General features: G+C 42.1%; 5 protein-coding genes across 5 annotated transcripts; 3 read left to right on the top strand and 2 right to left on the bottom strand.

Moving 5' to 3' along the window:
• Positions 1-31,216: 31,216 nt before the first annotated feature.
• Positions 31,217-45,078, bottom strand: prodhb (proline dehydrogenase (oxidase) 1b). The gene is given in 13 exon segments (XM_069682400.1): positions 31,217-31,407; positions 33,408-33,496; positions 33,616-33,714; positions 35,895-36,015; positions 36,018-36,069; positions 36,564-36,710; positions 37,092-37,184; positions 38,150-38,231; positions 38,582-38,655; positions 38,830-38,946; positions 39,344-39,477; positions 42,987-43,200; positions 44,719-45,078. Coding segments are annotated over 13 exon segments (1,773 nt in total).
• A 1,481-nt stretch (positions 45,079-46,559) lies between these two features.
• Positions 46,560-67,783, top strand: scarf2 (scavenger receptor class F, member 2). The gene is made up of 11 exons (XM_069683548.1): positions 46,560-47,210; positions 49,452-49,510; positions 49,599-49,700; positions 51,360-51,879; positions 52,390-52,608; positions 52,833-52,961; positions 53,272-53,375; positions 55,896-56,010; positions 56,347-56,444; positions 62,174-62,329; positions 64,060-67,783. Exons 1-11 carry the CDS (start codon positions 47,101-47,103, stop codon positions 65,295-65,297), a joined length of 2,850 nt encoding a protein of 949 aa, XP_069539649.1. The 5' UTR covers positions 46,560-47,100; the 3' UTR covers positions 65,298-67,783.
• Positions 67,784-82,704: 14,921 nt separating this feature from the next.
• Positions 82,705-84,968, top strand: selenoe (selenoprotein e). The gene is made up of 4 exons (XM_069683775.1): positions 82,705-82,812; positions 83,594-83,670; positions 83,925-84,003; positions 84,825-84,968. Exons 1-4 carry the CDS (start codon positions 82,705-82,707, stop codon positions 84,966-84,968), a joined length of 408 nt encoding a protein of 135 aa, XP_069539876.1.
• A 1,599-nt stretch (positions 84,969-86,567) lies between these two features.
• On the top strand, positions 86,568-89,808 carry LOC138610939 (transmembrane protein 17A). Its single transcript, XM_069683824.1, has 4 exons — positions 86,568-86,694; positions 88,568-88,674; positions 89,141-89,254; positions 89,488-89,808. Exons 1-4 carry the CDS (start codon positions 86,568-86,570, stop codon positions 89,806-89,808), a joined length of 669 nt encoding a protein of 222 aa, XP_069539925.1.
• Positions 89,809-114,644: 24,836 nt separating this feature from the next.
• On the bottom strand, positions 114,645-143,972 carry LOC138610948 (calcium-binding protein 7). The gene is made up of 5 exons (XM_069683836.1): positions 143,157-143,972; positions 123,121-123,264; positions 122,860-122,972; positions 120,474-120,624; positions 114,645-118,010 (listed from the first exon to the last, which is right to left on the bottom strand). Exons 1-5 carry the CDS (start codon positions 143,263-143,265, stop codon positions 117,880-117,882), a joined length of 648 nt encoding a protein of 215 aa, XP_069539937.1. The 5' UTR covers positions 143,266-143,972; the 3' UTR covers positions 114,645-117,879.
• Positions 143,973-144,179: the final 207 nt, after the last annotated feature.

Genomic DNA, 144,179 nt, shown 5'->3' with positions numbered 1-144,179 from the left:
TGTTGTTGTGCGTGCGTGTGTGCAGGTCTACGTCTTCTCTGTGCACCGGAGCATGTAAGCATGTACCAGTCCTAGTCATGCTTCATTCACAGGAACATCCCCGCTGTGAGTTGTCCATATAGGTGAGAGGCCCGCTGAGGCAGGTGCAGATCACTGCAGGATGGATATACTGTATGGACTCTATGCACGCGATGCGCAGAGATGGACCCGGCGTGTTGCATGCAATTAAAATACTTCCACACAATGTAACACTCAACCCTCAGTCAGCATATTTAATGTGCAAGATGAACAGAGACACATGGACCCCAGTTTGGTATTTACATGTCACAGGTGGCTGTGCTCCTGTGATTGAGAGTTCATGACTCTGAAGGTCACTAAAGTATTGCAAATACTCCTGCAATGGGTTGCAGAAAAGTATATTAGCATTTAAAGGATCATTTTGAAATAGAAAAAGCAACATTATGTGCAGCTCTGTTGTGAAAAAATAAATTAAAAAAGTAAAATCTTACAATATTAAATATTAAAGTGACGATAGCCTTTGTACCAGGCCTGCTTTCTGTTTTATGCTCCAAAGATATAAATTATTCTTTATCTCGATTTCAAACAGAGAAATTGTTCTGTACTCACGAAGGTAAAAGATAAAGATTTTATTTTGTATTTGGCTTTTGGAATAATTGTATCTCCTTAGAATTAAGGTTTTTATATATTCCTTCAATTTGGGTGAACTGAAATGTATTATAGTTACTTCTTTGTGAACTAGTCCTCTGCTTTTAAAGCTCTATTAAAAACAGCCTTGAAACAACTATCATCTTTGATCCTGTTTTAACAGGCTACAAAACAGAAGAGGTCGGCATGATGTGCAGCTCTGCTGTCAAATCTTTAACAAAGAAAACAATAAAAACAAAGAACTATTACCCTTCCTCTTGATCTTAAAACAGTAATCTGACTTGGTACCAGTCAAAATATATTAATTTGGTAGATCTTAAATTTGTAAGATTCATTTTATTGTTTTGTTCCAGTTCTCTGCATAACGTAGTTTTTGAACTCGAGGCTGCATCTCTTTATGAAAGTTACACTTCTGGATATATTACTACAGTTTATTGCTGAGCATACTGATAATACAGTAAAATTCGGTGTATAAGATGCACTTTAAAAAGTGGGCTGCGCCCTTTATACCATTGTGACCAATACGCCACTATAAAATGCAGAAGTACTGTGTTACGGTATTTTACCCAGGCGATGGCGCTATTCGGTTGTTAAGTGGTGACGTCACAACTCAGCATTAAACCGTTTCCAGGTCCAAGCTGCTGCAACGTCTCCTATTTACAATATGCTGCAGTGATGTTGTCGTCGCTGTTATAAGCGAGGAAAAATAACTTAATTGTTGCCAACGCTTCGTCACCGACATGCACCGTCATTACGTTACCGTATTCTGCCAGCTACCGATAGATAACAGATGGTAGGCTGTGATTTTTGTGTGTTTTGAATGAAAATAAATTGAATTTGTATTGAAATAACTTGTATACCCGATTTTATTTATAAATAGCTATAGAAAACATTTTCCCCTCTGGGATACCCTCAAAAACAGACTGCATCTTATATTCCGGTGCGACCTATATTCTAGAGTTTACGGTAAGTGTTTAATAAGATTCAGTTAAACTTTGACTGTAACGCCTATATTTACACTAAAACATAATTTCTTCCCTGACCAGTTAGCAGTCATACAGCTGTCACACATGTAGGAAGAGAGATGATGTAACAGATGACGTGGCTCCCTTGAGGCGTGACGAATGCATTGCACACACAGTGCTGTATGAAGTGATTCTCCAGCCCTCATATATTTTGGAGTAAAGCTGGGTTTTCTCTCTGCAGCGTTGAAGGATGGTGTAAAAAGTTTGTATATGCACCTTCACAATAACTCTGGTCATTTTGATTTATGTTGTTTACCGTAAAGTGGATCCTATTGTGACAAGTTCTTACATCGGGGGGGAAAGTATCCAAACATCCACAGAAACTTCTCAAACCTCTTCGGCTGCAAAATCCACTTTAATGCCCGTCTCTGTCCTCGCTATCTTCCAAGCAATTAGAATTTTATATTTTGCTACTTGGCTGAACCTCAGCATGCCAAGGAGGGTAATAGTGTTTTCCAGCCATCATTTTGCAAAGATATGGCAACAGACACATGGCTAAGTATGCAGATAGACAGGTGAGAGGTAAATTATGATGTAGGGGAGGTTTGACTATATTTCCTCATCCCAATGTGCAGCTGTCATCCCCTTGCAGCGAGGAAACCCTCCCATTTCACACCTTCAAGCATCTTTAATTAGCAACAGCCGGGCCAAACGAGCATTTCCCACAATGCAGCAGTGCCGCAACCCCTCCTCCACCTCCATCCCGACCTGCTAGCGCTACCTCTGAGTCACAGGTACTGACAATCTCAATTTACCTTCCCCTCTCCTGGCGGGCGGCTGTTTTCAGTGCGTAGCCAAATTAAGGGCCTGGGAATTACTCCCGGCGCGGAATAATGATGAGACAGCCCCTATCAGGACATGGAAGTGTGTTTATAATGAGATCGTAAACATATGCTCGTGCCAGCAAAGCAACTACCCATCAGCTTAATTGGCTCGATGTGGAATCTGGGCTCTTGTTGGTCCTCTGCAGAAGGGGGGAGGGGATGCGCGGGGGAGGAGAGTGCAAAGGTGAGCTGTGACATATTAGTGCTGCAAAGCGGTGTTTACGACTGCACACACACAACATGTGAAAAGACATCAACGCAGAGATGCATAATCCACATGTGTAAGTATGTTTTCAAATCGGACACACAATGCATTAACAGGAGAAAGTGTTAAAACTAGCAGGTAGAGTAATTGGCACCTGCACAGACAATGCTGAGGGTAAACAGACCCATTGTGCATCGTACTTTGTGAATCAATGTAATTGCTAAGCCAAGTGGGGTGCAAAGTATAATGAATTGGCCCAACGATTGACAAAGTATGATTTATGCATGTTTCTTGGAGTAATCAGTCTCGCCGAGGCTGGATTTGGTCCAAAGGGGGGGAAAGAATGAGCAGAGGTTAAGTTGTTGTAACCTCTGTCTGCTTAGGAACTAGTGGGAACAATTTGGCAGCCTGGAAAAATACAAACCCCATTAATCATCACTCACGTGTGGAGACACATGTATACTGGGCCACGCAGTCATGCAAACGCAATCTGTCCATTCATCTACCTAGTGGCGTGCTTAAATATCCGTGAATGAGACCAAACGGCGAAGAGGAGCACACATTTGAATGACAGAACTGAGCCTGCAGCTATCCTAGCATCCGACGCGGACATGTGTTATGCGGGAGATATGTGCGATGAATATTCAAATCAAGGAAGGAAAAAAAACAATAACTCCTCTTCTGACACTTTTATCTGGCATGCTTCTGTCCATGTAATTAATGAGGATCATTGTGCCAAAAACGGAGGAAAAAAATGTTCTTCGTCCTGACAAATTAAAAATTCTAACTTATGCTCTCAACAGATGGACCCTTTGCATCTTCACTGCTCATCCCTGGCAAGCTGCTTATCCTCCTGGCGTGCTCGCTGCCCGCTCCTTTCCTTGTCCACCACTGCACCCATGCAGCCTGGGTAGTCACACATGTGCTGGTATACAGTACACTACAGAGCAAGGCAGATTATGAGCGTTAGCGTGTCATAGCTCCCCCGAGGACGCACTTAGAAGAGGCGAGCTCGGCCGCGCAGGACTGATGCGTATAGCTTCCAGCCGTCCATAAAGAACGTGGGCTCATTACAAGCCAAGACGCCACCACCTGCTAGTATTGACAGAGATGTGATGAGCCTGCGAGCGCGGTCTGAAGTGCTAACTGCCTGCAAATGTGCCATGACATTTTATTGCACATAAGTGTGGATTCGGTTAATTTGACGTTCTTTTAATAAGCCAGGGATGGAAATGTAATCAATCTGGGCAAATGTGTTTGTCAATTACGATTAGTGGCTAATTATTCATCAGAAGGTTGCACCCGGAGGCGTTTGTGTTTTTGGGTGTGTAGGATTTGCATTTTGTGAATACAAAGAAAAATGCATCAAAAAAAACGGAGCCTGTGAAATGAGTATATCATCGATTGTCTCCACCTTTCAATACGTGAACATTAAATCGCTAAACTGACTCCTGCAGGAGTTCAAAGGTTTCGGCATGTAAGCAATTAATTCAATAAAGCAGCAGTCTGCTGTGCTAGTATGACTATTTTCAAGCTATGTTTGCATCATTACTGTATATATGCGTATGAAAGCATGTCTTTTAAAGTCCTAATAGTATGCAAAGCAACATATGACCTCGGTTATAATAAGGAATGAATTTTCTTGCACCTTTAATGCACAATCTTGCTGCTTTTTTCCTTCCTGAATCCTGAACACCTGCAGTGGCTTCCTTATTTCCTTCCTTCCTTATTTCTTATTAAAATACAAACTTTAAACCATCACACGTAGTGAAATTCTGCCCTCTACATGTGACCTCCTTTCCCTTCCAGCTCTCTCATTGGTTTTCCCTTCGCAATCATCCCTCCTCGCATGTAAAGCAAATAAAAATAGCAACACGCTCTGAAAATGACATTTCATTGCGACTTTTTGAAGGCGATGCTGAACATATGAGGCGTTACGGCCACAAGAGACACTGTCAGCGGAGAGTTTACGACAGACAATAAAGAGGTGATTGAATGGCTGTGTAATGAATAGGTAAATGAGAGAGGTTGCCAGAGGGGGCACTTGATGAATGTGAGAGCTGAGCAGAAGAAATTACCACAGAAAGTTTTATCATTTGACGCTCCATCATCAAACGCAGATGCATTTATCTTTAATGTAAAACATCCACAGCCGGCTTCCTTAGTTTCCTTGTTGCCATACTGCTTCTAGCTTGTATCTAGTAATCACTTTGCTGTCAATGCCAACAACAGAACAGCTTTTCCAACTAGCTGAGAACTAATCAGAAGTGGTCACAACAGGCTGTTGATACACGCGAGCTAACAAGCTGAGGAAGCAGAAATTGATTAGATGCATCAATAGTGAAATGAACAGCTCTGAGTCAAAACGAGTGCCGTAATGAAGCGTGCACTCAGCGCAGTAGAGACAGAGCCAAGTCATATTTTTAGCAACACAACCAGCTGTTGATGCCCAAGAGCTTTGTAGCTCATAATACGTCTGCCAGAAAAGTGTGTCACATTACCTGATTGCTTGTTCTGAGTCTTTTACAAGTGCAGCAGGAGCTCTCGCACTCACACGCAGAGAAGGACCTCTACTGCGGATGGTCGGGGACCAAGCACATGATTTGAGTTTATCTTAGAAATGACTCAGGCTTACTTTCTTAATCATATCCTCAAAGCTCTGTGCATTAAGAGGCACTCTTTGTGTGTACCGCTCGCCAACACAGGGACCGCTAAGAGCATGTACAAGAAATGAACATCCACTCAAAATGTGGATCACGATAGAAGAAGAGTAGCGCATGTGAATAAAGCAAAAAAGGAGCACAGCATCAAATAGGCAGATGGCATCATATCAGATACTTTTTACTCTGATTTATATGTCAAATTTCAACCTTGTTATATATATAACAGAGCTGTCAATCATCCTTTTTACAGCATCAAATAAATAATTAAAAATAAACTTGTCAGAAAAATGAACACTTGGACGTAAATCAGCATGATAAGAACTAACTATAATGACAGAAAACATGTTTGAGAAAAATGTATTTGGCGTGTATTTTGATTTTATAGTTTGACTCATGTCCCATCTGTTAACATGGAGGAGGCGGGCTTTATGAGCTATACTGCAGCCAGTCAGCAGGGGGCGATAGAGAGGGTTTGGCTTCACTTTAAGTGAGCTGTCAGGTCGTCCATCTTTTTACACAGTCTATGGTCATGATATCATCGAGTACAGAATACTGTAAACTAGGGGTGTCAATCGATTGAAATATTTAATCCAATTAATCCCATGGTTGTCCGTAGTTAACTCGTGATTAATCGCAAATTAATCGCACATTTTTACCTGTTGTAAATGTACCTTAAAGAGATATTTTTTAAAGTTTTAATCCTCTTATCAACATGGGAATGGACAAATATGCTTCCTTTATGCAAATGTATGTTTATCATTACTGCATCATTCCAAAACAAAGTCAAATACTGTCCAGTATATTCTACAGAATAACCTCAGAGGTACTGCATGCTCAAAAATATGCTGAAAGCAGAACATGGCAATCACCGCATATATAATTAATTCCTTTGAGAAGCACATCACATGTAGACTGAATCAGTCTGGTTTACCCTCTAGATGCTTACTTCTTCCTTCCACACTTTGTACTCTCTTCTTCACCTTAAGTCACGTTTTAATTTATAAACTACTTTAATCTGATCACTTTGCTTTGCTTCAGTCCCCCAACACACCTGCACCTCTGCTCTCTGCATAGCTGCTGGCCCCGCCCCCTCTTTCTGTCTGTCTCTCGGTCTGCTGTGTCTTCATCAGCAGTCTGTTTAATGAAGTCACAAAAGTTAAATATTTTCTCTCGCAATTCAGTTCTCACAGCACGTGAGCCGCGTGTGCACAAGGGACGTTATTAATGACGTAAATGATCCATTACTGAATCATCTGCACCTTTTATAAGCTTTATAAACAGTGACAATCAATGCATTTACAATAGGGACATACGGAGATACACAGTAGGAATGTTTACATTGTGTTAAATAACTGCATGTGATTGTGTGTGGACAGAGAGCGTCCTGATGTCCTGTGACTCCTGTCACTGTGTCAGTGCTCTTCCTCAACAAGGAGAGCGTGCTAACGACCGTTCATTTGGAGTGTAGTCGTTTAATTGCACAGAAATCTGAAGCAGCGGCGGTGCGGCGGCAAAATGTATTTAGCGGAAACACTGCCGGTGGTAACTCAGTTCACGCTGACAGTAAATACAAATAACTATTGTCTTGTCCGGAGAGCCGTCTAGCAGGGCTTTGAGGCTGAATTTGCCATTTAAAAGTTTGTTTCTGCATGCTGTCCACAACATTCGGCTGCATCGCTTCCTGATTTCTCAAACTACGGGATGGGCTAAGGGTCATAATAATAGAACGCGCGTGCATTAATCGTGTTAAAATAATAAGTGGCGTTAAAGGGAATGTGCATTTTTGACAGCCCTACTACAGCCCTACATTATAGCCGCCAGCTGCTTGTTCAAACATGCAGCTTTTTTGCTAAACATGCTAAATGTTGGGGCAAGTAACAAGACCCATGAGAGTGGTGGGACTGAATCTTCAAATTAAATGGAAAGGTAAATGGGCTGTACTTACATAACGTGTTTCTAATCTTCCGACCACTCAAAGCTGCTTTTATACAACATGTCACATTCACCCATTCACACACACATTCACACACTGATGGCAATGACCTAAGTGCCACTTTCCAATCAGGATCTATGCATTCATACCGGATGGCTGTGCCTTCTGGAGCCATTTGGGGTTCACCATCCTGCCCAAGGACACTTCGACATGTGACTGTAGCAGTCAGGGATTGAACCCCCAATCGACTCTACCACTGAGCCACAGCCTCCCCAAAATTACAATTCGAAGCATGGAACCAAATTCAGTCGTTTTGGACAGTTTGCGCTTGTCATGTCACATTTTTGTAACTCTTTACACAGGACATGGAAATAAATACAAATCACATTGTAAATAGCACTTTTTCTGGAACGCTTGATCCAATTACATGTTCCCTCCATTAAAGACTCACATTTTAATTGATTTTTTTTGGCATGATTTGCAAAGATATCAGCATCTTTCTCCACATCAGAGGCCATGTTTCATATTACTCTGCTTCAGTTATCCAAGCATACTGGGAAGTTTCTTCTTCCACTCAGTTTGGAGTCTGCTCCTAAAAACACTTTATTTGAAGGGCATTTCAGGCGGCACGACCCCTCGACCCCTTAGAAGAAAGGTGACACCCTGCCCTTTGCAGCGGAGCACAAAACACAGGAGTAGGGCCAATAGGGGGAATTGGGTTTGGGTCTCATTTTGGGAATTATAAGACAATAATAAAGACATTTCATTTCATTTGTCAATCAGATACCTCGCTGGTTGGTCACTTGTGCAGGCTGGGAGGCGGGGCAATGTTTCTTATTCAGTCCCAAATTAACTAATCTCTCTTTTCATGCTTCTGTCACTGTGGCCTGGACCACAGGAGCCCTTCTGCATGGGTCTACTGATCTTTAATAGACGCAGAGAGAGCGGGCTCTTGGATGTATGTAAAGGAAGGAGCGAGGAGAGTTACTTGCTGAGGGTAACGGGGGAGGAGGAAAGATGTAGAGAAAAGAGAGATAAAAATTACAGAAGAAGAAAGGCAGGAAGGAGGATGATAAGTATAATGAGACTGGGATGATGAAAGGAAAGCGAGGAATGACCACAGGGTAAAGTTTTGATAGAGCAGGAGAATATCGCCGCAGTGGCCACACATAATCCGACACACACTGATGCATATCAGATGGTGGTAAAGTGCAATTTAGTGGGTTAATCAGTTTGGTTATTATGTTGTAATGTGGCTGTAATATAGATAGATTAGATCACATTTCACTGGGTCAATTAAAACGACGTAAGATTTGCCTGCCCTTTAGCAGAAGAAATGAACAATTTATCTGCAGGGTTCAGTAATTTGCTGACCACTACCAATGACTTAATTACATTATGAAAGTACAATTATAATCAACATTGATAGCTTTCACTTTGCAGCCTCTATTGTGGTTGGCGAGAGAAACTCCTCGTGACTAAGCTCCACTGCCTTTTTCTCAAGCCAGAAAACTCAACAAGACCCAGCAATTACCTCTTTATGACATGTTTTTGTTGCATTTTCCTCCTAATTAGGCGGCTGACTCATCGCTAGTTAAACACTTTCTTTCTAAGATGTTAAAATACGACTTTATTCATTGTCCGTTTTGTAATTCATGTAGTTTGTGCAGCGGAGGTAAAAACTACAGCGGCTGGAAAGTGACACCAGAATAATTATGCTCTTATTCACAGTCTAATTATAATCAATTAATAAAATGCTAAATTAAAGCAGCCATTTAATTTGCATTTAAATAATGCATTTAAGTAAATGAATACACTCTGTAATTAAATGTAGCAATTAGTGATTGAAATTCATTATTTTTCCTCAAATGATGAATTAATGTATGTTTTAAATGTAACTGTTGAAATTAATACAAAAATGCGCCATATTTAAAGGTACAGTGTCGTGTTTTCTGTTACCCAGGCATATTGTACTCAAACACTATTACATCGAGTGCTTTTCTATCCCCATAAAACCCAAATTGTTTAATTGGCTAGATAAAGATTAATTAATTATCAATAACAAGCTTTTTTTAACTAATTGATAAATGATTGAACACTGGAAAAGTTCATCCCAGTGGAACAATACTCCAGACTCAATTAAAAGAAAACAGTAAAAGCTCTGCTGATGTCGCTGCTATAAAGCTGGTCAATAAAGGTTGAATGTGACATTTTGCTAAATGCCACCTGGAATAATCTAACGAGAGAGGCCTGCCACACTTCCATGTTAGCTCAGGCCTGGTTAGCCATGAGCGTGTGCTGTGCAAAGACAGGATTCTTCATGCAACATTACTTCTGACTGTTGGAGCTGATTACAGCCAAATACCTACAAAGTGAAAATGCCACCAAAGTGTTGAGAAGAGGCCACAGTAGAATAGTTTAAAAACCTTGGATGTAATGATGAAAATTGGCCCCAGGCCTCCCTGTAGGCTGGAACATCAGATATTGCATCGACAGTATTTCTCCCCTCTCTGTTAGCTGTGGAGATGGAAGCAGGACAGAATGGTGTCAGGAGGGACGAGTCGGAGGCCTCTGTTAGATCAACACTGATTGACTGACTCATATGTGGCTGATTGTGTGGATGCTTAATTAATGGAGAAATTGAATAATTGATTTGTGGAGTAATTGGTTCATACATTTATTAATGATGTGCCTTTTTTTGACTACTGTGGAGTCAAAGACGCTAACAGAGGCTACTGGGGCAGCCCCGGCCAAAGGATGTGTTCAGTCAACTAGAAGTAATTAGTTTGAGCCAATGCTCGGTTAGTTATCTCATGTTTAGCTTTAGCCCTTTGTACACTGCCAGTTCAAAACAGCAAACAGCATCCGGTCATTTCAAAATAAAGCACCATGTACAGACAGGTACGGTTTCATCACAACAACACACTGAAATCTTGAGAAAAGAACACTTTATATTAAGTAGTGTACTCATCCATGGTAGAAGCACAAAAATCACTGAATGATCTCCAGATAAGCAGATAATCAACCTCGGAGGTGCAAAATGAACTGTTGATTGTGTGTTGCTCTGTTTAACATTGATGTTATTGCGTGATTTCGCATTTCTAGCGTAGTTCTCCCACAATCTTGTGATCTTGCGAATCCAACTCTCGCGAGTCTGACAGACCAGAACCGTGGCGTAGACGGAACGTGCCGGACACGGATCCTGTGGGATCCAGGTGTGACGCGGCATCGGAGGTAGTAACAGAGATGTAACAGAAGCGAAACGGCGTCTGTGTAAACAGCGGAGCCAGCAGGGCTGAACAGCGCAGAGAGTTCTTCTTTATGTGATGAGAGCACATAGAAAAGAGCAGACCAAGAATTCCCTTATGTATAAATGTATACCAATGACGGAGCCTACGAGTGGCCAGGACAGACCATCCTACCCAAGAGTATAATTCACAATGGTGAGTCAGAGCTTAACAGTTGGTAATGAACCTGAGCAGAGGTTTGCATAAAAGATCACCATCGTCCAACACAGATAAAAAAGGAGCAACCAACAAACCTAAAAAAAGAAAGGCCTTTAAATATAAATGTTACAAACACACACAGGAAGTGAGCCGCCTGCGCACGTCAGTCCTAATGGCAAATGCTGTAACGTCAATGAATATGATTATATGAATGTGTCGGATACACAAGCAATGGTCCTGAAAATCGTTCAAACACAATATAAAAATCGGAATTTTAATTTTGAGACTGCTGGTTTCCGAAGGCTGACTGAGTAAGCTTTAGCCTAGCTGCAAACTAGCTAGCTAAGTAGTGAAGAAATTGTGAGATGTCTTTGCATCATTAAAGTTATAATCTCAAAGTTGCGCTGGCTCCCTTTGTCACGGTTGTAACTCTTGATTTTCCCTTGCTGACGGTCTCTTTCCTTTTTAGACTGTTTGCCTTCATCTGAGCGTCGAGTTTGTTTCTTTTTCTTTGGATTTTCACTTATTGTTGAAGTTGTATCTGTAGTCATCGATCTTTTCTTTGTTTGTTCAGCCATAGTAGATTACTGTTTACTCGCAACACTTGCAGAGACTGGAAAAGCAGCCACTTAGCTCCGCCTACCCTCTCTGGCAGACCAACCACTGCTGGCTGATGGAAAACGCGTCACTAACTGGGCGCCGCTTGGGATTTTTTTCCGCGAAAGTCGCCACAGACACCCAGTCAGTAATACTGCAAATGCAAAGGCTTTCATCAGTGGGCCATAGGCTCCATCGCCATCGTGTTACCTCATTAGATAGTGACTTAACAGACATTTATTTACATGAGTATTACTTTAAAATCAGTTTTAGTTAGTGCAGCACACAACACATCTCCCCTTTCAAAAGCTCTACACTTCAACCCGAGCATATGGACAATCTCTGCTGACTACTGTAACTATAGAAACGCACGAAAAATATGCGCTTCATGTCGATGCCACATCCTCTTACTTTTCTGTTAACGTACAGAAAACAAAACAACCAAGAAAAACATACTATTTTCACTGACTAACATTCGGTGGATTAGAAGGGGGAAGCCCAGAAAAGTTGCAGTGGAAAAGCTTCAGTGACTCAGACATGGAGGAATAATTCTGAGGTAGCTCCGTATGTGTGATGTGCTGTGTGAGATGATGATAAAGTGAGCTTTATATGCTGTCAGCAGCATCACACCTCGACACTCAACACCTCCTTTTAGAAATAGCTACAATCTGACAATCTCTTTTTTTCTCATCCTACACCTAACCCCTCTCCTCCGCCGTGTGATGAGCAATGTGAGACGATGATGCATCCCTTTGAAACCTTGCAGAATAAAAAAAGTCTGCACTCTCACCAAGCTAAACTTTGCCACAATGCGTGGCCTGGCAGAGTGCCCACTGTGCTGTATACATACAAATGTTCACAGTTTAGCTGGAGGCTGGTAATGAGCTAGTAAGCATGCGGAATCCTCAATGGAGAGTGAGACGAAGATGAATCCCTCGTCTTCCACACGGCTGCTGGATAAACCTGGCCTTGCTGAGACTGAGAACACCCACTCACATCTGCACCATCTGCTTTGTGGCTCAGTGAGAATCCCTCCTCCTCCCCCCGCCCACCTTACCAGACCACTCACACACACAAACACACCCTCCTTCTCTCTCTCTCTCTCTCTCTTGCCTACGCTTGCACACCCACACACTCCTGACACTCACACACCACTGATAGTGTCAAACACTTAAATGCCAGACCACCTTCCACCTACCGGCTGCATCCCACATGCACAGAGGAAGTGAGCGGGATACAGATACGCCATTCCTAAACACACAAACATGCACACATCCCCGAGCAGACAGACACGTATGGCATCCCGCTGTCCGGGAGGAGACGGTTAATCCCTTCCTCTCTTTGCCTCCGACTGTTCTCGAGCTCAACAGCTTCTACTTCACTCAAGGCGAGGCAAAAGATGACCTTTTAATCCATGTAACTTTTTGTCAGGTTCCTCCTACATGCCACAGCTTAGTTATTCATTTAGACCTATTGTTAACATTCCACCAAGGCTGGATTTCACGGACGCTCCGGGCCATGTTTTGTATTTGCAAGGACTCTGCTTTTTAATTAGAGAGCTACATCATTCCAGGGTTAAGATCATGTTTTGGGTTGTTCAAATCTCACGAATTCAGAGGGGCTTCATCTCAAACAGGGAAATGAAGTGTTTATCCAATGTTTCCCCCTTTATACCACACATTAATCACTCTGGATGAAACATCTCCCGAGCCTCAGAACAAGGCAGGAAGCTGAACAAAGATAAAGTAGATTTTTCCAAACTCTCAAATGCAAATAGTTACTGTTGAAACATAAATGTTCAAACTTTTATTGAGTTTGCACCATTATGCGCCAACCAATGGACGTTATCAAAGTATTCAATACTAATATAACAGAATTATGTGGTGTACTATATAAGACTGCAAAAGGAAACAGAAGGAGAACAATTGTGTGAACTTAAAGCAAACTCTGACAAAATGACGAGCAGCCTTTCTAGGACAACCTGCACCCACACAATTATGAGCAAGGAAACCAACTCAAAAACTGTAACCTAGTTTTAAAAGTCTTCAGCGTATAGCTTGTTGGTACCTGTAAGTGTACCTTTGGAGGAGATCAGCAACAAAACCTCAACCTTATAGGTCTTTGCAACAGCTTATTGTGACCCATATTTATGTTAACAGTCAGGTCGTGACCTCTACCAGCTGTAGTAAGTCAGGTGACGTAGTATTGCTGTGCGTTCACACTGAACCCAAAGCGAATATTCGCTTCGCGTTACTCGTGCGAGTTTGACCGCTGGATAAAAATTCGAGTTTAAATAACAGGTAATTATTCGCCCTTCACTTCTGGAATGGTGGAGAGGAAGCGGGGCTTATCTCCATGGTTACCAGTGACGTAAGGAGAATCTCGATGTTGATAGGCTTTCACGTGACGCGAATTCGCCAAGGTAGATCAATTTTTTCAACTCATGCAAAGTCCTGTTGCGAAGTCCCGTTGCGAAGTCCCGTTGCAAGTCCTTGCATTGACTTTGAATGGAATCTCACAGCAGATTTGCGTCTATTCACGTTTGGTGTGAACGTTAGGGTTCACACCACGTTAGGTTTAGGGTTATAAAATATGTTCTGGGTGGCAGATGGTGGCTTTCAGCGGTGGACAGTAACGATGTAAATTTACTTGAGTATTATTTGGGGATGTCAACATCATATATCAAATATGTAATGAAACACATGTACATAAATAACACACATATTTTAAACCCAAACACAATCTTTTTCCTTAACGTCACAGAGAGATTTGGTGTCCAAACCAGATCAAACCAAACTGTATTTCATTACATACTACATGTCGCACATGTTTTTCTGTTACAAACATGTGGGTATGGGGCGCTGGTTGGTAGAGCGTGCGCCACACAAACAGTGGCTGCAGTCCTCGATGCACTGATCGCAGGTTCGACTCCCGGTCTGCTGATCATTTGGTGCATGTCATCCCCCACTCTTTCTTCCAAACATTTTCTGTCTCTCTTTAGCTGTCCTATATAATAAAGGCAAAAGCCAAATAAATCATCTTGAAAAAACAAAACGTGGGTATGAGGAAGTGTTGCCTGCTATCAGTAGAGTTGCTTATTTAGTAAACGCTCCTGTGGGTCATATTATAGGGTGGGAACAAATGGCCAATGTGGCCGTTTGGGTTGCTTTCAAATTTAGGTTATTGAGATTGTTTTGTCTTTTGCCGCAAAGATACGGGAAATGCATCACTTCCTGTGCTTTAGATTTAGCACTGCACTTTGTAGAACTGTGGACAGTTAAATCAATCCTGCAGGTCCACAGTTTTCTTCTTTTAAAGTCGATATTTTTCTACCTTGGCAAAACCTGGCCCACACATTCCACGTCTGACAAAATCCAACTCGACCGCTAACTGTTTCGACCGGAGATAGCTAGTAGCAGCTAATGTAGCCTCAAGCTGCTAGCCTCATACAGAGATGAGGAGTAGGCTACTGATGTCTGTGTAAATCCGCATCCCCACATGTGTTTCACTCTGAAACCCAACTTACCAAACTTCTCACAGTTCTCTGGAGCCACAAATGCTTTGTTTGGGGGTATCTGAATACATTTTCTGGCTAGTGCCTGGAAAACTTTTTCGTACATCAGTCTATGTTCCGGATTGTCCCAAGTTTTACTATGCAAAAGTTATCCCGATAACTCAGGCCCCCAGGTGTACAAAGAGGAGAAATAAAAGCTTGAATCCCTATTACAGTACATAAATCAACTGTCAAAAGAAAGAGGCAAAATAAATGTTCATTTATAATCAAGAAATGTATAGGTGTAATAGATTCTGGTACATGTGGCAGCTGGTAATGGCGGGCAGGGACTCATTTCCGCTAGGTGTTACAATTGATGAGATTAGTCTGGTGTGTGTGTGAGTGTGTGTGACAGAAGCAGGGAGAGACTGAATAAAAGCTGGAAGGATTAGAGAAAAGTGTAGTTTTATGTGAGGTTGAGTTAGGAGAGGAAAATTGAAAAACAAGTAGGTTAGAGGAAGTGTGTGTGAAAGAGAGGAGGCAGAGAGTCTTTCTCTATCTCACTCTAACACCACCTGAAGGTCGGCTGAGGTTGGGACCGCTGAGGCTGGAATGTGCGTCGGCTCCCTCCCAGCCAATATCTGCTGTCTCCATATCTGTGTTTTTTTCCTATCTGCTCTGTGTCCCACAATCCTCTGCAGTGATTAAACAACTGAAAGGGAGCATGATTTGGGATGATGGGATAGAAAACTGGATGAATTTATGCAAGCATGCGTGCCGGTGAATATTTTGGGGCCTTGTGTGGAAAAAAAAAAGACGGCGAGGCGGATCCTCCGACAGAGACAGATGCGACTCAGTGGTCGTGAAGGCGTCTGTTTACTTTAAGAAATAGTCTCGCACACCTCAGCTACACCTCATCGCTTCCTTCCCGATGGAGCTGCGCCGGTGTCAGGAGAATTTTCCAGCACTTTTTTTTGTCAAGCAGAACTACAAGAGGAGGAGAAAACAAGTGCTTAAACACACTCGCTCTAGGATTGTCTCCATATGTCATTGTCAAATGAACTGAGATAATAGCCATTGTTGCAGCCTCTTTGTGCCCTTTGGGTTCTTTCTATTCACATTTCAAATAAATACGCATTTAAATATCTAAGGAGGTCTTTTTGTTTCTGCGCTGAAAAGGAGAGCAGGATGCGCTCCAAGAAGGAATCCCCCCGGAGCGTGCGTTTCTATGCCGATGATGCTGAATGAGTGATTGAAGTTCATCCATCAGTTTGGTTGCATTACAGCACGAGGAGGTCTAAAAAGTTTCACTGGCTGCAGCCCAGTCTGTAAAAACAGTATGTTAAACAGCTCAAGTCCTCATTAAACTATGCTGAAAGCACATGAAAAGCATCAGTAGTAGTTCTCCGTCTTGCTTGTGTGGGCTGGTGAGACTTATTATTCTCCGGGCTCGCAGCGGGATAATCAGAACTTCCTCTGTCTGAGACGACATTATTCACAACCCACCACTTCTCCCTCAGTCAACATTAAAATTTAGGTGATTTGATGTCACTCATGAATAATAATGTGGTTGTATTTTTAAAGACTATATTTCAACTTGGCAATAAGGAGTCGATGACAGCTCTCCGCCTTTCAGGATTACTTTTTGACAAATAGTGAGAAAAGGGGGGAAAAAGGTTCACTTTGTTGTGTGACAAAAGCGTTGCTTCCCCGCTGTGTGGCATATATATCATGATTTCATAGTATTTCTTCCCTCTTCCATGCTTCTGATGGGTCTCAAACTGAATAGTAGGGGTGTTTTTTGTATGAAAGTGAGCGTGGTCCAAATAAAAACAGGAACCTGATCCCACAGTCGTATTAGTCACTGTAAAAATTGGACGATGATGTGAGCGCTGAAGCTTCATGAACTGGATTCGTGCTTTAATGCATTTGTGCTGCTGCAAAAGTGGAGTTTCACACACACACGCACACACACACAGTATCTTCCATCATCTGACATTCAAACCTGTGAATCACTGCTGCAATCTTTCCATCACCACCTTGCAGGAAGAGACGAAGCATCAATGCTACAGCTGAATTCACATTATAAGTATTAATATATACGTGCAGAATGTCGAGCGCGTGCAGCATTTACATCACAAAGCAATAAGATCTCCTCCGCAGCCTCCGTCGGGGAACAATGCATTCGATGCAGAAAGTGAGATCAAGGGGGTGAGCTGGCTGTAATGCTCACGCGGGACACAGAGGACTGAGAAACAATGGGCGAGAGGGAGGTCTGTGAGAGTGAAATTGTTTCCCAGAGACAGATTTGTAAACCGCTGGAGCAGCTTGTAAGCAGCTTTCACTCAGACGAAACAAAACCAACAGAGAGAGAGAGAGAGAGGCGTGTGTTTTCTCTGGATGAACTTACAACTAATATTTTGTGATATCTTGCATGTTTTCTGATCCGAGTGAAGCATCCCAGCCTCATTTCATGTACAGTGTGTTGCCCTTTCCTGCTGGCTGCAGCCCCCAGCGTGTCTCAGAGCATTGTGGGTATTAGCAGTGAGTTACTGGAGGGAGGCGGAGGAGCCATGCGGGGCAGGGGAGGCTGTAATGATGATCTCCACCATGAGTGATAATGAGCGCTAAGGTAATCCTCGCCTGGGACCAAGCACACAAAATAACAAACACACGCTGCGCTCGCACCGAACGCCACCAAGACACCTCGCAGACACACACCTTGCAGCCCCCCCCTCGCCTACACTTACCCTGCGTCTTATCAGTGCGAGTACAGAGCATGCAGGGAAATCAGAGTCGCACAATCTTGCCCTCAGGACCCCGACTTGTGCCCCTCCCAAAGGACGTTATGATGATACTCTTTCTCTCCTAACAGCTTTATTCTTTTATCAGGCGGGCAATCGGACAGATAGCGGTGCTCTGAAACCCTTCCTCCAGCTCGGTGATGGGGAGCGTGGACAGAGGACCTCGCTAATGCAACCCCCAAACCCCCGGGCTTGTTAGCTGGAGCCATTTCTGAAAGACAAGAAGGGGAGATGGAAGAAGAGTAGGAGAGAGAGGGATGTGTGTGTGTGTGTGTGTGTAGCAGAGAGAGAGAGTGTGTGTGTGTGTGTGTGTGTGTGTGTGTTTGAGAGAGACAAAGTAGTACTTCCGTAGATAAAAGGAAGGAAAAGCGAATCTCCCTCGCTCCCATGTGTCATAAGTCTGTCCCTTTGAATGGGAGTTAAATCCATCAAGTCAAAGTGGAAGAGCTCTCTCCCTCTCTTGCTTACTCTCTCTCTCCCTCTCTCTCTCTCTCTCTCTCTCTCACTTCCTCTTCCTCTTTGATCTGATTGTTTCTCTCTCGCTGGACCAAATCAATCTGCCACCCACGGATCATGTCATCACGGAAAGAAGACGGGGACACGTGTGTTTGAGCTGTCCTGCATGCCATGACACTAAATGGTTATTTGCGCATGCCAAATCTGTGTGTGTGTGTGTGTGTGTGTGTGTGCGTGTGATTGCGTAGCCTTCAGAAGCACGACAGCAGTCTTCCCGCTATGCTTATGAATAAAGATGATATTAATCCTTAAAACATGGAGGAGGGGATTACTGTGTTTACTACGGTGCATGTCGTCGGAAATGGAGTGCTCTCACCCAGCGATGGCGGCATGTTTGGACTTCCAAGAAGCTTTGTGAAAAAGCAGAGAGGAAGAAAGAGTCTCTGTGCCATATGTTCTATAGGTAATTTATGGAAAATAAAGAGACACGTCGGGTATTACGGCTCTATTTTTAGCAACTATTGCTGGTGCTTCCATGTGTTTAAATCTGCCCCAGCAACTTGCCAATATTTCCACAGTTTTCTCAAAATCCTCATCACGATAAGAGAGAAAATATGGGGGGGGGGAATTCAGGGAAGCCAAGCAACCAATCTCCCAAAATAGGTCAGTTTGAAAGCACGATGAATTTTCATACAGGCTTTTAAAAGAGCTTTTTAGGACTGAGGATTGTGGAGGAGAAGATGCAGCTGAGGATCTCTTTCTCACACACACACACACAGCTGGGTCGAGGTTCATGAAAGGGCCGGGAAGACTACTACTGCCCCCTGGTGTTTGCCGCAAGCATAGCACGTGTCCTGGGCTTGCATCCAGAGGCTCTCCTTTCTCTGAGCATTTGGCGAGGCAAACCGCGTGGGTTCCGCTTCCTCATATAGGCATCATGATCGCAGCTTCAATGAAGATGTGGGTGTCCACAACGCCGAACGGGAACGGATGAGATGTCCATTTTTCCCCCCTTCACACGCCCTCATTCTCTAGCTCTCACACTCGGAGCCTACACGAGCACAAGGGAGAGGGAGGAATCAATGAAGATGTGCCAGACTCGGCTCTCTTATCCGGAGAATCAGCGCTCTTATAGGCAGCCGCCTCACGTTCAGCCTCAGGGTTGTGTAAGAACAGGGGGAAGGGCTCTCTGACTCATCAGCCCCGAAATAAAACAAGCAATTATTCATATGCTGTTTGGAGAGGGATCAAATAATTTAATACTGCTGACACGGCTCTCAGCTCACCTCTAATTGCCTCCTTCTCGACTCTACTCAATGTATCTACTGTACCTGTATCCTCTATAGCGTCGTTCTTCATCCTGGAATCTGGTCATAATGGGAAACAACCTCTGACTAAAGAGCCAAAATAGTTCCATTCATTCAACACCTGCTTAATTTCATTATCCTTTTGTTTATCCATTTGGCTGCTCAATACGAAGCTTCAGCTTTTCCTTTTTGCATGAATTCAGTGCTACAACAAACTCCTATACGAATCTCATGACACACAACAGCTCTTCTAGGCCAGATTGTTTAACATTATAACACTTTAAGCTAATTTCAAGTCACATAATAGTCATTTTCACTACATCATTGAGATGAATTAAGGCCTTTAGTCAGCTAGTGAGCTAGCATTAGCGACTAAATGGTCATTTTGAGACATTTTGCTCACACATCTTGCTCCTGAATTGCTCTGTGTACAATGACAGAGTCAAGTGCTAGGGCTGTGACGGTAACCGCAATACCGCCATTATGTGACGCCAACCGTGGCGTGGACCAAGTGACCTTCACCACCGCTTGAAGGGATGCAGTAAACTCACTATCCATACGTCCAAGGGAAGCACCTCATCTTTCCCATACAGAACAAAACACTGTGAACGACAAAGTCGTTTTAAAAATCACAGTAATCAGTTAAAGAATCCGGCTGTCAGAGCGCCGCTGTATCAACCCTCTGCACAATCTACTCGCAACATGCTAGCAAAGCTGCTACAACAACAACTAGCCCGTCACCACAGATTTCATTCCAACAAATAAGGATACGAACTTCGTAGTGGTTAACAAAGGTGAGTTTCTGCTGCTCATGCTGTGTTCAGTCATGTCGATGATGTTTTACCGTCTGGGGGACGCGCTGTAGTGAAAAAAAAAGAACATAATCCTGCAGTGGGCTGAGGCGGTGGTTAACCGTCAAACGGCAAGGGAGCGTTAGTGTTTTACCGCAGTTAGAAAATATCAGTACTGCCACAGCCCTCCTTTCAAGTCACAGTCATCTTAACTAGCTATATCATTTAGTTTAATTAAGGCCTTTAGTCAGCTAGTGAGCCAAAATTAGCGACTAAATGTTCATTTTGAGGCATGACTTGGGAAGTTTAAACCTGACTTGATGAATGAGCCTTACTCTTGAATTGCTCTGTGTACAATGACGCAGCTAAAAACCAAAGTGCAGATATTTAAGTGACGAAATGCGAGCTGACTTGGGGTCATCTGGGCTGATGATTGGATTGTGATTATGATCACAGTTTGCTCTCATTATTAAATAATGTGGAGTGCAAAGTTTCAATCAAATGGAAAATATAACTGCTATTATTAGGAGTTTTATAGTCGTATGTACTTTCTGTGATAAGACCACAGAACTGGCACTTCTCCGCAGCTCTATGTAATATTTCAGCACTGTGTCACTTTTCTGCCACCATGTTCAGCAAAGCACAAATGAATTTCCATTTACTTCCATTTTATTGGGCACTAAGTCACAAAAGATTTCTCAAACGCTGGATAAATAAAACCATAATTATGTGCATGGGCAGGTATCAACAGAGGTGATGAATATTTGGTGAAATGGGTGAGCAAATCCTTTTAAAGACATTGAAAATAATAGGAACTTAGAACAAATCTGAAGCTTAAACAAATGCCAGTGAGGAGAGAAAGGGACTAAGGGAGCATAACCACACGTTAGACTTGTGCCAGCCCCGTAAGCCTCAGTTAAACAAGGTGTACTTTGGTTGAGCTCTGCTGCCTACCACAAAAGCACCTCCAGTTATATCTCCAACAAATCCAAACAGCGATCTGGTCGATGGCTGTTTGTCAGCTCACCGCAGAGCAGAAAGAAAACCGGCCCGGCTGCTCCGCTCTCTCTCTGCTTTCATCTCAGCATCACTGGTGGTCGGGTAAATGTTCCTCCTACTGTTCTGGCATGACAATTGGATCCCTAAACCAAGGAGCCTCACGCTGCGTTTGCCTGCTAGCATGCTGCTTTCTATAGGCACGCTCACACATATCCAATTACACAAATGCAAAGACACCGACAGGAAGCCACAGGCGTACACAGGCATAACCAAACCGGCAGACGCTCACACACATTCACAGAGGTGGTGGGGTTATATCTGGTAAACACATTTTTATATCTTATGTAACAAAGACCATTAATAGTTTAGTTTGTATGCGTGCTTTCAGACCTGCCATATCTACAGTTATAGTTCATTTATGACACTTTTTTCTGCCTTTGCGTCTTTTTATTTCTGATGTTGGTTATGGTTTATAAAGGCAAATAAAACGTGCAAGTCTGTGACAAGACACTCATTTTATTATTAGGTTGGAGTTGCAATGAGTCCATCCATCTTTCCTAAACCTATACTGTATAAGACACACTGCTGCCTACTTTGGCACACTATCGTAACATTTGGTGTATAAGACTCACTTTAATACATTTTCTTCATCTAAAAAGTGGGCTGCATCCTAAATAGCAGTGCGACCAATATACCAGAGAGGTATGTTATTGTGTTACGGTATTTTACCCAGACGATGCCGCTATAATCGAGCTAGAGTTGTCGGTTGTTTAAGGATAACTTGTTTAAGGATTTTTCAACCTAGACCCTATTTTCCCATGTGTTTGTGTGTTTGTGACTAGTGGAGACAACAATTATTGAAATCGATCCAGTATTCAGGGAGGGAGCACCGGCCGGCAGCCGCCAAATGAGATACAGTGTAACTAAACGGGGCACCGGGCATACGCTGATATACAGCCACTAAAAGCGCTTGTTTTTGCAACTGACAGGCGCAGATCGTTATAATTAGTGTCTTACAACACTGGCAGCCATGCTACTTTACCTTACGCTCTCTGTTGTTGTCTGTGACCAAGTCTCGCTCACGGAGAAGTCTCGCGCGAGACTGTAGTTGTTGCAGGAAAAAGGAGAGAGGAGTGAGAGAAGACGAAGAGGGAAAGAGGATCTTCAGCCATGACAATCTTTTAGATAGCACTGAGCAACGCTTTCTGTACGCCAACACAACAAACGGCACCTCTTCGTCTTCGTCGCAACTGCTAGCTACAGCACCGGTACCTAGCAGGAATGCAAACAGGACATGGCGAAAAGTGATAGTAGAAAACCTTGTTTCCCTCTGGGGTTCCCCGAAAACTGACTGCGACTTATATTCCAGATATTACGGTAATTCTTAATTGGACACTGGTATATTTTTCGTTGCAAAGAATTGGTTGGCTGTTACACATAAAATCTTTACACAACATTCGCCTTGTATTTGTTGTGTATAAATTAAGCAGTAATTCCTTCCAGTTAGGTATTGTTCCCAGTCTTTAAATGGGAATTCTTTTATCCAACAAACAACCAGCCACACTGTTACTTACATTTCTGAGCTAACTCTACTCGTGAGCCCAGATTGAATCGTTTTGATACCAGAGTGCTGAACATGTAAAAGACTATAATTATAATTAAAACTGGAATGTTGTTTTAGAAAGCCAATTTTAATGTCAAAGTCAAAGTAATGACAACGTTTTATCAGCTGCATCTCCAGTAAGATACTGGAGAGAGAAATGGGGGCTGCTGCATGATACATTCACAAATATATCTACTGTGTGATCTTTGCACTCCAAGATGAATGTGTTGCTTTTATCCCTGCTCTGTAGTGTATATACAATATATCTACAGACATGTAAAGGCAGAATTGAAATAATATATGTATGCATAAAGGCACAAATAAAAACTTAAGCCAGCGTGCGCGCACACACACACACACACACACACACACACCCCAACATGCTTTTGTTCCCCAGGCATCAGGTAGCCAATCCATCCTGTGATGGTGAATTGTTCTTTTTCTTATTAAAAGAACAGGTGGCCATGAGATAGCAGTCTCATTTTTCACCGCTGCTGCACTCCATGAGTCCAAACTAATGATCAAAACATTGAGCCGTCTCAAATCATCTCTCACCAAGACTGATATATACAAGGACTGGTGGGAGCACGAGTGTGTGAAGGCAGGTGTGTTTGTGTGAGGGTATACTGTCAGCGTATGACTGTTTGTGTATGCGTGTTCTGTATGCGTCTCTGGCAAGATAAAAGATAAAACACTCACAGTCTGTTGTCAGTGAAGAAAACAGTAAATGTATGATGATGAAATCTGTGACGAGGTTTCAAACATCATGCACTCAGAGGACTGAGTAATACCTTCAAAACGTTTTATTACACAGCTTTGTTAAATACTTGATTCTGATTGGTTAATTACAGCATTCTGAGGTCTGTTATTTCTTGATAATAGTCTGTTGCTAGGGATGTGGCTCTAATTACACAATCCGGAGGGAAAACTGTAATCATATCAATCTGCCAATAGAAATAGAAAAAAAAGACGAAAACAACGGAGAGAAAGCGGTAAAGGTTAACAGATGCAAGAACTGGAGGCGATGACAGAGAGATCCACAACACTGAAGATGGCACATGAAGTAAACATTAAATTAAACACAGTACAGGATACGGCGGTGTTTAAAGACTATGAGTGGAAAAGAAAATGTCAGCAGACAGTGATGAGACCTCAATCAGGTGCTGCGCTGATTCCTGCGGTCCCATTCACAGTGTCTTACTTCACCATCAGAGGAAATGTTGGCATTTAATCTGAGTAAAAACAGCTAGCTTAGCTCATTTCATTGTGAGAGATAACAGCTTGCTTAGCTCATTTTAATGTGAGTAAAAACAGCTAGCTTAGCTCATTTCATTGTGAGAGATAACAGCTAGCTTAGCTCATTTTAATGTGAGTAAAAACAGCTAGGTTAGCTCATTTCAATGTGCGTAATAACAGCTAGCTTAGATTATTTTAATGTGAGTAAAAACAGCTAGGTTAGCTCATTTCAATGTGAGAGATAACAGCTAGGTTAGCTCATTTTAAGAAGGCTACAGAATTAACAGCTGTCACTGTGAGTGTAACAGAGTAGTGTATTTTTTAACGAAAATATAATCATTTTTAAATCAATAAAATTAGAATTTCCAAATGAAATTTCCAAATCAATATTTTGTGTCAAAGAATTTATCTCAGAAAATGAAAAGCCATGTAATAAGCGGGATAAGCAGGTTGTTAATGCAAGAACAACGTGCTTACTATAGGCTACATTATCCCCAACATAAACTGTTACAAAAGTGACATGCTTAACATTGGTTAAAATGGTAGAAGATTCTCTATTTTACATTGTTTCATCCATTCTTTATCGTGTAATTTAAACTGCACTAGAGTCTTAGACCTGTAAAGTGGTCTTTAATGTGATAGCCTGAGACCGATTGCTTCTGTCTCCACACACGTTCCCAGAGAAATCAAGTTATTTTCCTTATTCAACTATATGTTGCCAAGGAAACACGACACCATCACTCTCACACTACTGTGATTATTCCCCCCATTTTTTAGGTAAAGCATGCGTGTGTGCACGCGGAGACCCTTTTCGGTCACGCAGGAAAACCTGTAGCTGTGTCGAGTGCAGCCACATTTAGTATTGACTGTGAATTCACATTTACATGCATTGTTATACATTTTGCTATGTCATCTGTTGTATTAATGCACATTCAAGTATTTTGATAAGTTTTAGAAGTATTTACTGAATCATTTTTCAGGGCAGTAATACTTCCACATCCACTTTTCTTTTTCTATGCATGTACACGTGATTACATTTCTTTGTGTGAGGGCAAAGGTGAGACGTCTAGGCCTAGGTATTCAAACATGGTTGTTTAGCCCGCGGCTGTGACGGATCGCTTGCTCTGCTCCTTCTCCACACTGGTGGCATTCTGTAAGCAGTTTCCTTTTCAACACCCACACATACACACAGAAACCTCCTGCCTTCTTTTTTCCCCCATCCAGTCGCGGTTCATCCGTGCCGCGCCATGCTTATCGCTTTCAAAGGGAAAACAGTGTGCATCTCAAAGAGCGAAGATGAAAGCGGTTTAATGATCTATAATACATGGGCGCCATTCATTGGCACAGAACAAAAGGTTTTAGGTGATGGGGGAAGAACGGCAGACTGTAAGAGCCAAGATACATTTTGTGTCACCATCTTTACTTGTGGCTCTGAGGGTGAGGTATGGGAGGACATTGTGTTTTTGATTCTTCCTAGACGGCTTTACTCGCCTCCAAATGAGATTACTAAAAGCACAAACCAGTCAGTGATGACAGACTGACTGACTGGAAGGGAAAAAAATAATTAATATCAGGGATGTGTGAGGCGTGTGATGTGCTATTTGCATTTTTTCAGCCGTCCCTGTCACAAAACCTGAGATAAGTGACAATGCTCTGCCTCACACATCCGCTCAGGAGATTTGGCAGATGATTTCAGTGATCTGTGTTTGATAGCGCAGTGATGACACCGACGGAGGCGCCGTGATGCGACGCTTTGGTGTGTGAAATAAAAGTGTTTTCCGTCATGCACACTTGACAGCATGCAGAACGGAAAACACAAACTTTCCATCTCTCCCCTCTTTCCCGCTCCCCCTCGGCTTTTGATCACTTGCGCTACGTTCTGCCACTCTACTTGGGCCGATGAGATTACTCATAGCCTGTCCCATCTGTTGTGTTTGCGACTCATTTGTTTACTCGCTGGTTCACATCAGAGCTTGCTGCGACCAGGGGGAATTCCTTCAGCGCAGGACTGGGTCCGGGCTCGGAGGTCATCCTAGCTCAGTGATTCATCACGTTTCTCACTAAGTAGCTGAGATGAACAACACAGAATCCTTTCATTTCTGATCATAAAGAAAGGCAAAGTAAGGGAAAACAACACATGTCAGAGCCAGGAAAATTACAGACAATATGCATATTTTGACAATGCAATTAACTGTGATCAACCAATCATTACCAGTGGATCTACTACTTTGATAACCAGGACTAATAAGTCTTAATATAGCAGACATGGTGTAACAAGTCAAATAGCTTGCCTGTGGTTGTCTACAATGGCTGCGAACATGAACATGGCTTGACAGTTGGGCTGTGAAGAAGCCAGCATTAGTTTTACATTATGCAGATGAGCAGAACAGACGCAGCTGGAGACATTCACAGTCAAATTAAATTCCGCTGAAACATAAAGTTGTTTTAATGTATGCCAGACTGGAAATTAGCTCTTGGTCCAGCTGTTTTCCACAGCCCCGTGATTTGTCCATCCATCCCTGCATCCGTTTTTTTATACCAACTTGTACTGGATCACAGAAAGCCAAGGCTATTTTTCATTTCATTATATGTGACAACTTTACAAGCCTTAGATATAACTAGCAAAGAGTTCATCCTTGGTCAGAGGTCGTATTCTACATTTGCAAAACTGTCAAAGCTTCCTTAGCCTCAGGTTACAGTTGCCAATTTAGATAACACCCCTTTTTTCACACACAAAAAGTGTGTGTCGAAGTAGTCGTCAATTTTTGCAGCCTTACTTTAAATTCAGTTTTAGCTACTGACAACTTTGCTTTTGTGTATCAAAATTATGTAGTTATTCTGTACTCGCCTGTTCTCATGTAATATATCATTTTAGGAAAAGTCGCACCAGCAGCCGGCTAGCTTAGCTTAGCGTAAAGACTTGAAGCTGCTACCTCGATGCTGTCTGTTGGTAAAAATATCACCAGCATCTTGGAAGTACAATATTCAACAGGTTACTTCATGTCCCACATGTATCTGTTCATTCATCCATTTATGTGTTTGTTTGTTTCTTTGTTTGGGGTAATGAGATGGACTTGGATTCCTTTGCCTTCTTCCAGAGGTCTCAACCAGAAAATCTGCAGGAATTGCAAGTGCCACATTTACTTCTAAGCTGTGTAGCATTACATCTAAGCTGTGTAGCATTACACATTAAGATTCAAATAAATGTTTAACCTTTTGTCAATAATATAGACATGCTGGTTAGAACAGGTTGATCCAGGCAATTCAATCGCTCCGTTCATTTTTCAGAAACCAGGAGCACCAAAGCATAATTAATTCAGAAAAAAAAAAACATCTCTCCTACCTTTGAAGCATCATAAAGTCCAAATGTGTGTCCACTCCTTGGTATTCCTTTATTCCATGAGGGTCCACAATCAAGAGAATACAAAATACCTTTTATAAAATGAATCCAGGTTAATTACATTCCATGTGAAGTCCATTGCTTGCTATTGATTTACTTCAAACAGCCAACAAAATCGACATTTTCTTGACAGATTGTTTTACTTCCGGCACTGTTTTGTTGGGTATGCTTGTTTTTGATACCATGCTGCCTCCAAAAGCAAGGTGTCCTCACCTTTCTGTGTTTAGTTATCACCACAGGACACCCCTTGCAGTAGAACAAGTGCTCCTTATCGGACGGCCAATTGGCGCGTGTCATTCATCTTTGCCGCCATGACAGAACGAGCTGTGATTGGCTGTCAGCAAGTCAATCACGCACGGTTGTAGTCGAACGTTGTTCAAGTTTGGTTACACGGGAGCCAAATTAACGTCACGCTGAGAAGCTGAACACAGGTAGCAAATTAAAGGTTTATTACATTATTTTATCTCTGTAAATAATTACAGAACTTTAAAGAAGAAAGTCAAGTACAGAAGTGGCCCAATCTGTCTTCTTGTGGTGAGGTTCAGGGACACTAGTGAGGAATACCCTGGCTCCTATGAGGTAAATGTTAGGCCTAGAGGTCTAGAACTTCCTTAAGGTGTTTTAGTCATGCTAAACAAATACATTTTCCTGAAAACGAAACCCTTCCCTTTGAGATGGAGCCTCATACATGTATTTTGACCTTGTAGATCTTCTGTCATAATAAGCCTTTCCTTAAGGGGAAGGGGGATAGGTCTGAACAAAGCAGGTAGTTGTGTTAAGGTTAAGCTAATTTGCTATTTGCAACTATATGTAGACTAGAGAAAATAGACTCAAGTATTTGCAATTATTCAAAGACCATATGTAAGGCAGGAATGTTCATTAATTAGCACTTACTTTCTGCTTTGTTCCTCAGCTGTTGGTAATTACCTGGGATATTCTGTGCACCTTATTGTAAAGTGCCAATTATTTTACTGAGGAAATGTCAGTGCCTTCAGAAAGTTAACAACCCTCCTTGTTAGACATTTGAGCCAACTTAGCCTCAGATGTTGTTATAAAATATTGACAACGTGTCTTGCAGCACATTTCACTGATACCAATATACTTTAGTTATACTGTGCTTGTCATTCTGACTGGCCATGTAGAAATGATGTTACGATTATGTTGCAATGTCAGGAAATACATTCCAGAGTTGGTTGTTGAAGGTCTCCTTTATTCATTTTTGTACTTTATTTAACCAAGACGTCGTTGACTAAAAAAGCAGCAGAAATTGCTATTCCTGTAGTGGTTAAGGTGAACTAGCAGCCACGTCAGAGGGCAGTTAGAGAGTGATACTGTTGCTATAGTCATATGTATGACTCAAGGACACAAATAGACTTATTACTCACCGGTTGTTTCAACTAAAGTGTAAGATTGCTGATGTAAACTTTAAGGTGTGGTTGCATGATGAACATACTGCTGATATGAAAACTCCCCTACAGGTTTTGCAAGATCTTCAATCTTCTACTGTTTATTGCAAAATGGTTTCTTTAACCGATCCAGCCCTCCTGAAGGAAAAGAAGTGTTGACATCATTACTGAGAGAATGATTTCAGTTGTTGAACTCAATGTGCATAGGCCAGTTTGTAGTTTTGTGAACGCTAAGCCAGTAATCTCTCATTCTTCTGCCAATAAGGAAAAAACTCCTTGACGGCTGAAGGCCACCCACTCCTTAAAGTCAGTTCATCTACTGGGACACAAATGCTGATTTGAGATTAAATGCCTACGACAAGCAAATCCATCCATTATGCTACAGGAAAAAAGTCCAATTTCTCAATCTGAAAACAATCTCAGTATGTTTTCAATATTTGATTCTGTCATAGCCTACGAAACTGAGCTTTGAAGAACACTGAAGCGCAGTGTGGTCCCACTGGAACAACAGAGCCAAGGGCAAAGCCAAACATACAATCAAAGACGTCAGACCATGTGGAACCGACTTCAGAGGAGCCTGAAGAGATCGGTTATGTATGCCATCCTTCACATCTTGTATAATACAAAGCCAACATTCATTACTTAAAGTAAATTGGCCCTGGCTGACTCTATTACATGCCTGTGTGCTTTAATGTAGGGAGAAGTCTTGATGAGTCCCAAAGACTATGCTGAGCTCATGCTGATTTGTCTTGACTCGGAGCTTGTGTGGAATTTCCACTCCATAATGTGTCCTCTAAATTATCTTTGCAACTGAAACTAACCAGGAAAACTGAAGCGCCGCATGAGTAGGGATTTGTTGGCAAATGTATACCCAAAGGCTTGTCTTACATCAAAAGTAGACTTAATTAAACCGATAGAATACAGCAGCAGTGACAGCTCTGTGGCGCTTTGCCTCAGTAAAACTTAACAGCCACTAAAGTTTCTTCTGAGTAATGATTAATGCCTCCAATTTCTGTGATCTGTATTGAGCGCAGCATCATGGGTAATTAAATGATGGTCTACAGAGCACTGACTGCTCTCATAAAATGACAAGGCCATAATTATCATGACGCCTGGTTACCCTCTGACTCAAATACTAATTGTGTATCAATAACCAAGCGGAAGATGTCAGAGAATTAAAACCCAAAACAACCCAGGCTGTACAAAATAACTCACAGCTGCAATATTGCAGTCAATAACAGCCAGTCCTCCTGTTAACAGAACTTTGAGTTAGACTTGTGTTGTACATACAGTGCATATTTATTCATTCAGCTATTTCACAGGTTTAAAGGCACAAGTCTAAAGGCATACAAGGGAGACAGGTAAAGCTAACAGATGGAATTACCTGCGTCAAATGTATTTACATTGTCAAAGATAAAAACAGCACTGTGTTAATCCATCAAATGCAGTAAGGCAAACACTGAAACTTACTTTTAAACCCTTGCATTGTATCTTGTATAGAAAAAAAAACCAACCTGCTGGGCTTAGAGGCGTCTGTATTTAAAAGGAGATTCACTCACTGAATACTGAACGCTGTACGTTCTCTTGTAACGCCTCAGTGACCAGGAATATAGCTTCCTCCAGTAAATACAATAACAAAAGCATTGCACCCTTCAAAGACGAGGGGATGGTGGTGTGAAGCCGTTTATACTTTCTCAATGATTCATAAACAGGCATCATTTTCAAAACCAGCAGTACAACTTCAAACACAGCAGCACTAATAAGTACTATATAAAGAATTTTCCTCTGGGGACGGTGAGGTTGCCCAGGAGTCCAAAAAAATATAATATAGGAGGGAAATATTGATGTTTCCTTTACTACCATTTAAATCAAGCCTGTTATTTTTATTATTGTTGTCCCTCTCCAAGATAAATAGGGTGATAAAAACAGACGCCCGCTCCGGTCTCGTTGACATTTTAGGGAGTCCTTTTGGAGCAGTAAAGATGCCTATTTGATGGATACCAGAGCTGTATAGACAACGGGAAGACAAAATGAGGGATGCTTATGGATGCAGTCGGATAAGGAAAAAAGAAATACACGGAACATGGGCAGTACACAGAGAAAAGGTTAGGGGTGAAGGTGGGGAACATCAGTGAGGGAACAGACGGGAGAAAAACAACAAGAAAAAGAGCGACAAGCAGAAAAAGTCCATCAGCAAGAAAACTCCAGGACAGGGTAGAACAGGGAGAGCTACATGCAGAGAGAGCTGTACTGAGGGAGAGACAGAACAGACAGCCACAGCAGCAGCCGTCAACCTGGTGAGATGAAAAAAGAAAAAAAAAACGTTGACACCCTCTCCTCTTTGTCTCTTCTTCTCTTGTTTTCAGTACACCGGCCTGTAGAGGAGCTCCCCAGAGGCAAGTCTGCGTTTCAGCTCCTGCCACAGCAGCTCCCTCTCCTTTCGGGCACCCTTCATGAAGCCTCGGTTCTCCTGGGCTCTCCGAGACAGGTAGGGCAGCACCTCATTCACCGGCCCATAGGGGACGTCCTTATAGACAGGGAAGCCAGCCTGGCCTGGGGTTGAGGTGGATAAGATAGAAAAAAGAACAAAGGGCTTTGTAGCAGGATGTGGATAGAGACGAAAAATGTCAGTACGTTTTTTAAATTATGTATTTCTCAGGAGCAGTGCATATCACAAACATTACGGTAAATATGTCAAAATTAACCAGAAGGCTAGTTTACATCTATAGTACCCTGCCAAGGCAATACAGATCAATAAAATCAATAATCAGGTTTAAACATGACCATGATGTAAAGCTTGTCAACTACAGTAAGCAGAGCACTGACATGGGCATCACTAAAGCTCAGCACATTAACAGCCTATTCTGTCCAAGACGGTCTTATAAATGGTCTATAAATGTAGTAAAGTTGAAGCACATACTTCAGAGTCCTGGGTGATATTGTCATAGTTTTAGCAGCATTGTTTGGACGTGTATACAGCTCATTCAGGATATGTGTCTCAGTCGGGGTTTTATAGCAGTTTTGACACACAGCTTCTTGTCTGTTTAGGCTCGGCTCTGAGCGTTGTAAACAAACTAAAAAATGTAAATGTACACTGGAACATTGTTGGAGTATTCATAATGTAAACAACGCATTAGTAGGAATGTTCTGTTATTCAAACAAAACTAGAACATGTTGTGCTCAAACATAGTCATTATATAGTTGCTTTTAGACGATGGAGCCGCACGGGGAATGCAACATTTTATAGACAAAATATTTCAAAATATTGTAAACTGCATCATTTTTCCAGAATGACAGCCTCTGAAATGGGCCGTTCAGAACAGCTGCAGGTTTCTACGTAGAATCTTGCTTTCGCTGAAATCGTCATTCACCGTTGTTCACCGTCGCCCCTCCGGGGCTGCACTGTCACTCCAAATACTGTCAGCCAATCGTGGCTAAGGTCTGACCTTTGAATGGCAAAACAGCTTGTTCATTTCAGAGGAAGGAAGAAAAATAATTAAATTCAAATATGTATACAATTTTAAAAACGAAACAAACTTTACCAATGTGATTCAAAAACACATTAGAATTGATTGCATAGCTAAAATGTGTCACCTTTAAAGTATTTTCTGTTTACAGTGTGTCTCTGCTTTGATCAAAATTGAAAGCTCATTTTGATTTTTGATTTGGAATTGAAATTGTGACGTGCAAATTTGAATATTTCTCGATGTATGTACAAATCTCATCATAGGATTGTCATTAAGAGATTGTCTCATATTTGACTCACTACAATTTCAGTAGAAACAATTTCAGGAGAACGTTACAACATTTTGGAAAACCCATCAGATGTTTTCTCGTTGAATGATAGATACAGTCCCTCTAATCAGGCATGTTTGCAGACATTGCATAGACACTCATTTTGCTGCATTAGTACTATATAGGAAGAGCTGGTGATGTCTGTTTTTCAGGCTCACATTGTGATAGCTTTTTGCGAGGGCCAGCTCTTCAAATTCATTGTTATAAATGTCCTTTTGTCTAATAATAAATATCTCTACTCGTATCTGCTTTACGTCATGAAACAGCTTCTTTTTTCTTTCAAGATTCAAACACACAGCTCCGACTGCTCTACCCCTCGAGAAAACATCAAAGAAACTCGTGTGCCTGTTTACATCAATACCGGTCAAGGCTGTTTCAACTTCAGCCTCACATTGACAGACAACTGCCTGCCGCCGCTGTGTCTGTCTCTGACTGACAAACAAAGTGTTGAGAGCCAGCAGCAGCGCTTTGTTGAGACAGCTTGTCAATACGGAGGTGTCGCAGTCCATACGTCACGTTACGGGCTGCAGACTGACTTCTACATCTGCACTTTATCCAGCGCAAGTGGTCTGTGGGGTAAATATGTGTAGCTGTAAGGTCTTAATAGACACAGCTAGGCTTTATAAAGTGGAGGGCAGTGAAAACAGATCCTGCTGTGGCTGAACTTAAACTGTCAAATCATCCTTATGTAGGGCAGCAACGAGCTGTGCCTCGTCATTGTTGGTTGTGTAAGAGAGTGTGTTTGTGTGTTTTCTCACCCAGTGGGAAGCTGATCTGATCACACATGCCCAGTAGTTGAGCGAAGTACACCTTGTTCTCTGTGGGTAAGAGACCCGGCACATTCATTCTGAACGAGAGAGGGAGAGAGAGGGCGAGAAAAACAAAAGTAACGTTGTTTTCACACAGATGCAAAATCAATGCTAAGTGTGTTTTCAACAGCTTGTTTGGAGAGGACTGAAACCGTACCTCCTCAAGGTGTGTTTCATCGTGTCCTCGTTATGTGAAGCCACCATTACGTTGGCCTTTCTGTTGAGGGCAATCTCATCCAGCACATAGTCCAGACACCTAACACAGGAGACATGGCAGGTATGAGTCTTTGCAGGGATTCAGATCTCCAAATGTCGTTCAGCTGCAAGATTAGTTCATTTGACCCGTTCACCGAGTCGTTCAGTGACATTCCCGGTTTACCCGTGACGACAAAGAAACAGCTCACTCACTCCGTCCTCACTCACATGAACGATATCACTGGTCTTCTCATAAAATCATCACGATATATCAGTTTCTAGCACCCCCATGTCCATTACAAAACCTTCTGACATTTTAATGTCTTAATAAATAAACGTGTTCATCTGTCAGTGGTTTAGACGTCTGTGAATTGGCTTTGAATGCACGCCTGAAACACTTCCACCCCACTCTCGTTGGTCGTTGGGTCATATCGTTCATCCGGACCAGTGAGAGTGAGTGAGAGAGAGACAATCGTTCAGGTGATACGTTCTGTAGTTCTACTAACCAATGACATGGTCATTTGATAAATACAGCCCTCCTCCAAAAGGCGTGCATCGATCAGTCTGGTTTTGTAAAAGGAAGAAGGAAGGCATTGGGAACCCGCGAGCAGAGCAGAGTCAGACTCAATTCTGTTGGACATTAACATCAAGCGAGAGAGAATTTAATGAATGGCAGGAACAAATGAATGCATGGAAAATAGATCATTCAATTCACTAAAAAGATGAGTTCCTTTGAACAAATCGTTCATGAAGGAAACATCTTTATTACACAGACACAAACGCGCACAAGAAGGGTTATGAATCTGTGCTTTTGTCTTTTAAATTGTTATGAAGCTTTCTCTGTGAAGTTGGAATTACAACGATTGTTATCTATTAAACTATTCCCTGGATAATATTAAAAGTAAACATGTTTATTGCATTCATATTGTGGCTCACAGTGCTTCATAACTCATCCAAACAAATCTTACCCATTAGCATGTAGGATTTATTGTGTGGTGCAGGGCGATCGCTACACAACTAAACAGTAAAAATGTCCCTGAACACTGAATCTATCAGAAATCTGCACCAATCCATTCAGGAGGTCTGCTTTCTGCGTTCCTGCCTGTGTCAGTATACTTTGAATCCCACCTCATGCTGTAACCCATCAGCCAAAATGTTGTCTGTCTTGTGTTGATGTTTACTTCAAAATCTAATCAAATACTTGAGGGTGGCCTTTGTGCAGAGCATATTGATCTCCACAGGGGGGTTTCTTTGAGCTTGTCTTAATCTGGGAATGTCAGAAAATTGTAACACAGCAATCTTGGTATTCTGTTACAGGGAAAAATAAACAGGGTGGAACCTCGGTGACACAACCTGTTGAACCCAGAGACTCCAATTGAAGAACCACTTCCCTAGAAATTACAGTAAATCCCTGTGATGTGCAATGCAGCGGACTTTTGCCCAGGATGTGCCCTGTGTAAATCTATAACCATATTGGAAAAACAGAGTAGCACCATAGACTTTATAAAAAGATGGACGACATGACAGCTCCCTTAAAGTGAAGCCAAACCCTCTCTAGCGCCCCCTGCTGACTGGCTGCAGTATAGGTCATAAAGCCCGCCTCCTCCATGTTAACAGATGGGACATGAGTCAAACTATAAAATCAAAATACACAGCAAATACATTTTTCTCAAACATGGTTTCTGTCATTATAGTTAGTTCTTATCATGCTGATTTATGTCCAAGTGTTTATTTTTCTGACAAGTTTATTTTTAATTAGTTATTTGATGCTGTAAAACGGATGATTGACAGCTCTGTTGACGAAAACGGCTCCTGCAGCCGATCTGTTCCCGAGTAGCAGAGTTGAGGAGGAACAGTGAGGAAACATCTGCTTCAGACCAACAGAAGAAGCTGTTAAATATACAGACGAGGAAGTGGCTACGGCGGCTCCACCCGCCGATCTCTACTGCGCAGCTCTGGCTCCAAATGACGTCACCAGCACGAGATGGCAGCGCCTATCACAGGGGCTATTTTGGCTTCAATTTAGTACAATGAGAGCAGATGGAGACGCGTCAGTCATCTATATAAACAGTCATTGAGTAGCACAGAAAAAGGAGTTTCTTGGGTGTTGCTATAGTAATAGGGGGCTGCTTCTGCGTGTGAATATGAGGAAATAAGAACTTGGCTTTTCTTGATTAGATCAAAGTATGTATGTGCAGATTTGGACAGTTAATAAACAAAGGAACAAACCATGGCTCTTACCTGTGGTACATTCTGTTGGTAGACTCATAGTCCAGGTTAATAGGGTCCTCATAGCCGAACTCTTTGGCCCTCTCCCGTTCCTGTTGCATGTAGGCTCCATGCACCAGCTTGGCAGCGAATCGTAACCCTCACGTCGTGACAATTCCACGTCCATAGAAACATTGTTAGAGGCCTCCTGCAGCGCAAACATTAAAATCAAGTCCTTCCAATTCATACTGAAAGGAAAAGAGTCACCACACTGCTTCACTATCACATTTCTGCTTTATCACTGCTGTAGATCGAAGTATTAACTAGACTCTTACTAGACTAAACTATTACACTTCCAAAAAAACCCCCAAAACATTTGAGCATTGTAACATAACATTGGTACTTCCCTATTACAACTCATTTATAAGGATTACGTTGACATTAATTTATGGCTGAGTGTTCATATAAATAATTCATGGATGACTCAACATGAACATTTTCTGAAGATGCCTTCTCTTGTATAAGCGTCAGCAGCCTCCCATTTAAAAAACAAACAAAAACGAAATTCAACTGTATCCCCTTCTCCATGCCTCTGTTCCATCCCCCACTCCGCAGCGACTCGGCATGATTAGTGTGCACACACATATTTCACACTTTTGGTCTCACATCTCTGGTCTTCTCTGGCCAATTGTGGATTCTGACCTTGAGGTAACACTGGTAGGTGTCGAAGATGACAGGCTTTTCTCTATTGTGCTTCCTCTGCATCTCTAATGTCGGTCTGCTGAGCGCCGGCTGGATGTAGCTGCGCTCTGCGTCCACCAACAAGCAAACTCCATTCTCCAGGGCATGCTGGAATAAACACATCTATGTTATATGGTGGTCATTTTTAATCATCAATAGTATAAAAACTGCATTAATGTGCTTACTGTATCTGTTTACACATGCATTGTGACTTTGAATAAGAATAACACCTTTGGATTTGTTATTGTGCGTATATTAACACTTGTAAGCAGCACTGCAGTGGCCTTGGTCCTGTTAAAATGGCATTGCTGTATTTTCACAGCTTTTACACATGAGATAGACTCACTATTGTACTGACAGAGAAGTGTGTGTGTGTGTGTGTGTGTACTTTAATAGCATGAAAAACAAGATAGATTAGATTAGATTAGATTAACAGCAAATGCAATTATTCATATTTCTGTACAGTGATCGGTCTGTATGAGCGTTTACCTTGACCAAGACGTCCATGGGCTGAAACATCCTCTTTATTTGTTTCTCCTCCTCTGTAGTGAATGTCTTCAGCAGAGGCTCCAGCTCACTTAGCTGGGCAAACAACTCAGAATAGTGCACCATGGGATTATGCTAATGAACCAAATGTCTGACAGAATGACACCTATTAGAGCCTCTTACTTTATCCAGCCTACAGCTGTCTTTAATCCAAGGTCAACAGATATATTGAGTGTAAACTGCCCAACAGCTTAGTTTCACAGTGTTTTCTTGACGGCAACATATCTATTAGTAAGAAGATTTATTTTAACTTCATTCATTTGAGCTACTGCCAGATTTACCTGAAACATCTGTCATGAGTGTCACAAACATAGACTGTATAAAAAGATGGATGAAATGACAGCTCCCTAAAAGTGAAGCCAAAACATTTCGAGCACCCCCTGCTGACAGGCTGCAGTATAGCTCATAAAGCCCGCCTCCTCCATGTTAACAGATGGGACATGAGTCAACTATAAAATCAAAATACACACCAAATAATTTTTCTCAAACATGGTTTCTGTCATTATAGTTAGTTATTATCATGCTGATTTCCGTCCAAGTGTTAATTTTTCTGACAAGTTTACTTTTAATTAAGGGGGGGATGTTTGGTAGTTTAGATGTGTGTTTTGGTTAGCGGAAGTGGGTATGGCAGCTCCACCCGCCGATCTGTACTGCAAATATCTGGTTCCAAATGACGTCACCATCGCAAGATGGCAGCGCCCATGATGGGGGCTAATTTGGCTTCAATTTTGTACAATGTATATATAGATGGACGACGCGTCTCCTTCTACTCTCAGCCATTGGTCACAAGCTTGTTCTCATAAAAAGCACATTAACTAATTCAAAGGTAAATCACAAAAAGATGAAAGCCAAATACAGCTGCAGTGCATTTCTATTAACAAGGTAAAATCAGGTGTTGCCCTTATCAAATTTCCCCCCCGTGTGTCTTGAGTTGAAGATATTCTTCAACTGCACTGATTTACTGTAAACATCTCTCTCTTTCAGTGTTTTATGTTACTGACCTCTACATTTGGGACGACCAGCAGGTCTGATGTATTTGCTCTGTCATCTATTAGGCTGTTCCAGTCGAGCATGTCAACGGGTCTGTCAAGGCAGATGATTGAAAGATTCAGTGTTATGGCAACAGGACTCTGGTGAGTGTAAAGTATTATCTGTATCAAGGACTATTTTTTCAATTTCAGTCACTCTGAAACCAAGCATGTCCTTGTGAATGGACTGAAAAATAGCTGGAGTAAAATAGTTGCAATAAGAAAGACGGTTTGACCTTATAACAGTATTCCTCTTTACTCCATCTGCGTTTTCACAGAATGTTATGAAGCAAAATGTGAATTCTGAATTTTATCAATAAATGTTTGCAAATCAGATTTTATTTTTATTTGTAAAACAATGACATTGACACAGGCAAGTTATTTCCTGTTTGTGTTGAAGCTTACCCTGTAGATTCCTCTTTCCTTCCACTAAACCAGCCATAGAAGTCACCTTTTGCACCCAGTTTGTTCAGGAATTCCTGGATGGATATAAAGATCAAAAGGTCAAGATACACAGTGTAGCAATATCCTTCTATTGTATATAAAATAAGAGTGTGAAGTTGACCTATAACACAGGATGTACCTTCCGGTAGAGGTAACACATACTGTTATAATTAAAGTTCACCAGCAGAACAGAAGACATAAAACTCCACCTGCAGTTGTTTCAGCTCCAGCCTCTGCTCTAACACCTCCATGCCATCCTTCCCCTGCTGTGATGCAAGGAATCTGAAAAATTGTTGCCATTTCACCAGCACCTCCGTGAACTGGAGCTTCAAAAACACATTAGAATAATAGAAAATTGATTGCAGAGCTAAAATACGTCCCCTTTAAAGCCTTTAGAAACCCAAATCTACATAAGCCTTCTAACTATGTGATATAGGGACTAAAAAGTATTAGTTTCAATTCAAATTCTTAATATTGTCTTTAAGTATCTGTAGACTCTCCTGATATTTGATTTCAATCGGTGTGTTTAAGCTCAGATATTTATGATATAATTATTAATCTTGCATTCTAATCATGGGAAAAGTCCCACAGCACATATTCAGTGGTGGTTGATGCTCACTGTGGTTTACACCCAGAGTTAGCATCATCCACAGAAGTATTGACAGGCTCTGGTTTTAAGTGCTAACTGCGGTTGTTTTTTTCAGCTGCAGATGTTCAGCTTACCAGATGCTCTGATGCATTTGATGAAGGTCTCCATATGCTGGTCACATAAAAGTAGGTGCCAGCTCCAGTCGCTCCCCTGCTACGCTCCCCGAACTGTTTGTGCGTTTTATAATTTTTCTCTCCATGGTGCTCGCCTGGGGGTGAAAACAAATTTGCACGCTCATTACTTCTAATTACATCACATGTTGTGTCCACAAATGAGAACAAAACAAGGCAGCTCACCTATGTTCTCTGTCTCTGCAGTGGATACACATGAGCTAAAATAGAAGAAATACAAAAGGATCAAGTAAGTTAATAAGTGATTTATTTGTGCAGCATTAAAAATGTAAATTTCATCAGAATTGGTGGAAATGTCTCGCATCATTGAGTTCATTTCAGGAACTCGCACTTTAATTATAAACCTTTTGGCCTTGTGGGAGCAGCATGCCAGAGACTGACTATATGTTTAGTGACCCTATACAATATATGGTGAACTGTCCTGCTGTCAGCCTGCTGACCCTCCCGAGAGGGCAGTTAAAGCGTCACATCACACTTGACCTGTTCCCCCCGTCATCAGAGGGAACTCAGGAGCTCATGTAACCAAACAGATGACAAAAACACAAAGCATGCTGGACATCAGGGACTGTCAAATGGATTCAAAGCAGGAAACAAAAGGATTCTTCTTCTTTTAAAGAGCAGCTCCAGTCATGTTTTAAGACATATAACATGCTCTGCTTAAAATAAATTGTGTCTGATATGTTTTTTCTGCAAAATCCATGTAATTACCTTGTATAAATCCTCCCGAGGCATCACCTCCTTCTGCCTCTGAAAGTTCTTGAATCTGCATAAGCCCCGCCCACTATGCACATTTCCAACCGCCCCCTCTGTCACAAAAACAAAACACGTCCGTCATCGTTTAGTGGCAACTTAGCGAGCTTGAAATGTAGTAATTAGCAGTAGTAACGTTAACGTTAGTAGTCAGTAGTGAGTTTGCAAAAATTACAATGATGTTACAGCTGGCTCGCGCATCACCGCAGGGGTTGCCATAGGTTACACATAATGATATGCATAGTGTCACCCCGTCCATTAACAGGATTGGCTCCTTAGGTTTGTGATGTCTCAAACCTGCCAATCTGAAAACGTGTTGTTCAGCCTGTCCTTGGTACACTGCAGTTTAAAAGCAGACAGACCCAGCCATGGAGATGACTGCTGATGTTGTCCCTGATATGTCTTGTAGCACATGAAGAACAAAACATGGAGGTTAAACAAGGTTAAACACTTGATTTTCACTGGAGGGGCTCTTTAACTTTAAAGGTGACTTGGCACTGTTATTATATAGCACTAGATTTAATTGGATATTTCAGACAGAATGATTAATCAAGTAAATGAGAAATAATAATAATAATCTTTAAAATAATTGTTCAATGCAGCCCTAAAAGATAGAGACTAATCTCAGAGTTTTATGGAGCATTTAATTGCTTTGGTAACTGTTTGTCAGTACATGATGTTTCAACTGTACCGTGGTTTATAATCAGATGCTTTCGGTGTTGCACTGCCAAAAACTCAAATTGTGCTAGAACCACTGATTATTGGTAATCTTTTAGCGTGAAAATAAATTCTAATAGAATGTGACAGCTGGCATAAATTATTGGTTATTGGCAGCTCTGTAACAAAATGTCAGAACTTGCATTCAAATCCAGCCTTTAATAAAAGAAAATCAGGCACGTATATATTTAATTTACTTTGACTCTGTGCATCTGAAGCCTGGCATTGTAATTATCATGCTCCCAACATCAAGCCAGAACTTGCCTGTTTTCCTTATATCTTCCGTGTGCTGCTAGGAACTGAGTAATGTTGTTGTTGCTATCTTGACAGATGACTGGAGTGCCTGTCAGACCCTGCTGCCTGAGATCAAGCTGGCTTAATGTGCCTTGTCCTCTTGCTTTACGGTTTGAGGTGTGTGTTCGCCAAACAACAGCTTTCGAGGGCTGAGGCTTGATACCTCTTTTGATGTTTCCTTGCAGACACCCCCACGACAATATATATCAAAGCTCTGCAGTGATATCTTGTTACTGGTGATATGGTAAAAGAAACACATTGAATTAAAGGGGTTAGAAAAGTCAGAGCAGAGGGCTTGCCTGGGAGCTTTATCACCTAACAGAATGTGATAACACGAGAAAACAATAATAGAGGACATTCTGTGAGGCGCAGGCTGACATTGCAGTCAGCTGTGACTACATCAACAGACTTTAACACTTAAATACTAAAATATGCTGCCTAACAGCCTTGTCTGTCCACAACATCTGACCTTTCTAAACCTCGAAATGTGAGATGAAAAAAGGTCAGCATTTTGGGGCAGACTGTTACACTCATGCTAAGTTAATCTGACATCTACATTCCACTTTTTCACTTCAGTAATACGGGCATCAAATTATATTCACTTTAGTGATTTTATTCACTGATTTCACTGTGAAGAAATTCCTTAATGAGCCAAAAACTCAAATTTTTATTTAGGACTGTGAAATGTCCTAATTAACTCATAATGCATGAATGCCCAGTTCCACATCTTAAGTAATATTGCTGCTGCCTCTGCCCAGAGAGAGACTGCTTGCATAAGGTCTGTACTGTTGTCCAGTTAAAATTACTGTGAGGAGTTCTTAGCTGGTTATGAAAGAGACTCAATTTAATGCTGAGGCCTCGATATGACTGAAGCTAACCAGACCGAGATCAATTAACACTGGAATATTTCTATTTAGTTATTTTATATACCTGTCACTGATGTTACCGGGTAAGATTCTGACAAAGTGATTTACAGCATGCAGATGGAAAGAGTCTCACAATGTTTCACAATGAGCAGTATGTTAGTCAGCTAAAGTGGTAATCTCGAAGATTTCAGTGTCGTTCTCTTTGGCGGCACCTATGGCGATAAACGGTCAACACGGGAGCACCGTCCCAGATATCCAGACAGTGCTGCATGTGTGTCGTCCATGGTTGGCTCCGGTTGTAACTCTTGATTTTCCTCGCTGACGGTCGCTTTCCTTTTCAGACTGTTTGCCTTCATCTGAGCGTCCAATTTGTTTCCTTTTCTTTGGATTATCACTTATTGTTGAAGTTGTATCTGTAGTCATCGATCTTTCTTTGTTTGTTCAGCCATAGTAGATTACTGTTTAAGTCACCACAGACACCCAGTCTGTGATACTGCAAATGCGAAGGCTTTCATCATTAAATGATTGAATTAATATTACTTCAAAAGGAAGCAGGACGAGACTTTTCATTAGAGAATCCTACACATGCATGCACAGGACTTGGTCCACAGGGACCACCAAAATCGTCACAAAATTAAAGTTCCTCAAAGTTGCATTAACATCAGTTCACAGATCAGACAGCCACTGGCTGGTTCAACCAATGTGACAGAATTCCTGAAGTGTGAGAAATTATTTCCAGCCAGCCAATCCAGAACGGGTCACCATGGCTGAGCAGTTCTATGCCCAATTGTGAGCTTAATATAAAAACTGATTTTATGTACATGAATGATTCCTTCCAACTTTTATATAAAATCATTTTCAACAAATTCTTAAAAAAACATCATCAGCTTTGAATCCAAACCATCTTTTTCTGTATGTAATATTCACTGTTATGTATGCTTATAATGCAGTTCTCATACTCTCATACATCTCTTTCGGTCTGGCCTCCATCTGGCTGAACTCCTTCTCCACAACGTAGTTCAGGTCAGAGCCAACGCCAAAGGCCTGATTCTTCTGGATCAGCGGTCGGATGGCCATGTGGTCCTCACCAGCTACAAAGTGGCCATAAAGTGTCATCTTCATCAACTTTGCAAAAGCTCTCTGGCTGAGGATCTTCTGTCCTAGATCGATTATCTGAGGAGAAAGTGAGAGGACATGTTTACTCAGAATTAATTACACATGGTGAAAAGATAAAATTGCCTGAAGTTAAACATTGATTAGCAAAGGAATTCAAATCATGTTCTTACCCCCGAGCTAGAACCTACATGCATATAGGAGTGAATGAGGACACTGCAGCCACTTCTGAGAACTTCTTTACATTTTGTCTAGCTACTTATTTTTCACAACCACAGCTGGGCCTTCAATTGATTTCATGAAGACATGGTGCGTGGAAAGTATAAACCTGCCATGCTGAAAGTCTATTTAAGCACGGAGTAGCAGCATGCCTCATAACGTGGGCTAAAAGACAGTCATGTGGCCTCTCCAGTTTTAAACTGTATGTGTAAACATAAACATTAGATAATCTCACATTGAGTTCAAGTAAGGTAACAGCTGCAGAGAAGTTCACTTTGCATGCTTGGAAAAACTGGTTGTAATTAAAGAGGAGGGTGTTGCTGATCAGTCACAGGAGCAGTGGTATGGGTTCAGTTAAGACATGTAGTTTGACTGAGGTTTTGTTTACTTTAAACACAACATAAGGCTTTCCAAGTTACAGCATACAGTTTATGACTGGGTTAAACATTAAATGTACCCACACAGGAAACATTTCGTGTACAATAAAAGCTGCACCCTATAACATGTTTGTTAGAAGTGCTCACTCGTAATTACCTTAGGAGCCAGTCATGGTGAGTCTTCAGATGAGCTAATTAAGCATATTTAGTAGCGTGTAACTCTTCTTAAACAACCAGGACAGGTATTCATGACCAATGCCACTCTCATCAGTCACCAATATGAGTGGATATTTTCTGTGTATTATTCTTCTTAAAGTTTCTGTGAGGAGTTTTTCGCTGGTTAGGAAACAGACTGAAACTAACTCTGATTACTCTATGTGAGCTACAAAAGCAAACCAGACCATCAGCAACAAGATGGATTATTTCTATATAGTTAATTTTTATGCCTGAAACAGCTGGTGGGGGGTAGGTGTCAGACGAAGCGATTAACTGCATGCTGCCTTTGTTTACATTTTCCAGGGCAAAAAATTTAAGGTGAGTGATACATATGATTGTTAAAGAAAGCAGGATGAGATTTCTTGTTAAAAACCACCACTAAAGCATGTACAGGACAAAATCAGAAAAGAGACCAGAGGTACGGCTTTGACCACAGGGGGCGCCAAAATCAACACAAACTGAAACAGCAGCTTTAATATAATCATTAGAAATCATTTAAATGATATACTGTATGTGCACATAGCAACCATAGGTCAGTAAATTGCAACATTTGATAGGATTATAAAATCAAGGAGTAGCTTACTAAGTAAAGAGTCAAAATAAACAACTCTTAATGCTTCACCAAATTATTTCACTAGATATTTCACTATATGTTTGATAAAAAGTCTGGTATTCTGTGCTTAAGTCTTTCATGAAATCACCTGAATGACTAATAAGCAGACCTAATTGTTAATGTCAGATGCGTGTTAAGAAAGCACTTCATTACCTCCTTATTCTTATCAACCAGTAGGTCAAAGGTGCAGAGTTTGAAAACCACCAAACTTCTGAGCAGTTCTAATGAGTTTTTGCTTTTGTAAGCCTCCCGTGTCTGGTTAAAGTCTACGAGGATCTCATTAGCAGCAGTGGTGGTGGTGGGAGTACCCTGGCTCACTCCTCTCCCCTGCTGTCTGGGGCACTCTGTCTGCACCGAGGCATGTTTCGCGCCGCTGACATCGCCCTACTGCTCCGTCTGGGTCTCCTGGGTGGAGGTGACGGTGGACCGGAGTCTTCGGCGGGACAGGAACCGCTTAAAAGCCATGTCCGTCCCCGCCCGTGTCAGGGCTGGCACGGTCCTGACAGAAAACATCAGCCCGCAGAGGAGGTGGTTGTCAGCGGAGAGGTGAGGTTGTACAGACCATCTGTCGGCGCTACCTGCGCGCGCTGCAGTGTAATCAGACAGGAGACAAACAGTCACGTTAGCCTCACTTGCTCTGAGAGCCTGTGACGCAGGTGTCAATTATTCCCAAACTTTTCGCCCCATACACCCTGCGCTCGTGCACACCCACTTTTACTGTTAAACTACCTAGATTGTTTTATAAGTTTGTCAATACCTTTTGAACATTGTAAATTGTAAATAAGACTTTGCAACCTTTATTTCGGCTTTTTCAACAACCAGTAAACCGTGAATTAAGGCTAAAGCAAGCTATCATATAAAAAAAAACAAGTAGGCTACGTTACAGGATGCTAATTTTGCGTAAGTATGAACGTGTGAAACTCTTTCTTTAGGTAACTCGGTAAATTATCCTGTACATAAGCCCACCGGTATTCTTATTACGTATTCACTAGTCATATTACATAATTATGGTTATGCCTGCCACTTTATAAATTCAAATAAACATTTATTTATTAAATTACACAACGGTATGGCAGGAAAAAACACATTACTAGGACATATCAAATCAAATAAGATTTTTAGCCACACAATTTGCCCACATAGACACAACAAATGTAGCCTATGTGTGAAAAAAAACAAACTTCATGCTTCAGTTAGGCTATATCTAAGCAATCCCTGGAACTTGAATGACATTACAAACATGTCAACATTTTGCCGAGGGTTAATAAATAAATTCATGTTGAACCTCAAGCCCTTCACAGACCCCTGAAGACCCACTGAGCCCACGCCTGAAATGAAATGCGTTCTTGTGAGAAAACAAAAGACCCCAGGCACATGCATTGTGCAGCCATTAGAAAAGAAAGGCACTGGACTGGATGTTAAATGCATCTGATGTAATGAATAAACATTAATTTTCTCTTGGCTCCAGCTTTCAGCGGTTAAGAGGCCTTGCACTTGCATTTATTTAGTGCAGGAGGTGCCATATGCCAAGATTACTTCGTCCGTGTTAACAGATGGGGGAGCCATTGTCTAACATGAAGTTATTACACTGCTGCCCCCTCAAGCCCCCACACACTGAGGCCCACACACTCTCCCCATCCATCAGTTATGATTTATCACAAATTAGTGTTCTTAATAGGTTACGATTAAAAAAAACATGCACTAATGTCCTTTTAAATTTTGGATGATAATAGGAAGATGGGTAAAAGATACAAACATTTATAATGATAAAATAGTGGTAATTTAAATTACACGAAATAGCTTTTTTTATTCTATCACCCACATTAACTTTTTGTTTGTTAAAATTAGTCCATAAAATATATATTTATTTTCAATCAAGGCCATTTAACAGAGCCTGTTGCGCGCAGGCCTATGTAAATTTGGTGGCGCACGCATGGCGCACAGAGCCAAAGATAGAGTAACAAATCAGGAATTTCCCTCCTGCCACTCCTGAGAGCGCAAGAGAGGACAAAAGTTGGGGATTAAGCGCTGCTCCTCAGAGAGGAAAGAGCGAAAGGCAGCTCTTTTGCCTTGATTTTAAACCATCAGTCTACTGGTTTCCAGACACGTTGAGGACATTACGTTGGAGAAAAAGTTGTTTTTATTTCATCATGAGTCTGGACCCATCAGCTTTGAATGATGTTTTCTTTTGTAAACGTTGATGGAATAAACTGCACTGCAGGAGAAAAGTGATTACCAAGAGTACTGTGGTTTGCAGTTTTTGGTTTTATGACTTTTTTCAGCTGCTCGGTGGGATTAGTGTCGCTGGTCACTTTTTTTTTCGCTGCTGAGTTTCTCGATGGCGTAGGTGGTGGTAAGAGTTTGTAAATCACCTTTTTGGCCAAGGATATCTTCATAAAAATATAAATACATCTGGATTATGAGCGTAAAACACGTCGGAGTTTTTAAAAGCCAGTGAAAAGCCACCATCGTCACTTTTGGAGAAGGGGAATGCGGAGTAAAAACGGCGTCTAGAAGGATGCTGCTGCTTGTATAATGGAAGTGAAGAACTCTTTTGCTGTTGTTGCGGTGGTTTGTCTCTTCTTTTGCTCCAGTTTCAGCCAAGAACTCAACCCCAAAGGCAGGAATGTATGCAAAGCGCCTGGGTAAGCATCAGAAGTGAAGGAAATATGATTAAACCCGCAGGTTATCAGTGTAAACAGCTTGTTTGGAAGTTTTCCCCATTATCACGCATGCCTCATGATGCGACTTTTTGTTAAAAAATACCCCAGTCAGAGTTGAAACTGCATTAAAAACAAGAGGTGTCATCTAATAACTCCATTATTATTATTTTTGCTTCAATGATAATTCGGCTTAAAATCAGAAAACACATTTAGAAGTTGATAATAGTGACATTTTTTGCAGTGTTGGCCTTACGCTGGAATAGCGGTTCAAACTAGAGCCAACAAGTCGCTTTAAACGAAATAAAATAAACCACTGAAACATTCCCTTAACTTTTCTTGTACTTTTATGCAAACAACTCTTATTTATACGTTTAATATTCCATATAGGCTATTATTATACGTGGATGTCTTTCTTTTCGACATATAACGTGTTCCTAGTCCGCTGTTCAGCAGCAGGAGGAGGAGGAGTCCATTGAAGAAAGCAGCTATACAGATGTGCGCATCTGGAGCTGAAGTGTTTCAACGGCTCTGTAGGGGGCGCTCTCATTGACCTTAATAGCATTCGTGGCACCGTTTGATAACACATTGTGGCTGATTGTGCAATTTCTAAAATTAAGTTTTGGGAAGTTGATAAGATGTCACATATTTTTGTTGACAGTTAATATTTCAGAGTAAAAGGGAAATGGTGTGAAAAGCAATATAATTATCTTCTAGGAATCCAAATATGCAGACAGACCCCTTCAAGAGGTTTTCAAACAGCTTCTCTGACCTCTAGGATTATAGCAAGCAGAGACTGTAGATGCCTCGTTACTCATGTAAATGAACAACATCCAAGTCCACAATTGCTAACTGCTGCATCCAAGCTTGTTGGACTGACGTCTGTGAATTTGGAAATTGTGTTTGGCAGGAAACAATAGATGTAGTCTCAAGCTCTTTCAGCACTCAGCTATAAAAGATGTGTGATAAGAAATTATGTACTCAAAACTTGTTGAAGTTTCCTGTGACATAACTTGACCCTTTTGGAGCCTGAAAAGTAAAAAATGAAAGTTCTTGGAACAAAACGGGAAAAAACCCTCTCCTACAAAGTCCCACACTGCGGTAGTCAAGAGCTGAAAAACTGAAGTTGTTCAGTGGTCTCATCTGTGGCAACAAATAGTCAGTTACCAGAAAGAGAAAATGATTTGAGAAGTTTTCAGTGCGATATGCAGCTCTGGCCTCCACTGCTGCTCTACAAGTTTGACATTTTGCCCTCCTTCCTGTATTCACCATTCATTGCAGTGAACTCACCACTCACTTGTTTTTCCCATTATACCCATTATGTTTTTATTATTTCAACTTGAGTGCAATGCTTTCAGCGCCAATGCCAAAAAATGTGTGTTTTGAATAAGTGAAAAACAGCTATTGAAGTCCTTGGCAAAGGTGGTCGTCACATTCTTTGTGCAATAATGAAAGGCAAACAGGAGTGCAGCTATGCTTATAAACACACAACAGTGAATGCAATCTTTCTTGCTGAGTGCTGACATGTATTGCCTGTGTAGGGTCAGCAAGAGTCAACTCCATACATGTCGACTGGAGTTCGTCAACATTTGAAGCAGAGCAGTTGCAAGAAGTTGAATCCAGTGTCGTATTAAGTGCATGAATAATTGAAAAAACATCTTTCTTTAGTTACAAGTGAGAGTATACAGCGGTTAGACCTGTGATCTCTTCCACGTGCCTATTCTGGCAGGATAAAAAACAGCGTTGATCCCGGCTCATTGACAGAAAGCAAACGTTATCTTCAAACACTTTAGGGGAAGCTGACGTGTTGCAGGGGCCCCACAGAGGTCACAGGCGTGGGAGGAAGAGGAGACGCATCCGTCCTTTCCTGACAGGCCGCAAACTTGGCTGCAAAATATTGTCTCTGAATATTCACTGTCCTACTTCTGTTTTTCCCTAAAGGCTGGGGATACTTAAAGCAGCTGAAAAACAAAGCAAATACGGGGGTTAGACGGGAATGACCCTTATTCCGATAATAACTCAACCATGTGCTAAACATATGTGTCATCTACGCTGCCCTGCATACGTTTGCAGAACTTAGTGTCAGCCACATCAGTGAGAAGTGTGAGATCAAAGCAGCATGAGCTGGGTGTGGATGCTGCTGCTTTGATATGTTTGTTTTATTGTATTTTCACAAGGTTCTCCATCATTCCCCTCTCATTCTGAATCCCATAACCTCTTTTCCAGACCATCAGGATCTGTGTGCTGCGGCGGATGGGGGCAGCTAGGGGATGAATGCCTGACACGTATGTACCACACACATTCATCAGCGCATGTCAAAAAGCTCAGTGTGAAATCCAGTTGAATAATGCAGCTTCTTCTTGTTCACCCAAGCTCTCTGTGAAGGCAATTTCACCTGTAAGGAGAAGGAGGTGTGTGTCAGGCCCAACGAATGTCGCTGTCGTCATGGATACTTTGGCGCTAACTGTGACACCAGTAAGTTATTTATTTTTTACACACTTTTGGCTCTAGCCTATGGTGTTTAAAGGTCAAATGAGCAGAAGATATTTCACTTTGAAAATGTCACTACAGAAACTGTATTTACTGCACTTCAGTTTTTTATCTATGCTAGCTGCATAGCTGTCGTCTGTTGGTTTCTCCACCACTGTGTTCCAAACTGAAATATCAGAGCTAAAATGAGATAGCTTGCCATGTAATTTTGCACCCATATCTATGGAAAACCAGACAATGAAAAATAATGACTAAGATCCTGTGACGTTTCTTCTAGCACCGCAAGCAAGCTGACATCTGTGTTTTTAAGTGAATGAACTGCTTTAGACTTTTGTACACACATCTATTCCTTTGCAAATAATCTGCAATTAAAATCTTCTCATCTAGCACCATTATGAGTTCATGTTTAGACCCATTACCTGCATTCCAATTAGCATTAGCTTTATGTTGTGTTTAGTGATATTTAGCATTTGGTGGCTAACATGCGTAACAAAGATGGTGACTATTGTAAACATTGTACATGAAAACATTGGCTTTTTAGCATTATGTTTATTCGTATGTTGATGCACTGACGATTAGCTTTAAGTACCATTGGGCTTAGGTACAACCGATTACATTATATCGAACCAGTTGAGATTATATGTTTACAAGTTGCAAGTTTTCTTCACATACAGCATCTAGTCATGTATTAAAGGCCCCCTCCAGTAAAAATCCAGCGTTTAACCTTGTAAACATCTCCATGTGGTGTTCTTCATGTGCTACAAGACATATCAGGGACAACATCAGCAGTCATCTCCATGGCTGGGCCTGTCTGCTTTTAAACTGCAGTGTACCAAGGACAGGCTGAACAACACGTTTTCAGATTGGCAGCTTTGAGACGTCACAAACCTAAGGAGCCAATCCCGTTAATGGACGGGGTGACGCTGTGCATATCATTATGTGCAACCACTTCCATGCGAGCCAGCTGTAACTGTCATCGTAATTTTTGCAATTTCACTACTGACTACTAATGTCATCGTTACTACTACTGATTACTACAATTCAAGCTCACTAAGTTTCAACAAGTTGCCACTAAACGATGGCAGAGACGTGTTTTGTTTTTGGCTGTTATTTTACGAAAGGAGAAACGTAGCACATAGTGGGCGGGGCCTCTGCAGATTCAGGAATTTTTAATGAGGGAGAAGGAGGAGATACCTCGGGAGAATTTATACAAGGTGATTAAACGAATTTTACAGAAGAAAACATATCAGACACAATTTCAAGCAGAGCATTTTATGTCTTAAAACATGGCTGGAGCTGCTCTGTAATTTATGGTCCTGTTAGAATAGAATACAGCAGGGCATGTTACCTCGACATGTTGCTATGATGGTGACCTGTGAACAAGGAGAGAGACATATACGTACCCACCTGGTTGTCTATGTAGAGTCAATTCTGGCTCCAAAAAACCAAGACTGGAATGGCCAAAATGCCAAAGTCGAGACTCCAAGACAATAGTCTATAAAGCAATGGGTGCCCTCAGGGTGGTTATGTCCACTTCTTTTACAGAGTCTAACCTTAGAAATGCATATTTACTCTTGTTTAAGGGTGTTTGACAAGTCAGAACATTTTCTCCCATGTCCTGACTACTGCACCGTCTTTTAACAGAGTGCCCTGCCCAGTTCTGGGGCCCTGACTGCAAGGGACAATGCAACTGCTACCCCAACGGCCAGTGCAACGACTTTACCGGCCAGTGTACCTGCAACCACAACCGTTGGGGACCTAACTGCGAGAACGCCTGTTTATGCCAAAAGGGCAAGTGTGACCAAGAGACGGGCAAATGCACATGCCACCCTGGCGTCTGGGGTCCCCAGTGCAACAACAACTGCTACTGCAGCATCAACTCTGTCTGCGATGCGATGACAGGAAGATGCATGTGCAATCCTGGTTGGACGGGGAGGAACTGTGCAATCCAGTGCAACTGTAACAACTCACCGTGCGACCAGTTCACAAGCCGCTGCCAGTGCAGGGAGAGGCTGTGGGGCCCACGCTGTGAACGGTACTGCCAGTGCGTCCACGGCAAGTGCAACCAGGGGGACGGCTCGTGTACCTGCACACCAGGGTACCGTGGGAAGTTCTGCAGGGAACCGTGTCCTGCCGGGTTCTATGGTCAGAACTGCAGAAACAGGTGGGGGAGAATACTTGGCAGCAAGCAAACGCACCATTTCAAACACACAGGAAACACACCGTTTTACAGATGTTTAAGGTTCAGTTCCCCTGTCTGATCTGTATTATGGTGCGGTTTTGTGGTTTCAATTGGAAATAAGATTTGATATGTGCTGCAGCTGATAACCCATAAAAAATCTGAACATGTTTCTTAATGGAGCAATAATAAAGTGAGATTTGGGAGTTGGTATTCACATTATCCCATAATCATCAGCCAACATGTAAAAGCAATTCAGGTTAAGTGCTTCACCTTCCCTGGACTGTGCTGTTCTCACAGGACACCGTTGCTATAAACTGAACAGAAACACAGTTTAATGTTCTTTATCTCCCTCTTTAAACAAGCATTAGAGAAGCAATTTGAAGCGTACAAATACAGATTGTTTGAGATCAAAACAGTTTAACCAAATTTAGATTTAGATAATGGAACAACCTTAATGCTTGTTCTGTTTCTGTTGTCCTTGGCTGACCACAGATGTGGGCACTGCAAGGGCCAGCAGCCCTGTAAGGTGACAGAGGGACGCTGCATCACCTGCGACAGAGGCTGGAACGGGACACGCTGCGACCAGCTCTGTTCTAAAGGCTTCTTTGGGGATAACTGCCAGGAAGTGTGTCCAACCTGCAAAGACGGACACCACTGCGACCCCATTCAGGGCAAGTGCTCTCACTGTAACCCCGGCTGGATTGGGGACAGGTAAAAAAATACACAGAGTTTTGTAACAAGCAGAAATAACTTACTTTGTTGTTCCGACTCTTATCCCTGCAGAGCTTTGTTATTTTTAAACTTAAAAACATAATGGCAGCGTCTTTAACTAGTAGCTACTGTAATACTATTTTCCACACTGTGATAATGTCTGTGACTCATTCTGCTCAGCTTGAAAATGACGGTAATCACTGCATTCCTTTTGTGTGCGATAGGTGCGAGGTGCGCTGCCCCAACGGCACATACGGCGAGAACTGCGAGAACAACTGTAGTCACTGCTTCAATGGCATCTGTCATGTTGTCACCGGAGAGTGCCTGTGTGACCCGGGGTTTTATGGCACGTAGTAAGTCATGAGACACCTCATACCCTAAAAACTCATGTTTATGCCCTCGGCAGCTTTACAGTGGAGAGGCTTTCATATTAACTTTGTCACGCACTTGGGAATTGAATGAGTGAGCTTGTGTTTTGAGGCATTTTTTTTACAGATACGGATAAAGAACACGCTTGGAATAGAAATGTGAAATTCCAACAAACTTATATCAGATGAAAAAAAGTGATCCCATTTATCCCTCTTCTCTATTTCTGTGTCCTATTTTATGCATCAGTCACTTGGAATGAATTTTAAACAGATGTTTTTGTCTCTTGTGTTTAAGCTGCAATATGACCTGTCAACCTGGCCAGTATGGAGTGAACTGCAACCAAACCTGCTCTTGCAATGACAAGAACTGTGATCCGGTGTCTGGTGCTTGCTTTCTGCGTAAGAAAACCCCCCTTTTTTTTTTTAAACAGCAACCACATGCTTTGTGTTTATGGTGTTTTTATAGGGTTTTGTGTGAACAGGAGAAGTCATAAACTAGTGTTTTTCTAAATACATTTTCAGAAGGGATAAAAACAGTAATTTCTTGACTGCAACACACATACGGACGGATTATAACCCTCTGAACTGTCTGTCCAAAGAACCAGATGCCACTAGTGCTGCCTGTGTATTCAATGTCTAATAGTTGGCTGTACACACTGAGTACCAACAAACACATCTATTCAGGTCAGTGTTTGTAGTGGGAGAGTTAGCGTAGCGGGGCCTTGATAGCGTTTCCAGACCCAGACCAGTGTCCTTTTTATGGCTGTGTTTGTTGGCTCTGTTCCTGTCCAGGCAGTGAGAGGAAGAGGGAGAGAGGGAGGGAGGGAGAGAGGGAGAGAGCAAGAGGAAGGAAGAAATAAAGAGGGGGAGGGTTGAAAATATTAGAGAATAAGAAAAACTTGGAAGGGAGACAGAGGGAGGGAGAAGTGAGAAGAAAATTGAAATCTTTTAAGGCAGGCAAAGGGAGTTTTGTTGCACAGGACACAAAGGCTGTGTGGACGTGATGGGTGGTAGCAGGTTAGTCGGTGATGTCATAAGACCTTGTCACTTTTACCTTACCCCCCACCCCCAGACCGTTTCCATTCTTTAACCAGCTGTGAGCAATGATAACATGCCACGCCCCGACTGCCCAGCAATCCATCTCAGGCCATGTCTACATTAGGGGTGTAACGATACGTCAATCTGGATCAATATATCGATTTAATGATCAGTGATACAACGTCATCGATGCAAAATGCAAATATCAATCCATATTGCAATCCGCCATCTTTGATGCACCTTTATTTAGAAATTCCCACTGTATGAGTATGGACAGAAACACGATAAAAAGAGTCCATCAGCGATCACTTATGTCTCCGTAGTAGGTGCAGTAAACAAGTCCGGGCATGTCTTCCTCACTGCCGTGTTTCAGGGCCATTCACAGAGTCGTGTTGTGTTCAGGTGCGCTCAGAAACGTGAGAGCTAGCGCTGCCCACTCCACAGTAAACGTCAACAGTACTAACAGATAATGGCAAACAGCCAAGAAAAGGACATTGAAGATATTTGTGTTGATGGACAGATCGTCTCATATCGATTGCAGGCCCCTGAATTGAATCAAATCGAAATCGTATCTTGGCAGACTTTGTGATATCGGCAAATATCGTATTGTTGTTCAAAGAATTGATATAATATTGTATCGTGATGAAACTTGCAATTTACACCCCTAGTCCACACGTACGCGGCTATTTTGCAAAACGTAGCTTTTTCTCTGCGTCTCGGCCTTTCGTCCATACACAAATGCCGTTTTAGGTCCCTGAAAACGGATCTTTTGTAAAACTCCGGTCAGGGTGAAGACTTCTGGAAACTCTGTTTCCATGGAGACGTGTAGACAGGGTAAACGGCGTTTCTGGCTCGTGGCGTCAGGCTGTGCGCCGTTATCACCTTTGTGAAGAGTCACAAATTAGGCGACATTGCTTGCAAACTGACGGACGTGACAAAAACAGTGATGCTTCTAACCTTGCTAACAGGACTTTTTACATGTTTACACATATGTAACTCGTCCACTGTATTCAGGAAGCATCGGGATGCACTACGCCATTGCAGCCTGCTCGGTAGTCTTCTGGCAATAGATTTTTTCAGACTTTTGATCCGGCGCGATTTTCTTTTTCTTCTTTACATGACTGGGTTATATCACTGCCTGTTGGTGTGGCATTCTCATGACGGGGATTTTTTTATAACCTGGCTTGTGTGGACGGGTGTTTTTGGAAACGAAGGAGGGAAAAACCTGTGTACGTGTAGACATGGCCTCACATGTGACAGAGTAAAGACCACCTCTGCTTACTGTACCTCTTAACTGATGGTTTGCCTCTCCTCTGGTGTCATCTGTCCTTGCAAGCGCCAAATGCCGTCCGCACTTATGCAATACAGCACTTATTATCTCTGGGGTGTATCCCACTTGAAGAGGGAGGGGTGCTAATAAATCATGGATGAGTTATGGTGAGGGGCGTGTAAGTAAAGAGTGGGTGAGGGGAGGAAGTTGCTTGCAGGAAATCAGCAGTGAAAGGGTAAGCAGCCCCACGTCTTGAGGGAGATAAGATTAATAGTGAATAATTTGGAGTGAATTTCAGCCTGTTGCAATTTAATTTCCTCCGAGATGCTTCATGTCAAGCAGCGATTAAAAATCAATTGTTAACGCAACGCCGTGCTCCGTCTTTATTATTGCAACTACAGTAACCATCACATTAATAACGATTATAAACAGTTAGCTTAACCCTTTTTCTCAAGTCATTTAAATGTGCTTCCACAGTAAATCATACTAACATGCAATATGACAGGGTCCTCAGTGTTAGTGATGACAGAGTCAGAGATTTGTTGAAACTGGCATTCAAAGTTTAGCTGTGAGTGTGGCACACCCAGAATTCCCTGCATCTCGTCTTTCAGAGCCCAACCAGCGGATGGGTGTGATTGCGGCTGGAACCCTGGTCTCCTTTTTGCTGATTGTCCTGCTCTCGCTGCTGTGCTGCTGCTGCCTGTGTCGACACAAGGACGACCACAAGTGAGTGACAGATTGGTGTCTTCACCTCCGTCGTGCATGACGGGCGCTCTGGGTTTTAAACGGAGGCTTGTGCTGGTTATGAAAATAGCAGAAAATGTTTTCTTTTGACACCCTCTCACAGGTTCCACGTTGTTAAATGAATAAATGCATGTAAATTGTATTTTAAGTATTTTTTTATGTATTGACATTACAGTGTGAGTAGCAATGTGAGCAGCCCCCGAGCCCTCAAAAGAGGCATGGGGCCAGGTTTAATATGCCTCTTTTGAATGATTCATTTAGATTTCCATGGCGTCATCCCTTTTCGATCCTAACCAAGACTACTCTCTCTACCAACAGCAAAAAAGCCAAGCGGATCCTGTGCGGACGATTCAGCCGAATCAGCACTAAACTTCCCCGTATTCCACTGAGGCGACAGAAACTGCCCAAAGTAGTCGGTAAGCCCTAAAACTCTTTCTCATATCCCTCCGCAGTGCTGCCAGGAGCTGCTGGAGTTTATGTTATCATCCTCTCTGGTGAGAAACAAGAAAAAAGTACTCAATCAACTTCTTAACTGATGAAAAAGAAACATACTCTGAAATGGAAAAACTCTTCTATGCATACTTAACTGAATCTCATGTCATATTTGTGAGAGTATTAAACTTGCCTTAGAAGGCAATGATGCAAAATATAACCAGTTCTTCCCCTCAAATGCATAAAAGCACAAGTAACAAGCCTGTTTGTAAACGTAAGCAGTGAGAAGTTCAGATATTTGAGTTAAAAGTGAAATGTTTGTAACCTCGAGCAGACGTCATGAATGTGACGGGATGTCAGAGAATTAAAAAAACAGCTGTTTCACTTGCTATCGCTGCTTTTATCTGTGTTCAGCAGAGACAGGAGAGCGTGAGTGACAGTCAGACTTTGAATCTGACTTCAGAGCTACCTCCGTCTGCCTCTCAGATGATGAATAGGGTTGAAAAGTGTATGGTGGCTGCCAGGCGAGTATGGGGTTTCATTTGAAAGGAATGCACTGGTTTTAGAGCCCCTTATTATTCTTGGCACCCTGAAATGCCATGTGTTCATATTATTACAACCCTAAACTGGGGCTTTTTCCCCCCATTTTCTTACTTACTTGTTTCCATCGTCTTCTTCCCCAAGAAATGTTTCTTGGGCTGAGGAGGAGGCCGTGTTATTAAAAGAAGGCCGGTGGTTGTCGGGGGCCCGGGTGGTGCTGAGTGACGGGCTATCAAAGGCCGCACTGTTTGGGTGGACGCTGCGGCTCTGCTGCTCCATGCGGAGGTCTCGTGGTCTGTGACAGATCTGTCTGTGACCCCGGTCTTTTTTAACTGCAGAGAGAGGAGATATGATGATCTTTAAAACCCAGCCGCACACAGTTTAACATGGCTGCTTTTGTTCAGGCTTCATAAACAGTTAACGGCTTAAAAACACACTTTATTTAACAAAAATGTTTTTCTATTGTTTGTATAAGCACATGATAAATGATAAATAATTACAATACGAGCAGATGCAGGATAAATGTATTGTATATATGAACTGCATATCAGAACAGCACTTCACAAACTAATTGTGCAAAAGATTGTATTCACTAAAAAGTAGGAGACTTACAGACTTAAGGAATGACATTTTTGCGAGCAGTACTAAAGCAATACATTTATTAATCAGTTAGTCCTCTGACAAACACTTAATGTTCAAACATATTTATAATCCATTAATGATTAAAAGTCATTTATCAGGACAGCATGCAGACGTTCTCTGGTTCCAGCGTGTCAAAGAGCTGATTTTATATTGTTGTAAATTCAATCTTTGTCTGCTGGGCTGACAAACTTACTGTTGGCTGTGGGCTGTGGGAACTTGTGGTTGAAATCATTGTCTCTTTTCTGACATTTATAGATTAAATGATGGATTGGTTGAGAAAAATATATCTTGAAATTGTTGCACAGCAGTTTGCACACTGTGATGTTCTTCTCTGAAGGGCCTGGACTGAAGTCATTGTACTGTGGAAGGAGTTAAAACATGATGACCTGATTTCTTTTCCATGTCTGAGCAGCATGTGCTGCCTCGCTTATCCAGCTGATTTTTTTAAAGCTAGAATCTGTCTTCATTATGACTCAGTCATAATAGGAAACTGGGACAGAGTTGCCTTTGTCCTCACAGTGTGGAACATTAATATGCTTGTTTGTGAGGAGCTTGACCACGTGCGACAGAGTGCCAGAGGCACGAAAAGCAGCGTCATCATAGTCAAATGTTTTTTCAAACACGCTTTTAATACACCAAGAAAAAAACTGAATTTTAGGCTCCTAACCATCTTTGTCAGACATCAAATAAAAAATACCATGTAGCAATCAACTCACCTCAGTACCAAGTCAAACCTTTACATCTCTATGTCTCTTGTCCTTCCCGGTTTGTTCTGTCCAAACTGTTGCCACTCTACTTTGTGTTGGGCAACCCACGGAAATGTGTTGTCTGCCAACATTTAGAAACTCTAACTCTGACTGGGGCTACACAGTCCTGCACACACACATTCCAGAGGGGGCCCAATGGGGCTGGAAACAGGAAGTGGTCAAATTTACCCCAGCCCGTGTCAGAACTGTGATTTATCCACACCAGGGTCAGTAGCAACAGATGTGGCAAGAAAATGAAAATGGAACAGGGGGGAAGTGGGGGAGGAAGACAACATTTACTTGTCTATTAGCATAGTTAGCCTCAGAGGATTAGCCACATGAACATGCTGTTACCTTTTCCCCTCTTGGTGAAAGTGAGGCTGTTTGCTTGTAGTTTGCATTCCATTCAAAGCATATTTACTCCACGCCCTGCGCACACACACGTCTGTCCGGCATTCCTCGCATCCTCTGTGTCCAAATGCTTCCCCATCAGTGAAGGCTTAGAGCAGCGCCACCTGCTTTTTTCACTGTCATTTATCCTGGGAAAGTTGGCTGGGAGCGCAGCAGCACTCAACTTAATATTTCCATTCATTCATTCAACACTTCAACACTCACTCATGCTTATACTAACGTTACAACAAGGGTAAAAAGCTGCTTTAAATTCTTAATACATGCAAATAAATATGATCAGTGATTGGATTATGGGCTCTGACTTGGCCATGCTGGATGTCCTTCAGTTTGCTGTATTTGTCTTAGACTCCGCATGTAATCCTGTAGCCCTAACACATGCTATTTCAGGCTGAAACATATTGTTTCTTCTTATTATTGGCACGTAATATCCCCATTCTATGCCCAGATTTCCACAGCTGGACCAGACATTCGAACTATCAACCTTCTGGTCCCCGCCAAGCTCAGGTCTGCTTCAGGTCTGCTAATGCATCCCCCCACTGAGCAACTGTGGTGGCGGAGCTGTGCAGCTGGGACGTGTCAATAATGCCCTGTTGTGCTTTGGCCTCCATGAAGGGAGGGACCGCAGCGGCATCCAGTCTGCAGAACAATCTGCCCCACTAGACCCTCAGTCTGGAGGGAGCAGCTTTCAAGGGCAGCAGTTGTTCATCACTGCATACAAGTAGTGACGCAAAATGCCCATGTGTTAGCGTGTTGACTAACTTAACTGAAGGCTTTGCATAGGCGAGCTGCTCTACATTCCTCAACCACCCAGAGGCCATGCAAATCTGCCTGCTAGTGCACAGTATGGGCCCTGCAGGAGGGCAGACGTGAGCACACAGCCTTGTTTATTCTTTTATTTATTCCTCTCATTGAATTTGGGTAAAATATGTATTAGCATCAACACCTCAGGATGGTAGGGTTAGGGTTCTGTTTACAGAATAAATTGTTGTTAATCTACTACATCCACACAAAGCTGATTTCTGTTTGACAGTTTACACAAAGTTGTTCAGAGTTTGACTTTAGAGTAGGGATGTGCATTTGGATTTTTTTTTTTGATCAGTTAACAGTCACTCTTAACGGTTAATAACCAGTCAACAGTCACTCTTAACGGTTAATAACCGGTTAACCAACAAGATCAAAATGTACTTTTTGGATTGGATAAAAGTCTTCTTTAGAAAGAACAGCCGGAGACCGACGACAAGTTCTCCATCATGCGCTCTCATTCTGATGTAAGCTCTCCCTAATACTCGCAGAAACACACACACACACACACAACTAAGAGGTAAGCTACCTGTAGCACCGACAGTCGTGCCCACAGATATTAACACACTGTCCAGTGTCCATTTTACGCACGCACGTGAGCATACAGCCGTATACAGCAGCAACAATAAGTAAATAAACATTCACAGCCGACTTTTCTTTGATGGCCAGCACACAGAACTTTTTTAAACAGAACAGAAGATCCTGTCCGATCCTGAAGGCGTGTCTGGCCTACAGCAGTCCTCATAATGTAGGAGACAGTTTGTTTGCTGGTTTTGGTGAAGACACAACAGATCAACATGCTGTGGTGTAAGGCTGGTCTGTTGATGTTACCGTGATGTCCCAGGAGCAGAGATATGCAACAAAGCTTTGATCATTTTTTTTACGGTTTAATTGCTTGCTTAAAATAACATTTTATTTAACCGTTTAACATTCTTAACGGTCGGTTAAAGGCTAACTGGTTAAAGTGCACATCCCTACTTTAGAGGCGTTTAAACAGCAACAATAGTCCAACATTGACTTCACATTTAGAGAGAGCACGTTGGTATTATTGTGGTCAGCAGGATATCCTAAAATATTCACATAAATGGGTGCCCTTGGATGGAGTTCCCCTCTCCGTACTCATTGAAACACTTGTTATTCTTAGTCTTTTTTTACCCCTAGTACACATCTGTAGTTAGTTATTGTGGACGCGTTGCACCTGTGTTGTGTTGACATTATCCAGCCTACAAGTAACAGAAAGGTACAAGACGAGCCTTTTTAAAGAACGGTGGTTTAGCATCAGTGTAGCCTGACAGCAGGACTTTAAAACACAGCTTCTATCTGAGGAGGTAACTTCAGTCAACATCTGTAATTTGGACAACAAATTAAAACTCAGCTGCCTCACAGAGAAACAAACCAGGGTCCTTGAAAACTACTTTGTACAAACATGTCAGTGCACAAAAGAGTTCTGTGGCACAAACACACACATTGACCTAAATCTGATACAACCGTGACTAAATCTGGATGTTGTTTGAGAGAATGATGAAAGCAGAAGAAAGGCAGCAGAAAGTCACATGGAGTGAGGCGGATGGACGGACACGGAAAGCGAGACAACAAACATCACATCAGTTTTTGATGGAGAATAAACCAGATGTGTTCAGTTCACACGTTATGGTGACTTGAACACACCATGTGCTGAAGTTATTTGAATGTTAGACAAATAAGGATTTTTCAGTTTTGAAGCATGTTAAAAATGCATGCATATCAAACACTGACAAGGGGACATGCAGTGAGAGCTGTGTGACATCTAGGTGACATAAGCTCCTCATATCCTGGAATTACGGATGAAATACAAAGTAAGTGCAGATTTTCATCTGATTGTGCTTCAGCAAGTCACCAAGTCTGCACAAAATGTCTGAAGATCATCAAAGTAGCTCATCTTTTCAGTCATTGTCAGACAACAACAACAGCAAGCTTCCTGGCACAGATTTAGGGGAGTTCTGCGATGGAGGGTTTATCTGAGGTCTAAACAAGCGGATGGACCCGTGTGTCATCGGGCATGTAAACAGGAGCATCTGATGTGGTCGGTCATGTCGAGTTAACGCCCAGCACAGTTTAGGCCAAAACTATGCTGTTCACGCCAGATGGGAAGATCAGCCGCAAGTATCCCTCAGAAACCACAGCTGTCCTGAGACTGAAGGGTCAGCAGAATGCTGCAGTGTCTGGAAGCGGACGTGGGGGTGGGGGTGAGGGAGAGAGAGAGGCCGACAGGAAAGGAAAACACTACTCGATCTACTTGCTGTATGTTGAGATGCCCAAAGAACCCTTTCTGTGACCAATTGGAGTTCACCTACTCCTCCATTATTATTAGATTCAAATCTAATCTATTGTACGTGCTGTCTATGATGTTGGAGCATTTGTTAATTTACATTCAAAACTAATAAAGCCCGTTTTTCCGCCGACTCATTTAAACCAACACTTGAACAAGTCGGCAGCAGTTGTGAGAGCGAGTGAGAACAGACTGTTGTTCTTGTAACATGGTACAATACCCTCTGGCTGACCTTTTGGCTTCTGCGTTTGTTTTCTGTTCTCAGTAGCCCACCACGACCCGGAGAACACCTTCAACTGCAGCTTCATCGAGCCCCCCTCAGTGGCCGAGCAGCCCTCCCCCTCCTCCTGGTCGTCCCAGGAGTCTTTCTCTTCCTTTGAGAGTGGAGACGAGGGGCCAGTTTACTGTGTGCCCCATGAAGGTGAGTCACCGTAAGGATAAATACACAGTTTAGTTATCTGGAATGACGCACGTAAATCCATAAATTGTCCGTGGCATGCAGGAGCCTTTACACATACACACGCATGCTGATAGACAGTTTTCTGAAGAAGGCAAGATCCCCAGCGTGACCATGCAATGACTCACCCACTTCTGTAAATCTCATTATGGAGATAGCTTCTTTATCATGTGCCATCTAGGTCCAGGTTTCGCTTGGAGGACAAGGCGAGTATAAACAGGAAATGGAACGGTCAAGTCAGCACATGGCACAAATCCAAACAGTGACTAACTCCTTGAAGTTTAGTGGAAAACACTGATTTCATCAGTTTCTATTCTGATACTCTGACGGCGCAAGTCAGGTTTTGTTTTGGGGGATTTTTGTGCGTCTTGTGTGATGGAATTTTAGTTTTGCTCTTCATAGTTTAATTAGTTCTCGTTCTACACATGAATGGATCAAAGGCTTTAAAACAATTGCTTTTAGCCTCAGGCGCAAAATAATTACTGTAAACATCAGGAGAGGGTTTTGAATTAGAGTTGCACTGATAGGATCTGTTGCACTGGAGCCACTCCAGTCTCAAGTATGTGTATACAGATTAGCAGTTGAAGTACTACAGATATCAGTCTTTAAATAATGAGTGTTCATACTTTTTCTAGTGGGAAAAAACAGTGTTCCCATACAGATGACAACAATGTAATGTTGCTATCTGTGAGTGACACAGTTGTAACATGTTGTTTAGAATTTTCTTATTTCTAGGTTTGTAGTCTTCTCTTCTCTGTAGTCTCTTGTAGTTTCTAGATTACTATGCTCAACACAACAACACGCATTGCAAATACAAAAACATTTTATTTTGACATTCAGCAGTCTGACACAGTGGCCATAAGTGGAAATTACAGGATAAAAGTAACTGCTTAAACTTATCATAATAGTAGCACAGGTAGAGCATCATCAAGTTGGAGGAAAACTGACTCATTAATGTCAGACAGAAGTAATGCCTACTGTAATAAAAGTCGGCTAACATTAAAGTTACAATCTCAAAGATCTACGTTCTCTTTGGCGGTACCTCTGGCGATAAACAGTAATTGCGGGAGCACACTTCCCAGATATCCAGACAGTGTTGCATGTGTGACGTCCACGGTTGGCTCCGGTTGTAACTCTTGATTTTCCTCGCTGACGGTCGCTTTCCTTTTTAGACTGTTTGCCTTCATCTGAGCGTCGAGTTTGTTTCTTTTTCTTTGGATTTTCACTTATTTTTGAAGTTGTATCTGTAGTCATCGATCTTTTCTTTGTTTGTTCAGCCATAGTAGATTACTGTTTACTCGCAACACTTGCAGAGACCGGAAAAGCAGCCACTTAGCTCCGCCTACCCTCTCTGGCAGACCAACCACTGCTGGGTGATAGAAACTTGATTTTGATTCGCGAAAGTCGCCACAGACACCCAGTCAATAATTATGCAAATGCAAAGGCTTTCATCAGAGGGCGATCAGCTCAATCACCATTGTGTTACCTCATTCGGCGACTGATAGAGACTTAACATTCATTTAAATGAAAATCTTTGAGATTAGCACTTTAACAATCATTAGCCACCATAAGCTAGTAGTCATATCAGACCAAGTTTTATATGGTCTGGTATAACTACTAGCTGAACTACATTTTCAATGTACTTGAATTTTAAATAGTTGACTTATACCTTTTGATTCTCCAATGATCCGCAGATTCTGTGAATGAGAGCAAAGAGAAGGGCAGCCCCAGCCCAGCAACAGAGAAGCCAGGAGCTGACCTGAATGAGGAGGATGCAGGAGAGTACACCTCCCTGAAAGATACAAGTGTCACCAAACAAGAAGGCATTGAGCAGCCACTGCTCAAGTCCTCTGACAGTGAAGGCTCAACCAGCGGCTCTGAGTCCACTCCTGCAGCCCTCTACGCCCGCATTGCTCGCCTCTCCAAGCAGTCTAAGGAGGACGATAGCAGCGGTAAGGATGGTGATGGCACTCCTACACCAGAGGCTAAGCGCAATGGAAAGCCACCACCCTCACCTGGCAAGCCCAAACCACGCCCACCAGACCCATCAACTAAGCCAAAGGTATCGTGGATCCATGGAAATACTACAGGGTCTCCCCAGATAGAACAGCAGGGGCAGGGGGGAATTAAGACACTTGCAGTGCCGAAGGAGAAGAAGAGGAGCTCCAGCGATGGTTCATCCAAGAGTGAGGAGCGGCAGAAGATGAAGGAGAAGAGCCGTGAGCAACAGAAGAAACAGGAGGGGAAGGAGGCAGAAGTCAATGGCTCCCCCAGCAAACACAAACCTCTGCGAGGTAAGAAGTCTGGGGATGAGCACAGCAGTCCCAGCCACATGGAGCATATCAATGGTGTTGTTCAGAATGCTCTCAAGAAAATCAGTAACTTCCACAGCTCCTCATCTGAGAAGAAGAGTACTGACAGTCCAAAGGAGACCCACAAGGAGCCACCAAAGAGCCCTAAGGTCATCCATCCGCATATGAACTCTGAGGCTGCGACGCTATTGGCTGCTCAGCTCAAGGAGAAAACCCAAAGCATCAACAGGAACGAGGGTACAGGTCTTACAAAGACCAATGGCCTCTCCACACCTAAGGGAAACCGGGAGAAGCCAACACCTCCACAGAAAGCCAAGAGAACCCCTTCTGTTGGATCGAGCCAGCAGGGCTCCACCAAGCCCCTGCTGCCCACGTCGAGCAGCCTCCAGAAGATGGTAGCTCCCGTCTCCACCGACCTCGGGAACCCTGATGCCAAGAGCCCGGAGAAGCAGGACTTGAACGGTTCAAAGGCAGGGGACTCGACGTTGGATCCCACACCAAAGAAGACTCCCATAAAAAAGCCACCCAGGAAGAAAGGCAAGGAGGGTACTTTGGAAACATCGGAAAGTAAAATACCCCAGCAAAAGACAGCCATAATGCCACCCCAGGTAGTGAAATAAGTGTTTTTAAAGACAAATGGCCATTTTAAAAAAAAACAGATTTCACAGAGGCTTCAATGGATTTGTCGGAAGGTGAACCAAATGATTTTTCCATCAAGGAATCTGAAAACTTTTCTATGTGAGTGTGCTGTGATTCCAGGACCAGCCAAGAGTGAGGAGCGTTTTTAAATGGAACAGTTGAGTCGTATTGGTGAGTTGTATTATAATGACCGCTATACAGCATAGTATTTCATTCCAAGAACCCTTTTTTATAACGATTATGTATCAACCTCACACCATAAACTGTGGCTACGCAGGACACAACTGTGAGAACAGTGGTGCACAGACATATTCCAAAGTTCATTCATCTCTATTCATCCACCACTATATTTATGTATGGATTGCTTTTGAGAATGCATAACTGTAATGTACTCTGCAGGTGATGGAAAAATAGCTATTTTCTATGTACGCTCTTCACAGGTACTAAAGGTACTAAAATAACAAATTCAATCACAAGCCTTTTTTTGTTAAATTTGTTTTTCTTATTTCTAAAGACCAACATGCAAAAATACACGTCTGTTCCTTACGTCATCTTTACAAACACATATCCCCCATTCTTCATTAAAGACCTTTCTTTGCAGATGATGGTCTCCTAATTACCGTCAAATATAAGAACCACAATTTGACAGTTTCAGTGTGATTTGTTAGAGAACTTTGTCATGTTCCTCAAATTCTTTGCTACAGGAGAAACTTTCAGGCTGGTACATCACATTATAGGACATTTCTTTCTTTATATAACAAAGTTTCACACCCCAAAGTTCACACGTTATGCTACATTCAGGACTGAATTGTCCTCTGTGATTGTGAGTCACTTTTTATTCCTCACTGAGCTGAAGCCTTGGCTCCAAGGCTCTCCCCTATGTGCCGCATTTCTGGATTTAAAGTCTCAGCTTTCTTTCTTCAGACATGGTTTGTCGAAACCAAAACAAGCTCCTTGATCTTTTTACAAAAGGGGGCTTTTTAAAACCTCCTTCATACTTCAGCTCACACCAGATCACCGGAATGTGCTCTTACTGTACATTTTACTCAGCCAGCTAAACCACTAGACCAAAAGTGAAAACCCCAAGCTATACTATGCCCTCACTTCATGTCATGCTTGTAAATCACTTTAAACACATACTTCCTCTGTAATACAGCAGCATCTCCAGTTTCTTGATACTGTATTTAAGATACTGCAGGTCAATCAGATGCAATAGCTTTGTCGAAGCTACAGTCATTAGCAGCAGTTGCTGCAGACTGAGGCTGCCATTTGTCTTTCAGTTTAGTCGAGAAACTAGGTCAATATCATCATTGAGCTTTCCTCATTTCACATGAATTTGTTTATGCCATAGGGGTATTGTGTGCAAGAAAAACTCCCAAATGTTTCATACCTTAAGGATCAAATTATCTTAAGCTAGCAGATTCATGCTGAAGCACTTGGGTGCTTTAATGTCATGTTTTAGGTTAAGGCTAAATGGTACCGTGCCTCGAGTGCCTCAACTGTGGATCAGTTTAAGCAGAAGAAGCTATGTTTGCCTAAATGTTGATGCCTCCTTTTATGTTAAGTGTTGATCCTAAAATAAGTCAACCAAACAAGCTGGTGGGGTGGGATCTTTTAACTGGATTGATTCAGTTTGTTAGCAGCATCCAATGAATGAGAGGTATGTATGTGGAAGATGAACATGCTATTGGCTGAAGAAAATGTTACATTCACAGCTAATTTGAACATTTGTCTTGGTTTTATGTGTTTTTTTGTGTCAAGGTACAACACATTTCTTCAGTTATATCTTCAACATTTTGTACTTGTATACATTGTGTACTTTTTATTATCTTTGTAAGCTGTGCTTATATGACCTTTTTAGTTCCTCTGTTTTCTTTGGTGTCAATGAACTGGCTTTCATGTCCTGTTTGCTTTTTTTCAGTATGTTGCTTATTTTTGGCTCTGAAGCAAACCTACAGTATGAGTACTTTTCCTCCTGTTAAGTTTACATTGGCTTTGTAATTGTTCTCTGTTGATGTTATTGTTTGTGTAACACTTAACTGCATGACGCAGAGCGTAATTATATGGCATTGATAGCTGCACAGGAAATCTGTAACCCTCTTGTTCCCTCCAGTTGTTATTGTTTCCTCCCATAAAAATAACTCATACAGAAAGGATTGTACAATATTACTATGATACCACTGTTGAAACAATTGCATATACTTAAAACCATAACATTGTGTAATACGAAGTGGCATTGTTTTTATCTGACTGGCCCGTGCCTGTTTTTATAGGCTTACAGTGCATTCTGAGAAAGGAGGGCCTGAAAAGCTGCAAAACGTTACCAACTGTAAAGTGTTTTTTGTCTGTTGTGGTTTGTTTTTTTTGTTACTTTGATTTTCATTTGTGTATGGTCATTGAATTGGTGTTTCATCATTTACTTCTTTGGAATAAAAAAAGCAATACATGTAGCTCTAGTCAAACCAGACCTTATAAAGTCAGTCCTCATTTAATTGGTTTACAGTGACTGCCGTTCTTTGCTAATTCATTAGGACCCCATTAGTTCTGATGGGGGCCCGACCTCTCCATCGCATCCGCTCCCAGTGGCTTTATCCAGTGTACAATAACTAGAACAACAGAGAGGGGGAAAGGGATATATTGGGACATGGAACACATAATTCTCTTATTGTATTCTTCAAACAGATTCCTTCAAATGCTCAGTGATATTTGACCCTCTTCCTGTGACTCCGGGCTACCGGGCCGCCGAGTCCCAGGGACGAAGCAGGAGTCCTCCAGAGTCATTCGGTCACAGCAGCCCTTCAAAGAGCCCGAGGGAACCAGGGAACTGTGTATTTGGCTCCGTCAGGATGGTGGGACAAGAGCTCCTTTCATGGGGGAAAAACAGTGGAAACTCTGTGTTAAGGAGTTAATCACGCGCTGCATATGTGTCCTCTTTTGGCGGGGAGGAGAGGGGATATAGCAAGACTGGGCCACAAGGCAATGAAGGAGGGTGAATGGATGATATAAGGATAGGTCATGTGATGGGTAATTAGAACCAGGAGGTGAATGGGCTTTGTTTTGGAATCTACACTTTCTACATGTTGTTCCTCTTACTGTGTACATACATGTTAAACATTCAAGGGTTGTGTTTTTCATGGCTGAAGAGCTTGTGTCTGATTTACAGAACACATTAGGACTCATCAGGGACTTCCCTTTTTTGGGTAAGCCTCTGGTGACAACTTTGATGTTGCTCTTACCTTCATGGACGATTCTAAAAAGATATAAATGATTGGTTTTGTCATCATGGACTGAGCATTGCATTGCTCTGGTGTTTGCAACATCTCTTGTACTGATTGCCATAAAATGTTTAACCGGCATTCCTGGTCTCCAGAGGATGACCCCTGAGGACTGTTGTGATCACCTGACTTTTCCTCCAGCATGAACTAGAGTTTTCATTATTTGAATGTCCAAACACCCGTTGACATTGCTGACTTTTATTATAACTATGAGAAAGACCTTTATTGCTTAAATGTCTAAACAACTGTTTAATGATTTGGCATTCATGTTCCCCAGGAAATGTACCTTAGAGAATGTTGGGAACCCTTTGACTTTCCCTAATGAGACAACTTGTAATTGATCTTTATGGTATGACGCAAAATGTCCCAACGGCCATTAAATGGACGTCCTTGAACTCCACCAAGGCCTGAACTACAATAATTTTGTTGACCCATTAACATTTCATCTCTCATCATCGTCCAAACTTGTCCAGTACATTGGTTTATGTCAAATCTTGGATCCCATCCGCTACAGTGTGACGACGATTTAGCCTCAGGGGATAACGGTGAACATGTCGAGCGTGTAGCCAGCGGTTAGCGATAAACAACTTCCAGTCAAGACCTTTACCGCGTGCTGCATTGCAAAAAAAATTATGTTTTTCTTGTCGTCTTATCTTTGCCGAAATTTCAACATCATGATGCAGATTTGTAAAAAGTAAAAATGCAGCTTTGTCAGGTCTGTCCTCAAGAGGAGAAGAACAATACGTTTGTTGAACGGAGGTCAGATCGATCATTTCTGGTGCATTTGAGGAAGTCAGGAAATCTGAACACTGAACGGCTTTCGTGACACAGCGTCAAGGGAATTTATCTCATGTTGAATTTTTGATCTACAACAGATTGTTAGCTGAACTTACAGATGTCTGTTTATAGAGATTAATAAGAAGGTAAATCGTCGTCAGATGGCGCTGATCGGAGCTGGGATGTAACTCCACACGGACTGTTTGTCCTGCTGATTCGTGATTGGTCAATATTACCTGGACTACAAGCGTAGTACAAACGTAAACCAGAACACTTGGATCCCTAAAGTCCACGTCCCTGCCTACAGATTCTACATTTCTGTGTAGAATCTGTGACTAGAGGTTAGTTTATGTCCAACACTTGAAATATTCCGGACATTCCAATCAGCCTCATTTGTACTGTAGTTTATGTTTTGTGCTGTTAGCTTGCTAACAAGCTAAACTCAAATGCTCTTCCTGGTAAACATTTTCCCTGCCAAACATCAGTATGTCATTTTTATTTTGAGCATGTTAGCTTGCTCATGTTAGCCTTTAGCTTCAATAACAACTTTGCAAAGCGTCATTGCTCGTCTTGGTCATGGTCTTATTAGGTCAAAACTTGATGTGCTTTAGTTCTTCACTTCTTTGGCTCAGTTTTGGGACTTACAGTCTGACTCCACCACCACAGCCGGGATGTCTCCAAATCAATCTCCCCTATAACTTCCTTGACAGACTGTCAGCCAAACCCCATACTGGAATCCCCTCCCCCCCCAAAAAAAATCATTCAATTTTCATGTGACAATGACTCTAAGTCTGATTCATTGCCAAGACGGAGAGGAATGTTGACACAACTGTCTCCATCTGCCCGTCCTCCACTCGCAGATGGAGAAGATTCTCAGCTGAGCGTACCAACACATGTTCTCTGGCTTTTCATCCCTGACATGTTGTGGGAGAGTCGCAGCTTGGAGAAGTGCATTGCGTGTGACTGCGGCGCAGCGTCTCAGGATAAACTGTGTTGACTGAGCATGTGTATGACTTGTGATGGATTTGTATGCCTGCTGCTTTTGAATGGATCGTAATGGGAGAGGCCTGTGTGTGATTATGGAACTTGGCCTTTTCATATCCCCTCTGCAGTTAGCTAAGAGTAATATTTTGCTCGTTTTATTGACTATGTGTTGAAGGTTGACGTGTGAAACATAAATTCGCTTTGGCTCTGCAACACAAGAGAACACAAAGGAGCGACTATACAGGACAACGCAAAATGTGGTCAAGAAGTCAGGGTTAGGAGTGTGGGAAGGGGGTTCAGTGACATGTCGGCTGCCAGTCTAAACATGACTTGGAGCCGGGGCGGCCTAAGCGTGCCAAGTCTATAGAAACAGCGAAGCTTTAAAAACTCAGGCCCTATGAGTCAGCCAAAAGCCCTGGACTCAGAGAACCTATTCCAGTCCCTGTGTTACCATCGCAACGGGAACAGATTGGAACCACATCTGGTAGCCATTTCAGTCCCTGCAAGGAGAGGAAGAAAGAAATTTATGAGTGAGGGGGAAAAAGACAAATATTTTCTGCAATGCAAAGCAGAAAGAAAGTGGAGTCAAGTTACACTTTAAAAGGGGTTGAAAATATTAATTCTACGTGGCCTCAGTCGAGAGCACTTCTTCTGTGCACCAGTAGATTTAGGATAGTGGTTTAAGTTTAACTCCATTTGAGGTTAAACTTGTGAGAGGTGTTCAGAGGAAAGGAACTGCTTTTAGCGAGTATGCAGTGATATGCTCAAGGGACCTTCTCACGGGGTCTGTTTTTTTGGGAACTATTTGCTTCATGAGTTTAGAAGTTATTGCTTGAAAAACATCAGTGTAACAGAAAAGCAGTTTTGACACTTACAATCAAAAAGCAGCTTTCTGCTGTAGCGTTCAAACTGTTTCACTGTCTGACAGAAATGTGTGTCTGTTGCAACACAATTTCCTAAAGTGCAGTCATTTCCCCGGCTGACTCGTTGCGTCAGACGCGACCAGAGGAGATTTGCAAATGCTGTTTTCGTCTCTTATCCCCGTCGACTCGCTGTCTGCGAGAGACGCTGTCTAATTGCAGTCCTCCTTACACGTTAAATGTTGTTTCTCAGCCCTGTGGAAATGCAGTAACTATGAAATGACATTTACTGGAAATGGAGCTGGTGCTTTTCTCCAGCCAAAACCGCTGAGAACTGAGGTCAGCGCGCAAACCAGAGCGGGGAGGAGAAACAGCGCCAGCATCAAATGTGTGTTTATAGATTTCCAGTGACATCTACTCACTCTGCGATTTAAGACCGTCATTATAATAGAGCCGAAACTCCCTTACAGTGGCACGGGGGCTAAAAAAAGGCAGCTCTTAATGCACAAATTAAGAGCAACCACACAACAAGCCGACCTCCCAAATAGATGCTTAGTCAGACAGGCTGGTGGAGCTGAAACTGGGTCAAAAGAGCAGAAACTGAGTCTCAGTTTGGGGTGAAGACATTTATCAGTATTGTGATTAGAGTCAATGTAGGAGGTTTGAAAATACAATTTATATAGTTCAACCCAATCTGCTGCATCCGTGACATCCCAAACTACTTTGCGAGAATAATGATGCGTCCGTCTGGCTCAGCGTCAGGACACGAGGCTTCTGGAAGACAAATACGCACGTTTCTCATCTTGACTAGTCGTATAAATGTGCAGATACAAATGAATATGAATCGCCAGAATTGTAATTAAGCCGCATTTGCTCTCCTCATCCAGATGGAGACTTTCTTCCCCCCTTTTTTTCCTTCACATGGAGGGGTGTGCAAACAGTTGTCTGGGACTTCAAATTGCCCTGGATTTTTCCCCCTTTGTCAGCACAATTCTGTGGAACGAGTGCATCAGGGGAGAAGATTTGGACGGCTAATAGAAAGCAGATCAGTCAGATGCTCTTTCTTTCTCTCTCCTTCTTCCTCTTTCTTTTAAACCCTCTCTCCTTCTCTCATGTTTTCCCTCTGCAGCCTATTTTCCTTCTTCCTCATTCCCTCCTTCCTCCCCCCATCCTTTATTCCCTCACACACCCATCCATCCGCTATCTGTGCAGTAAAGTGGGACTTCAGACTTCATAATGTGGCTTGAGGTTTCAGCTTTCACATAATTCCACAGGCTGACCCAAACTTTTTTTTCTTCTTCTTTCCTTTCCTGCTTCTCTCTCAGTCCGACCTGAAGCAGCCGAGAGAGAGAGAGAGAGAGAGAGAGCTGCTGCCTTATTCCAGATATTGGGACGGAAAATGATCACAAGACCGAACGTGTCTGCCCAAACCAAAGGAAAATAAGCAGATGGCTTATGTTTTTGTGCACTGAACCCCGACTGTCCCGACAATCAGTCCTGTCTAGGACCGACGAACCGAAGCTTACAACAGCTCTGTTGTTTGAGACGCAAACTTTCACCTTAAATGTTTTGCCAAAAGCAGTCACAGAAACACATGTCGTGTAGAGTTACTCACTTTTCGCCAGAAGAAACATTTCCTTGTTTTTCAAACTGCGTCTGATTGGCTTTATTGCATCTATGTGACTCACAGGTCAGGATTATTCATACTCCTCTCCTCGGCCTGTTTGCTTTGACACCGTTTAACATACAGAGAAGTTGCCTTTGCTTCTGGATGAAAGAACTGTACGTGAAGTGTTAGCCGTATATTTACCGTCAGCGCTGCTGTGTGCTGGTGTGTACGCGACCCTCGCAGCCCTGTTCTACTTCACAGGACAACACTGGAGCCATTATGGGGAGCCATGTGTTTCTGATTACCCCAGCACAGATTAGAGGGAGGGGAGCAGCGGTTGCTGTCTGCTTGCCCCCACAGCACCCCACCCCACCTCGGCTCCTCTGATGTGGCCAGCAACTGGACATCCATCAGTGCAAATCCCTCCGTCGCCCTCGTCTCCTTCCCACCTCTACAGCAAACCTTCACATCCGCCTTGATGTCACTACCAGCCCATCTATCACCTTCTTCTGCTCCATGTTTAAATATGTAAACACTGGAATCTTTGTGAGAGAATTTCTTCCTGCTTGACCTACATATGGTGCCAGAAGCACCAAGCTGTCACCGCTCTGTTCCTGAAAATGTGCTCACATTGCTAAATCATAAAACACTGCTGTGGCTCCGTAGCGAGGCCACAGAAAGCAGAAGTGTTTTGTTTGCTGTTGACTCAGCAATGTGATACTTAGCTGACCTCCACAGGGAAATTCTCTTTTGATTTTCCCTCCTCTTGGGAGGTCAAAGGTCAGGATTGGATACGGAACAGCATCCCGGAGAGTGTGAGGAATCGATGATTTTCTCAGTGACACTCCAGCAGGGTCAACAAAGCGCGTGAACCCACACAGTTAGCCTGAAGTGGTCTACAGGTCCCCTAAAAAAAAGTGAAAGAATTTTCTCACATCATCGATCAGCCTCCCAGAATCATCAAATTTACTTACAAATATTAGGGATAGGGTTTTCGGAATCTGCCGAAAATGGATGGAATGGATGGATTCTGCCTATTTTTTCCACCGATAAAATAACACTTTAATTACGCCTAAATGCTCGATGATTCCCTAAAAAAGCTTGACGTAATGCTGCGACATTAACTTGGTGCGAGCACTGCCTGTCAACAATATACAAATAAAGACAAAAAAGTCACAGAAACTCGAGCCAATGAACAGAAGTTAAACAACTTTCACAACCCTTAACTAGCTAACAGTTAGCTCACATTCTTTACATGCTGAAAATACACTTGCGGCCATAGCCGACGCTAGCGTACAGAGCATAACATAAACATCAGAGCAAAACTAACTTACATATTCATGGAAGAGTCCAGCAGCTATCACTGACGTCTGCGTAGTTGATGCAGTAAACAAGTCCAGGCATGTCTCCCTCACTGCCGTGTTTCGGGGGGATGCTGCATTCAGGTGCGCTCAGAAACGTGAGTGATCAGACACGTGACCTCTTGTACAACGCCGGCTGATGGGTACAAGATGTCTGCGGTATGGCACTTTTTGGCCACTACAATAAGAGCAGGCATGACATCAATTCCACTACAGGGGAGACTTGATGTTCTCTGCAATTAGGTGGAATAAAACGCGTGCCTAATATATCGGTATCGAAATCGGCAAAAAGGGTTGGAAAATATCTGCAAAAAATCCAATATCGTGCATCCCGAACAAATATACCATTTAAAGATTACATCCCAAAAACACAGTCTGCCGGAACTGGTGCAATGACCATGAAATCTGATCACCTCATTCTGTGTTTTGGCACCAAATTTGAGAGATTTATTATTTTGTAATTAATTTTCGGCCTTTCCATTAACATTTTTACTCAGTGGAGTTTGAGCTTCTTGCAGGTTTTTTTTTCAGGCCTTCATAAGTGGTCATTATCATTGCTAATTCATCTGCTGTTTCATCATCCTTTCTTAATGAGCCAGATGGTGTTTTAAAAAAACTACGTAAAAGCTTCATCCCCTCAGCCGTGTGGATGCAAATTGAATAAAAATTACCCTCATCATAAGAAGGGTCCTGAAAGTCAAAAAGGAGCACTTACATGCCAGGGACCCTGACCTGACCTGTCTGCAAAATAACAAGACAACAAGAGGAGAGAAAGACCGGAGCAAGCTGCTTCCACTTCAGCTGATCAGTGATCTCAGGGCAAGTTGAGCAATAAGCAAACAAACAAATTCATTGCAATCACTGTTATGAATACGATCATTCGGATAGTGGTTCAGTGGTTAGCGCTGTCACCTCACAGATAGAAGCTTCCAGGTTCGAATCCCAGTTCGGACGAAGAGGGCCTTTCTGTGTGCATGTTCTCCCCGTGGATTCATGGGTTCCCTCTGGTTATTCCGGCTTCCTCCCTCAGTCCAAAGACATGCTTGTTAGGTTCATTGGTGACTCTAAAATTGCCGGTAGGTGTGAATGTGTGCGTCAACAGTTGTCTCTGTGTGTCAGCCCTGTGATTGATTGGTGATCAGCCCAGGATGTACCCTGCCTCTCGCCCCAATGACAGCTGGTAAAGGCTCCAGCCCCCCGCAACCCTGAACAGGATAAGGGGTATAGATAATGGATGGATGTGTGGATGGGATAGTGACAGGGTTCCAAATGTAGGACCATGGTTTGGGGGGAAAGGTATTAATAGGAATAGATTCAAAATCAGGTGATTGTGGAGGTACCCCCCGGTACCTCCATGTCTGAAAAAACCCAGCGAAAGTGCCCTCATGGATGCCACTGTTGTGGATAAAAAAATGATAAAATACCCTTCCAGTGGATAAATGATACATGTGGGAAAAGAAGTTGGCCTCTGGACTCTCCGTGTGAGACAATGTGCCCTCATGGGATGCCTTTATAGCTAAAAATGCCCATGTTGTTTGCATCTGCACCCTGGTGCCCCATGGCATACAGCGGGTGCCCCTTTTTTGTTAGCCCCTGCCCCTCAAGCAGCCTGAGTTCGCCACTGATGACGAGCATGGAGCCAGCGGCCTGTTAGCATAAAGACTGGAAATGGGAGGGAGCAGGTAGCCTAGCTTCCTTCAAGTGGTCAAATCAACATAAATCCAGATGAGGTGTATTCCAACAAATGTCTGAATATTCATGGGAGTAAATCTGCAAAGTTATCGATAACGAGAGCAACGAAAAACTAGAACAATTCCCTATTATAAGGTACACTGAATGTACCTTAAAATCATACTCAGTTGTGTTCTTAAACAAATTTAAACATTGACAGTCCTTCACAGAGAAAAGACATCGATCTCAAAGTAAATCTGCTGTAACCTCAGTAAAAACCAGCATCCGTCTCTCACTTTTACCTTCAACATAACAAACACATTTAAAACAAGGTCACTGGCAGCGGACCATCCTGTACAACACGGTTTGTCTGCCAAGGCCGGCAGCGTCTCTCAGCCCTCTGCAGCCTCTCTGACTGTGTGGGGAAAAACTGGAGCCACTTATTTTAGGTTGTAGGTTAAAGTCGACCACAAGCTAAATCAGACTCGGTGACGTTCCCGTTCAGTCCATGAGCTGTTGATTTACTTACAGTTACTTGTCACGCACTCTGCCACATTTTTACTGCTTAATTTAGTGGTTGTTTTTAATTCAAACTTAAAGAGACATTTTTTTAAGTTGGTTACGGTTAAAAGAAAGAATGTATACACTTATTTTTCTTACATTTTCTTAACTTTATATGAAGTTATGTCATGTTTTGCGCTGGAAAAAATACATTTACCGTTGGAGGGAATAATGTTATGCACATTTAACCTACAAGCTATAAGGTTATGTCCACTTACAGTGCAGTACAGTGAAGCACACTCATTAGCATTGTTCTGTTTGAATGAAGCCCTCCACATGGCCCTCACTTCTTTCAACACTGCCCCTCTTCTTCTTTATGAGCAGACTGCAGCGCAGCAGGCAGACAGGCAGCAGGCTCCCAAACAGTTGCCCCTAGGCTCCAGACAGATAAGTGCACACACAAACACACACACACACACACACACACACACACACAGATAACTGTTTTAACTCAATCTCATATTTTTAATTCATCTCCCTTGGTCGTCCTTATACATACAAATAAACATAAGCACTAAAGCACAGAGAAAGAGACAGTGAAGCCAAATATGTCTCACAAACACAGGAGACCGTGCACATCATAAGCGAGCAGACACCCGGACCAATGTCCCGCTGGCTGGTAGACAGCATCCGGTGCTTTGGAGAAACAGGAAGTGTGTGTTTCTTTATAACAAGCTGCTCTGAGGGAGGCAGGATTACAGTGAGGTGTTATAGCTTTTGATCTGGTGCCAGCTGCAAGTGTTGCAACTTGCGAAGCTACCGGAAAAAGTTGCAGTCTGCAAATTTTGTAAAAGTTTTCATTGTCTGCTTGCCTGTTCGGCTGGTTATAAATGACTGTGTTTCCCCCTCCGTCAGCAGATTAATAACAACATCCCATTTTTTTCCCTGACACCGCATGATGTAAGCTGAAACATGCTGATTGTGAACACATATGGTATACATCCACAAGTATAGACTGCCACAGCGAGACCACCCCACCCCCCTCTGCTCATTGTGTTTTCTCCCATCTCTCATCAACTCTTTCTCTCTCTAAATGAACTATTTAAGCTCTCTCAGGCCGGACATACAGTACATTGTGTGAGAAACAGGTCTGGAAGTTTAAAAAAGATGCACACGTAAAACTCCAGCGAGAGAGGTGGATTTACGATGGCTGCCGAGGGGAGGAAACCCTGTTAAAAACGGGGACAGCTTTACTGCCGCTTGACACATAATCTCAGACAGTACATGCAGGAGCGCAGACAAACCCTCGCTCAGGAGTCTGACCTCTTGTGTGTGGAGAAGACAGAGACAGAGAGATGGCTTTTGCTTCAGCATTCCAGGCAGGGATGGTTTATTTTTGTTGGAAACATAATTGTCTGTGGCTAAGATTTGGAGTTACATTTTACCCGCCAAACTGCCTGAGATTGTACATGTGGGTGTTATCGCCCTCTTGTGGTGACCTGATGTGCTTGCTGTTTTTCCACAACACAGAGGACTTGAGTTAACTTGGAGGGGGGAGATGTTTTCCTCTGGCAGGGTGTTAACACAGCGCAAATGTGCTGTGCTGTCATGAGGCCTAATTTCACACGAAAGTAGACAATGGAATTAAACGTTTCTTCTCATGCAACCTCAACACAGTTAGAAAAAATAGACTAAAAGGACAGAGAGGTAGTGAGAAAGTCATGCACAGGAGGTTTTTACATGTTTCCTGTCTCTGTTGTTGATGTTTTGATCTGCAAAACTACTTTAGAAGATACAGAACACAGCAGTTAAACCTTAATGAACATGTGTCAAGATAAGACTGGTGCATTGCCTAGCCTGGACTGGAAGCAGTTTAATAAACCTCAAAGATTTTCATTTAAATAAATGTCTGTAAAGTCACTATCTATCGCCGAATGAGGTAACACAATGGTGATTGAGCCTATGGCCCACTGATGAAAGCCTTTGCATTTGCAGTATTATGGACTGGTGTCACTTTGGCGGAAAAAATCAGAAGCGGCGCCCAGTTAGTGACACGTTTTCCATCACCCAGCAGTGGTTGGTCTGCCAGAGAGGGTAGGCGGAGCTAAGTGACTGCTTTTCCGGTCTCTGCAAGTGTTGCGAGTCAACAGTAATCTACTATGGCTGAACAACCAAAGAAAAGATGGATGACTACAGATACAACTTCAAAAATAAGTGAAAATCCAAAAAACAAATTAATTCCTAAAAAGGAAAGCGGCCGTCAGCGAGGAAAATCAAGAGTTACAACTGGAGCCAACTGTGGACGTCACACATGCAACACTGTCTAGATAATTGGGAAGTGTGCTCCCAAAATTACAGTTTATCGCGATAGATGCTGCCAAAGAGAACAAAACTGAGATCTTCGAGATTACCACTTTAAATTCACTTTTTGAATTTGCTCTCTCTTAATCTTTTACATGACTTCTTGTAAGTGAAAGTTTTGCTGGTAGTGACTAACCCACAGTGATTTATTGCCAAATTTCCAGTCGATCCCCTAAGCTAAATTTAGTTTCATAGCATCCTTTGGCTAACGTTTTGTTTTGCGGCACACTACTCTGAGGTCTTATGGTTCACTCTCACCGACCATAACAGCTACCGTTTTCACAAAACAGAACACAACAACAGTTGTGTGCTACCTGTCTAGCTTTCAACAGCAACATTCTAAGCTAGCTGCTAGCTAGTGAACAAAGAGAAGCACAAAGTAGCTAAAAGGCTAGACATTTCCCTCAGGAGTTGATGGAGACCAAACACACAGCTAAAATTAGAGCTTTAACTTCATAGCATCTGTCTGCTAACGTTTTGTTTAGTGGCACGCAACTATGGGGCCTTATGGTTCACTCTCACCGTCCATAAGAGCAAATGTTTTCACAAAATAGAAAAAAACAACAGCTGTGTGCTACCTGCCTAGCTTTCAACAGCAGACAATCTAAGCTAGCTGCTAGCTAGTGAACAAAGAGAAGCACAAAGTAGCTAAAAGGCCAGACATTTCCCTCAGGAGTTGGTGGAGACCAAACACACTAATATCAGAGCTAATATTGGACTTTGATTTATAAGTGCCCAAAAACATGACTCCAACTAAATGTTCCACATCTGTTTGATGCTCGGGCGCCTGTTTGCTGACATATTCCTCATATATCAAGCTAAAAGATGCTAATACAGAAATGTTGTGTTTCCACCTTGTTTCTGCTGCCAAAAGAAGCCAACACAATTTTTTAAATTTATTTTCTAAAGCATCAACTACAGTTTACTTCACTTCAGACCACTATATTGATACAGAGAAGGGTAATTCATTTACAGCTAACCCAGTCTAAATACCCAAGTCCAAATCTCAACAACTGAGCCATCAGATAAACATTCTGTGGTGAACTCAAGAGACAACAAGCAGCAGTAAATAATATAAGGGACACAGCTGACTTCTTTTGGCGTTTAGTAGCCTGATAAAGTGGACTTTAGGTCTCACAGTAGAGGTTTGTTCCCCTGAGGGACACATTATAGCAGCGGCCTCAGTGTATTACAGTGAATTCATTGGACAGAACAAGGTCAGATTGGCTGATAACTCCTTTTCCTTTCTGATCCTCCTGTTTCTCCCTGAGGGATCAAGTCTCTTTGCTGGGGTCTAACAATCTTTTAAATGCACTTTAGGCTATTGTTAGTTCAAAGACAACTACTTAAACCATCACATTAAATGAAAGTTACAACACTTTCCTTGAATGAATGTTCACATGGAACAAGAGGAGTCTAACCATGCTCCTAGACACACCCTTAATATAACATAAAATAAAATACATGTATACAGGCTTAAATTAACTGATTAACATTCTTTTGTATGTTTAGCTGTTTTGCTGCTTTCAGACACATCTTTTTATCGATGTTTAACATGGACAGAAAACAACATACACATAGAAATACACAACAATTACCCCCCACCCCTGGCGGCAACCCAATCTATATCACAATTAGCCTTAATACATCAAAATGGGGAAAGAAAGAAAGAAAGAAAGAAAGAGAGAAAGAAAGAGGTGACAAATAAATAAATTAATGAATCTTTCAGACACATCTTGTGTGTTTAATGTGCATGGTAACTGTTGGACTGTTTGCCCACTCATCCAGAGTCTGCTTTTCACATGAAGTCACATGGCCTGGCTATTGACTCCCCATTACTTTTTTTTATTGCTGTTTCTGTATAAACTTAGCAATTAAGATACATTAGGTTAATAATCCAGCTTTAGAGATTGTAAAGCTTTGGACCAGACTAACTGTTGTTCCAATCTTCCCCTTAATATTTCGAGGGGAAAACTGAAAAATGTGTTTCCTAAAGTTTTAAGGTGAAATACACAGACGCCCTAAGCGGACATTCATCCTGACATTTTATTTACTGCATTTTCCTTTGATAACCAATAGATTCCCGTTGCAAAAGCACAAAACAAATACAAACAGGCTCATTAGTGTGGGCAAAGGCAGCATGGCACGTCGTGGTCTGTGATATCACAGTGACCAGCCTGTTATTTTGTTTTCTTGATCAACGGAAGATCATCCCATTATCGCTAGAAAACCAGCTTTGTTATATTGAGATAACGAGATAGATAAGTTGAGATCTCGAAAAAAACAACTGGATTTTTTTTGTTATCACGGGGAAAAAACAAAGTAAAAACAACATCAGAATCAGAATCAGGTTTATTGCCAAGTAGGTTTACACATATAAGGAATTTGTTTTGGTGGTTTGGTGCAGAACAATTAACACAGAACTAGAATAAAAATAAGTAAAAGACTTTAACAGAATAAGATAAAAAAAAAACAGGCAATAAGAATAAAAATAGAAAAAGCAATACGTATAACACAAAATATGTACAACAGGTGTGATTAAAAACTGTACAGATGTGCAGGATATTAGTGAGTGCAAAAGCTTTCAGGATAAAGTTAAAGTTAAAAATAAAAATAGTGCAGTGTACATACAATATAAGAGTCCAGTGTGCGTTAATGTAACGCATAGAGTCTGATTAAGAGTCTTAACATTCGTGAAATGTTGAGTGACTGAGGGGCTGAATGAGAGTCCATGTCACGTGGGGGGGGGGGGGGGGCGGGCTTGTTGACGAGGCTGGCAGCAGAGTCGAAGAAACTGTTCCTGTGCCAGGAGGTTCTGGTCCTGCTGGAGAGCAGCCTGTTGCCAGAGGGGAGGGTCTCAAAGAGACTGTGTCCTGGGTGAGAGGGGTCAGCTACAATGGTACCTGCAAGCCTCAGGGTCCTGGAGGTGTACAGGTCCTCGAGAGATGGTAGATTGCAGCCAATCACCCTCTCTGCAGAGCAGATGATACGCTGTAGCCTGCCCTTATCCCTGGCAGTGGCAGCAGCGTACCAGAGGGTGATGGAGCAGGTGAGGGTGGACTCAACGATGGCGGTGTAGAAGTGCACCATCACTGTCTGTGGCAGGTTGAACTTCTTCAGCTGCCGCAGGAAGTACATCCTCTGCTGTCCCTTTTGGATGAGGGAGCCGATGTTCAGCTCCCACTATGGATGCATAACCGCTTAGCTCTTATGTGAAAATATCCTTAAAAACATAAACACATAAAGTTCAGTTGTGTTCAAGAAGACGTCTTTGTGGAAAAAAAGATCATTTAAGACAAAGTCTGATAGTTGTTCTACATTTATAAATACAATGTTTTCCTGAACAATCCTAATATATACATATATAAATCTATGAGTTTAAGGTGAAGAATTTGCGAATGAGGATACTGTCCTATCTGAAACCTTACCCCACACCTTTTTTTCCTCAAATGACTTTTCTGAAATAGATATTTTAAAGAAAGGGGACGAATGAGGACAAGTCTTTCTTTATGGACACCTGTCCAAACCCAGTGTGTCTAAAATGTGCCTTCTGCAGCTGAGAGAGTTTCTGGCTCTCAGCGACCATCAGCCACCTGCGCGCCCTCTGTATGAGAAAAAGTGATAAGAGCGCAGATGTTCTGTGGTTTCTGTGGACCCCCAGTGATATCTGATGTGGACCAAACTATAAACCATAAAGCCGGGGGCCTCCGCACGGCCTTTGAAAAATCAAAAACAGCCTAATAACTTAAGCCACAAAAAATAATAACATGTATCAGGCCCGGTTTGCTAACCAGTGACCTACTTCTCAGATTATACAGGGAACAGAAAGGAAACAGTAAGACCATCGAACACAGGAGGGCACTGCTCCCCTGCAGGACGGCATCATGGGCTCGTCCACAGTGAGAAACTGTCCAAGTGCATTAAAGGGTTATATACTGAGTGTGATAACTTGAGGCGAAAGCACTCAAAGTTAGTGATAAGTCATAGAAATGTGGGCCTTTTTGGTGCTCACGCTCGCCCTTTCTGCTACAGCAACAGACACTAAGAATGACACTGAGGTGGAAGAGAAGCTCGTTATCGCCAGAGCGAAACTCATGGTGAGTGCGGACAATAACTTTAACATGTCATATTTTAAATGTTCAGGATGCTTTAAAATACTGTGAACGTTAATTTACAAAGTGTGAAGCAAATCAGGCCAATTTGTAAAGTTAATGCAGCTACAGTGTTTTTACTTTAAAAGCTTTTCTCACACGTTGAGGATTGTTTTATTAACCGGTCACTTACAGGTGTAACAACTCTGAAGTCAATGATTACTCCATAAACAGGACTTTTTGATATAAAGAAAAAACTCTTTCATCTTTGTAAAATTCTTTAGAAACATACTTCATCAGGCTTTGAAATGTTTAAATATGCATGTTTAATGTTTAAGAACATGGGCACTGTAATGGCACCAGGGCCACCACTAGAGGGGGCTGTGAGGTGCCACATAGGTCACCACATTCAGTAAAAGGAAGTGCTCCTTTTTGGACTTCAAATACAATATATTTTCTTTTTCCTCATCTGTACTTGAATATAACTAACATAGTTAACTCCTGCATGTTTACATCTTGTGTTTTTACACTGATGTTCATCCATCTGCCTGTCAAATAAACAATATTATGTTAAAAGTCTGGAAACAAATTAAGGCCTGCACACAAGGGGGAGACAGTAATATCAGCATTTAGTGAGCAAATTTGAGAATGAGTCAGACGAGGGACGAGCTCAAGTATTCTGCTGAGACACCAAACCTATTTCTGGCACCTTTGATCGCACTACAGACGAGTGCACGCCGCTTTTTGTCACGCTGTTTTAACGAGTGTTGCGTTGTCGTCCCTGCAGGCTCCCAGTGTGGTCGGATGAAGCATAAAGAAAATGCCGGAGCTCCATCATTTTCTCCTGGAGCGCTCGGCTTTATAGTATCCTTATTGTGATCTGACTTTTCTGAAACAGAAAAAACAAAACAGATTTTCTCATGACCTCTTCTAGAAACAAAACAACATTCCCTGCAAGTTGCCAAATCCAGTGCCAGCTCTGAGAGCGCTCCAAAACTCTCCTCGTCCAAGTTCAATCACGTCGAGTGAGTTTAAACATAGAGACAAAAAAACCAGATGGATTTCTTTTACTCTCCAGTGTCTACCTGTTGTTCCCCTTGATCCCTTCTTTCCTACAGCCACAACCTGGAGTACGACTCATCGGAGGAGAAGAAACCCCGTCTGATCTTCTATAACGAACAGGACGAGGTCGTAAAGGTGAGACGTGAGGTCAGGGGTATTTCGCTTGTCTGTTTTGTGACAGAGTTTATCTACCAAGAGCCAGGATGTGAGGACAGATTCATGAAGGGAACTTTTAAGATGCTGCATCTGATATCAGATCCTCTGTCAAGACCGAGTGTGTTTGAGAAAGTGAGACAGAGTTACAAAAAAAATAACAGATGGTGAGAAAGAGGCAGAGTGAGAAAGTATATAAATCAGGCCTTGTGACAGCTGAGCAGTATTCTTTGGACTGAAACTGGATAGTTGGGATGAATGCTGATATGAATTCGAACACTTTTATGCCCCAAAATTACAGCCGTTCTGTTTTTCCTCGGAGACTTTTATTTTGTCGGGGTGGAAAAGCTCCTAAACCTGCATTTAGGCCAGAAACAGACAATAAAAGTCTTGTTTTTCTTAAGTGTCAGCCTCTTCTGAATGCACAAAGAGCCGCTGCTGGGATTTCAAAGTGCTTTCCTCTCTTCTTCTTTTTGTCCCTTATGAAGCTCATGTAGGAGTTTTTCTTTTGTCACATTCAGGGGCCCAGTGTTTGTTGTTTTCATTTTCATAATGTGGGCGCTGTGCGACTGTAATTTGACTTTAAATGAAGAATTATTACAGAGGCTAAATTATTGAGCAAATAAATGAAAACTAATGTGCCGGAGGAGCTTCCATATCAGCGCCCACTCAACAAGTTTGAGTAAAAATCCAATTTTGGTTAACCAAATTAAACTGCAAACACACTTTTCTTTGAATTCACACTGCTGCTTTTAACCATGTGTCTTCATACATGTGTGTCCGTGTTTCCCTCGGCACGTCAGACTGTTTCCGTGAAGAAAATGAAGGCGGACGAGATCAGCAGCCTGTTAGAATCACTCGGTTTCTACAAGAGGTCCCAGAAAGGGGAAGAGGTGCCAGAGGAGTTCCAGCACTTCCCCCTGCGCGCCGTCAGGGACGAGCTGTGACGACACCTTGTGGCCAAACGCTGCCACTGCACCCCGGCCACGTTAATGACGAGTGGGGCCCCAAGGCCTTGACGAGAAGCCAGGCGCCATTCTGAGGAGTCGCTGGCCGGGTGCAGCGTGCGGTGTGTTAGTCATTCTGTGTCACTGTTTGTATGCTGGATTTAAATTAAAAAGCAGTAAAACACCATGATAATGACTGAGAGCGTTAATGCCTTTAATGTGCCTGATGTAAACCTTAATGGCATATGAAAACAAAGCACAGCACAGAGCATGTGCATACACTTAACACAAATTTAAATAACCTTTATTTATAAGGAAGGCAATTTCACTGGTATGTCAATTTAGGAAGATTTTCCTTTAATTTTCTTTATTTGAAAATTTTAAATGTAAATGAATCAACATTTAACAGATGTTAATTCACCTGAGGGCTGCCTCACAGTTAGAAGGTCCCTGGATCAAATCCCTGTTCAAGCGTAGGGCTTCCTTCCGTGTGGAGTTTGCATGTTCTCCCTGTGCATGCGTGGGTTCCCTCCAGGTACTTTGTCCTACAGTCCAAAGACATGCTCGGTGGGTTCAGTGGGGAATCTGAATTGCACAAAGGTGTGAATCTGTGTGAATTGAAGCTGTTTGTTGGCACTGACTGACTTCGTTCCCTCCTGTCTTGATCATTGCTTGTGTTGTATCAACTCTCAGATTTACGTCGCTCTGGACAAAGCGTCTGCTAAATGAAATTTTAATACTGTTGTCACATTGAATGTGAGCGTTATAGGTTGTCTGTCGGTGATTAACTGGGGATCAGTCCAGGGTGTACCCCGCCTCTCGGCCAATGGCGGCTGGGATAGGCTCCAACCCCCACCCCGCGACCCTGCACAGGATTAGCGGTATGGCTGGATGGATGGATATTCACCTGCGTTAGCTTAAAGGCTGATTTTCATCTGTTAGCCTCAAGTTGTCAAACGTCCTACAAAAAAAAAGGACAAATTAAGAAAATAAATAATGTAAAAAGAATTTCCCTTTTATAATTGTTATGCATTTGAAAGAGTTAATGTACAAAATGTACCAAACAGATGTTAATGCACCCGAGTCTGGAAGGCTAATTGCTTCATGTTTTAGGGTGAACTAGAACAATAAAAAGAATATTATAATATAGTCTACAACAGTTACTAACATACTACATTACAGTAAAAAGCATGTACAATACAGTTCAACAACAACCTGAGCAGTTAAAGTCCAATCTATAGTTGAACAAACATGCATTGTTGTGCTTCTCATTCTCTTCCTGTTTTGTCTGTGAAGCTTAAATTGCTGTTAAATTCTTTAATTAGATAAACAAATTGACTGAGCATCATAAATGGCCTCTAAGTTCCTCGCAGACTGCTGCTGCCTCGTCCTAATCCCCCCCTCACTATAATCTGATTAGCAGCAGTGTCTGCCAGCGTGCGTCTGTGTGTGTCCGCTTGTGTTCGTGCCTTCATGCATTTGATTGAGCACCCAGCGAGGATTAGCAGCACTCTCTGAGACGCAAGCAGAGTTTTTGGATCGTTTTCGCGTTTCCCGACTCCTTGTCTGGCGTGGTCATGGTCAGCGGCTCTACGCACAATGCCTGTCTTTTACTCACCTGTCCCAGAGAACCTGCAGATGGGCCTGAGCTACATGGGAGGCTCAGTGTTCACCAACAACAGGACGGCAGACAGCGACTTCAGCAGGGAGCAGGAAGACGCCAATGGTTGGTTAACTGCTGTACTATGTAGGATCACATTTAGAACACATGGTAACATAGAAAGGTGGTAACATGCAGGTAAAATATGTAACTACGTGCTACTTTTATCATTTCAGATTTCATATAAATAACTGGATAGACAAAATAATGTGAACACTGCACAAATAGTACTTAAAGCTCCGGTGAGACACTTTCAGTTTGTGTAGATTTTGGCGCCCCCTGTGGACAAAGAAGTACCTATTATCTCTTCTAAAATATAAACATATCACTCATCGAAAGTCTTTGCAGCGGAGAATGTAAACAAAGGCTGTTTCTGCAGCGTGCTCGTCTGTAATGCGGCAGCAGTTTCAGGCATTAAAAATATATAGAAATAATCAATGTTGTCTCTGTTGGCCTTATTTGCTTATCACAGAGATGCATCAGTGTTCATTTCAGTCTCATAACCACTAATTAAAGACTGGGGTTGTTGTCAATATTTTAATACTGTTTCTCTTTACATTGAACATTATACTTTTATTGAACAGTGCTACTACAATCATAAATGTTTGTTTTAGCCTTTGTTTAAAGTGGTAATCTCAAATATCTCAGTTTCGTTCTCTTTGGCGGCACCTATGGTGATAAGCGGTATTTGTGGGAGCACACTTCCCAGATATCCAGACAGTGTTGCGTGTGTGACGTCCACGGTTGGCTCCGGTTGTAACTCTTGATTTTCCTGGCTGACGGTTGCTTTCCTTTTTAGACTGTTTGCTTCATCTGAGCGTCGAGTTTGTTTCTTTTTCTTTGGATTTTCACTTATTGTTGAAGTTGTATCTGTAGTCATCGATCTTTTCTTTGTTTGTTCAGCCATAGTAGATTACTGTTTACTCACAACCCTGAAATTCCCATTGTCTCCGACGCGTTCCGTGTGCGCCGCAACCTCCGGAGTTGACTGCGTCCATTCAAGTCAGTGCTCGTGACTCCACAGCACGCACATTCCGTCTCCGGCGTGTTCCAGAAGCGTCTCTCTGCTCCGCTAAAGATACCCGCCGGATCTATTTTTGACAGAGGCTGCTTCAAGCACGCGTCAAGCTTAACAGAGCAGATCGTTCCAAACAAGTCACACACGAAAACAGCATACAGCATCCGGTCAATAAAACACCATGTACAGACCGGTACAGACTCCCGTTTTTTTCAGTTTTCACAACAACAACACTGAAATTTTGAAAAAAGAACACTTTTAATTAAGTAGTGTACTCAGCCATGGTGGAAGCACAAAATCACGGAATGATCTCCAAATGAAAGAGTGTGTTGCTCTGTTTAACATTGATGTTATCGTATGATTTCACAATTCTGGCGCGATCTTGTGATCTCGCTAATCCGGCGGCTTGGGCCAGTGTTCCGCGGCACAGACGGAATGCCCCAGACTCAGATCCTGTGGGATCGAGGCGTTACAGAGATTGGAAAAGCAGCCGCTTAGCTCCGCCTACTCTCTCTGGCAGACCAACCACTGCTTGGTGATGGAAAACATGTCATCAGTGGGCCATAGGCTCAATCACCATTGTGTTACCTCATTAGCCGATAGATAGCGACTTAACAGACAAGATTCAAGATTATTACTTTAAGTTTAATTAACTCCTTTTTCATGAACTGACATGAGCACATTATTTTGCCTACTTGCTGTATATCTATTTTACCTTTCTGTTTATGCTAAAAAATACATCGTCAAAGCAGACTTCTAATATTTAAAATCTGGCTTTCATTCAACTGTCTACAAGCATGAGTCCAATGCAAAGAAAACATTATGTTCATTTGTCTCATTTTATTGTGAGTTAGATCATTATACTTGATCCTGGATGCAATTAATCTGAGTGCTCATGTATTCTTGTTATTTGTGTTGCAGTGGTCAACGAGCTGGTTTCCCATCTCCCCCTGCAGATGCTGCTCTACTTCAACATGTTTTATTTTCCCTGCTGGTGGTTTTCTGCTGTTTTCATGTTGGAAGTAAAGGTGAGCTTGGTTGGAATATACTAAGAGAAAAAGACGAGGACAAAGGTAAACTCGTTTAAAGTGGGGTTTATTCAATCTACTTAAAGGCTACAACTCTTTTACAGACTGGATCGAGTTTGTGGACTTTTCCATTTTAATTCAAGTCTGTTCAGGGTTCACACAAACGTCACATGATCGATAACTAGCTCATTTATTGGAGCGTTTGGATGACCTGTCTTGTTGCATCATTATTGTCATATTAGTCAAACACAGAACTTGCTGTTTTTCACTACATTTCTAAACTTTACTAGTGTAAAAAGAAAAAAACTTTACAAGAATATAAAATATAATATTGAGCGAGGAGCCTTTCATGTGTTCAGAAGTCGTGTTGAACTGAATCCACTCATTAAATCTTGTGATTCGCGAGTGAAAAGACGGTTTCCTACCCTTCGGGCACATTGACATCACAGCTCCTCTTCATTTCCAGTTCTATTATCTCCCCGGGTACTACCAGGCTCTGCTCATCACCGGGATGATCCTCCTCACCGTCATCGAAGTGGTCCGGCTGTATCTGGGCTACATTGGCAACCTTAAAGAAAAGGTGAGCTCTTTTATTCACTCCTGAATAACACGGAGGAGGAAGTTTCTGCTTCAGTATTCTGTCTGCATGTGCAAACAATCAGCTCCTGGCTACAGCTGTCTGTGTGTGTGTGTGTGAGTGCTTTCATGTGATACAACTTGATGCCTGACTGCTCTATCTTTGCATCGCCTCCATCCACCACCATAAAACTCTCCCTCCCACCCTCTCCTCTCTCTCTCCCTCGCTGTCATCAGGTGCCAGAGCTGGCAGCCTTCTGGCTCCTGTCTTTCATGTTCCAGCTGCCCGTGCTGCTCTTCTTCCTGACCGATGAAGGAATTATCATCCTGCCTCTGGAGAGAGCCGTCCACTCCCTCTACCTCCTCTTCGTGCTCGCACAGATCCTGGCCTCCTTCCTGGCGCTCAGGACCATGACCCGAAAGCTCACCCTACTCTTCTATCTGCGCCAGTTTGGCAAGGTGGAGAGTTTCCGCCACGCGGGGATGAGTCCTGTGTACGGGCTGCCGTACCACCGCAGCGTGCTGCCCGTGTCACCAGCACATGACATGTTTAATTAAAGCAAAAATCAAATGTCAACTAACCTTTTACTTTGAGATATTTTCAGTTTGGGATGTTTAAAGCATTCTTATTCACAGCATCTTGTTTACTTCCTGCTCCTAAAGCTGCTCTATGTGCTTTGAATTTCCCAGAATGCATCTTGGCAACTGCCAGAGAATGAATGTGAGATTGTTATTTTCATTAAATTGTGGTATTGTGAGCATTTAAATACAAAACTATTTTGTAAAAACTTAGTTGTGTCGTATTTATTGTGGCAGCATTGCATTCTGGTCTTTGGAGGCCACTGCAGAAGTGTAGGCCCAAACCCAGTCTCCACCCTATTGCCTAAGTAATACACCCTCATGGACTTTACAGAGGTGTGTGAGTGTGTGGGTCCATGAGGGCTTGAAATGGTATAACAGGAGGAATGGGATACACATTATGACATCACACGTTGCCTGGAAACAAGCATTGCCTTCCAATATGGGAAAAAAGAAAGCCACACCTCCAGTATGTATTTATGTTCCAGTTTTCATGCATTTTAAGAAACTACCATAAATAAGGACGGACATGAACATATGTTGATCCTCTGTGGATATGTGACCGAAAACACTAACAACTCCAAACATGCAACATGTAAACACAACAGCAGGTATCCAGATGTTGTCACCTACAGATCAGCTTCTTACAGACTTCTTCCCTTCACAGACCCTGCATGCATTTTGTACATTTTTAGGGGCAAGAACAAGCATGTTGTAAACGTCGACAAAATCACTATGAACTATGTCCAAGTCCCACAGAAGAGTCTGCAGATATTTGGCATTATTTGATGTTTAAAGTCCAAATTAGAGCCTTTATGCATTTGATGACTTGACAGTCGGACAGCCGTGAGGCCTCACACAATAACCCTGTTTTCATGTGGTGTTGGAAAAAAAACACAGAAATTCAGAGACTTTTTTGTAGCTAACTCGCAGAGCGTCATGGTCATCAATCCATCCATTATCTATACCGCTTTTCCTGCTCAGGCTCGCGGTGGGCTGGAGCCTATGCCTATGCTGTCATTGTTTGAGAGGCTGATCGCCAGTCAATCACACAGCTGACACATAGAGACAGACAACCTTTCACGCTCACACACCCTAACTTAGAGTCACCACTGAACCTAACCAGCATGTCTTTGGACTGTGAGAGGAAGTTGGAGTACCCTGAGGGAACCCACGCATGCACCACCCGCTTCATGGTCCAAAACTTCTTACTAACTCATGTATTGCATGTCAGTTTTTGGCTCCTATGTAATATGTTATTAGGTTGTAACAATTAGTTGCTGTCCACACAGAGTGACCTGGATCAGTTCTGAGCAAAGAAATCTAACACATCTTCTTAGCGGCCTCCATGCTGCTCCCAGATTATGATGTCCCAGCACACAAACACACCAATGTTGGAAGTACGACTTGACATGAATGCAGGGAAAGTCTGTGAGTCTCTGAGGAGATTGATTGGGCCTGTGTGATGCATATCTTCCTGTATGACAGGTGTAGAATGACAGCTTTAAAAGGAGGCCAGCGCGATTAGTTTTTAAGAAAAGAGCACTTATGCCAAATCCTGACGTTTGCTGTTGATGTTTTAAAAAGATGAAAACATAATTTCAGCCGCACTCTAAACGTCAAAACTTGACGCCATGTATGCCAATCTGTCACGCACTGACATCCCTGAGCAAGGTAATGGAGCAAAATGCACCTTCAATCAGCTGAGAAATATACAGCAGTACATTTCACAGCTGCAGAGTGTTTCTTCCTTCTTTGGTGATGATGGATGATGGAGGCTGCGGTGTTGGTACAACACAATTGTTTTTGCAGAGCTAGATTGAATTTTTCAGCCCACGGGAGAAGATTAGAGTTCAGGTAGAAAGGTTCTTATGTGACACTTGTATTTAATATTTCCAATGTATCCTTACGTCGTTCCAACAGTGTAGAATATCACTGTTATAGGAAGGTGGAATCAAATTTCTTGAGGCTTGTAAAGTGAAAGGGTTTGGAGCTAACTGCAGCAGGATTGTGTTAAATATTTATGACCACACAGTGGCAGTCAGCCACCAGAAGAGGGATGAGGAGAATCTGACACTGCTGCAAAGTGCAATGAGAACAGATTATCATGCAGCACATGTCCTGCTCAGGAAAGCCTCTGGCAGCAGTATAAAGGTTAGCCATGTCCACACTTGAATATGATGAATTATTTGATAATCTACAACTGCATGGGAATCGATTTCATATTTTGTTGTCTTCACCTTTTTCTCTGTGTTTGGACAGAACATGTAACCACTATAGATGTCACACTTGTTCTGCAGCCAGTGTTTGGTGCTCTGTTATTTTTCTCGTGGTGAGAAATGATTCAGAGCGTGCTGCTGTTGTAGTCAACAGGCTGTTTATGTGAGAGACACGGTTTCATTAATACAACATGCTTTTTTCGCTCTACTTTACATTCAGGAAACAACAAGCTGCAGAGGCTGCTGCACTCCTCATGCCGAACAGAATGTGTGAAACACTCAGAGAGGAGGATGTTAATGTATGCTTACCAATCTATGTAAGAGTTGGTGCTTTAAAGACACTTCAAACAAGAATCTCTTCCCTTTTCTGTGTTTGTATCTGATGATTGTCCCTTGAGTTAAAGCCTTTAGTCTGACAGGGCTGAAAGAAGTTTAGCTCGACTTGACCTTACATGACCCCTTTTGACCTCAATTATATGAGCTCAGGCCTCAAATTTCACCTGTGTGACCTTGTTGAGTGAAAAAACTGCCTCCAGTACTGGTGATGGAGCAGCTTGGTTTGGTGCTGCCAACACATGCCCGGAGCAGTGTTTGATGCCATATTCAATAATGGAACTTTTGTTTTGCGTGCATGTTTGAGTCTTATATCACAAACATGCAGACACTAACCATTTATTCAGTTAATTCATGATCTTATTTGCACTATTTTTCACCCATTTATATAGACATGTAAACTTTCATATCAATGTACACACGTAATAAAAATATTGTTTAACTGGGTTATTTTTTTATAAGACTTCTCCCAGCCAAAGTGAGCCTTTCAATGTCACGTATCTGCAACCAAGCAGACATAATATGAAGAACAGGCTGAGCATGACATTTGTCAGCGTGCGTGCTGTGCAGGTTGTTACCATAAATAGCATCTATAAATATTGTTCAGATGTCTTGTTTAATACAACTTTGTTTTAGCATTTCCTTTTTCCCCATCTTAAAACCACAGACTGTATAAAAAGATGGATGACATGACAGCCCCCTTAAAGTGAAGCCAAACCCTCTCTATCGCCCCCTGCATCCTAAAGCCCGCCTCCTCCACGTTAACGGTTGGCTCCAGTTGTAACTCTTGATTTTCAATCGTCTCTGTTTATCTTATTATGTGTCAGTGTTAATTTCAGTCTGTCACAACCACCAAAACACTCCTCACAGGAGCTTTAAACTCTGAAAAAGATGACTATTAAAAACAGTTGGCAATGGCCCAATCACGCTCTGTTTAATTCTGCAGAGTGGGGTTGTTGTTTCCCTTGTCTATGATTTACATATGTTGTCAATATTTTAATACTGTTTCTCTTTACATTGAACATTAAACTTTTATTAAAAAGTGCTACTACAATCACAATCACAATCACAACAAATGTTTGTTTTGGCCTTTGTTTGGTGGTAATCTCAAATATCTCAGCTTTGTTTTCTTTGGCGGCACCTTATGGTGATAAGCGGTAATTGCGGGAGCACACTTCCCAGATATCCAGACAGTGTTGCATGTGTGACGTCCACGTTTGGCTCCGGTTGTAACTCTTGATTTTCCTCGCTGACGGTCGCTTTCCTTTTTAGACTGTTTGTCTTCATCTGAGCGTCGAGTTTGTTTCTTTTTCTTTGGATTTTCACTTATTTTTGAAGTTGTATCTGTAGTCATCCATCTTTTCTTTGTTTGTTCAGCCATAGTAGATTACTGTTTACTCGCAACACTTGCAGAGAGCGGAAAAGCAGCCGCTTAGCTCCGCCTACCCTCTCTGGCAGACCAACCACTGCTGAGTGATGGAAAACGCGTCACTAAATGGGCGCCGCTTCTGATTTTATCCGTGAAAGTTGCCTCAGACACCCAGTCTGTAATACTGCAAATGCAAAGGCTTTCATCAGAGGGCCGTAGGCTCAATCACCATTGTGTTACCTCATTCGGTGATGGATAGTGACTTACTCTTTGAGATTATCACTTTAAGTCTGAGACCATGAAGTCAAATGACACATGACAGAAGGAGTACAGAGTGACTGTTTGTCTTTTTGACTGGTCCTCTCCCAGTGCAAACAGAGCTAAAGCTCTATTCAAATGTCAGAAACCAGTGAAGTGCTCATGGAAAAGTCACTTTCAACATGTTTTATCCTCTTCAGCAAAGCTAAAGAGAAAACAAACAAGTCTGCGTCTCCTGCAGGATCCTCACCTTGTTCTCATTAGTCGACTGCAATCACACCAACAAGTCAATTAATCTCACTGTCACGTATTGATCAGGTGTAAATGTTACTCAAAGCATCTTTCATTTGTCTCTCTCTCCTCAGTCTCATGTTCTTTAAGGTGGTGCAGCGATGATGTATCAAATGTGATCTGACACTTTGAGCTGATATCTTGGAGTGACACGAGTCTGCCGCTCTATATTCTCACATCGCTTTCACACTCCCTGCTCCCCATAGAGTACTATATGTTCAGCAGGATGCTCTGACCCACCCAGCTCTCCCCCGCATCCAGTTTTAATAAGTATGAACTCCATTAAGTTCTGGAGAGGATAGAGATTAACCAGCTGGTGGTGAGAAAAGGAATAGAAACCCTCCCCCCGGAGACGCAGTGGTCACATCTGAAGCAGCTCCTCGCACCTTTCGCCTCATCAAATTGCCTTTCTTTGGTGCTGAATAACAGCCTGGGAGAGTCTGGGGACATAATGTTCTCTATCTCTCCAAACATATTGTTTCCTTCATGCTTCTTAGCCTCCTTTGAAAATGTTCTCTGCGGCACTTCTGATCAAGTTTTCTTCTTCACGTCTTTTCCACAATGCAGCGGCGTAGCTCGTCGTCAGCGAGTCTGTCAGCACCTTAATTATGATTGGGTGCAGCTCGGAGGTAATCACAGAATGTGACCGACGCGGCTGTGCTGAGCAGCGGCGGGAGGCAATATCCAAGACATCAACGTGACATCCTCGTTCCTTATTTCTGTAATCCCTCATGGTGGAGAGCTCGCCGGCCCTGCCAAGACGCCTGGAGATGTTCCCGTCCTCTTAAATCCAGGTGCTTAAACAATGAGCGTTATATACAGTAAGTGCTTAGGCCCTTCAGATTATAGGAACATTTTCTCACTTAAAGTATGAAGCAGAAATGTTCTATATTTCAGTTTTTCCCAACAATTTCCAAGTCCGACACTGACAATAAATCGAACCAAATAGCCAAAGCCTCATATGTTGAACCATAAGCTCACTATCGCACCCTTAAACCAGACAAATAAGGCGCACCAACAAAACCTAAAACCAAGATCTGTTCATGATTTCCACAGCAGTCCTACTCTGAATTGTCGGCGGGGATTAGCAACCTGTTGATCGTCCATGTAACAGAGTTGGTTGATATTTTCTGACTCAAGTAAAACAGAATTAGCATGTTAAGAGTTTCTCAAAATCAATGGCATATTTAACAATAAGAGGGTTTGTGAATAAAGTCCTTTGTAGTGCAGGAAGTAACAGTTCTGTTGACCCTCCAGAAGACTCAAGGGTTTCTAGCTCAAAGGGCGGTTGTGGCTCAAAAAGAGACTGTCCACTAATCAGGGGATCAACAGGTTAAATCCCCAGCTCCTCTAGTCTGCAGGTCAAATGTATCCTTGAAACTTGACCCTAAAGTGCTCTTGAAGGCCTCGTCTCCAGTGTCTAAGCGTTGTGTTAGATGATGAGCCTTGCATAGCATAGTCATTGGTGAATGTTAACATGTAGTGTAAAGGCCTTTTGAGCAGTCAGAAAACTCGGCTGCAGTCAATGTACCTTAACCGAGGGCTAACAAGCTGTTCAGGTGAAACTATCCTCAACATCCACACTAACCATCCTGTTGAATTGAACAGGGCCACCGACCAACCACGGCACTGCTGCATTGAGTCGCTCCAGCGTACAGTTATGCTACTTTAAAAACATATTAGCATCAAAAATGTGCATCTAAAAATAACCTCCCAAAACGCACGATTTACTCATTTTTTCAGTAACATTTGCTCAAAGCTTTTTAGTGCCTTGCAGATTGTGAAAGACATGTTAGGATAGAATGGTTATAGAACTCTAAAAGCTTTGAAAAATACAGATGGTTGGTTTTGTTCTTTTCGTTTCATTTCTCAACGGTAAGAAAAAACTAAATATCAGCACAGTTCTCCTTTGAACTCTTACCACGACCACTTTTTGTATTCACTATTGAAACGTATTACCCAGCAAATAGTTTCTATGAACCCATCAACAGCGCTGCCTCTCATTGCTGTGAGAACCACAATCAATATTCTATTCACTTTTATTGTGTTAAGGCAGAAATATCAGAGACAGACGTCTCAGAGACTGAAACGATCTGCTTGGTGCTTTATTTCTCTGTTGTTTTGGATTTCTTTAGAATGTGTGTATCCAAACTTTGTGTTAATGCTTTTTCTTTGTGTCAGTTATATTGGTTGCACTTTGCCCTTTGGCTCTATTTCTTCTAACAGTAACACAAAACACCAGATTATATTCATTCTATTTGATATTTCATGTCCATATTTAAAGGACTGGGGAAAACAGTGGGTATAGGAAAATAACTATGATAGTAAAATACTGAATGTTTTATTTAACCTTTTTTTTTATAACCTTTAAATGTAGAGAGGAAGCTTATTCAGGTTTGCTGAAAAAGCAGAACCTAGTGGTGCCAGTTTAAAGTTATAAACTCGAAGAATTTCATGTAAATAAATGTCTGTTAAGTCACTATCTATCTAATGAGGTAACACAATGAGTGAGCCTATGGCCCACTGATGAAAGCCTTTGCATTTGCAGTATTACAGACTGGGTGTCTGTGGCGACTTTCGCAGATAAAATCACAAGCGGCGCCCAGTTAGTGACGCGTTTTCCATCACCCAGCAGTGGTTGGTCTGCCAGAGAGGTTAGGCGGAGCTAAGCGGCTGCTTTTCCGGTCTCTGCAAGTGTTGCGAGTAAACAGTAATCTACTATGGCTGAGCAAACAAAGAAAAGATGGATGACTACAGATACAACTTCAAAAATAAGTGAAAATCCAAAGAAAAAGAAACAAATTCGACACTCAGACGAAGGCAAACTAAACTAAAAACTTGCCACGTGTCATCACCCACCCTCCCTTACATACCCTGTTTTGGACACTATGCACTGTCCCCTCTCTCTCTCACTCTCTCTCTCTCTCTCTCTCTCTCAATAACAGGTCAAAAAAATAATCTTTAAAAATAGAACCTAAATTATAAAAAACAGTACTTGAATATGTGAGGCAAAGGTTGGTAATTCTTCGTCTACTGATACTGGGCTACCCATAGCACGATGTCTTAATTGTCTAGACAAACTGGAGGTAAGAAAAAGTGTTGCTGAAATTTGGGTAAACATAACCTTTCACTCTCTGATCTCACAGGCTCGTCGAGAAACTCATTAAACCAGCAACTCATCCAAAGCTGACCCAAGTCTGCTGGCCCCTGATATTCCTCCATTACACGTTTCCATTAGCAACTGAGGAAAAGACTCCAAAGAAAGAACATACCATGAGCCTCAGTTGTGAGGGCCTGCAGGGAGTCAAGCTGTGAGCCCACCGCTAAATCCCCTGGGACATTGTTCAATCACTCTCGCTCATTTCCCCACAGATACGTCTGATAGAATAGGACCCGGCATGTGCAAAGAAATGGCAATGCAATGGCTGCTGGGAACACATGTGAGGCTCTATTACTCCATGCCGTCACAATGGCCCAAGCGCTCCAATCAGAACGAGCAGAAGTGGCTTTTTAATGGTACAGAATACATATTGGCCAATTACTGGCTCTAAATGATTTTGGGAGGTGAAATTCAAATCTCATTCATAAGCCACTTATATTGTCTCCGCCTCTCCAGCCAGCACGCTCCGTAGGAAATGTGACATCACACTGGCAGGCTGGGGAATATTGAAACTCGGACTGAAATTGGAGGCTGGAGATTTTCAATTTGGGTCTGATTACCTGGGTGAGGGGGGAATGGCAGGGCAATTCACTTCTCCCGCTGGTTTAAATGGCCACTCACCATACAGTACGGATGAATATTTTATCAGGAGCGACAGAATTAAATCTGCTGCGCTTGATGACACAGGAGAATGTACTGCTTTCAGAACAAACCACATGGATTCAAATTAGGGGTCTTTTTTTTTTATTTCGCCATGATTTGAGAGGCGGTTTTGAATCGAGCCATTTGCATGTTTTCCTCTTTACACAAGAGCGAGGTTTGTTCCTCTCTGGGAGCTGGAATAATAATCCTTTGAAAAGCTGCTGTGGTGTATATGCAGGGAATGAAACAGTGCAGCGACTCCATCTGTAACGCACGATTGTGTAGCTGTGTTTGAAGTTACTGCAGACGAGATTTTAATGATTCCTGAATTTTTCAAGGATTGCTGCAGGTGTCTGTCGTCAAACATGCGTTAAGAAAACCTTTACTCTGTTGGTGGGTTCAGCGTGCTGCAACAAAATAAACTGAGGTCAAAGGTCAATTCAGAAATGTCTGGAATGATCCCCCCTCATTCCAATACTGACGTTCAAATCTTGGTTCGGCTGAAGTGGGCCTTTCTGTGTGCATGTTCTCCCCGTGCATGCGTGGGCTCCCTCTGGGTTCTATGGCTTCCTCCCACAGTCCAAAGACATGCTTGTTAGGTTCATTGGTCACTCTAAATTGCCCGTAGGTGTGAATGTAAGTGTGATTTCTGTATGTGTCAGCCCTGTGATTGACTGGCGATCTGTCCAGGGTGTACCAATGACAGCTGGGATAGGCTGCAGCCCCCCACGACCCTGAATGGTTTAGATAACGGATGGATAGATCTACATGAAATGAAATAGTCTTGGAATACCTATGTCACAGACTGTTCTATATTTGGTAAGATGTAAGATGTGCTTCTGTTTGTAAGGTACTATGTCCCTCTGTGTTGCCGTAGGGCGTGATACAATTGTTCTTCTTCTACTGTTGTTTTCGAAGTAGTAAAGGGTTATTAAAAAGGGAAGCGCTCATTTCTGATGGTTACATCGACTATCATCCCGTTTATTATTTTATTAAAGCTCCTATGAGGAACTTTCAGTTTGTGTTGATTTTGGCGCCCCCTGTGGACAAAGCCGTACCTCTTATCTCTCTGCTGATTTTGTCCTGTACATGCTTAAGTGTTGTTTTTTAACAAAAAATCTCCTCCTGCTTTCTGTAACAATCATATGTATCACTCACTTTACATTTTGCTCTGGTAAATGTAAACAAAGGCAGCGTGAAGTTAATCGCTTCGTCTGACACCTACCCCCCACCAGCTGTTTCAGGCATAAAAAATAACTATATAGAAATAATCGATGTTGTCACTGATGGTCTGGTTTGCTTTTGTAGCTCATCTAGAGTCACCAGAACCCAGGACACTCGGTTACACCTACAACACCATATTTTGACATGTGGCCACTGATCAAGCTTCTTTATTTGACAACTTGGGACTGAGAGCGGGATGTACCTACATAAATATGAAACTAAACACAGGCCACAAAGTTTACTCACGTTCTCCAGATTTCACTTTCACGTTTATAATGTCTGTAGATCTTTTTTTAGAGCCCCAAATCACATATTTATCTGAAAAGCATAGAAAGAAATAACCCCAAAAGAAGTTGTAACAATAGATGATGTATCTAAGTGCTAAAAATCCATAATGATAAATTCACAATATGTACGGTGTCCTCATTTCATTCTGTCTGTGAGGTTTCTCCCTCAGTTAATCACCTGATTTTGTTCCCCTGTCGGCCCAGCTGCACCCTGTCACTCATTAGCTTCTCCAAGGTTATATATAGAGGGCGGATTTCAGCTCAGTTTCTGCGCTACCAGCACAGATCACTTATCATACCAGACACCCTGCCTTCACGTTTTAATCACCATTAAAACCATGCAGACAGTTATGGGGTTTGGTTTAGTTACCACAGTGCAGATCCTGAAGTTTGGTTTCTCCACTGACACTTAAACTTTAAAACTAAGACGGATTTCTTTGTTGATACATTAACTCCTCTTTGAATCATTGAAAGTTGAACGTATTAATTTACTCCCTGTAAAATAAGATTTAAAGCACATACGAGGTTTGTCTTTCAGAGCAAACAGAGCTAAAGCTACAACATATCAGACGTTGAGATAAAGAAGAGCCATCACTTTGTTCATCTGTATCTTCTCTTGGCTTTTTAATGGCATGTTTTCATTATTTTAAATGCCCTATTATAATGTTTCTTTTGCCCTTAGGCATGATGCTTCTGACGTCTTCAGTGAAGCACTTTGAGCTGTCTCGTTGCCAAAATGTGCTAAATAATAAACTTGCCCTGCCTGTGAAACAGTGCATGTTTTTTACAGTGAGTGCTGGTGGTGAAGAAATAAAACTAACATGGGCAGGATTGGCTTCTCAGAGCTCCAGTTCAATGTACGTTGATATACAGAGGCTACGGTCCTCAACGCATCAATCGCAGGTTCAACTCCCGGTCTGCCGATCATTTGGTGCATGCCGCTTTCTACTCTCAATATTTCCTGTCTCTCTTCAAAAAGTTCTTTTTTTTGTGGCGCAACAGAAACCTCTTACTCGAGTCTGGCTGCAGCAATCAGCATCTTTCCTCGGAAAAAAATCTTGGCAGCTCCATTGCCAGCAAACATACTCCCTCCAATCTTCAATCCAGTATTAGGAGTGGTAAATCCTCCACTATTGTAGATTGAATGTAACTAAACCATAAAAGCCATCCATCTGCCTCTCAAATCCCTCGGTCTGGTGAATCTTTCAAGCAGTTTTTATTGTAACACTTAATATGAGGGGAACAAGGCCTAACTGAAATACAGCTAGTCCTTTCTGGTAAACAATAACAGCAATGTGTTTACCAAAGTGTGGCGAAAGGCAACGTCATCGAGCTGAACTTTATCTGTCAGCTACCTAGCTTTCATTCAGAGTGACCAGTGTGGCATTCACTATATGACAGCATAATTTGTTACTACTGTTGTTGTTGATTTAATTTGTAGAGATGTCCTAATCCAAGGTTTCACAAGACCACAATCACTGTAACCGACACGGACTGCAGTTACACCTAAAAATGTACACAAGACAAAAACATGCTAGGCTACTTGAGCAGGAGTGGATTACAGTTTAGCCATTTACAGAGCATGATGATAAAGGGCTCTGTCATTGAGAGAGAGCAGGTGGGGGTTTACCGACTCTCTCAAGGACACTTCAGTTTGACACTTGATGGATCAACAGTAACCTTGGCTGCTCCAGGGAATGAGCACATGAGCTGTCTTTCTTTCATCACCTTAGAAATATCATCATTCCTGCCTGAGACAGGCGCTAGCAAGGGGATGTTTACCTATGTAGCTTGTTCTTTTGTAGTTTTCTTTTTCAGCAAGACTATGATGACGAAAGCAGGGCTCGACATAAGCACCGGCCCGGTGGCCCGGCGGTCTGTTTTTCACCCCCCGGGTCAGTAGATTAAGTGTTTAATTGGCCCGGTGTGCCAGTAATATCCACAAGGCCACAATGTAAACAATATAGTAGCCCTCCCGAGATTCACAGTCCTGATTACTTTCTACGCAGAATCCTGCGGTAATCTCCATCCGATGTCGGCATAACTGCAGGTACTTTGGACTGCTGCTGTCAACAACACGTTACACGCTACTCGCTGCACTCGCGACAGAGCAGCTGTCATTCTAGAACACGCTAATTGACGTTATCAAGCTAAGGCGGACTAGTATAAACACGTTTTAGTTCTTGTACACACGAGAGAGAGATTTACTTCCCCAAATACTCACGTAACACCCACAGCAGTGTTTCCCACACATAGAACAACAGGAAAAGTCCGTCTGATATCACATAGTGCAGCTTTTTATGAGAGCACAGAGTGAACTGACCGCTGTGCATGCAGAGTCTATGTGTCAGTCACCTGCCTGTAAACTGAAAACATGCACGCGACGCTCCGGCCATCACAGATGCGCCTACGGGATGATCGAGGCAGATGGGCAGTTACACGAGGTGGCAATAAGTGTGTATTCCTGTTATCCGCTGCACCTCGTCCCGGTGCACCTTAGCGCTGCGGCTACATAAACAGACCGTTCACGGAGCGGACGTGCCGCGGACTGTTTACCTTTAACGGCTACAGGAAGTAGGAGACGGTAAGATTTCGTTTCAAAAAGTTACTGTCAAGGGGATCATCACGCTGATTAAACATACATTTGAACAGAAATGGTAGCTACACCTTATAAGTAACACAACTGCAGCTATTACTACTTATTCATGCGGGTGTCAGAGTTGCTGAACCAAGAGTGGTAAAGGAAGCCTCTTTATACCCATATGCTTATTTTGGTCTATTTTATAATAGTTCCACAATTCAACACATGTTCAGTAAGAACCCTTACATAAGGAGAAAATAATTTGATGTTAAAATAATACTGAAATAACAAACTATTTCAGGGCCAGTGGTTTTAATGGCAGGGCCAGTGAATTTGTAAAGTTACTGGCCTGGAGTGCCAGTGGAAAATTGTGCTCATTGTCAGCCCCTTAAAAGGTAAGCTAATATTAACCGAAATTGGTTAGCTCAAGCTGAAGGTTAGCTAAAACTGACGTTAGCTTATTTCTAAGTAACTGACTGGAATGATTTACCAACTGTAGTCTCATCTAAACTTTTACTACTGTTAAACTTTTTTACTATGAAACAGGTACATTTAGTGATTAATAGGCTAAAAGTTAAACAAGAATCATTGGGGATTCCTTATTTTATCTCATTGTGAATTTATGTTGTCAAATCAAACGTTCAAATAGCATATTCTGTATCAAGTTAGAAGTCTACTATAAACCTCCTGCCACTTGTGGCTTTTGATTCATGCTTTCTTTGTTCTCAAAAGACATTTTGAGAATATGACTGAACTTATAGGCTCATTTGGGCCCTTCTGTTAAACGGCAGAGCAGCAGAGTTCTGCTACCATGAGGCTGTTACAGGCCTGTCAGCTTTTTGAGACCGGGGGGACTCTGATATCTGTTTGAGGTGTGTTCTGACAAAAGTATGAAAGCCTTTTGGTCTGAGAGATTCCAGGGGGATAGGAGCAGTTAAGTTAATTGGTGGTATGCAACCATGCGGTTTGTGTGCAAATACACAAAAATGATTAATTCTGGAATAATAAAACGTATTCAGGAAAATATGACTCATTACTCCCAAATGAGTACCCTCTTATGAACTCTGTTTTTGCTTGTTTTGGGGTGTTTGTGTTATCGGGTGCAGCGGAGGCAGAACTGGAAGCCACTGAGCTTCTGAGAATTCTCCACAGGCGCTTATGGGAAAACATGTTTGACTGTGATAGTTAGCTGGATGATCGAGCTGCCTCCGAGCTGACAAACAGAGGGAGAACATGGCCGAGAGTGATGCCAGGCTTTGCTGGGGAGAAAAAAAAACTAATAAGTGCTTTCCAGTCTGACAATTCTTCATGTGAAGCGTGAAACATCAAAAGTGGAAAGTATTTGACAATCAATATGAAGAGATAAAAAATGTTTTATCAGAAGATGGCACAGCTTCCATTGATTACACGAGATGGCTGTTATTTATCTTCAGTATTCTTCATGAAATATGTATCCAGGCTGTATAGGTCTAACAGTAATGGGTTGTTTATATTTCCTTCAATCTGAAATCAGGCCACATGTATTCTGATCACGAAAATGTCCAAGAAAAAAAAAAAGTATTGATATTCACTGGCTATTAACCACTTTAAGGCCTCCAGTTAATGCACCCTAACTATCTCATGCATATTCCTAATGCTCTGCTTAGTATTTTCTGCCCACGGGCTGCTGGTAGACTCCTGGGGAGAGAGCGGCTTCAATTCAATTAAAACTGGAAGTTCGGTGACTCCTGATCCAATCAAGCTCTTGGCTCCAGTCCATGCCCATGACGGGAATAATAATGCAACAGAAGACAATCGTAGAAACCGACAGAAACCTAACATATGACTGTGATGGGAATTTATAGCATTAAGTGGAAATAGAGAACTAGAGATCAAGCACATGTCTGTAAGTCTTCGCAACGTGATAGCCAGGTGCCTAGAGACTGCAGGAATGATGTTTCAGTTGGAAAGCTACAGGGAAAGGTTGGGGAGGGAAAAAAAGCTTCCATCAATGCAGCAATGAGAGCTGCACTGCTCAGTCAGGCTGATGGAGAAAGGGAACGCAACATTAACTGATGGCAAGAAGAAAAATGGCACAGATGGCACTGCAATGTTTGTATTGTACTGAAATGTAAACAGAAAAATACATTCAATTGTTTCAGGAGGTGGTTGTTGTTTAGGACTAGGGTTACGGTTAATTCTAGTATGAATACATGTTCCTACCGATGCAACTTAACTGCCAGCATATCACTTGGAGATTTGGATGTATAAGATGCTGGAGGCAGCTAATTTAGCCTTGAGCCACTAGCCTTAAGCAGAACTGGGGAAGTATTTCTAACTCCACCCAACACCTTTTTAAAAATGTAATCTTGTAGTCTTCAGCTCAAACCTATGCTGACTTAATTTATCATGACTTGAGGAACTTTAGCAGACATACAATATTGTCCTACATGCATTACTATTCCCAAAGGACTGAAGATGTGCAGAGCTATGTTGGGTATAACTTGTTGTCCCACCCAAACAATCAATCCAACAGGCATAAAGGAAATGTCAAACACTTTCTGAACAACACAGGCCTGAGTAGTCGCACTGGCACAAATCAAAGAAAACAAATGTGTACACGCACTGAAGTGTCAATTATAGTATACTTTAAAGCCTTGGCAGTGGAGTTTTAGAGCTATGTGTGTTGGTATGTGTGTCTGTTATTGCGAGCAAATGTCCAATTACATGAGGAATATTCTCTGTGGTCTGAGCAAATGTTTGTTGGTTCGCTTTAATTAGTCACGGCCAACAGTCCAATTGGGGAACCACTGGGTTGCATGTGTGTGGATTGTGAACCCCAAGCCAGTTTTTTCCTTAATTTCCATGGAGGGCTCATATGGGTTAGCCCTGATGGGTAAATAAAGGGCCCTTGATGGGCTCCATAAGGGTAGAACCACTGTTCACGGTTTAAACGGTCGGCCTTTTTATAGCTCAAGTTTAATCTTTTGGCTGTCTGTTGACACCAACACCAGCCTACTTAATGCCTCCTCTTAAGTTGTGCCTTGTTGAAGCCAACCTAATCCAGGTAAGCCCATGTTGGCCCCACTGGTATGTGTTAGCTGGGGTGTGTTTGGAGTAAGGTCTAGTATAAGGGTGAGGCTATAAAAGGCATTACAGTATGTCTACGCCTGGTGTATTTCAGCCTTTCCTAGTTGTTCGTGTCTTATCATTGGAATTTGTTTGTTTGTGTTCACTTTGTAAAGTCGTCTGATCATCAAAGCTGTTCCAGCCATATGGCAAAAAGTCAATATTTTTCCTCAGCATCCCGAAACTACAGCTGCATTTTGTGCTACAGCTCAGAGAGGGAATAATCACTTCTACAATGTAAGTGAGGTTTTGCATTAACCACTGTACATTTTGAATATGTGGAGGAAGCACTCATAACGCAGAGCCTTGTATCTGTAGTACCTCTGTAATCCGTCAGTACCTTGTGTGACCGCCTCCTGCAGCACCACTGCCTGACTCCTCTGCAGCACAGAGCCGCTGAACCTCTGAATCCGCAGTTTCCGTGATATAATCCATCCCTGCAGAGGGACCTGACTGGGTTTGACGGCCACAGGCAGGCAGAGGGTCACGTCTCTTAATGCTGACTTCCAGGCAAGCCACATTTGATGTATTACAAACCACTTGTGAAATTGACTAGCTGTGGCCCTTTGCTCGCTTTGACCTTAAGCTTTTAATTAAGAGCTTTGTAAAGGTGAAATGATTAAGCCTTTTCTTACAAGATCTCATTAGGTACAGGAGCACCTCTCAGCCTTTTGTGTGAAGGGAAAGTTACAGGATACCTTGCAGCAGAACTGTTGCTTTATGACGAGGAAACCAAAAATCCACATTACATGGTCATTTCATTTTATTTGATTGAGTTGATTGGACCTCTTTTAATTCCTGTGTTAGCATATACATGCCATGTTTCTCACCCTGTTAAATAGTTTCAACTGTCTGAATAGGGCAGCCTACCCATTTGTTGCATTTTTGAAGTCAAAGCAGTTTGTCTTAATGTTTTGTTGCCAGGATGGTTTCCTTGGTAGTTTCTCCAGTATTCTCTTGCTTGCTTACAGAACGGCCTCCAAAAAGACAGGTTTCCAAATACCATGAAAAATGTTGAAGCTGAGAACTAGAAAGAAGATGGCACACAGTCAGACACATTTTTTCAACTGCATTTGCCAGTGGCACCTCTATGGAGACAAAACGCTGCCCTTTACTCTCCTTGTATTTTAGCTGAATCTCTGAACTAAGTTCATAAAATTTTCATTAAACATTAAGAAAACACTTTTTTTTTTTGGGTCACAATTTCAAAAAGTATCCTGAGAACATACTATACATACAATACATTTAAACTTTAATATATACATTTTTTGTGTTTAATTTTGAATATAATTTTATATACTTACCTATTTGATTTGTTTCTACAGAGGCGTAGGGTTTTGTCAGGTGACTGACTCTAATTATAGGTCACGCCCCACGGCTGCTAGTTTTCAGTCTAGCAATGTCGGACGGGTCGGACTGTGACTCAATGCCAATTTTGACCACACACACTCGTTGTGGGATCGTTTTTGTCAATGTCTTTTGCCTATTTTTTGCTAAATAAATAATTCTAAGTGGAACAAGATCCTGGGAGTGCGTCTTTAAACCCACAGACTCAACCCGTTCAAGGCTTCGATTTTACTGCCGATACAATCCCAACAGTCAACGCCAAATCAACTCATTTTCTTGGTGTCCATATTGATGAAAACCTATCTTGGAAACATCACATTTCACTCATTACATCCAAAATTGGAAGAATTGGAATAATTCGTTATCTTAAACATAAGTCTCCCTTAACCTATATCATTCTAACATTTATCCTTTCATTAGTGACTGCAACATTGCCTGGGCCAGTACTCACCAAACTAAACTGCAACTGATTCTTTGCAGAAATGAGCGGTGAGAATCATCGCCTCCTCAGGTCCCAGAAGTCAGACATTACCTCTGTTTTGCAAACTTGGCATACTTAATATTTATCAAACTTCCAAGTTGCTCAATTTGTACATGGTTCATTAAATAAAACACTTCCCCCCTTTTTCTCACAATCTTTTTAGCGCTAACAATCAGTTTCACGGTTACTTCACCCGAAATGCATTTGAGCTCAGGCCCCCCCAATCACGAACAACTTCATCCCAATTTAGTTGGCTTACATTTGCTACTGTCATAAAAAGCAGTTTAAGGGCCCGATCAGACAGGACGCGTTTAAGCAGCTGGGGGCGGCTTTTTCGTCATTGTTTTCAATGAGAGGCTTTTTGCGCGCTGCTTTTGCTTTGCAGAGCGCCTCGCTTTTTTCCGCTCTGTGTGCCTCACGTTTTTGAGGAAACACTCCGAGCGCCTCGAGTTGAAAAAACTTCAACTCAAAGCAGAAAAGCGCCCGACGTCATGGGCGTTTTTTCTCATTGTCCAATTGGATGAAAGGAGAGGCGAGCCTTCTGTCAGTTTACAATGTAAAGGTTAAAAGGTTAATGACAGCTAATGATTCGGTGGTTGCCTTAACCAAAAAACGCGTCTGATCAGATGTTTTCTTCCACAAAAAAGGCAGTGCGGTGCGCCTCGCGTTTTACAGCCTGCAAAGCGCGTCCTGTCTGATCGGGCCCTAATACTGTATTCAAAGATAGCATGTTCTTAGAACCAATACAGCACTGGTAGTCTATAGTCCCTTTTCCACTGCCAGTTCAAGGCAGGACTGTTACAAAGCTCACAGAGGTGGAATGGTGGGGCGCAGTCATAACAGAGGCGAGTGTTAACCACACAGCCAGCAGGATGGATCACCACTGTGTGTATGTGAGGCTTGCACTGTTTGTTTACACATCGCACGCCTTTTGTTTCACCAACGCCGGAACGCACAGTAAAGACACACGCTGAGGGGGCTTACGCTGCATTTGCTTGCTTTAATGTTAAATGACAAAGGTGGCACAACAGCAGAGCTTTGTAACAGCGGTGTGTGGAAGTGCAATGTAAAAAGGGCTTATATATTTCATGTGTAAAAGAGACAGGAAATGTGTTAATTGGACTTCTTTCTCCTGATCTCTCAGTAACCCCACTGCTCAGAGGGCTTTGTAATACTACAGCTGGAGAGCAAAAACACTAAAGCTCTTTCTAGTGTTGAAAAGTACCACACAAACAATAAATAACATCAATAAATAAACAATAAAAAGAGAAAATAAAACCTGATACTCCTGGCAGCTGCAGCTGGCTCATCATCCGCAGCCAGCCCTCCATCTGCTTCCATCAAGTCCAGCACTGATGGCATCAAATAGGTCCCCAGATCCTCACTCACTTCAGCAAACTGGCCTTGACCTGCAGGTCGACTGGAATGACATCTCTTCCTGACAGGAAATATAACAATGTTTGATTTCCTGGAAGTCTGATGATTACTCTTCATCTCCTGAGCGGGGAACTTGCTGGACTGGGCACAGGGTGGGAGGGAGTGACCACCTCAGCTGGACGGACAGGTTGTTCCACTGATCTGTGGTTTCTAAGTGGAAAGTGGCTGGAGATGTTTTCATGTTTGGCTTTGTGGAAGTTCATTGCAATTTGGATAATATCCACAAATAGTTGATTTGCTAAAGGTCTATATTTCTTGGAAGGATATATAAGGTTGTAAATAGGCCTAGAATTAATGGACGGGATTGAATTAAGGGACGAAGATTAAGGTGTCTGGAGAAACTTGAATACACCTTAACTTTACTGAAGAAGAAAACAAAGTTAGTCCAATCCTTCCCTATACTTTTTGACCTATGTGTTTTTAACACAGCCTATGGTTTTGTAGGCTCATCTCAGACAGAAAGCTAAAAATCTTTGCATCACTTTAAAGTGCAATTTTGACAAATGGACCATTTGTGCAGTCCATTTTTATGTGATCATAATAACCAATACACCAGTGGTTTAACCCTTAGGCCATTTCTGAACATTTCAAACTCGCTGATGTGCCTTCATTTCAGTTTGTGCCGCCCCAGGTCAATTTGCGTTTGATCGTATCACTCCATTTACTTTTTTTTTGCCATTGCTCTGCCTCACCAATCCCCCTTGTGATCTGTCTGAACGGACATAAACAGTGTTGTTTGAGTGTGGTGGTGTTGAGTTTTACAATTGATCCTGACCAATGACTGTATATGTAGATTGACGACCCGTCTCCATCTGCTCCCATTTTACGAGATTGATGCGTAAATAGCGCTGTGATAGGCGCTGCCATCTTATGATGGTGACGTCAAATGGAGCCAGAGTCTACGCAGTAGAGATCGGTGAGTGCCGCAGCGGTTGCCACCTCTGCTAACCTAAACACACACTTTCTTAAAAACAGCAAGGATCCCGCTCACAAGAACAGTTCCTTGTGTTGGTCTGAAGCAAACGTTCACAGATATGGGAACTTCAATGACTGTAGTGATTATTTTTGTTACGTTTCCTCTCACCGTTCTTCCTCTACTCTGCTAATCTGGAACAGGTTGTCAACAGAGCTGTCCATCATCATTTTGACAGCATCAAATAACTAATTAAAAAAAAACTTGCCAGAAAAATGAACACTTGGACGTGAATCAGCATGATAAGAATTACTATGATGACAGAAACCATGTTTGAGAAAAATTCATTTGGCGTGTATTTTGATTTTATAGTTTGACTCATGTCCCATCTGTTAACATGGAGGAGGCGGGCATTATGGCCTATACGGCAACCAGTCAGCAGGGGGCGCTAGAGAGGGTTTGGCCTTTACTTTTAGGGAGCTGTCATGTCGTCCATCTTTTTATACAGACATGATCCTGACTAAAGAGACATAGTATTAACTAAACATTCTGATGTATTAGAAGAAAAATACCTCTTTCCCTTTGCACAGGGTTAGTTGTCAGAACAAAGCCTGGTCAACACCAAGTGCAACAACTGCATCATTTTGTGCTCAGTCACAGAGGAAGTTATTGAATGTTTTGCATGTTTCTTGCTTGTTGTAACAATATCTGTATGTGAGGTCAGGTTGAATTATGGCACACATTAAGTGTGCTATGTTAAGTACAGAGAAAGTAATGTGAATCTATTTTTCAGAGATCCATATTCATCTGAGGCTAACGATAACTTGGGTCGATGCAATTGATCACTCCGAACTTCCCTAAATGGTTTTGTGTTGTGCACCTTTGATTTGGATTATTAACTGTGGATTATATTATAACTATTTTAACTCTGCCCTCACTGAAATGTGAGATTGAAAGAAGAACTCATTAACAGGCTCAGACCCGTAGTTTCCATCTATGGAGGCTAAACAGGCTCATCAGTAATAGATGAGAAATGTCCCTGTTTTTCTGCCGCTGCTGTGAGAACTGCTCCTTTTTAATCACTCACACTCTGTGGGAAATCAAAGCGTGGCCTGTGACTGCTTATGTCCCGGCTGAAAACAATGTGATCTGATGCTGCAATATTTGTGGAACTGCTGTTTCAGAGAGCTTTCTGCATGTATAGAGAACACACCTGGAGTTTGTATGCAGCCCGGGCCGTCCAAATTGATGGTGATTGGCAAACACTACCGACGCTCCCATGACAATTAACTTGCTTGGATAGTGCAAATGTGTTTAGTGCCGTATTGGGAAATGCTAATGATCTGTTGTGCTCAGCCGCCCAGGAGAATAAGTGAACTGGCTTAAACAAGAATGTGATGCCTTTTTAATTCAAAGATAGCGCTTCATTTACAACCGTTACTTTGCATACACACACGCAAACACACTATGCACCTGGAAAACAATCAATCAATAAGCAATTTAAACTTCCGTGTTTCCTTTCTAACTATTGTTGTCCTCCCTTGGTGAGTATTTGCTTTCAAGCTAAATATGTTTCTTCTTTACACCGGCTGGGAGATCCCAAGAATGCACTTTTATTTCCTCGCTAATCTGCTCCCTACCATAAATAAATTTGATTACCACTGGTGCTGCACCAGATCGGCTTAGCTCTAGTGCTTATTTAGGCACGGTAGAGAGGAAAACGTGCTCAATTGCCTGTTTTGTTTGTGCAGCTTTAACAGGATTAACAAAACTTCTCTCAGGGTTTATGGAGCTCTTAGGTATTGTCTTGAGTTTTTCCAAACACATGTTCCCATGTCTGTTCTCTGCCATCCTTTGGGCTCATGCCATATCTAGATTTTGAGTCATATTAAAGCTGTGATTTCAAAGAGAGAACCCAAAACTTTTAGTCCCAGGAGCTAGTATACAAGGGATAGATTAGACAAATTGGTCGGCTGACTTGTGAAAGAGTCTTCTGAATGCTAAGACTTGACCAATCAGAAATTGGCTCTGCATGTCCCACCCCTGCCCCCCTTTCAAAAACCTTTTTGGGGACTTTATTTAGACCCTGATCCCTGCAGTGGAGATGCACCAAATCCCTCCTAAAGTCCTTAGTCCCTCGGGAAAGTTCCTGCTGTGGGAATGCAGCTTATGTCAAACCTTGGCTTGTTTGGCTTGTTTTTTTTTTTTCAACAGCACAATATTTGTTAAGTGAAAGACCCTTTAGCTTAGCTTTGCTTGAGCTTTGAAAGAGATTGCCCTGGATGCACGAAGGCGCCGGTGATACACAGAACTTCAGGAAAAGCCCTTTCAGACTGATGCAATCGAGCTCTTTGTGAACCCTGCAGTTGAGTAATAAAGTAACCGTGAGTCACTGATCCCACAGAGGAATCAGGGATAAATCTGGCTTTTCTTCTGACAAAAACAAAGGCTTTGGACTGTGGCTCCACCACCATGTAACTGACGAGTGCTTCCTCTCCTTCCGTTATGATTTATGGGTTCGCACAGGACTTAATTTTCTGACCTCCACTGATCATCAGGGCACGAATGGTTCACTGGTCATTGGCGGCTGCTCGCTGAGTATTTTTTCTTTTCTTCCAAGGTTTTTCACGCTGCACACGAAAAAGATGAATGTCATGCCAGTTATTTCCTTTTGATTACCAGTGTTCACCTTGAGGCATTCAGCAGCTGATTAATGTTGAGACAAAAGAAATGAAATACTTTTCCAATTTCCTCTCCCTGTGGGAATGACAACCGTTACTCATTCTAGCAGGGGCTTGTGCTGCCATTTGGAACCCTGTGGAGCATATCAGGCTGAAAAGCTGTGAAAATGTACACAAACTATAATCATTATTAATCATCTGTTCTTCTTTGTTACAATGAACCATGAACATTGATGGAAAAAGCTCCCCAGAGGCTGCTGAACAATTGCCCCTGTAGAAGTCTGAGTTTGCCGCGTGATTGCAAATATTTGATTTATTCAATTATGTCCAACAAAGTTTTGGCTTCACCAGATGTGATGTTGTGTATTAATGTATGTATAGCTGAGTGGAAAGCATAATTTAGTTCTTTTTCCGCATGTTTGTGATGTGCTCAGCACGTTTCAGCACTGCTGGATTTCTATTTGTGGCATCAACAACCTGCAACATCAATCATCATACTTTTGTCTGCCTCTCAGGGAACGCTACAGTAGCAGACAGTGTGAGCCCTGTTTGTAATCTAGTATGCAGAAGTGACACTTGAGACATTTGAATGGCTTTGAGTCTGCAGAGGTGTAGTTTGTAAGTGCTGGGTAGGTCTTTTCTAAACCCAGCCTTTTGTTTTTCTCTGCAGCCTTTGTGTTTCGTAGTGTTTCCCTGGGCTCCCTGAGAGGTAATTTTCTAGTCAGTTGCTCAGCAGCGGAGGTTTAGTTTCCCCTTTATAGGAGTAATTTAGTGAAGGGACCTTGTTTGTTTTGAGCTCGTCATTATTTTGGTATTCCTGCTTTTCCCATCCAATCACTTGTGATTTTTGTGGTTATCCCTCTGGGATAACTTTTAGACACCCTGGTCCGCAATTGCGTCCAACCCCCCCTCCTCTTGACACTAAAGCCCATAGGACTAGAAAGTAGTAGAGAAATGATTTGTAATGATTTTTCATTTGTTAAAACCCATTTTGAGTTTGGATATCTTCTTGAGAACGAGTTGCACCAAGCTCATCCTGACTGAGTCACGTCTAGCAGATATTTGAAGGGTGTTAGCCACGTAAATTCCCAAGGTGAGTATACTTTTCATGTAGTCTGAGGGTTTACAGAACAGTAAGATGTTAATGCAACATTTTTTGAAAGATGCTCTTCTAGATTTTAACTCTGAAGATAGTGGTGCCGCATCTGCCTAAAAGTTGTGTCCAGAGAGAAGTGAGACAGATACGCACAAAACTCAATGGTGTTTCGTAGAATACCACAAAAAGGAGCCCAGAAAAACATGGAAGGGCAGACATAATTCATTCCTAAGATTTCAATGTTCACTGTTTCACAGTGTCATTGATTTTACACAGTGGTGCAGTGGTTAGTGCTGTTGCCTCACCGGTTCAAACCCTGGTTTGGGCAAGGTGGGCCTTTCTGTGCGGAGTTTCCATGTTCTCCTAGTGCATGCGTGGGTTCCCTCAAGGGTCTCCAGCTTCCTCCCACAGTCCAAAGACATGCTTGTAAGGTTAATTGGTGACTCTAAATTGCCCGTAGGTGTGGGTGTGGGTGTGGGTGTGGGTGTGAGTGCGAAAGCTTGTCTGTCTCTATGTGTCAGCCCTGTGATTGACTGGCGACCAGTCCAGGGTGTACCCCACCCTTTGCCCAATGGCAGCTGGGATAGGCTCCAGCCCCCCGTGACCCTGAACAGCATAAGCGGTATAGATAATGAATGGTTGGATGGATACCTGTGGAGTAGCTTAGCATAATTTACAGTTAAAAAAACTCATCTTTCTCACACTGGTGCTTTGTGCAGGCCCCCTAAGAAACCCTGCCCCTACAAGCCCACTTTCTTCTGATTTGCCAGCTCTCCGAAGCCTGCTGAGGCAGCGTGTAGAAAAAAACAGTGTGAAACCTGGCGTTCACAGCAGCCTGCAGACTGAGCTGAGAAGCCATGGGGATTACTTCAACATACTTTAACCTACAGATTTGAACCTTCACCCACGTTTAGTCTGGACATCCAACAGTGTAACATTATTTATGTCTTAAACTGTGAGACCACATAATACCCCCTCTTTAAAGGCCACTGCAGTTCATGGAAATGACATAGCTGTAAGTGTTTAGCTATTCAGTACATATAAAGCATCATTTTTCTCTGAGCTACTGTTGCAAAAAGTCGCTCTGTCTCCCTCAGCCTGCCAGAATATAACAGCCTGACCATCGCTAGTGGACTTAAAAGATATGAGAGGCCATTTTGTTGGGAAAATGAGACAGATGGGGTCCAAAACACCAAGCTAAGCCAAAGGGCATCAAAAAATGGAATAAGGCATCCAAGGTTCCAGCACATCCATCTCTTTCTATGGATTTCAATTTGAAATGTCAGGATGTCAATCAATACAGCAATCCTCAGTATTCCATAGAGTCACCGCGGGCTGATTGAGGATTTGCTAAATCGAAAATTATTTCACAGCACAAAACGGTCGTTATGTGATTTTATTCATGTGAAACACAATTCCACAGACACAGAAGAACATCGGGTGGAGACGATGAACAGATATCACATGGTCAATAAACATTTTGGCAAGATCCAAAGACGAGTATCAAAGTACAGTACAATGGAAATCGAACATTCAGTAGACTATCAACGTTTTCATACAGTTTTTTTTTTCATCTGTAAAAAGAAAATAATCATTGATTTGTACATTTTGCTGACTGGTGTGTTTTTATGTGTATGCACAATGTCCCAAAGAATAAGGCAACAAATTAAACTATTATAACTTTATTCCCCATGAAAATGCTCCCTCAGTTATGATATAATAGAAAACTAATTAGACAGCATCATTTATCGGTCAGTAAATATTCTATTCCGTCACATTCTTATCTCAAAAATAGATACATCTATGGTAAAGTAACTCTTTATGCCTAAACTATATCTGGAGATGGATGAACAATCATGGCGGTGAGTTGCTGTTGTTGTGCGCTGCAGCACATCTTAAAGTGCAAAATGGAAACTAAAGTATTTGTAGATAAACAGGCTTTTTTTCTCTCTCTTTTTTTCTGAGCGTGTTCCCCAGAGAGTTTACACTTTTGACAAATTGCCCAGGTGCATCAGATAAGCGTTACCCTGCAGGGCTCCGGGCGATAGGGCTGTGTAATTTTGTTGCCTCTGTGAGGATCTGGCTCCGCTGTGAGATCCAAGAGGAGCTGCCAATAGTGATATACAAATGGAAATCCATACAGTGTGAATTATTTAGAACTCTATATTGCCGTGCTCTTTTCAAGCATTTCAAAGGGCTTTTTTTTCTTTTGACCAAACACTTCTTGGCCCTGCTTTTTTTAAAATATTTTGTTTCCTTTTTCAGGTAGGAGTGAGTCTCTCAGTTTCTTCTCAATAACTCCAGTGTTGATTTTGTTAATAAGCTTGCTCTTGTTGTCTGACCATAGACTGTACATAAGAAGTGGACATAGTCTTTTGGTTTAAAATGAAAGCAAATGTGCGCTAAACCTGCACGGACAGGAGGGGGCGACTCTACGGGTCTGCTATTCAACCACATGAGAGAATGACCTCATCATCTCAATCAAGTCATTACATCAGTGAACATTTTCTCAATGAGTTCATGGTCCAAATGTCCAGTGAAGATGACTGTTTTTTTGGCTTTTACCTTTATTTGAAAGGACAGCTGAAGATAGACAGGAAATGTTGGAGTAGAGAGTGGGGGATGACGTGCACCAAATGATCGGCAGACCAGGAGTCTAACCTGCGATCAGTGCGACGAGGACTGTAGCCTCTGTATATGGGGGGCCCGCTCTACCAACTGAGCTAAACCAGCGCCCCAGTGGAGTCTAATTTAACACCAATTTTTTTGAATGTAAAATCTGCGACAAAGCAGGTTTATGCTTTAACGTGTGGCTTCCTGTGATTTGACAAGTCGCTTCCACAGCAACCTGTCAACCAGCATGGAGATGCAGCCAATGCGTTAAGCACCCCATCATCTAAATCCGGTCACTTCTGGCTCCAACAAAAAAAACAAGATGGCGACGGCCAAAACGCCAAACTTCATGGCGTGAAATAGGTAATTAAAAGAACCAGTGTTTGATGTCACAGTGGCTACATCCATTTCTCATAAACAGTCTATGCATGTGACCCAGTTCTGTTGTCAAAGACCCCTCCAAAGCTTTGGTTGACGTTATGTACAATACACATTATTATTGAAAGCTAACCCAGATGCATGCACAACAATCTAAACTACAACCAATCAAATCCATGTGGTGCTTCACAGATATTACTGTTTTATTGCAGCGGTTTACACCAACTTGAACGCACTCATCTGTCTGACGTTTGTATCTCACTGAAATACAGCACTGTCCCTCCAGTGTCTCCATTTGTATTGCCAAAACATTCGATCGAAAGGTGCGATAGAACATTTCCTGACCTCAACAGTTGGTAGGTCCATTGGTGCTAATGTTTTCGTGTCTGTTCAAAGCACGGTGAGATGTCTGTTTTTACATTTATTGCTTCATAGCAACACATCCAGACAGAAAAAAACAACAACAAAAAAGGACAAAAAAACATTCCTGCACATTTGTATCAGCACTACCAATCTGACTGGTTTTGATGCATATTCTTTAAATGCTGATTGGCACACATCTTGAAGTTGTTTGCTCTTCTGTGGCAGTGAGAGATGATCATCAGGCGCCCGGCGAGGCAAAAGGTCCAAAGCTTAGCAATCCCGAAAATAACTTCCACGAGCATGTACTAAAGCAGCCCTTCTTTTTCATGCAGTTGTATGCTTTAGTTTAGTTGTGATTGCTGATACCCCAGACCACACACAATTGCTCACAGTTGTCATTAAGTAATTGTAACACAGTCATTATGGTAAATACATTGATAAGAACTTTTACAAATGTGTCAAGACGACTGTTTAAATCCATGCACTTCATGCATAGTTGATGGTCATCCTTCCGCGGCCTGCAGAGCCCCCGCTGTGGAGACGAAGAGTGTTTGCAGCATGTCCAGCCTCCTCCCAGCCTGCTCAGACCTCACACCTCCCTCCTGAGAGCTGTTAACCTGCCTCACCCTGCTCCATCCATCTCAGACTGAGGTCCTGCAGCCTGTGAATGAGTGAAACTCTCCACACAATCACATGCACCTCCCCGCAAACACTTTTATTCGTCTCTTACCGAGCTATTGTTATTCCCAAGTGGTTTTTGAACAATGTTGCGCCGTGTACAATATCTCCTCGATGCTGTGCTCTCCAGACCTTGCACATAACAATTTCCAGCCTCAGGAATGCATTTCCTCCAATGTCCCCGCAATATTTCTTACGTTTCTTTCTACTTGTTTATAATAAACCGTATGGAACACTGGACGAATACAAAACTGGACAGTCACTACACTTCTCTCTATAGCTGCCACCATACTGAATGCAACGCTGCTCAAATGCACATAGCTAATGAATACTAAGTGTTGGAGTGATATGTATAGTGAGGTGTCCACTTTGAGCACACTGTTGTCTCTTTGTATGGGAGGTCCTGTTTGCTTGATGCTGTTGTAAGCTGTCACATGTCTCTGACTATTTCCTGCACACATAGTGTCCTTGGAAATCTCTGTCTTACAGCTGGGTGATTGTCTGTTGAATGTATTTTTAGGTTTATCCGCGCAGTCATTTATCTGAACAGCAGCCTTTTGTTGGTGTTCAAGGCTGGGAACCCCGCGGCTCCTATTTCATGCCACTTCGCAGCACCTGATTGGCTGCAATAAGCATGACGCTGATGATGAAAGCAATGGCGAAGGCGCATATCAGGCTCTTACGCACGCATGTTTGCTTGACTTGCTGCGTCGGGCTGGAACCTGAGGGACAAAGAAGAAACAGGAAATGAGGAAATAAAAAGCACCTGAAGGTTCATAGAATCAGGTGTTATTTAATGCTTGACAGAAATCTGATCGTAATTTCCGAATGACAGAGCTCATCACAAAAAGCTTACAATTACAAGAACACAATTATATGAGATAACACTGCCAAGAAGATTTGTTTTCGCACCTGTACGCCGCTTAACTGCGCCGAGATTAAAATGTTGATTGCAGTTTTAGAAGAACAAACAAATGGATTTGCGTCTGACTGGCATGTTAAAGGATGCTCGTCAAAAGCAGCCGCACTCAGAGAAAAGGTGAAGTAAACCAGCAGAAGCATCTCAAGTAAAGAACCGAGGCAGCTCAAGCGAAAGAAAATGATCAAATAGAAACTTTGACGTGTTGTACCTTATTTCTGCCCAAATGGAAAATATTTCAAACAGCTTGAAATGGATCTTTCTTCAGATTTTTCTTTCTTCTCTCTAGAGGTCATTGCTGTTACCTGAGAAAAATATCTCATGTCTTCCAAGGAAAAGGGGAGGATATCCTTATTGTAAATCGCATTATATAAAAGACTATATAATAAGGAACGCATGCTCTATAACATTACACCTTTTAAGATTCAGTAATCGAAGATAATCAGTAACGCCGAGATGTAATTTACTAGCCTCTGCTTAGTAAAGGACTTCCTGCATTTCTGACTTCCAAATGAGCTTCCAGACAACAGGGTTCCCCATGCAGAGTCTGTGTGGGCGGGTGGAGAGTCAGCTACGGTGTAGTAATTTGCTCTTGTGAGGAGAAAGCAATAGGGGAGACGGAACGATGGCATTTTGGGTGCACAGTTTCTCTGTGAAAGAGAACTTGATATTGCTGTTGTTTCTTCTTCCTTTGTAAGTGCTGGATTTTGGTGCATAGTGATGAGGCCAATGTTTCAATATGTTAATTAGAAAAAAACACAGTCCAGTCCGTCTGTCCTTATGTCAGTCAATCCATCCAATTCTTATTAACACACAGTCTCAGGAATGACTCGAGGATCAACTGATTTTGGTGGTCAAAGGTCAACCATCAAGGTCACTGTGACCTCACGTTCTTTTTATTCCTGTGAACGGATATCTAGGCAACGCCTGGAGGCAACTTTATCACTTATATATCCATTGGAAATCAATTGCTGGACATCCATCCTCCCTCTACCACTCATACCAGATGATATCACTCTATTTACCTGTTTGAAAGAATGTCCCTGTGGAAGGTGATTATATTGGCCTTAGCTGTTCACATTGTATCTAATATAAAAATATATCTTCATCCTGGCCAAAGCTATTCTGTGGGAAACACTGATGGACGGTAAGTGCACCTCGACTGTTTGGAGGAGGGATATAAAGGCGAGGCAGTGAAATGAGTTTACCATGATGAGACATGTTGCCACATGATGGAGTGCAATTAAGGAATTTGTATCAGCTTTGCAATTCCTAATATTTTTCCATATATGGAGGCTTGTAATGGCCTATATATACCTTTCACACTTACTATTTGAAGTGTTATCGTCTTTAATACTTCTTTAAAGAGTGTTTATGCTCGCACCTTAAAGTGTTAAGTCCAGTTCAGATCAAAGATTCGCAACGCAACAGTTTTAGAATGTTGCAGAGAAAATTGAACTGGTTAGTTGCAGAGCTTCTGAAGCCGTTGTGTGGGGTTGCAGAAGATTTGACTTGTCAAATCTCCAAATGCAGTTTTAGAACTGAATGATGTAGCTATTTCACTTCAGCCAATCAGGAAACAGCATAAGTTGGCGTAGGCACCCTGTCTCTGGCGCTGCAGCAGCCAAAGACAGCTCCAGACCCTCTCTTTCCAAACTCTCTGTCTTCCGCGTTTATTACTCAATGTTACAGCTAACATTGTGAGCATGTCACTGTCATCCACTTCTTTTTATAACGATAACAGAAATCCAGCCAGTTAATTCATGTAACCTGGGCCAACTTCTAACGTTATACAGTATTAACGCAGAAGTAGTGGGGTATGTCAGTGCGTCGTTGCTATGGAGACGGTCAGCTGTGTCTGTGCGTTGTGTTGCTTTGATGTGAACGGCCCAGTTTTAGAATGTTTACGGTTTAGATTTCAGGGGATTCTTTTGTCAGTTGCATCCAGTCTCGTTGCGAATCATTGATCTGAACTGGCCTTTATAACACCCAAATTACAAACCCCTCACTTTCTCCAGCAGTGTCTACCCACACAGAGTTATTTAAACGGCAATTTAGGGAGAGACAAGTTACTGTGGGATTTTGAAAACTTTCCATTCCATATAAAACACCATTCACTACTCAGTGGCAAATAGTTCCAAACATGGACAAAATAACTGAATTGACAAACCATCATATATCTCCAGAAACAAAAACTTGTCCCAGAAATGCAAAGACCATCACACACATCAAAAGTCTGTTAAAGGTAAAGGAGGTTCTTCCTTACTGTCTATATCCACCTGGCAGTCCCCAGGATTCTCTATGTGGTTCTCCTCAGTCATGATGATGTTCTCGATGTCTTTCATGGAGAGGTGATCGCAGAAGGTGTCGTACAGAAGCCTCTTCAGCTCCTCAACCGTTAACTTCTGCATGTCACACTGGAGATACACGCACATAACCGAACATTAACGTTAACGCAGATAGCACAAATGCACACACATACAGTTAATGCAAAGACAGGCATATACACACGTAGGCATACAGTATGTAGACATGGGCACATTACGCTTTAAAAGGAAGTTAACAATGATTGCAGAAATAGTAGTGTATGTTAAACACGGAGGTTTTGAGTTTTAATCTTCTTAGATTATGAAAATATAAAAAGTATGAGCTGATGTGACTAAGCTGGTAGAGGCTGATATCCAATCAACATCCAGGGTCCCTCAAAGTGAATTTCCTTTTAGACGATTGGTTTGTTCTGAAGCAGTCATTGAATTCAAAACCACAGAGAGACAAATAATAAAGATGCATGGTTCTCAACTGGTGGGTCGGGATCCAAAAGTGGGTTGCGGAGCTGTTTTAAGTGGGTCGCGCATTTGTGCTTAAAAAAAAAAAAGAGGTGTGGCCAAAAGTCTATACTGCGCTTTTAATCAGACATGGGTTTCCTATGACGTACATGCAGTAGTGTAGTTTCTTCACACTCCATGTATCCACTGATTGGGTAATCTAAGCTAAAGTTACATTTACATTCTTATACTTTATTCTTATCCTTTTATATTTACAATAAAGGTAATAAAGGTAACGCAGTCTATTAAGTCTAACCTTGTTAACATTATTATGTTTTTCACCTTTATGCACGGCGACTCTCCAGTGGGTGATTTTATGATTGTTACTTTAACCTGACATTACACATTACACATCCATTACAAAAAAACCATATTTTTTTGGCATTTATAGCATTAGAAATAAAAAATACAGAAAACTTTTTGCACATTTGTTATTTTTATTGAGCAATATTGAGCAACCGAATTTCTCCCCTGGGGATCAATAAAGGATTATGTTATTATCAGCATAACACGTTGGTGGGGAAAAGGTCCACTGGAATGCCTACTTTAGATAGACTGGCAAATAAAAGGATATGACGCACATTTAGACAAATTACGAATAATAATAATTTGGTGTATAGGCTGCACATTTTTTACAGTTAGAATGTAAAAACACTTTGCTTCAACAATGATGAATGACAGTAACTCTGGAGCCACGGAGGTTCCCTACCTCTGATTTAGACCATAAACTTAAGTAAAAGTAGCAATAAAACATCAATAGAGTTTTCAATCACAACTTGCAGTCCTGCATTCTCAACGAAAGGGAATGAAAATGCACCTAAGTAAAAGTACAGCTTGGAGCTAATTCTAACTACACACAGTGTTGGGTAGTTAAACCTATACCTAAGCAATTTATTTAATCACTGCATATATATTTTGTTTGTAAAAATTGGATTGTGCAAAGCAACTATAGCTTAGATAAATTGTGAGTGAAAAAGTAACATGGTGCAAAATAAATTGAAACTCAAAGTTTTGAGTAAATGTCCTCAGATTAATTCCACCAGTTGCACGGACAAAATCTGATCTGAATCAATCAAAACTCTGTGAATGACTGAGGGCAAAACCAAAAAAAAAAATCCCTGCAAAAATGTCAATCCAGGATGTGCCTGTTCGGAAAAATTCATCTAATGTGTCTTATTTTCAGCTCGGCCTGAGCCGAGCTCCCCAGTATGACCGCAGGCTCTGTGTGATCAATCCAGCTGCACACGCTTGATACAACTGTTATAATGCTACGTGAAGCCATGCAGCCTTTGCAGCAGTCCCTTAGGGTTTCACGACTCTCCCAGCAGGTGTCTCTGCTTGTGATGCTTTTTTTTCGTGCGCTCACTGCACCAAGAATTCCCATAAATCTCCTTCACGCTCAATTTAGAGCTTCAGTCCCTGACAGCCTCTCTGGTGCTGTTAGCTTTAAACTACAACAAAGACACAAGCTCCGACCCATTAGCTTCATCCTGCTGCCAAAGTGAGGAGCTGATTATCTAATGAGGTGTCTGTCAATACATTAATATCTTTTTTACAGAAATAATGACCTTAATGTTTTATTAAGACTATCACCACACAGAGAGGGGGAGATTTCACCTTAGAGTCTTGATTAAGGACACTTTGCTTGAGAGAATTCAAACGTCTCTAAGATTAAAACCCTCCCATTACTGCCCCAGCGGTTGTGGCAATTAAAACTGGTTTCCTCTAAAGTCGCACAGTGTAAAATTCTAAATGTGCTTGGAGGTTTGCTACAGCTGTCTGTATTCACTCTAATAGGCAAGAAATGAGTGACTGACTAATGAGCACCTTCCAAAAAACGGAGTCAAAGTCAGTGCCGTTGAACTTATCGGGTAACCCAGCTGCCGTCAGCTTCGGGCCCAGAAGGGTCACAAACTCCTCAAAGTCCACCTGGCCATCGCCTGCAGGAAAAAGAGGAACAGTTGGTGTTTATATTCGCTGGTTTTACTGCCTGCTACAGTCTAGCATTGTGGGCAAATAGAGGGCAAATTGCTTCTGTGCTTTGTGCGAAAGATAATAAAAAATCCATGTGCTGTGTGTTTGCCTCACCATCCATGTCCAGTCTCTGGATGATGACCTCGAGCTCCACCTCGTTTGGCATGTAGCCCAGGGAGCGCATGGCCATCCCCAGCTCCTGCTTTGAGATGAACCCATTCCCGTCGCGGTCAAACACTTTGAAGGCCTCGCGGATCTCTGCAGAGAAGACACACACACACACACACACACTGGAGCTGAAGACTTATACGGCAGAGCAGGATATGAAAGTGGGAAATGTTCCACACAGCAAAGACAAATTTGTTATGCTGCATCAGTGCTTGAGTCATAGTTATATGGGGGTTGGCAGCTCAGGAGAACAAATTCCACCAGTAAAATGACCAAAAAAAAAGAGCCAAAATAAAATAATACCATTAAACAAAGAGAAGTGGACAAATTCTCATCATTTCGAAGAGGAGTACTCGTTGCCTTGCTTGTATTTTTGAATTATTATGGGGATGAATCAAACTATGAAGTGTTTATCTCTGAGCAGCCAGGAGCTAAATGCTAAAATAACTTGAAAAACATGTGTTCTGCTGTCATACCAAGTGCAGTTTGTATTATGTAGGCTGCATTTCCCCATTCCCCAGATTCAAGTTGTATCTGTCGTCATCGATCTTTTCTTTGTTTGTTCAGCCATAGTAGATTACTGTTTACTTGCAACATTTACAGAAACTGGAAAAGCAGCTGCTTAGCTCCGCCTACCCTCTCTGACAGACCAACCACTGCTGGGTGATGGAAAATGAGTCACTAACTGGGCGCCCGCCACAGACACCCAGTCCATAATAATACTATATACTGCAAATTCAGAGTTTCATCAGTGGGCCATAGGCTCAATCACCATTGTGTTACCTCATTCGGTGATAGATAGTGACTTAACAGACATTTACTTAAAGCTCCTCCTGTGAGGAGTTCTTCGCTGGTTATGAAACAGACTGAAATTAATTCTGATTACTCTATGTGAGCTACAAAAGCAAACCAGACCATCAGCAACAAGATGGATTATTTATAGTTATTTTTAATGCCTGGAACAGCTGGCGGGGGGGGGGGGGGGGGGGGGGGGTAGGTGTCAGATGAAGCAATTAACTGCACGTTGCCTTTGTTTACATTTTCCAGGGCAGAAATTTGAAGTGAGTGATACATATGACTGTTAAAGAAAGCAGGATGAGATTCCTTCTTAAAAACCACCACTTAAGCATGTACAGGACAAAATCAGCAAAGAGATCAGAGGTACGGCTTTGTCCACAGGGGGCGCCAAAATCAACACAAACTGAAAGTTCCTCATAGGAACTTTAAATGCAAAATCTTAATAATAAATAATTACTTTAACTACCCTCCTGTGTTGAGCTAATTTTTACATTATGTGCAGTAAAGTAAGTTATAATGCAGAATGGTAACCATGTGGATGGTGAATAATGGCTGATACAATAAACAAGATAATAGCCTTCATTTTTTTGAGCACTTTTTGAATTCCAAGTTACTAAATGATTCACAAAAGCAGCAATATAACAGACAAGACCTAAAATCAAACAGTATATTTTAGGCAAAAATAGGAGGGAAAGACATTTTGATATTTCTACACTAAAAGAGGCCCAAATGTCTGTGAACAAAGATTTCCAATACTTTAAAAGAAAACTACATTAAACACCTACGGAAGCCCTGAGCGGACATGCATCCATACATTTTATTTACTCCGTTTTCCCGTGAGAACGAGATCACTTCAGTTTTTTTCTGGAGATCTTGACTTATGTTTCTTATCTCCAGATAACAAAACCTGTTTTCTCGTGATAACGGATACATTTATTTCATTATCTCGAGATAACAAAGCTCGTTTTCTCGTGATAACAGGATAATTTTCTGCCAATCTAGAAAACAAAACAACAGGCTGATCACTGTGATAGGCCAGACCACGACGTTGCCCACACTAATGAGGTAAGTTGAGCCTATTTATGTTTGTTTTGTGCTTTTGCAACTCTGGGAATACGAGTTATGATCATCAGACGTTACGCTGGTGCAGCTTGCTATCTTGATAACGAGATGCATAAGTCGTGATTTCGAGAAAACAACCGAAAATTACTTCCATAAACACCCAATCTCAAACCTCATGTCCCAGTACTGGACACACAGTTTGAACTCTAAGAAGCACAGTGAAAAGAGTACAGGATGCCCCCCCTCCTCCAACACAGAACCACAATCACTACGGGAAATCTTTAAGCTGTTAATTCCTCAGTTCAGCCACGCTGCATATTTCCTCTCCGTCCCTGTGTGTACTCTTCATGAGAGATTGAATCCCTTCATTTATATGCAATAACATCCACAACCCTGTCACCTACGATTTCAGACTTGTCAGATCTTTGACAGATCTCTGTGTCGCACGCCTGATTAGCACACAAAAGAGCAGAGCGGGTGATGAATCTGAAGATAGAGATGATGTAAATCAGATGACATGAAATATCTGTAATCTCTCTTATCAAGCGTTCGCTGGCATCACAAACTGTAATGCGTCACACTGTCGTGTAACAGTCACATTCAGGCTCAGAGGCCTGACTGAGCAGGCTAGATTAGGGATGCCTTTAGATTTTAAGTCATCAAGTAGTTGTTACAAGTAATTGATAGGCGACTCGACTTGTTTTGCATTTTATTTAATGTTCTAAATGTATTAAGGGGGATCAGGAAATGGTTTGAGTTTCAGGGCTGAAAAAAGCACGCTGTGCTACATTACAGAGAAATTAAACAAAATCCACACCTTTAAAGTTTTACAAGCGCATGCACTAAGCTAGCTGCCTGATAGCGACAGTGCTAACAGCACAATCAGTAACATTAATGATTTAATGAGCGTGTCAGCAACAAGACTGAGCATTATTAATCACAGTATAACACCAACCTCCTTCTGCTTCGGTCCTCCTAACCAAAGTTGGCGGGACTCCTGATTTCTTTAGGCTGATTCCGTTAGCTTGAGCCTAGCTTGTTGCGGCTAACTAGCTAGCTAGGGAAGAATGCTTGCTAGCTGTTGTGGAAATGTGCATTAAACTGGTGCTTTCTTAATTGTGCAGCAAACACAATACACGTCCCGCTATACTTAAACCTAAGCTTATCTGGACACTCTCTGCTGACCACTTTAACTCAATAATAGGGTTGCCAGGTCTGAGTTACAAAACCAGCCCAATGGCCAATAAAACCAGCCCAATACTAAAACTCAAAATATACCCCTGCCAAACCATATACAGTGCTTTGCCAAATGCATTATAAAATACACAGATTGATTAAACTCAGACGGTCACAGAGGTGGGTGAGAGGAGGATGTTTTAAAAACTGACATCCATCATGAACAACCCCCTGCATGAGACTGTGTGGTCCTTAAGCAGCTCTTTTTGCAGGAGACTGCTACACCTGTATTACACCTATAATACTAAAAATAAAGGACTTTCTATTATTCATGTAATTTGCATGCGAAATAGGTCCACCCAACCAGCGGACAAAATTGTCCGCTCGCAGCAACACTTCAGAAGTAGCCCAATGCCCCTGGAAAACCGCGGACCTGGCAACCCTGCCCAATGACACATGGAAAAATGCGCTACAATGCGGCCACAGCAGGCTTCTTGCGTGTCCTTTTTTTCTAACTTACACACAGGAAGCGTTACTAATAGCGCTAAAAGACGCACAGGCAGCAGATAAAGCGCTGCTCTTGGATAGATATTGGTTCTTTTTTTTTTCTGTGACCATCACACCCATCAAAAAATAGAAAAACCCAACTAAAATGGACTAACCTTTGCTCTGGCCTAATCTAGATTAAGGCTGCCCTTTTAATAGTCGACCAAACAGAATTGTGTAAACGCATTGTAGAGTGGGTTTTCTGTAAATAACAAAACAATAACTGGAAGCTGTGGCTGAATAGCAACCTTCTAGAAAGACAAATTAAAAATTCAAATATGAATAATGACTTTCCGATCTCAGTTTTTACAGCCAATTAGCCATTTTATATTTACTGAAGTGCAATACTGAACAAATTTTATCAATCCACTGCCAAGCCTTGAAAAAAGGAATTGCTTCTCTGGTGATTTGTGTCATAACGGCAACAAATGGCCGAGCCTCGGGCAAAAATCCACAGCGTGACAGCCTGCGACAAATATTTTCAGTTGGGGAACAAAACATAAAACATCACTGATGGCTGGAAGCAGCGTGTGTCATACTGTGTGTTATGTGCTAGCAATGCTTCAGGACATAGTTTGTATTAATCAAGTACATGTCCACAGAATAGAAACCCTGCCACAGGGACAAGGCTGCTTGGCAAACATCTATTACAATAGATTTCATCTGCACATGCAATTCATAAAACCCAGCAGTCACACATTCGGCTTCCCCTGCAAAATGTCTTACAGGAGGAAAAGTTTGAATCATGGGGAGCTGCAGCAGCCTGTGTTTTTCCCTCCCTGGGCATGATCTAATGGTTTATAGAATAACAATACCTCAGTATCCACCTGAGGTCCCTGCTCCTCCTGTTTGCTTTGGAAAGAGGGGCTTCTCTCCAGACACTTGCTGAAAAACACATGTTGCAGCCACGCAGGAGGCAAACACACTCTTAAATGAGGTGCCAAAACAGCTCTGGCAAATACTCTGTCTCCCAAGGACGCTTTATTTATTGATCAAACGCCAAGGAGAGCAAAACATCCCTGCTCGTGAATGGTGTATGGAATATTTCAGATAAAAAGTTTGTATAGTGTAATGAAATATGTTGTTGTGGGAGGGATTTCATACCCTGTCACGAACATTCACAGAATACAAATGCGATCCATGCTGCGTGGACCAGAATATAATAAATGGCTTATCAAGTCCTGTGAGATACGCAGCAATAAGGCTGGAAATATGTATAGGCGATACAAATATATTATCAGAAACACTTGGCTCAGCTTGAAGATAGGATAACAGAGAGCTACTAGAAGGAAGAAATCTCAAACCAAACATAATCCCCTTTCCAATTTATCAGAAAGGCTGACTAATCATCCTCCAGAAGAATTCATTTCTTGTTTTGACCACTCACAATCTAGATAGAGCGCTCCCTCTTTCAGAGTTTATCTTAATTATCCTCAAGAGACACTACTATATTCTCCCATTTTCACCTCACTCTTTGAGTTTAAAATGGGCCAAACTAACATGTATGCCCCCACAGTGACTCCTTTGTAACTGAGAAAGTGCCTCAGACAGAATCAAGACGGTTCCCTCTTCCTGCCTGTGAATAAACGGCTCCAGTGAAGCTGTGATATCAGTGTGTTCCTGCGCAGATGAGCTGCATAATGCTTCTCAATCAATCAAAGGGAGGTAGTTGGCATCATGTAGCCTTGGCATGAATGGATCCAATACGAGGCGCACATAATTAAAGCAACAGTGGGAACATGAAAGTGGATTGTAGCGTCTGACCCAAACTACTTTTAATGTTCCCAAACCAAATGATAGTGCGAAAAAGTAAAATAAAGAAGTGGTTAGAGGTTATCCTGCTGCTGTTTATGCTGTTTGCTTATTCCTCATGTTGTGTCTTAGTGAAACTATTCTTCTTGGATAAAGTGAAAGAGAGGTGATTACAAGTTTCCAAACTCTGTTCATAATCAGTTAACCATCACATATTAAGAGTCAAATCCACAAATCCTCCCGTTTGAGAGTCTGACACCGAATAATGTTCGGCAGTTTGGATTTATAATTAATTGAATCTTGTGTTTTTGTTTTTCATATTGAAATCCCGCGAGGATGAAAGGCACCATGAATGTGTCGTGCTGCACTTGAATGCACCACAACAAGCTGTAAACATGAATTCGCAGATTAACACCAAAGAAGTATTTAATGAGGAATGTGCTGGCAAACAGATTTTAAATATCAGAAAGACATGGATCTTCATAAACGTTCATACGGAGTCACGTTTCCTGAGATGTGATCTCGTGGGACGGCATAAAAAGCATCTCACTTTAAGGAAAAGTCGTGCCTACGTATGTTAAGCAAGTCATTCAATGCTGTTGCACTTAGTTTGCCAGGCAAGGTCAAAGTCAGGTGACCCTCTCCATTATGCTAATATAGGCGTGTGAGCTTTTTACCACATAACCTTCTTCGACATGGTAAAAACAGTAAGATAACCTTGATCAAGATGGTAGCAATAGTCAGGTGACCTGCATTGTCATAGTCAAGTGAGCTCCCTCATTGTGGTTTACAATTATATTCATGTGTTTAACGATAAATCGTTAGTTTGGATAAGAAAAGATCATGGTTTGGGTTAAAGTAGGTGTGCTGGGTATGTTACGCATGTAACTCAAATAACATTAGTACATTAGCAAGTTTACAGACTACAGCAGTGACTTTTATTTTCAGTAACAGTCGTCTCTATGGTTGAAGTCCTGTGGTTGTTCAACACATCCATCCAGCCGGACTTCCTCCCTCTCTGGACTTTGTTGCATTTTGAATTACATCAGCTGATATTGTTGTCCCTAAGTCATATAAAATGACACGCGTCTCTGCACAATGAAGAACAGTAGAGAATAAATTGTGTAAAATGACATAATACAGTGGTGTGTTATTTGTGTGCCATTTGGATCAACCAGGCAGCTACTGACCACAAACATTGGCCTTATATTCACTCTCCCTTTCAGCTCTGTCTGGTTCATCTGACTCTTTAGTTGCTTAATGTGTTTTTGTGAACTGAAATAGAAACAGGTTTAGATTTTCCTTCATGTTGTTATGGCCTCTGGCTCTAATCTTCACTTAAATGTAACTTTATTTCCTTCCTAATATACATGGGTTTTTTTTAGATTCTGAATCTGCTGCTGAAGCATCTTCCACTCGGTCTCTGGGACCTCAGCTCTTGTTGAAAGCGTGTGCTGTTTGCTTTGATGTAGAGAGGTGCTTGTTGGCCTTCAAAGATCCGACGCCACGCGGTCCCCTGTGGCGTGATCCGACAGGATGAAAAGCCCAAAGTTAAGATCGTGAGCTGGGGGAGCTGAGCGTCTGAAGCTGAACTCCCACAAAGGAAAGGTGCAGAGTACTGCCGTGGCACTGCTCTCCCTGCACGCTGTCGTACTGTATGTCAGTGAAATGAACTCAGCCTAATGTTGTTTGCAGTTCACAGACTGTTCGGCGTCTCTGTTTGGCTGTAAGAGAATCACTCAGGAATGGAGCTGATTCATGAAGACAAATAGGAAGTGGAGTAGGGAAAACTTGGCATCCAACTTCTATGTGGTGTTTCTATCTGACCTAAGAGGATGTGACTATTAGCTGTATAAATTGAATAAAGAGAACACTAGTAAGAAGACAATGGGTGAAATGAACTCTCGTCCTCAGAACTGAAACAAATCACACAGAGGAATATTATCTCTAATTTTCGAGGCGAGCCTGGAACAAATCATAACGCCTCTTCAGGCTAAATTTAGCATCAGTGAAAACTTTTGCTAATTACAGGCGGTGCACTTTGAGCAGCACAGGGTAATACCGGGGCTTTTGTAGCCGTGAAGTGTCCGTGAATGTAATCCAGGGCACGTTTTTTTTTTTGGAGCCACAGATCCTGTGTGCCTCAGTCAGACCTGCATCTGCTTAGGACTGCTTTGGAGCGGTAATTGCAGCACACCCACTCTTTATGTAAGACCTTATCAGTGTGAGAAAAACACAGCTTTGCTCTGTGTGTGTGTGTGTGTGTGTGTGTGTGTGTGTGTGTGTGTGTGTGAACCTCAGGTGACTATTTTTAAACACCCATAGCAACCTTAATCCATCTTTAGCTGGATATAGGCTGACTTGGGCACCCAGAAGATTTGAATATTACCATAACGTGCTCTAATAAGGCTCTGGGGTATTCTGGGGGGTTTATGGCACAGCTGAAGTCGTCTGTGTCTTAAGGAGAAATCCCAGCTCTGGGTTTGGATCGAAATTTTTCCTTCATTCTGGAATTTAACGCACCTCGCCAGTGCCGCTCGCCATACTGACATGACCACAGGGAGCAACTATAAGAGGGGGAAAAAAAGTTGGAAAGGTCGAGGTGATTCATCCTCAGGAAGAAAAAAATTCCCCAGCCCACTTCTTCTTGAACCCCACTTGACCTTGAATGATTGAAGTCAGTGAAAAGCTGTGAAATTTCAACCCACCTCTGTTGCCTCTTTGGGGGGGGGTTCTGTTCCAGCAAAGAAGAGGAATCATTTATCCATCTTCATTCTTTTTCCCTCTCTGGCTTTAATGTTTCCAAAGCTGCAACTTTTCATCATCACAGCCGATATCAAGCTGAGCCGCTGCCAATATCCACAAGGCAAAAACCCGTGAGAAGCGCCTCAAACAAAGGTCAGAAGTGAACAATCAAAAGCCTTCGCTATGCATTACAGCTCAGCCAACACTCCTTCATCAGTTCCACCACGTTAGCGCTCGCTCGCATATGGATGACGCCACCGCTGGATTTTGTTTTTGTCTGCTGTAGACTTTGCAATATTGCTCATCATAGGGAGGAAATATTACCCGGGAGAAAAAAGCACTTCACCTTCCAGAACTCATCACAGTTAATTTCACAGGTAATAAAGTCTGCTGGATCCACTCCTACGTGGCAATCGATCAAAATGGAAATAAATGACTTCACTTCAACCTGCTCGACAATCTTAATCAAAGCATATCATGATATTCTTCGCTCACCTGAACCACGTTTTCCATCAAAAACTCAAAACTAGGATTGTTTACATTAACTGATCAACTGAGTTTACACAAGGCTGTGACTGTTGGCGTTATCCCAGTGTCACAAATGTTCTTACTCCATTTATTGTCAATATTGAAGAGGCTGTCAAACAGCAATAAATTCCTCTTAGCAGCTTTTAAGGACACTGACCAACATCTTCTACCTTGTTTGTTTAATCTGTACAAAAACCGAGGTGTAAAAATGGCTGATTGTTATTGTAAAGGAGGTTATGTCCCTGCTTATATCATGGTCAGGGACACTAAAGGCCCAAACTCACTGAAAGCGATCTGTGAAGAGGGTGTCCTCACCATGGAACCAGCAGAGTTTCAGCAAAAGGTCACTATTTAGCACCAAACCCAGTGGAGGGTTTGGTTTGGAGAGGCGGTGGACGGTATGACCTTTTTATATCGTTGATCATTGAAGAATTGAAGTATTGGGAATTTAATCTTCCGAAGATGGACCAAGGACCTTTTGAAGGCATCGCATGTGGAAGGCGTCCAAGTTTGTAATATGCCTTGTTTCTGCCCCATAAAGCGAGGCGTGGCAAATACTGCATCATATACTGCAACCTTGGTCTTGACCTTCATACTTTTGTTTTCAAAACCCTTTCTGCAGAGATGCCCAAGGCTGAGGAGGCTTTGTTGATGCGGCTGTTTATTTCAGTGTCAAGGGAGCAGTCTGAGAAAGGCGTGTTCCAGGGAGCAGGACTGAAGTAATTAAAGGCATCCCCATCAGACCCGGATCTTATTCTTGGTACAGCAAGAAGACCTCTGCCTGGTCTCACAGTAGTCTTACATTGCCTTACTTTGGAACGCGTTGTACCTGTGCTGAAGAAAGAGCAAAATTATGATGGGACCAGTTATGAGAAAAAATTGCTTTGGATCGTTTGAGCAATGTTCCTTTTTTGCGACATAGTGTCAGGAGGGAAGTTCTTTTTGTGGAACATTTGAATATGAAGCAGCAAGCCCTGTGTTCAAAGCTGCTGAGTACTAGCAATAGAAAATGCCAAATAAAACATTAACAGATAAACACAACCTAAGGTAAGAAGACCCTGACCTTTAGGATAATAACGAGCAGAAGCATGTACTGACTGATTATCAGTGGCATAAGGATAGACCCCTGCGGAACACCAGATCATTTTTAGTTTCTGCAGATTCAGAACTACTTGTTGAAACAAAAGTTTCTGTCCTTTCAGTGGGATGAAAACAGGTAAGGAACAGGACACACTAAGCCAACTGAAACATGCAGTCCCTGAATGAAAATGCAACAATCAACAGGCAGAAGTGAGATCAAGCAACTATACGAAAATAGACTCTTTGAGTCACTGTTGATATTAGCTCATTGATTACTTTTATGAGAGCTTTGTTCTTTGTTGTGTTTGAGTTTTGATGTTATGGTTGACTCTGAAACCCATTGGTATATGTTGTGTTTATACTGAGTTTAAAGATTATTCCATCTGTTTGCATACAACTTTCTGGCAAGCATTATTTTTGCTTTGAAAAGGGAAATGGGAAATTGCTCTGTAATTATTAATTACAGATGGAACTAAGTAGATTTTTCTCCAACAAAGGTTAGATTACAGCACACTTGAGAGAATTAGAGACACAGCCAGTCTGCAGGGAGCTGTATTTCTTGGTCACTTATAAAGCAATAAAAGAATCTTTTGAACACTTTGTAGGGAATCAAGGGAACAGGTGCAAGACTTTTGGCGCTGAATTGATTACAGATCTCTGGAGGTAACAGGTGAGGATGTAGACATTACTTTCAAGGCTGTAAATTGGTGCGAGGCCAGATGTATTGCTGCAGGAAGTAAACATATTATCTCTACTATAAGGGACTTTTACTCTTCAGAAAAACCCCAGCAAAGGGCACACACAATGCGGTCATAGAGAGAATCTCATGAGGGGCAGATTTGGAGAGATGATTATGATCATGTTGTTATACATCTCAAAATGTTTTATGTTTTTGTAATCTCTTTTCTTGATTTCTTCTCATTTATTAATTACAGTTGCTGGTATATTTTGGAAGCCTCTCCTTTTGGTATTTATGCTAAGCTATACAGACATTGGAGTGGTATCCATTTACATCACTTAGCTGATTTACTTTGTAGAGGACAGTTTCTGAACTTTATGCTAAGCTAACTGGTTGCCCATACTGGCTTCATGTTTTCATGTACAGTCATTGGATTGGTGCATTTTCTCATTTAACTGTCCTCTACAAAGAAAATGAACTAATTCTCAAAATGTTGAACTTTTAGTTTAAAGCGATTTTAACTTAATGAAAATTAATTCATTCATGTACGTACAATTAAAGCCTAAAGCCTTTTTTGTTATAGCAGTAATATGCAACCATGCTTTGGTGCTGGGCCACTTCACCCTCTCAAACGGCTCGTGTCTGCTCGCATCTGTACCACCATCTATGTCAAGTAGAGCTTTTTCATATGCTGCCTGTCTCATCCAAGCAGGTGATACAACAGAGAGAGACATTTTGAAATCTATTCCTGCCTGCCTCTCTGGCAGTCTGGCAGATTGCATAAGACGACCTTCCATCATGCAGGTAGAGCAGGAATGGTTGAGGATTGAGTTCCGGGAAGACGTACAAAGTGGGATTTATTGCTCTCTCCTGTTACACATCTGTAATGTTATAAATCCACGTCCTGTTCCAAGATGGATGAAGTTAATCTTCCTGTCTTGTTTGTGTTTCTGACTTCACCCTGGGGTGAACAAAATCTATTTGGTGTCTTTTTAAATGATATTCAGAAAAGCATCTAAGGCTCTAAACTAATAGTTATGTCGAGGTTTTCAGTGTTCTCACTCACGTGCAACAATATCTCACAATCCTGCATCAGTGTTTTATGGAATAAAAAGTCACAAATCCATCACCACCAAAGTCACTTCTGAAAATGAGCTCTGAATATGTCAGACTAGTAATTTAACAATTACAGCATTCAGTGCTGTTCATGCCGCGTGTCTGTCTTCTTTGTTAGTCATTAACAAAAGCCAGCTGAGTTATAAACCAATGTTTGCAAGACTTGTAACACTGTCAAAAGCATTTGAGAGGCAGAAATTGGAAATGTAATTGTGTTGGCAGCAGAGAAACACTTCATTTATTAGCTTGATTAACTTTTTCGTTTGGATATTGTTTGAGAGAGAGAGAATGCTTTGATGAAAAGTTCATTGCAATTTTCTGCAGGAAGGTATGAAAAGCTCTCGTCTATGCAAGGGGAAACAAACACTCTGTTTAGGGGATCCAATTTAAGGGTAATACAGGATGTTATTTTCTGAGAGAGAACAATAATTGAACTAATTCTGGCTTCCTGGGAGAGCGCCTTGCTAATAGCAGTCAATAACTGAAATGGACAGGAGAGAAAATGCGCGTTTAGGTTTTGTAAACACGGCTAGATTGTTTGCACCCTCCAAAACTCCTGTAAATGAGCCAGCACATCCGTCACCGTTGTGATTGGTCAGTTTGTTTTGTGTTTTAGTCCAAATCTTCTTAGCAGCATCTGCTTTAAAATGGTCTCAGTTGACCCCTTGGAAGTACGCCCCCGCAACGCCCACTGATTCTGCAGCAGCAATACGTTATGTGCATAATTTCTGTCTTGCCGAGCAGATGCCGGTGTCTTAAAATATCTTCATTTGTATTCATGTAAGTATTTCCAAAGGAGTGGAAGTCAACCCTCCACCTCAGGGCAAACGAATGAGTCAATGTTTCTGCTCGACTCCTACTGTAGCTGCAGCAGAAAAATCAAGATCGCCTCACAGGCAGTTTCTGCCATTAGGAACGCAGTGGTGTCTTTAAGTGCAGCTGTCAGTCAAATCATTTTGCAAAGTCCCAAAATCTCTGCCAGGGAATAACTGAAACTCTTAAAAATGAAACCCCAACGGAACGTGTTAACTTTTTACTACTGAATGCAAACCACTTCTTGCTAAATAAAATGCAGCGTGGGAGTCTGAATATCCTTAAATTCATGTCAACGACTCAATGAGACACAAGAGGAGAAACAAAACTTCCCAATTAGTCCTGTCTACAAGCCAAGAGTGCTCACTGTCAGAGATCCAGCATCAACATGCACAGACTTTTCCTCTTTGAGAATCAATGGTTGTTCGTTGAAAGATTTTAAATTCAACCTAATGAACCAACCAAGGTTATTTTTCTCTGACACACATCAACCTCAGCCTGAACTTCATATCGCAATCATTCATTTAGGACGTCTGCAAGTTATTGAGATAAATGATGTTAGCAAAGGTACTCAATGCCCCCTTTGAATGATTGATTTCATCCTTTTTTGCCCAATTCTCCTATGATGTTTGAAAGTAAGATTCAAAAGTTTTTGTTAAGGGGTTAGAGAGTCAAAAAATATCATGTTAGGTTAGTACGGCTACAAAGACACTAAGTGGAAACAAAAGAACGTGATGTTTCTGCTCGGCCTGCTTTTTTCTCCTGCGAGTTTTCAATGCAAGCGGAGATTGTTGATTGAGATTCCATTGCTCTGTGAGGCTGAGGCCCACTTCAGCATAATCTTGCTTTGAGCTAAAAGCTAATGTCAACATAACGTGCTAAGAAGCTAACATGCTCAAAGGCTAATTAATCAGGTTAAATGTTTGAGTGTGATGCAGGGAGAAATGGGAATGAGTTTTATTTGGTGGTAAAGCATTTATCACTGCTGGTGAAGCTAGAAGTGAGGACTCACCAAAGTTAAGAATGGCTGTACCAAATTTCCTGACAATCAATCCCTGTGTTGTTGAAATATTTCAGTCTGCACCAAACTGGTGTAGAAGCTAACCGACAGACGGACTGTCCTCTCATTTCTGACAAACAGTAAGCTCTTTTAAGAAGGTCATCTTCTTCTTATAGCAACACATCTACCAAAGCTTGCAGCACGCCTACTGCACACTACAATTATCTCTCTCTATCAAGTAAATGAAACACAGTGATTGCATGCTAATAGTCCTTGATTCAGTAATAAGACGAGGCAGACCTTTCCATCATTGCATCACTAAGTTAATGGAAAGTACAAGTTGCTTAAAATCCAACTTGATTTTGGTCCCCATTATTTTTTTCGAACACTTCCTGTTTGCAACGTGTCAGCTTCCTGTCTCTGGGGGGGCGGGGGAGATGACAGCCCAATCTGTGTTTGATCTGCAGACGAGGAAAGCCCCCCTCAGTCTTCCAGCAGCACGAACAAATGAAGAGATAACTTTGTAGGCTGTCTGATGGAGATCAATGCAGACAGTTACTCTGTGAGTTTAAGAAGCTCCTTGAGAGATTTTCCCCCTGCTGGGGCTCCGTGACAGGTTTGTCTCACGATTCGCTTTCATGTTTCTTTGACAGTTAAAAGAAAAGGCTTTCATGACCAACCAAACACACTGGAACTGGAAGTGAGCGAGGAAAAACAAAGTGTCATTAAAATGTATCAAAGATATGAATCCATAAATAAAGGTATGAACACGTTGGCATATGTTGAGGAATGTTTGATATTCTGTGTCCAGCTGCAGAATAAAATGGTTTAGTCCATCAAATATGGCCGCCTTCCAATTGAAGTGAATTCCCAGTCTGCTTCTGTCCCTGTTTTTATTTGTGCTGCATTAATAAAGTTGAATGACCGAGGTAACTGGTATTGAAAGAAACAAAAAAAAGCATAAAGATTAGGATGGTTACAATATTTGGCTGACTCAATTATACCTGTAGCTTTTACTACGTCCCTATTAAATTAACAGCTATTATGTTCCTGTTATTAGCATAAAATTGAGTTATTAAACAACAGGTGAATATCCTCGTCTGAAAATGAGACCCCAAGTCTTAATGAGATTTCCTGTCTTGATAAAAAAAAGGATTAAAAACCTTTTGTTCTGCTTTTTCTAGCAGTTTACTCGGTACATAAATTCTGTTTTTACACACGGACCCAAAAGAATGAAAGTGTTTTGAGGTTTTTGGGACAACTCTCCTGAGCATCAAAGAGAATTCTGGCCTATTTTATTAAATGAATTGTACAATCCAACTCCCCTAAAGCAAATTACAAAGTTTATTTCTATTGACAGGCAGATCTAGGACTACATTTCGTTCTATTTTTAAGCTCTCGATGTGATTCTACGCCTCCGAAAATAACAAAACAGTGAAAGAAGCGCCAGAGTAGCTCTGCACTGAAACAATAAATGAACTGCACTGATCACAGCCTTGTCGGAAAGATGCAAACATTCTGCTCCCGTCTTATCTTGTGCTTGTGTCTACAGGAAACTCCTGGCGTCTGTTTGCGTGAGCCTCACTCTGGGACCTGTTACAAATGCTTTAAGCTCAGCCCTGGGACTTTTCTGAAGCTGGCTCCAATAGGGCTGTTGTTAGGCAGCGTGGAAATGGGCTTCCCACTTAATTCCACCTGCAGCGATATTGACACTGAGCTCTGTGTGTGTGTGTATTTGTGTGTATGAGTGTGTGTCTATTAGTGGTGGAGGAGGTCTACGCTATATCCAGCTCCTGAAATATGACCAATTGTTTTTTTTCCGCCCCTCTTGTGTAGGCGGGGAAATGGAGAATATGGAGTCCAGTTCAATTTATGCTCGCATCATTGTACATTAAGGCACTTGTAACCACCCCCCACCATCTGACACACACACATACACACACACACACACAGATACAGAGGCTTATCCAGCATCAGAAAAATAGCATTTTGTTCCAATTATAGCTCTGACAGCCTTCTCGGCCTCAAAGTATGGCGCCATTGGGCCAATCCCCGAGGTGTCCAAGCCAGTAATTGAAAATCAAGTCCTTGGCTATGCGTGCCAATAGGCCAGGCGCCTCCTGAACCTATACATGCACTCGCACACACATTTCCACTAATGTGCAATTTGGTTTCGTGACAAAGCTCTGTCTCCCTGCTGACAGAGCTGATGTATGTGACACCTCAGACTTCCAACCAATTCCCGTCCGTCTCTCAAGAGATGTGAACGATGACGAGACACGGAGACTGACGCTGGTGCAGGTGTTCGGTGCATATTGTTATTTAGAACATGTATACCTTTACAATATCCGCAATCTAAGAACCATAAAAATCATAAACCCTTGTGTTTTGTTGAAACTGGCTTCTCACCTCAACAAAAGACTCTTCAGACTTTAAAGTTTGAAGCTGTAACCACTCCCCGTTTCACATACTTGCCTTGGAAGTTTGACGAAGGTTAAAAAACAAATCAAATCCAGACATGTTTCATGTTTTACCTGTTATATGGATACATATCAATTAATATGCGAGTCATTTACTGTCAAACAAGTACATAGTGAACAAGGTCTCACTCCCTCTTCGGATTTGCTGATGGTGCTTTGATAGGATTAGTCCCTTTGTTTTATACTAGAGAGGTCACATAGATCTACTTGGGATTTCAAAGCTTAGTTCTGCATAAAAGATACTGTCCACAGTAACCACAGAGAGAGAGAGCACATACAAATCCACAGTGCTAAACCTTAAACTTTACAGCTGAGGCCTCCAAGAACCAAAGCAGAGGTAGTAGTCGACTTCTGAAACATCCTCAGTTCATGTTAATGAGCTCTTTACATGAAGCTAAATGTTCACTCACAAAACAACATTTTTTTAAGACTGTATGGAATTGTAATGAGTGGATGTAGCGAGCATGACCATGCCATGCTACGTCTCCCTCCTGGTTGACCTCTGAACTTCTGCCTTTGGTTTTTGTGCTAAGTGGAATTACTTACAACTTACTCTCAGGATCGACACGCTAATTTCTGTCAGACAAATGAAGGCAACGATCTAAAACCACTTCGCCTCAGCAATGATTTTCAAGGCTTAAATAAAGGTTTGAATGAATGATCGGTTGCCATCTCAGCATCTTGTCAGTCAAGGTAGCAATGTCCTAAAGCGTAGCAAGCTTTATCATCCAGTTTACTCTATGAGATCATCATTAACAAAGGAAACATCATGCAGTATTGAAGAAAGACTTAAAACCATTGGTTGTGACCACAAACAGAAAATGTTTATTGAGGTTGTGACGCCCAGCAATGAGTGGTCACATTATTGTGTTTAATTATGTATATTTTGAATAGCTGCAGAAGAGACTTATTTATTTCATTTGGGGTTAATTAATGTTGTGAGCTGAATTACATTTTTCACCACAAGGGGGCATCTCAGCCTGGTTAAGCCTGCAGCCGACTCTCGTCTTCAGTCTGGCAGAGGCAAGAGAAGGACGCACTTTTTCCTGTTGCCGGACTCATTACAGGTGAGTGGCACGTTAAAAGCACACAGGTGGCCCAAATAGTTTCTATACAGTGTTTCCTTCTTCCTGTGGTTATCCAGAATGTATATGTTTGGTTACAGTTTAAAGTTTTAAAGAGTAGCGTCGTAGGATTGACACGGCTAAAGCAATTAGCTAAAAATAATGTAAGCTAGCTCCACGCACAGGGCTTGTGTATTTCATTGTCGTTACTTTGTCTCTTTATAAGACTCACGTTAATTAACCATCTAGGAAGGCATCTGTCATGTTAAAAACTGTTTAGTAAGCGTGTGTATGTTTTGAAGAGTGTAATGTCTCCTGCCAGCCTTGCTATTGTTTGAATGGCATTTCCCATTCTGCTAATACATACAACCAGTCTATCTGGAGTCTGATATGCAACTTCTAGTGCAGTTATTAAGGCTGTAAGCAGCGAGATAAATCTATTTTATTTTCATTTGTACATGAAACTGTTAAAGAGCATGTGTATTGTGAAAATAGCTATTTTGTTTGGAGAGACAGTGAAATGTGTGATTAAGCTACCTGTTAAAGGGTTTGTGTTTAACAATGTGAAATTATCAGTATGGTTTAAAGTACAGGAAAAGTCCCACAGGTCCCCAGAAACTGGGGAAGAGAGTGGGGATGACGCACGACAAAAGGCAGAGGGCGGGAGTTGAACCCGGGGACGCCGCATCAAGGACTGTAGCCTCCGTACATGGTCGCCGATTTAGCTGAGCCAAACCGGCGGCCGCTACAAGCACTTATGGAGTCTGAGGTTTTGAGCTGATAAAGAGGCCTGACCCTTAAATGGAAAGTTCTGCTATAGAATGTTTAAACACCAAAATGCAGGAGAAAAATGTTATAATTGCAGCTGCTTGAAGAACTGTGCTCCAGCTTTGAGCAGCAAAGTATTTTAAGTAATGTTTACCTATTAATAAAGCAACAAAATCACCCCTGTCACATTTCTAATAGCTGCCTTCTGAGGTATCTGGCAGGCAAAGCTGTGACCCTTAGTTACACTCTCGACAACAACAGCAACACTCAATCTCCTCTGTGACAGAGCCTTTAAAGCCTGCCTCCCTCACACCCTGTAAGACATCCCTCACACTGGATCACTAATGCTCCACAGCAGCTGAAAAAGGCTCTGTCACCGCTGTTAACCGTGCTTTACCTCCGGCTCGGCTGTTCTCCCCACAAAGCATCCGACTGCTCCTCCAGTCAAACTGCCACTATAAGTCGGCCCTTGTAAAGTCAAAACGGCTCACTCTGTCTTTGCACGGAGCGGCTGCGGCGACACAGAACAAAGTGGATTTGATAAATAAAAGCCAAAATGAAGTGTTGTCTGTTTATCGCACGCAAAGCTGGCCGTAAATTAAAGTGTGAGGGCGAGAGGGAAACTGAGACTCCTCAGTCTCGTAATGAAGAGCTTCTACAAGCGTCAATAAAAAATGACTGAAACATGAGATGTCTTTTTGTTTCTGTGCTCATTTCTGTCATGTAGGGCCTCTGCACTGAAAATAACATCTGACAATAAAAACTGAATGATGCAACACTCTAATCAGGGGCATGACATCATGCAGAGATCACTTCTTCAACTGATATGTCGACACTTCTCTTTTATCACAGGCTCATTTGTTGTCAAAGCAAAGAGAGAAAAAGGTACAAAAAACAGGAGGCAAAATGGCACCTTAAAGCAGCCAGCTCTACTTTGCACCAAACTGTGTCCTTCCTGGATGTTTCTGCCACCGTGTGCGCTCTGAAACAGGTATTGCATCAAAGCTACTGAGGCAGTTCACTGAACACCTTTTGGGAGTCGAAACCAAATCATATTTGGTCTTTTTCACTCGACTTTTCAATTAATATCAACCCCAGCGCTGAATAGCATGTCCCTTCCAACCTTATTGTGTGTGTCTTTCCTCGTTTTTAGATGAAAACATAACCGTGTGTGTTAGAGAGAGAGAGAGAGAGAGGAGTGTGTGGCTGTGTTATATCAGATGTTTGCCACTCCAGGCTCAATTAACAGTTCATTTCTGCACCCACTGATTTCTAACAAGAACCGGCTTGTCTGTCATCAACCAGGTTTTTTTAAGACATACATCACTTAAAAAGACTTATCTCTTTCCCCTCCTAACAATATGTGCATTATTAAGGCACTCAAGGATGAGGGGTGAAACAGCAGGGATACATCATCCACCTTACAACGTCAACACACTGAAAAAAACACGGCAACAACGCAAGAACTTCCTGTCATCACACGCGCTCTGGGATTTGAACAATGTCCCAGGGGGCCGGCTGCTGGGTGGTGATGTGCAGATGTCGCAGGTCCACATCACAACTGCTCCAGGCATGAATATTGTCAGCGTACTGAAAAGGCAAATTGCTCAGAATAGTTATTTTGTCAGGATGCTTGTTGCAGGTGTGTTGTGCCGCTGCAGGTTGCATTTTCATTGTCAGGCAACTTTTCTTTAATCAAAAGAGGGTTTACACTGGAGATCATTTAGCAGTTGTGTTGTAGTTTCCAAAAAGGATAGAACACTGAATATTTCTGGAGCTACAGAAGCTCTGTGTCTAGACTTAATGGTCCAGTGAAATCGAGCCCCCTTGGACCAAATTTCCAGCAAGGGGCTTTCTGCATCTAGTTAGAGCCAGTGCATCACCGCCGTCCACAAGAAGCAACACTTTAAGGCAGAAAAGGTGCAGGGAGGCCTTAATTAACTCAACCATATCAGATCAACGCTCGGTGTGAATATATGTGAGAACAATCATCTGAATTAGCTGCAAATATCTACTTAAAATTGGAGAAAATTGGATACATTCCTATAAGATGGCAATCTTTGAGTAGCATTGATAAGGAAGTGGGTGATTATTGTTGCACATATTCAGTTTCATGTATCATGATAAGAAAAGGAGATTTTTAAAAAAATGAATCCTAAAAGAAGCATTTTTTTTTTTTGCTGAAAATCAAGCAAATCTTTATCCTGGTGCCTGTCAGTGGATCTCTGAGCGCTATCCAAGGTGCTGACCGCGCGTCTGTTTGAATGAGCTCCACCACAGCCACATACACTGCCTCTGTGAGCATGTTATGAATTAAACACCCTCTTATATTACTCGAGCACCCTCAGGTAAAACACAAACGGGTAAAATCTCACCTTCAACTTCGTCTTCCGGCAGGTTGACCGGCGCGCTGTAGGAGAGGATGTCCGGGATGGTGCAGATCCCCCGGTACATCAACGTTGAGGTGACTGGATGCATCGGCATGGCTGCGACCTTTGGGTGCCACCTGCGCCCTCCACATACAGAAACGTCTACAGAGAGGAGCCTGAGTTCCCCCCACGGTCACCGAGGGAACGGGGGAGCGAGTCCATGGATGGGGGGAGAGGGGTGAGGTGGGAGACGGTGGATTCCGCAGCGTGTCCGCCGAAATCTGGCTTTTGGTCAATGAAGGAAGAGCAGGAAAATGTTGCAGGTGTCTTACCTCATTGCAGTTTCTTCATTTGCTTGGGAAAAATCCTGATAAATACACAAAGTCACTAGATTTTCTAATGAACTACCTCAGACCGAGACAATGCGCACAAATATGCATCACTATTAACCAAGACTCCTCCTCTGAGCTAATCAGTGCACGTTGTTTTTCTCTGCTGAAACCGATCAATCGATACACATTTGTAGCTCATCAATCCACTGATTGTCTGTCTTTTTTAGTCCCACTGTTTGTCCGCTGCGAGCAAATTCATGCATCCACTTGTTGGATACGTGCGCTCACTTGACGCACTCCGTTCTCAGCATCCAGCCACCTTCACAGAGTCCACAGAGAAAAAGAGACGTGCTACACTTTAAAGATTAATGAGAAAATAGCGTGAAACTGTGACAGGTGAGCGCGTGTCCGGATCCTCGAGGACAATAATCGCTCTCTAGCTCTTAATTGGTCACGGGCACGAGGGCGAAGTGCGATCCAGTTGTTCCATGTTCAGTGGAGGAGTGAGGGAGTGTTTTTGTGAAAGAAGCTTTCTGTGTGGATCTGATATGGAGTCACCCACCCACCCTTTCTCTCTCTCTCTCTCTCTCTCTCTCTCTCTCTCCACCGTCACTCTGTCTCTCATACATACGTCTGCACACACACCCTGTATGGGTGTAATAACACACAAACACTCCCTCTCTCTCTCTCTCTCCCT

This window comes from Semicossyphus pulcher, unplaced genomic scaffold, assembly GCF_022749685.1.
Source record: "Semicossyphus pulcher isolate SPU_LCO1_2020_fin unplaced genomic scaffold, fSemPul1.0.p SCAF_6, whole genome shotgun sequence".
NCBI lineage: Eukaryota > Metazoa > Chordata > Actinopteri > Labriformes > Labridae > Semicossyphus > Semicossyphus pulcher.
Note: the sequence above shows the minus strand (reverse complement) of the source record. Positions and strands in the feature narration are given on the sequence as shown.

What these genes read in the sequence shown, in the direction of transcription:
- scarf2 (XM_069683548.1), top strand. Translation starts at nt 47,101, where the DNA reads ATGGAAGTGAAGAACTCTTTTGCTGTTGTTGCGGTGGTTTGTCTCTTC. An exon ending in TGGCGCTAACTGTGACACCA is followed by an intron (nt 49,701 to 51,359) that starts GTAAGTTATTTA and finishes GTCTTTTAACAG; the next exon opens with AGTGCCCTGCCCAGTTCTGG. An exon ending in CGACACAAGGACGACCACAA is followed by an intron (nt 56,011 to 56,346) that starts GTGAGTGACAGA and finishes CTCTACCAACAG; the next exon opens with CAAAAAAGCCAAGCGGATCC.
- LOC138610939 (XM_069683824.1), top strand. Translation starts at nt 86,568, where the DNA reads ATGCCTGTCTTTTACTCACCTGTCCCAGAGAACCTGCAGATGGGCCTG. An exon ending in TTTTCATGTTGGAAGTAAAG is followed by an intron (nt 88,675 to 89,140) that starts GTGAGCTTGGTT and finishes CTTCATTTCCAG; the next exon opens with TTCTATTATCTCCCCGGGTA. An exon ending in TTGGCAACCTTAAAGAAAAG is followed by an intron (nt 89,255 to 89,487) that starts GTGAGCTCTTTT and finishes CGCTGTCATCAG; the next exon opens with GTGCCAGAGCTGGCAGCCTT.
- LOC138610948 (XM_069683836.1), bottom strand. Translation starts at nt 143,265, where the DNA reads ATGCCGATGCATCCAGTCACCTCAACGTTGATGTACCGGGGGATCTGC. An exon ending in CCAGAGACTGGACATGGATG is followed by an intron (nt 122,973 to 123,120) that starts GTGAGGCAAACA and finishes TTTTTCCTGCAG; the next exon opens with GCGATGGCCAGGTGGACTTT. An exon ending in CTGCCAGGTGGATATAGACA is followed by an intron (nt 118,011 to 120,473) that starts GTAAGGAAGAAC and finishes TTTGTCCCTCAG; the next exon opens with GTTCCAGCCCGACGCAGCAA.